Source organism: Polyodon spathula, chromosome 30 (genome assembly GCF_017654505.1).
Source record: "Polyodon spathula isolate WHYD16114869_AA chromosome 30, ASM1765450v1, whole genome shotgun sequence".
In the NCBI taxonomy this organism is placed as follows: Eukaryota; Metazoa; Chordata; class Actinopteri; order Acipenseriformes; family Polyodontidae; genus Polyodon; species Polyodon spathula.
In genome coordinates, this window is record NC_054563.1 from 4,026,305 (window position 1) to 4,165,138 (window position 138,834).

At 38.2% G+C, this 138,834-nt stretch overlaps 14 protein-coding genes and 4 non-coding genes across 20 annotated transcripts; 14 read left to right on the forward strand and 4 right to left on the reverse strand.

The window, feature by feature from the left end:
- Positions 1-6,272: 6,272 nt before the first annotated feature.
- On the reverse strand, positions 6,273-20,648 carry LOC121302889 (prolylcarboxypeptidase (angiotensinase C)). Of its 2 annotated transcripts, XM_041233193.1 has the most exons (9): positions 20,463-20,648; positions 15,644-15,784; positions 15,105-15,206; positions 14,149-14,330; positions 13,523-13,680; positions 13,127-13,299; positions 11,391-11,555; positions 10,960-11,147; positions 6,273-8,689 (listed from the first exon to the last, which is right to left on the reverse strand). In XM_041233193.1, the coding sequence occupies exons 1-9, from the start codon at positions 20,646-20,648 to the stop codon at positions 8,461-8,463; spliced, it is 1,524 nt and encodes a 507-aa protein (XP_041089127.1). In that variant the 3' UTR covers positions 6,273-8,460. The 2 variants fall into 2 exon arrangements, with proteins under 2 accessions (XP_041089127.1, XP_041089128.1); XM_041233194.1 differs by lacking the exon at positions 15,644-15,784.
- Positions 20,647-27,688, forward strand: ddias (DNA damage-induced apoptosis suppressor). Its single transcript, XM_041233191.1, has 5 exons — positions 20,647-20,809; positions 21,550-21,676; positions 21,910-22,071; positions 22,385-22,502; positions 23,023-27,688. Exons 1-5 carry the CDS (start codon positions 20,647-20,649, stop codon positions 25,411-25,413), a joined length of 2,961 nt encoding a protein of 986 aa, XP_041089125.1. The 3' UTR covers positions 25,414-27,688.
- A 94-nt stretch (positions 27,689-27,782) lies between these two features.
- rab30 (RAB30, member RAS oncogene family) lies at positions 27,783-39,623 on the reverse strand. Its single transcript, XM_041233195.1, has 5 exons — positions 39,473-39,623; positions 33,390-33,490; positions 31,545-31,628; positions 30,399-30,582; positions 27,783-29,514 (listed from the first exon to the last, which is right to left on the reverse strand). The coding sequence occupies exons 2-5, from the start codon at positions 33,480-33,482 to the stop codon at positions 29,264-29,266; spliced, it is 612 nt and encodes a 203-aa protein (XP_041089129.1). The 5' UTR covers positions 33,483-33,490; positions 39,473-39,623; the 3' UTR covers positions 27,783-29,263.
- A 1,474-nt stretch (positions 39,624-41,097) lies between these two features.
- pcf11 (PCF11 cleavage and polyadenylation factor subunit) lies at positions 41,098-57,009 on the forward strand. The gene is made up of 16 exons (XM_041233252.1): positions 41,098-41,471; positions 44,775-44,900; positions 46,038-46,226; positions 46,499-46,687; positions 47,192-48,180; positions 48,692-48,881; positions 49,365-50,025; positions 50,125-51,830; positions 52,328-52,394; positions 52,523-52,624; positions 53,330-53,444; positions 53,703-53,886; positions 54,134-54,289; positions 54,969-55,061; positions 56,185-56,220; positions 56,347-57,009. The coding sequence occupies exons 1-16, from the start codon at positions 41,304-41,306 to the stop codon at positions 56,560-56,562; spliced, it is 5,187 nt and encodes a 1,728-aa protein (XP_041089186.1). The 5' UTR covers positions 41,098-41,303; the 3' UTR covers positions 56,563-57,009.
- A 2,897-nt stretch (positions 57,010-59,906) lies between these two features.
- Positions 59,907-69,696, forward strand: LOC121302862 (ankyrin repeat domain-containing protein 42-like). Its single transcript, XM_041233152.1, has 12 exons — positions 59,907-60,038; positions 60,706-60,866; positions 61,031-61,138; positions 61,850-61,969; positions 62,218-62,353; positions 62,876-63,076; positions 63,412-63,537; positions 64,998-65,103; positions 65,789-65,961; positions 66,363-66,489; positions 68,470-68,602; positions 69,104-69,696. The coding sequence occupies exons 1-12, from the start codon at positions 60,011-60,013 to the stop codon at positions 69,203-69,205; spliced, it is 1,521 nt and encodes a 506-aa protein (XP_041089086.1). The 5' UTR covers positions 59,907-60,010; the 3' UTR covers positions 69,206-69,696.
- On the reverse strand, positions 69,571-75,743 carry ccdc90b (coiled-coil domain containing 90B). Its single transcript, XM_041233153.1, has 10 exons — positions 75,388-75,743; positions 75,117-75,257; positions 74,273-74,392; positions 73,109-73,212; positions 71,899-72,000; positions 71,619-71,660; positions 71,438-71,509; positions 71,264-71,317; positions 71,060-71,174; positions 69,571-70,917 (listed from the first exon to the last, which is right to left on the reverse strand). The coding sequence occupies exons 2-10, from the start codon at positions 75,226-75,228 to the stop codon at positions 70,862-70,864; spliced, it is 777 nt and encodes a 258-aa protein (XP_041089087.1). The 5' UTR covers positions 75,229-75,257; positions 75,388-75,743; the 3' UTR covers positions 69,571-70,861.
- Positions 75,744-75,846: 103 nt separating this feature from the next.
- LOC121302692 (BTB/POZ domain-containing protein KCTD21-like) lies at positions 75,847-78,836 on the forward strand. Its single transcript, XM_041232775.1, has 2 exons — positions 75,847-75,907; positions 76,523-78,836. The coding sequence occupies exon 2, from the start codon at positions 76,550-76,552 to the stop codon at positions 77,330-77,332; it is 783 nt and encodes a 260-aa protein (XP_041088709.1). The 5' UTR covers positions 75,847-75,907; positions 76,523-76,549; the 3' UTR covers positions 77,333-78,836.
- Positions 78,837-79,842: 1,006 nt separating this feature from the next.
- Positions 79,843-79,984, forward strand: LOC121302959. Its single transcript, XR_005947744.1, has one exon. It is a non-coding gene; the product is annotated as a U4 spliceosomal RNA (small nuclear RNA).
- A 976-nt stretch (positions 79,985-80,960) lies between these two features.
- LOC121302953 lies at positions 80,961-81,100 on the forward strand. Its single transcript, XR_005947738.1, has one exon. It is a non-coding gene; the product is annotated as a U4 spliceosomal RNA (small nuclear RNA).
- Positions 81,101-83,728: 2,628 nt separating this feature from the next.
- On the forward strand, positions 83,729-83,870 carry LOC121302960. The gene has a single exon (XR_005947745.1). It is a non-coding gene; the product is annotated as a U4 spliceosomal RNA (small nuclear RNA).
- Positions 83,871-85,674: 1,804 nt separating this feature from the next.
- LOC121302961 lies at positions 85,675-85,816 on the forward strand. Its single transcript, XR_005947746.1, has one exon. It is a non-coding gene; the product is annotated as a U4 spliceosomal RNA (small nuclear RNA).
- Positions 85,817-86,304: 488 nt separating this feature from the next.
- On the forward strand, positions 86,305-93,482 carry alg8 (ALG8 alpha-1,3-glucosyltransferase). Its single transcript, XM_041233088.1, has 13 exons — positions 86,305-86,413; positions 86,888-86,966; positions 87,157-87,350; positions 87,665-87,774; positions 88,283-88,350; positions 89,060-89,186; positions 89,414-89,517; positions 90,043-90,163; positions 90,609-90,748; positions 91,158-91,297; positions 91,573-91,670; positions 91,855-91,927; positions 92,230-93,482. Exons 1-13 carry the CDS (start codon positions 86,325-86,327, stop codon positions 92,462-92,464), a joined length of 1,578 nt encoding a protein of 525 aa, XP_041089022.1. The 5' UTR covers positions 86,305-86,324; the 3' UTR covers positions 92,465-93,482.
- Positions 93,483-93,612: 130 nt separating this feature from the next.
- ndufc2 (NADH:ubiquinone oxidoreductase subunit C2) lies at positions 93,613-95,798 on the forward strand. Its single transcript, XM_041233092.1, has 3 exons — positions 93,613-93,845; positions 94,273-94,416; positions 94,696-95,798. Exons 1-3 carry the CDS (start codon positions 93,707-93,709, stop codon positions 94,743-94,745), a joined length of 333 nt encoding a protein of 110 aa, XP_041089026.1. The 5' UTR covers positions 93,613-93,706; the 3' UTR covers positions 94,746-95,798.
- Positions 95,799-95,969: 171 nt separating this feature from the next.
- Positions 95,970-96,558, reverse strand: LOC121302829 (thyroid hormone responsive). The gene has a single exon (XM_041233091.1). It carries the CDS (start codon positions 96,475-96,477, stop codon positions 96,082-96,084), a length of 396 nt encoding a protein of 131 aa, XP_041089025.1. The 5' UTR covers positions 96,478-96,558; the 3' UTR covers positions 95,970-96,081.
- Positions 96,559-102,360: 5,802 nt separating this feature from the next.
- On the forward strand, positions 102,361-103,320 carry LOC121302590 (odorant receptor 131-2-like). Its single transcript, XM_041232592.1, has one exon. The coding sequence runs from the start codon at positions 102,361-102,363 to the stop codon at positions 103,318-103,320; it is 960 nt and encodes a 319-aa protein (XP_041088526.1).
- Positions 103,321-106,279: 2,959 nt separating this feature from the next.
- On the forward strand, positions 106,280-107,239 carry LOC121302591 (odorant receptor 131-2-like). The gene has a single exon (XM_041232593.1). It carries the CDS (start codon positions 106,280-106,282, stop codon positions 107,237-107,239), a length of 960 nt encoding a protein of 319 aa, XP_041088527.1.
- Positions 107,240-110,984: 3,745 nt separating this feature from the next.
- On the forward strand, positions 110,985-111,920 carry or95a1 (odorant receptor, family 95, subfamily A, member 1). The gene has a single exon (XM_041232594.1). The coding sequence runs from the start codon at positions 110,985-110,987 to the stop codon at positions 111,918-111,920; it is 936 nt and encodes a 311-aa protein (XP_041088528.1).
- Positions 111,921-116,581: 4,661 nt separating this feature from the next.
- On the forward strand, positions 116,582-133,327 carry p4ha3 (prolyl 4-hydroxylase, alpha polypeptide III). Of its 2 annotated transcripts, XM_041233063.1 has the most exons (13): positions 116,582-117,040; positions 119,099-119,253; positions 119,792-120,015; positions 121,163-121,312; positions 121,549-121,600; positions 121,847-122,004; positions 122,169-122,345; positions 126,095-126,159; positions 127,277-127,436; positions 128,097-128,159; positions 129,209-129,277; positions 130,935-131,031; positions 132,770-133,327. In XM_041233063.1, the coding sequence occupies exons 1-13, from the start codon at positions 116,808-116,810 to the stop codon at positions 132,838-132,840; spliced, it is 1,674 nt and encodes a 557-aa protein (XP_041088997.1). In that variant the 5' UTR covers positions 116,582-116,807; the 3' UTR covers positions 132,841-133,327. The 2 variants fall into 2 exon arrangements, with proteins under 2 accessions (XP_041088997.1, XP_041088998.1); XM_041233064.1 differs by lacking the exon at positions 121,163-121,312 and having other exon boundaries at positions 116,583-117,040.
- The last annotated feature ends 5,507 nt before the right edge of the window (positions 133,328-138,834 follow it).

The following is a 138,834-nucleotide window of genomic DNA, read 5'->3' on the forward strand; positions in this document are numbered from 1 at the left end:
GTGGTTAACATGTAGAAAACAGAAAGTACTGATTAGAGGAAACCTCAGAATGGAGTGTGGTAACCAGCAGTGTACCACAGGGATCAGTATTAGGTCCTCTGCTATTCCTAATCTACATTAATGATTTAGATTCTGGTATAGTAAGCAAACTTGTTAAATTTGCAGACGACACAAAAGTAGGAGTGGCAAACACTGTTGCAGCAGCAAAAGTCATTCAAAATGATCTAGACAAGATTCAGAAGCCAAAGCCAGCTAAGAGAAATGATTTCTGTTATAGTCACACCCTACATGTGACATATTAACTTAATGTAAATCACAAAAACAAAGATTAAACTTGGGAACTACTAGTAAACAAAAAGAGTGCTGTTGTCTTTCTTATGTTCTGTTCACAGGATGACATCTATTCACAAGATAAAAGGAACGGGAACTTTGACACATTATTGGTTATTTAGATGTTTCACAGGGAACAACTTAACAATGTATAACTGTTTTCTCCTGCCTAGCATGAAAGTCTTGTATACAGTTTTGCATTTTTTATAATTTTAATGCCGTGGTTTACCTTAAAGCAACATCTTTGTTTTAAACCCATAGGTGAATATGAGGGAACAGTTGTGCTAGTATTGTATAAAACAACAATAAAATAAAACCCTACCCTGATGAAAGCTAGGTTGCATTGTTATTTCATTGGTTTACTGTCATCAGATGGGAAAGTATTACAATGTATGTTGTGGTATTTATTGTGTGAGACTAAGGAAGCAAGAAACACAAACACGAATGTATGTTCCTTCTCTGGGCATTTTAATGAACGGGGCATTGGTGAAACCAATTTGTTTTTAGAATGAGTTTGCTTCATTCTTTTTTTAAACAGGGTCTGACTGTTTTCCCAAGGCTTTTTCTAACTCATTTCAAGGTAATGCCGTGAATCATTCAGTGTTGGAGGGGAAAATGGAGGCGTTTTAAAGAGAAAGAGTGAACAGCACAAACTGTTATTATCATGTAAATCCCCTGAGAGAATGGGCACAGTGAAACTGATAGCAGTGATCTAATTATCTGCAGCCCAATACAAGTCCAGGCACTGAATGAGACTCACAGAAAGGATGCCATCAGGACACAAAAAAAACAGCGACAAAACAAAACGAAACTTAGCAACAGTGTAAAAACAAGCTTTTCCCAGCCCACAAAGAACAGTTTTATGAGCATTTTTTTTTGTTGTTTTCAGTTTTTAAAAAAAAAAGGTTAAATGGACATAGAATTTAAGAGCCAGTGATTTGGTTTTCTTCTCTCTCTCTCTTTCCCTCTTCCTTAAGTTCAGTCTCTATTTAAAACCAAAACTACAACAACGACTGGACTTGGTAACAAAGAAAACAACTACTGTATTGGAGCTGAAAAAGAAACCACAAAATGAGACAAGTTGTGCAATGTGTATCGCTGTGAAACACTAGAACTGTATTATTACGTGTTTAATCCAGTTTTAGGAATGTGTATTTAAATTAAATCTTGTTTGATGTTTTTTTTAAAAAAAGCTTGAAGGTGTCTATTTCTCTGAATTGGTGGTAAATAAAAATTAAGCATTATTCTCCAATGTAGCGGTCATTACCTGTTAGATGAGCGGCAGAGGCGAAAGTTAATTGTTAGGTTAATTATCTACAGTATATGACCAATTTGGATGCTATTAATGCTATATTAAACTGAAAAAATTCAGTTTATGTTTTGGCCTGGATAGCTCAGGCTGTCTTGAAGTGTATGCGGCTGTTTAAACCAAGCTTCAGGTCTCCTTTTAGCTTAAGAGGGCATCTACAGTACCTAGGGATAATTAACACGCCACTTAGAACCTGATTGGCTGAGACAGTCCGTGAGGATTCATAATAGGAATTCATGGGGAGGTCAAGCCTTGTACACCCACTGTGTTTTAGGACTACGGCATTTTACATATCGCCCGATTCAAGCGGGCATTTACTGTAATAAATACATAAATAATCGGTAGTTCTTTTTATTTGCTTTTATTGTAATGATGAAGCATTCTTCCCTGACATCTCGTCAGCCCCCCCCACCCCCTGCTTTGCTGGGGAGTGTTTACCATGTACAACACATCTTTGCCTTGTCTGAAATAGTTTGCTGTTTTCCCATCCGTCCAGCCCTGCTGAAAAAAAATGACATCATCAGAGAAAAATGTGACATTTTCGCTATTCCTCATTCAGAGTCCTCTCACTATTGTGCTGCTGGGCCACTTGCATTAAAAGGCCTGGTGCCCAGATTCAGGAAACGGCTCTCTATAGCCACAGAAAATATTCCCAGGTTTCGGGGGAGCGGGCGGGGGCCAGGGGAATTTCCCAGCAAAATAAATGCAGTTAGTTACTTTATTCAGTAATCAGAAGAGGTGTTAAATTAAAACCAACTAAAGTGCAGTTCAAGCTCAGTGTGCCAGAAGAAATGTTCACCTTACGAAAGGGTATGACTGGTACAGCTCTGTAAACAACACTGCATTTCAAGAAGTTTACCTGCAAGCACAAACATTGCAAAGAAAAGAAACGCTGCTCTCATGGATGTGATGAGATAAAACTTTTATTTTCCTCTCTTAAGAAGAGAGACCTTTAAAATGTTACATTTCCATAACAATGTGTTATCTAACCTTAAATTCTGATGCACAGTATATATTGCTTTTTTTTACAATTTAAAGAGAGAACTGCTGAACAGAAAGCAAACCATAAAACAAAACTCTCGGGGTGCTCTGTTAGCTGAAGGGTAAACTTCGGTTACCCAGCACAAAAAGCAAGGCAGGGACTATTTAGGAAAGTTTTGATCTTTGTGTGTTAATTAATCTTACAAAGCGACCAATAACACCATAAAGCCTGTCCTAAAACAAGCATTTTCAAAGCTGAGTGTATTCAGTACCACCACATACAGCATTCTTATGATAGCATTCTAACAAGCTGCATGTCAGCGACCTGCACTAAATCAATCAGGACACGTTTCACTCGCACTCTGCTCCAGTTATTAAATCATATTTGAATTTTTTTTTTACTTTCCTGCGTGTGTTTTTGTGAACACTTTGAAGCAACTGCATTAAAGTGGAAAGAACATTCTGTTGTGTTGTATACATTAAGCATTCTACATATGGCTTTTTAAAGGTGGTAAAACTCTTGCTCAATGTCAGTGTGTGCCTGCTTTAACAGCGACTGTTTAATCTACTCAAAGGCATATTATCAGCAGTTTCCTGGGACAGATCAGCCCTCGAAAATCACTAGTTTTCTGCTGTTTTCCAACCCTCAACCAATACAAGCTGACACACTGTGGAGTAATCTTTTCCCTCCAGTGTGTGGTCTAGTCTCTAGTCTTTAACACTGACAGTACTGGGCGGCAAGGTCTCGAGGTCATCGGAATACTAATAAGAAATCTGATTGATGAAAGTGTCAGGAGAAAGAAAGGAGGACTAAATTAATGACTTCTACAAGTTCTGGTAAAGTTTGCTCAGTACCCTCCACCCACTTTTCTTAACGAATCTTCCCCCTGATCCTACATTTTTCAAAAAGCAAAGAAGAAATAGTCAAATATAGTTTTTTTTTTATTTGGGGTTGGTTCACTGGTTCATTGGTTTGTTTTCTTTTGTTGTTTGCAATACCCGCCAGGCTTGCTTACAAGGTTAAAGAATCAAATACATTTAAAAAGACACTTTGTTTAGCTCCAATCTGACTGAAGTATTTTGTTGTATGAAACAGAAAACAAATAAAATGACAGTGTAGCTATGTTAACAGTTAATACAGTACAATACGATATTCATTGTCTAGTTTGATATCCTTTTCTACAATTAGGAATACAATTTCAAGACAAAAGTTTCAGCTTTCTGCTGAACATGACACACTGAGGTAGGGTTATTTATTTGTGTATCCTGTATATCTGCATTGTATGACATGGTTTATTTCCAGAACATGCATGTATTTCTTGTATGTATCTTATTATCGTTCCAGTCAATTCCGGAGAATTCATTTCGTATACCTTGCAATAACTGGTTCTAATGGTTCGTTTCCCTGTGTCGTTATGCTCAGGGCTGGCCTACGTTGACCTTTGTTTTGCCTGTCTTTGTTTTGTTGCTGACAACATGAATGTATTGTTCTCGGAATTGTGTTGTTAGCGTAAAAGCATTTATTTTCCCTTTATTTCTTTCGGTTAATCTATTCTGACATTGGGTTTTAGTGCTGCTAAGCGCACAGAGCTGGAGATAAGCCTGGACGTGGTGATAATCACACTTTTTATCTGGTTTTGTTTTGAAACAGGTTGCAGTGTTTGTTACAGCTATGCATCGGGTGGCCCATATTGTTTTTTGGTTTGTTTCAAGCATAGCCACTGCAGCTTGTGACTGTTGTGCAATCATATAATGACAAGCTGAACCAGGGGTTCGTTTTCTCTTGTTTCAGAACAGGGGGTGCTTGTGTGCACCTCTATATTAACCTTCTATTATGGTACACCACAGACAATTTTGACTTTTTTGAAGTAGCCAGTCAAAGACTAGTAAATGACTTTATAGCATTAGCAGCTATCAAAATACTTGAAAGGTAGTTAGACCAACAGCAGCTAACTAACAAAATGAATAAAACTGCTTTGGAGGAAGAGATGCCAAAACAGAGGTTATAAAAAAAAAAAAAAACCCTCTTTCAGCTCCCTATCTGAGCACCCTCAACAATTGTAAAAATAAGCTAAAAAGGAACCTTCGAGCCACATTCCATACTGTAAAGTGTATTCTGGGTACTGGCTGCTGTACACCATTCCCCACTTCATCCTTATGAATGCCTGAGTTTTGTAGGTCCTATTCTTCTCTCTGCTCCCCCTGCTGTTTGTCTGTAGTATTAATAATGCTGTTAGCAGGGGGCTATAGACCACAGGGTCTCGTCTGCCTGGATAACTATTTTAATGACATCAAGTCGCCCCTGTAAATTACTTTGTGGGCATGGAATCCAGCAGGTTACCAACATGACTCAGAGTTTTACACTTTATTGCATTCCCCTCCTACCAGTCACTTTATTGTCTTTTTTTTAGCATATAAACAAAGTTTAAATAAATTATAATATAAACTTTATTATAAATAAAGTTTTGCTTAATATATTCTTACTTTTGTCTATTTTTCAGAACTGACTACAGTTGTGTGAATCAGACTTTAAATTAGTACTCAAGCAAATGTACTTTAAATGGTTTTATTTAACTGCTTTTGCTGTGAGACCACTAATAATTTGTGACAAATGAATGTTGTCTGGGCATTAAACACTTGCTATGTTAAGTCTGTGTGTTTTTTTTTTTCCTTCCTTCCTCTGTAAACCAACTCCTTCCCTTCAAAATCGGATACCCCACAGCCCTGCAAGACCCAGCCAAAAAACAGAGCGCTTTCCATTCTAAAAAACTGGTAGCTGTGAACAAGACACTGGAGAAGATAGCATGGAACCTGAAGGGCTACACAGTACAGTACTGAAGTCCCTGTCAAAGCTAGCATGCCCGTTACTGTACATTAACAAAGGAACAGGGCGAACAAGATGGGAATATTTCATAAATACTGTATGACGGCCAAACCTTTAATGGTCATTTTTCCTACTTTTGCATCCATTTGTTTTTATTTGAAAATAAAAATGTGACAACAGACAAGTTAATTTCTGCAAACATACCTTAGGGCAGTTACATTAAAGAGGAAACAATGTCAATAGAAACTTTTTTTTTTTGTTGTTGTTGTTTTATTTTATATTATATTCAGATATCAAGTAATTAATACAGAGGTAATTGTGTTTGCAGTTAAATCCATCTCCAAGGGATTAGTTTACCATTTTGTTAGTTTTAGTTAGACCATCCATTATGTACTGGACAATGGAAGGACAGACTGGTTAAAAGTTATTCCTATGAGAATTCAGATTCTTTGTTTGCTCTGCAATTGGCCACGCACATTCAGTATGATTAGCAGGACATTCTACCATTTGAATTCATCCTAATCTACTCATGTGGATGTGATGACCCAATTTCTTATTCAGTACTGTCGTCATAACAATTTCCATGGAAACCATTTCCAGCACAACTTCCTTCAGGGACTTGCATTCACTATAATTCCCAGGTTTGGCTTCCAGAGCAAGCTTAGCCAATTGCAGTACAGTGCAACTCTTTATGTTTGCTCTATAATTGGCACAATATATATATTAAGGGCAATGATTTAGTTGTAAAAAATTAAGTTGTTGATTAATTCAACAATTTTTGACAATTAAGAATACACTACACACACACACACACACACACTTCTTGTGTGAACATAATTTTTATTTTGAAAACATTCATTTTTAAAAAATCAATTTGTGAAATTCAATTGAGACACAGCAAAAGGATCCACGTCAGGATTAAAGACAGCCGAAACATGTACAGTTCAAATGTTTTACCAAAACACAGTCACGCCAACAAAACCTCTTGCAAACAATATTTGGAGCACTATCAACTCTGGTGGAAGGGGGGAGGGCAGTATCATTTAGAGGTTGGGGTAAAAAGAGTAGAGCTTGAAATAAGACACAGACTTACTACAGCGCAGGTGGCTCTCACAGAATTCAAAACAGGCAGGCAACTGAATTTACCTAAAAACAAGCAATAGTGAAGGGTGTTCACAGTTCAAGTGTTGCAGCAGGCAACTGTATTGGTATTGGTCTGTTTACTTGGTTTAATATCATAACTTTATGAAAAGTAATTATGGGTAATTTAACAGTATATAGAAGCCAGGGGAGCAGTAAACAGAGCTATGCTGGCCCAACAATCTTGGAACTTCTGAGGTGATAAATTGTGAGGCAAAAAGCACTGCATGTCTTCGCAAGCAGACCACCTCTGAAAAGGGGAAATTTCATTCTACTCAGGGTAATGTGTAGCTTCTTGTAAAAGCAGTGAATTACTCTCTTTTCATGGTCATGTGTAACTTAAGAGTGTATTTTAAAAGCCATTCCAAAATGCGGTTTTGCTTTCCAAGTCTTCTTTGCCAAATAAACGTCACAAGCTGTATTAAATCTTAATTGTTCAACATAGAAGACCTTTAGTCTAAATGGTTGAATAGTGTGCCACGTAAATAATCACCTACACTGAACCATCTTCAAATTCGTAGTGACAAGTTTTAGAGTCTTTTAGTTTTTTCAGTCCCAAATTATTTTTGTCAAGCATAAGAATGCAAAATTACATAATTCAAAACATTTTATATATACATTTTTAATTTTGTGCGTCCAATATTGTACCCCCTGATTTTCTCCCCAATTTAGAATGCCCAAGTATTTTACTGCAGCAATTCCCCACACAAGTCATGGAAACGGAAGGTTCAGGGGGCGTCCTCCGATCCCACGAGCCATCTGACGGCTGCAGTATACACTACCTCAGACTGGGAGCTAGGAGTCAGCATGTCTTAACATACAGCATTAAGATACGGTGGGACCTTGAGGTCCCGCCAGGACTGAAAAGGTTACAGCAGCTTTTTTCCCCTTTGGCAAAATGATGATAGTCTCATAAGAAGGAATGTAAAAGTTGTACATTTTCATTAAAAGCCAAGAAATAATCAATAATTAAATGGAGGGTCCAGCCCTGGTACAGTATGTTGAGAATTTAAAAAAAAAAAAAAAAGTCACACCTTTTCTTTTGTATGGCTTGCCATTATCCTAGTCACACTACCTATGTAACTCCAATTATCAGTGAATGGTAATCAGCTTTCAACATTTGTTGATCGTGCATAATTTAGGCAGTATGGACATTAATTTAGTCCATAGTAAAAACTTGAATGGTTCAGACTGCAAGGCAATGGGATTCTTACTTCCATTCTGTGGACTGGAGCAAAATCTTATAAAATCAAAGCCTTTGAAAATCAGTAACGTTATCAATGGCGTTCAGGTTAGAGTTTCCTATGGTTTAGTGGACACTTTTATAGGCATGCATTTGAAGGTTCTGAAACAGCAAGGGATGTGTGTAATACAACCACCCAACACTTATTCAACATCAGAAAAAGTGCTCATGTAACAGTGGTACTTTTCTTGTAATCGATTGTACTATAAAATACCAGAGAATGTTTGATCTACCCTTAAATAGAAACACCTCTGTTTAAAATAGTGCAATTATAAAATGCAGCTTCAGCAACAGCTTCAAGCGATTTTAAGCCACAATATTCAAAACATTCCCTGATCCATTTCTACCAATAAAAGCTTGTGCACCAGCATGTCAAAATCTTTTTAAACAGCACATATCAAAACAGTCATCTTAAAGACTTGCATTTTTGACATTCCTGTGTCAAAAAACAGAATTACATTACAGCATTGCCAAACATTTGGTGCGTTGACAGCATAAAACATGAAATTGTGGTCGCTTCATACTTAGTTTGAAGATTTCGTTTTTGAATTGATACTTTTTTTTTTTTTAATTTATCATAACTTTAAAAAAATTATAATTTCTCATAGCCATGACTTTGTTCTTAAAACAGGCCTACACAATTTTATTACTCTGGGATCCCGGGTTTAGAGTATCCTCTTTAATCCACTGCTTCATGTACTGCACTTCCAGGGCCCGGGCCTTCTGCACAGACTGCGGGTCATAAGGGTTGTTAAAGCGCAGATCCAAGTGGTGAGCTCCTTCTGGGATTACTATGGTAACCAGAGAATCTGAGATGTGTTCGTTGACTCCACCACCTGACCAGGGATCCAACCCTCCATTGCTGCAAAACAAAAACAACGTCAAGCCCTGGAAACATGAAAAGATACAGAGTCCCACCCAGCACATATGCCAACAGTCCCTATGTGGTCGGGACAGTCCCGACTTCCTAGCAAATGCCCCGCATCCCGACGCATAGGAAGTTCCAAAATTTCCCCATAGAAAAAAAAATAAAATAATTATTGTGCACAGTAGAGTTAGTGAAAACCGCATGCCGTGCTCTTCGTGTGGCTGACATCTGCTGATCACTAACCTATACAAAGGTAAGAACGCTTCATTATGTTTATTTTTACTGTCATGATGGTCGTGTCGTGTTGAGTTGGGGGGGGGGGGGGGGGGGATACGTCTATTATATGATAGAGAGCGTATGACCCCCTCCCCCCCTCCCTCCTGGAGATGAGCGTCCCACTGAACAGTTTCCAAATGTTAGCAAGTATGATACAGCAGTGATTCCCAAACAATTTCAGCTCTCAGGTACACATTTCAACCTGTATATTTATGGGACATTTTAATTGCCTTCTACTGTAAATAAAGAAACAAACAAACTGGCATTATGTGTACATCATGCTACTATATAATATACAGTATTTTTTATTTTTTTTAACTACATACCCTCATTCAGAGTACTTACTAATTATATTGGTATCACTAAATAGATAATCATCGCCTCTTTAAAAATATGCACAACATTTTAATGCGCACAAGTGCAGAAATGTGATCCTCTTATTATCGATGTGGAATGACTGGGTATGACATCTTCTCTTCACTTTACCTTCAAAGATAGGTTTCTAGCTAAGGACTGCCAAGGACAGGACTACATTGAATATTGTATCAATCCTGACAGTCACCACTCAGGAAAATCATCTTTTGGGGAAAATAGAGAACAAATTCTCCACCCGCTTGGATTACACTTAGGGCACCACTGAACTTGTGAGAGATTGCCCTTTAAAATCATTTCCATAATTTGTGTCAGTACCTTATGAAAATAAATCATGCCATAATCGTGCCTCCAATGTTCCGTTTAGCAGATTTTTTAGGTACCATTTAGATCCTCTTAATCCTGCAAATAGATGCAAGAATATGCTTATTTAGCGCATGGTGTGACAACTGAAGCTGAAAATGACTTTTGGAGAATGCACACCAACCAGAGGCCTGCTTTTCGTTGTAAACATACAACAAGTTCATTATAAAACTAGATCTACGATCATCAGTGGAAACATCAAAGTCCCTCTGCCATTTGAACTTGCTTTTCACGTTATATCCATTAAACTACAGCAGGAAGGTGCAGATTTGAGTCCACTACATTCTTTAAAAGCTTTTGACTTGAAGCCACCGCCCCGCTGGGTCGGAAAGAGCACAAGAACAAGCAGCCCCAAATGAATGCTTCAGGCTTTCAGCCAATCGAAGTAGTTTACCAGGCCAAAAAACTCCTGTTAAATCTTCCCAAATCAGAAAGGAAGCTTTCTCCTTAGAAGCTTTCATTGTGAAAAGAAAATGAAAAGTTTTTTCCCCCCCCCCCCAAATTCTGCAAACTGCTCTTGTCTCACTTCTAACACGCACAAAGAAGTTAAGGCTATGTATACAGCCAGATGCTTGTTAATGTATTTTGACTGCAGTAATAAGGACAGAAAAGCTTGCTGGAATATAGCTTGGGGGTACAAAACCCAGCTTAGTATTTAACTACAGCTATGTTTCCTCTGTCTAAATGAACTACAATGCCCTCAGTTCAATAGTAAAAGTCTTACAGCATAGCATAAGACTAAGATCTTGAGAATGTACAGTAAAGTCTGCACTTTACTGTACTTGGTTAAAGAATACAGTAGCTTATACAGAGTTTTTTTTTTATATATTTCATGATCGAGTGCTCCACAGTTATGGACAAAGTGTCAGACACTTCTGACAAGCCTGTTATGGCCACCCCAATGACGATATTGATCAATGTTACAACATAGTGGCAGACAAAAACGGATGCGTGTTGTCATTTTCAACCAGTGTTTAGACAGATTTAATGACACCTTTCTTATCATCACTTCGGACTTCAATTTAAACAGCTGATGACTGTTAGTACAGAAAGTCCAGAACTCCTATAATGGTATAAACGAAGTGTGTCTGTGAAAATGGACGTGCACTGTTTCCCCTCGGAATCAGCGAGGTCAACAGCAAAACCTGCAGCGTTCATTAGCAGTAGGGAAAGGAGCTGCTCAAACACAGCAGAAATGTTGCCGATCACTTAGGCCAGTGTCGAATGCAGACCCAGGGTTTGAACTGTCTCACCTGAAGATAATGTTGCTGTGAGAGCTGATATTCCTTCCTCCGTACGCAGTCGTGGCCCAGTCAGCCCGGGGTCTCACTCCAAACTGTTGTGCACAATCATCAGAGAAGGCTTTGAAGTCCCACTTCTGGGGCTCAAACATGTCACTGATGCCATTTGAACACATGGGCATCACCATCTCTGTACAGGCCTGCAGACAGACATCCAGATATCACTAGTGCTGCTTAGTGCTGAAAAAGCCTACCGGAAGATATAGTAGTAGTTGTACAGTGCTTCATGTTAGATTTCAGAATGTCAGATGATTCAATTCTTGTCAGTTTTTCGTTAAGGATACGGAAAACTACAAAAGCGGTATGTAATTCAATATGTTAACGTAACATTATTTCAGTACAGGCCAATTTGATTTGATGAAGCAAAATTAGTTTAGATTTACCTGATAGTACCAGCCTATGTAGCCCAGATTACCAGTGGCGGTCTGTGAAGTATTCAAACATTGTGTGTTCCCTGTGTGGTTGTAGTACACATTCACAGCCTGGAAAACGTTTTGTAGTAAATCTTTGTCCGGCAATGACGGTTCTCTTAGAAATTTACAAACAACCTATAGCAAAGAGAAAAAATTGTAATTGTAATATATATAAAACGTTTAACCAATTACAAAATCTAGAGCAATCTGCCCATTTAAAGATTTTGTGTAGACCCAAAACAAACCTTCCCTCTGTGTACACAACCATAACAGTAAAGGGTTAAATTAGAAAGTAATAGAAAGTAAAATAAGCAAAACACAGAAAAAAATAAACTCAATTTAACAGAAGTGAAAGCAGAAGCGACAGCTATTTATACTCTAGCTAAGTAGAGGATGTTCCAAATCACTGGTCTTGAAGGAATTAGCTATGAACTATACAAATTAGACAGGATTGAATGCACAGATGTGACATGGTGCAACTTTATCTCCAACCACATCTTCTTACAGAGCTTTGCGAGGTTCAAAACCTGCAGACTGAAATCATATTCGCCATACAACTGTGGGCTTACAACTGTGATAGTATTTTATTTTTTTTCTGTGTCAACTACTAAAATATAGTTCTACAGATGAGCAAAGTTACCTATCTGCAAGATTATACGGTACACAATCTTCTCGCTGCACCTACATTTAAACATTTCATGCAGTTTACTCAACAAGAAAGGGTGATGGTGTCTATTTGTGCCGTGTGATGGCGAGGGGATGCCTGATGCTGGCGAGGCATGGAGAGGCACTTTAACAGTAAAGGCTTTCTCTCCACGGCTTTTGTGAGGGTCTGAAGGAGGTCAGTGGGTGAGCAAAGCTGCGAACAGCCTCTTCCACTGGAGACCAGCAATTTACACCAGAAAAAAACAGCATTTGCTCTCCGAACCATCTTCCACCCACTTTTCAGAAGGGATTAAGCAGATACATTCAGCTCTGCCAACAGATTTCTTTCCCCTAAGCCCTCAATACCCCTCTCACAGTCACTAAGATAATCACATTAGCTTTGTCATTAAAAAGCTCCTCTTTACGGCTCCTGCCTAAACCGCTTAAACCACCCATAGGGGTCGCATACATTACCGCCACGGAGACAAACAGCTGAAGAATTAGCATTTTGTATCTCTCTGTGCTGAACCTATTTATTGTACTTTGAGGCCAGTGGGAAAGGGTGCAAGCAACAAGACTCCACAGATATTTCACAAAAAAAAGACACTGGATGATATTTTTTTTTTGTATTAGTGACAATTCATAACAATAAAGCAATACTGTTTATAATAATAATAATAATAATAATAATAATAATAATAATAATAATAATATTATTATTTTTACATAGCACCTTCCATAGTGGACCACCATCACAAAGCGCTTTACAGAGGTAGTAGACAGCTACAGTGTGGGAATCTTGGGATTTTCAGGGTTAATTGATAAATCATCCCACAAAAGCAAATCACATTTTTGCATATTATCATAGACAACATAAGTGAGCAAAACGAAATATTTGAAATTAAAGTTTAGAAAAAATAGACATTAGACAACACCACACACCCACCACACCATTTCAGAGAGAGAGAGAGAGAGAGAGAGAAGAAGCGATCATGGGGAACGCATGGCTGTAGCCAGTGCCACTCTTTTTAATATATATTTGTGGTTGGGATTTGGATGACCTGAATTGGCCAGGCTGGTAGAGGTTGTAGGAAGTTGGCCTCGTATGGGTAATCCACCATGGCCAGGTTCACCCAAGTCTCACTCAGCCAGGACTTGAAAGACACAGCATCCTCTTTGGACTTCAGTGGAGAGCAAAGGTGAAATGCTTCAGAGAGCCACTGCAGCCCGCTGTCTGCAACGAGCAAAGGAGCAACAACCATCACGTCAAGCTACATAACCCTTTACTAATCAACAAACGCTTGGGGGGTTGGCCTTTAATGTCAAAGACAAGGAACCTCAAACTGCCTGGCAGCGCATTACTAAATGTAATGTTGTAATGCACAGTAGAACCTGGTTTTGATGTGAAATGTATCCAGGCACTGGTTTCATCATGTTGGCACCAGCAGTCTCAGTACCTGTAGATGTGATATTGTCCACTGCCTTCCAGGAGCTCCTGATGCTTTCAGAACACCCCCTCCCAGACTCTGAGAAATCATCTGTCACAATCTTATAGAAAACATCACAGGGGACCAAATCTTTAAACTGCCATATCGGGGCAGATGAAGCCAAGGCACTGAAAGACAGAATATGAAATAGTCATTAGAGCAGCAAGGACATCCTACGTATGTATTTTAGGTGAAGTGCCTTCATCAGTGTAATTGTCTGTAGTATGTTGTGCTTTAAATATATGTATGTAATATCCGGAGTGCAATATTTACAAATGATGGTATAAGGCAGCACTTCTGGTTGGCAAGAAGACTGTGAAGCATCAAGTATGAACACAAAAATGCTCTTGTAAGACATCAAAGTATATATTAACTTCAAGTTATCTTTAGTTCAAAGAGCATGGCACACTGGACATGTGTTGTTAATGACTTCAGGGTTTTTAAAGCTGTAAACATGTTAAGCAGTCTCCCTTCCTGATGTGACATTGTGACCGTCCTGAAATCTGAGCTGTCTCAGAAGGACCAGTTGAGTTCAGCGGCATCCCTGAAGAGCAATACCTTCAGCACTGTGATAACAGAGCATTTGCAGAACTCACCCAACAACTGCGTGAGGATACTTCATTCTAAACCAAGCAGCCAACATTCCTCCATAAGATCCTCCAATAGCAATGACAGGGCTGTGTTTGGCCCCAGGCAAAGTTAGCTTCAGATGTTCTGTCAACACGGCAAAGTCAGCCAGAGCCTGCTCCGATGTCAAGTAGTTAAGGTGCTTCGCATCCTACCGGGAAGTGGGAGGGCACACGGGTAGAAAGTAATCACGCAAGCCAGAGATTCGGAGCATTCTTTCTAGCAGGCACAACACCAGCTACATGAAATGCTTTACGAACAAAAAGACAAAGTGGTCTATTCAATGAATCAATCTCAACAGTGACGGATCGCAATAGTACCACTCCAAACACCTTGCAGGTTATCATTTCTTTAATTAGTCAATTGGTTATATTCCTTTATTGTTACAAAGTGTTGAAAAGGTTAACACCGTGGCTAAAAGCTATGGAGTTTTCACCTCAAACTTGGTAGCACCACCTGGTGGCTAAATACTGTAATTACATTTAAAGTAATTGTAGCTAACAAAATAATGCCCCCTCTCACCAGATTTGAACTGCCATTAGCTAAATAGGTCTCAAATGAGGTCACCTTCCAGGTGAAGTGTAACACTAAGTGAAAGCAAGAGTTAATTAGTTTTTTTTTTTTTTTTTTTTTTTTTTGTAGGCTACAATCACTTTAATAAAGCATTGACAACTAGCGATTCAAATCCATAAAGGACTTCCCACAGTTGTGACAATACCCAAAGTCTTCCTTAACATTTGCCACTGTAGAGTCACAGTGGTTCTTCTGTATTCCACTTACAGTATGTACACGCAATAGCAGAAACGTAAATACATAAAATCCATGCATGCTAACTACCAAGACCCTAGACAAACAGGATCAATACAATGATGAGAATATTAGTATGGGCATCACAGGGCAGACACAGAGATCTGAATATACTCACTCTGTAGGACTGCTCTCCGAATGGCAGGGAATCCCCATAGTATCTGTGTTCAGCAAACACTAGCAACGCCCCCAGCTCCTCCGCCACATCCCACATGAAACCCTGCGGAGAACAAACTGTTCACCAGAAATAGGCGCTCTCTCGACAAGCAAAATTCCCTGAAACATGAAATTTGCTGATCTGACAAACGTATCGTTTTAGAAACTACAGCAACAGCACAACAATATTTCAGAAGAGAATGTCCATTTAGACATAACTAGTGTAACAGTATCTCTCTCATACTGCAGCTGACCGAGTCTCTCTGAACTTGGGAGACTGGTGTTTTCTCTACTATGTTAGAGATGGGGCTGTACAATTTAAACAATAAAGAATAGATAAGAATTAAGAGTTATGTGTTTTCTACATGTTTATTAGCTAAAGTAAAATAAGAAAAACAGTTTTCTTCAGCACCACACAGAACTTCACCTAAAGCTTACAAATAATGGACAGTACGGGCATGATCCACTTAAAAAGTCCAGCTCCTAAATAAAATCCATTACCGTGTTGTTACAGAACCACGCAATATCTCCTTCGTTGCCAGTGTAAAAAAGAATGGGACCCCCATCTTTACGCCAGTGTTGATCAGCTAATAGGTATCTTTGTTTGAAAGTCGAATCTTGAGCAAATCCAAAGTGATCAATCTGTAATAAATGAAAAGGTCAAATATTGTAACAATGTAAGTTACAAGTTGTTGACACGACTGTCACCTGGTGTAACTGATCCAGAATTCTATACTATTGTTTAGGCAGAATTATTGAATGCCAAAAAGGAATAAGAGACGTGATTAAATGCATTTTGCAGTTCTCACAAAAGTTGATTTTTATTTTATTTTTTATTTATTTATTTTTACTTTTAAGTTTGATCGAAGTGCTCTCCCCTTTCATAGCATGTAGGTAATAGGAACCCACGTGACTCATGTAAATTCACACGTGCCCCATGGAATACATGCAGTATTTAAGACTCGGTAGTGTCATAGTACCTTAACTTACAACATTGTGGCAGGAAAAATGGGCCATAATGACACATAATGTCCTTGAAAACTGGACTGCCAGTCCCCAAGGAAACAAGTGGCAACAAGACCAGGGGAACAGTCCAATGGATAGAAGGATGGGCACTTCCAAGAGACACTGTGTAAATCAGGGGCTTCTTCACACACAATCACACTGGCTGGCGCTGTGCCACCTCTGCTTCGGACAGACAGTCCTTTAGTTGTGTGGGGGATAATTAGACTCAATTTGTATTAAATCCAGAGCCAGTTTGAGGAATGCCAAATTAGTTCCAGCTCTGAGATTTCCATTCATTAAACTCATTGCAGTGCCCTTCCTATTTCTGTACTGTCCCCACTTGGATTTCAAAACAACAGAAAAGTTCAGAGGAAATTAGAGAAATGCCACCGCTGTGTGCATACAAAAGAGATGTTCCCTATTTCAAACAGACCCCGCAAACCTTCTGGAAAACTTCCCGTGCTCAAAGCATCTAGCTGCATTCCCAATTACATGAAACCTGTGAATTTTAACCTGCACAAAGAACAATCTTTCTACTCGGTTAGGGATGGACATAAGACTCCCACTGTATAGCTGTTTGATCTATTCTAGCTTTTTCTATAAGCTTAATAAGCCATAGCGTATAGGTAAAAAGCTCTTTGTAAAACTTAAAAAGGCTCAAATATCTTTTGCAACTCCATAGCAACAGCAGATAGCCAATTCAAGTACAACCGTAATTATGGTTAAAATCATGCAGGATATTTTATGAAACTAAACAGCTAATATTACATGTACTTTTTTTATGTAGTTACATACATTATCATTTATTTACCCTTCATTACTGCTGAAACTAAACAATTAAAAATAACATACTTGCATGCTTTGATTCACATAAATGTTATGAGAAAATAAAGACTGCAATAAAGAAAGTTCCTATTTGATTTTTTTTAAACATAACTCATGCTACATAAAGGAACTGATCTGCATGACTGTCATGCTGGGCTGCAGTCATGTGTTGCCCTCTTGTGGCAGAGCCAGGTAGTGCTGCTGTCGACCTATGCTGGCAAGACCCAGCAGACTGCTATAGACATGTTTAAGCCTACTCCCTTTGCTGAGAATCCAATTGATGTTTTTGTGTGGGTAGCTGAATGAAATGCAATTCCACCTAATGTACATTGCAAGATGATCCAGCAATCTATTAAAATATATTGCAAATCCCAATCCAGACTGCACTCTGGATGCTGGCACTGTAACTGAGGCCAGTTCTGAAGCAGTTCAAACAGCACCCTCTGTCTAAAAGAAATGTAAATGCTTGTCATACTATAAATTTATATTTGTGTCTCTATTATAACCCAGAGTTGTGCTGTAGTATACCATACTAAGTGATCTAATGTTTAAAATAGCACTTTGTACATTGGATAGCAAGAGAGATACGAAGTTGTCATAATCTAATTGTGTTATTATTTCTGCCAAACAGAGGACATTGACAAAACAAAACTGCCCATAGTTTCTGTAGCAATTCTAGTTGCATAATCCAACTCAATAAAAATGGAAATGTACCGAACAGCTATACCATAGGCATCTTATTAACACTACTCACAATCAACAGAACCCAATCCCAAAAGCATCTTTATACAGGGATTGGTTATTTACAATATACTTCATATTGAGCAAAGCGCTTTCAAATCTGGTCTGCTATGATCGCTTGCCCTCAATCTATAAAATCAAGCCAGTAAGGAGGACATACTGTACATGCGTTTGAAGACAGAGACACAAAAGGCTAAATTCCCCCAGGTGTATTTTACTTTACTCAAGGAAAGCACTTCGATTGTCTTCAGACTTTGGCTCTTCCTCTATAGCAGATAAAGCACAGGCAGGATTTCCTTCCAGCAGAACTGCTCCAACACTTGAAACATCTTGCACATTCATTGCCACTGGAACATAGCAGTACAATCAGACATAGAACGGGTTAGAGTAAAACTGCCATAGCACTGTTACTAAGGTGCACGGTCCTAGCTGTAGGGACCCAGAGGCTTGCAGATCATTCCTCACAGATTGCTGCCTCGACTTTTTCATTATTACTAGAGGCCCTTCTATCAATCCTGTTATTAATCAGATATGCTGTTTTGTCTATCGTGGCTTGTGAGGAACAGTCCACGTACACAAGTGCTACAAGTGTTATTTTGAATTGCCTACTGTATCTTTTGCTTATTGTGTTGACAGTACACACACTGTGCAAGCTATACATGTTCTGTATACTAATATGAATGAACTAAAATGAGAAAGGTCATAGTTCAGATTCCTTTCTCTTTAGCACAACCTCCAGTCCACCTCCTTGATATGGTTCCCTTGGTAACCAGAAGACAGGATGTCTGAGGGACAGGGGCAAGGACAGAATCACAAATTTGAATTCCTGTTTATTGAAATATGTTCCAGAATAACCATTTTATATTTTAGCACACTGCAGTGCAACACGCTGTATTTCATTTTAATTTGTTTTAGAATGACCACATTTTTAATTTCCACTCCAAACTCAAAAGTTGCCCTGCTGTGTATTTTTTTAAATGCATTGTTGTTAATGAGCTCAGCATGTACCGCCATCTGTTGAGCAACAGTAGAACTACATTACCATAGTACTTTAAATCACAGGGAACAAGAGACACGCTTTGAAGATGATTATCATTTTGTATTATTATTTATTTTTTTATTTGGCAGACCCCTTTATCCAAGCTACAGACTTCGAATGGAAAGATAAGCTTGGAATCCTGATTTGCTGTAAAGAAACACTGATAGGGAGAGGAGTCTTACGACTTTCAAATGCCAAAGTTCGGCTCCGGGGTTTATACATTAACACGTTTTGTATCTGAAAGGAAACAGAAGTAACAGTTCAGCAGTTTCACAGTTCAGTTATGCTGAACATAGTTGGACTTCCCCCTACACCAAACACAACACAATGTCAGGCTTCTACATCCACCATTTGGAATCAAACCACAGGTGACGTATCTACTTAACACTGACCTTTTACTGTAAAATCAAGTAAAAGCTACTCCTGTAGAAAATGTATTTGGAGTTTCAGAAGCTGTTCATTTCCTTTGTAGGCATTACACATTGTTTTGTTTTTTGCTTTAAAAAACACAGTGAGGTTCTTCAGTGCATGAAGGCCCATTAGAAACATATCCTACCATTGAACAGGAAACCTGCTAAGATTTAGAAGGAGCCTTTAACTGTTTTCTATATGGTGACTATGTATTTAAAAGTCAAAACTGAAATATTATCTACATACATACATACATACATATATATATATATATATATATATATATATATATATATATATATATATATATATATATATATATATAGATAGATAGATAGATAGATAGATAGATAGATAGATAGATAGATAGATAGACAGACAGACATACACACACAGTATATCCAGTATATGTACATATAAACAACTCACAGGACTTTATGGCATTTACACTTTTGTGAATTAAGCCCCGTTTCTACATTGTCTGCGCTGTTATTATTGTGTAAGCAGAAACGTAGCCAGGGGTTGTTTTATTTGCCACTGCGGAAACAGTAGTAAATGTAAGGAAATCCCTTTAAAATAAGCAATTGAACCGAGAGTCAAACCCAAAAATTAACAAAGCAGGATGTGGAACGCAGGCAGGGTCATGGCTTACAACAAAATGATTGCCACTACTAAGTTTGTCACCATGTGAAAGCGAAAGTTTGTTTGTTTACTGTAAGATAACCGTGAATGTTGCAAGCAAGTTATTTTGTGTGGTGTTGAACATGTTTATGTACTGTTGAAGCCTAGCCTATTGCACATTGAAACACTATTTGCAGGTAACTGTCTTCATTCAGTGAAGATTGAAGTCTTGCACGTAGCCTGGAGGATCTTCACAATATTTAAACTTAAGACAATTGTTTGGCATTAAAGACAGCAGTGCATTGCATTTTCTAATTGTTGTTTGTTACCAAATTGCACTGTATTAAAAAAAAAAACAACAGTTTGCATGCATGCATGCATATAAAGACCAGAATTTACAGTACAAACGTTTTTACCGAGCGGTTTCGACACCGGTGTCATTGGCGTTAAGAGCGACTAAAGCACCAATGTTTCATACACCCCCGGTTGTTTTTGCACGGAATTAAGTAACTCTAACTAGAAACAACACATTCCCCTATTACACTTTCAGACTCACAGTAGTAAGAACACATCTGATAATAGACCTAGCTTTGGCCACGCTAAGCGATAGTAAGTAAGCAAGCAAGCAAGCAAGCAAGTAACACCGGCAGATTATGTACTTGCATGTACATAACTTACCTTCTGATCAAAATAGTAGGTTTTGTAGTCAATAAGATTGCGTAGTATTTGGTATGATGAAACAACCCTTTGTCTGGGTAAATTCGGTGCATTAACAGCTGAAATCACCTGAAGACAACTCACTAAAGACGTTACAAACATAAAAACAGCTAGTCTTGTGACTGCGGTAAAAATACAGGATGCCATGGTTGACCACAGTAAGACAACCACTCGACAGCAGAATGAAGCTCACAGAAGACTTCCTGTTCTGTCATCATCGTGCAGGAAGAGCTGCTGTTTCGGAAAGAGGAAGGAACCGACACAAACACTCAGGCACTGGAATCGTTCTTTGGCACAACAGGAGTTAGGTAGGTTACAGTACAGGTAGACTGTTTCAAATTTGGCTAAACTAAAAAGTATTGATGATATGAATCGTCTAGACAACATGCGTCCTTACAACAAGTAAAGCGATGTAATTTCTCGTAAGGCTAAGGATTTCAAACACTTAAAAATAAGACTATTTTACAAGATTACATTTGCTCCTACAGACCCTAAATATGTAAATTGCAAACCTCGAAAAACCGTAGAAGGTATTTGCCATTTCAACAAGCTTTTTACACTTTTCCCGACCTGCCGTTGCTAAGCGAAATAGTTGGTCGTCAGGGATTTCTTTTTTTAATTTTTATTCCCAGCTCTAACCGTGATTGGATACCGCAGCTGCCGTACATTGGTTTGTCGCGAAGCTTGTATGAAATGATTGGTTTTCTCTGTTTCCGCGAAAAACAAAAAATAAATAATTTGACTCGTTTTTTTTTTTCACAGTTCTGGTATGTACAGTTTATACTTATAATGAATTGTGTAATATTTTTATCGTATTGTAAACTGGAGACCATAAAGCTAAATTTATGTGTTTTAGTAGTCGTACTAATAACGCTGATCTGCCAATTATTAACCTGGTTTGAAAACAATCGGAATACAGTTGGAAAAAGAATAATAAAATTAAAAAAATGAACGCACCTAGCTTAGATATTTCTATATTTCGCTCTGATTCGGTTATTCATGTTATGCTAAGCTTGGTAGATTGTTTTTGTTTTGTTTGTTTTTTTAGATTTGCCTGACTGTATGAATGGAAAGAGGATACCCCTTGATGGTTCTGTGCTGTCTGTCCAAGATTCATGTTTTTTCTATCCGTCATGTCAGAATTGCATGTCCAGGCTGACGATAAATCATAACAGGTGAGACCCAGATCATACTGCAAAATGATGTGCTGGATGTTTTTAGAATAATTAAAATATTTATTTTGATCGGTTTTGTTAGCACGAAGCGAGTGCCGTACACATTATCCTTTCCCACCATACACAGAGAAGGAGAATGTTTAAAACTTTCCTCATGCATAAGATCAGTAATACAGTATGTTACTTGTGCTGTGCAATGTGTTTATTCAAACAATATTATTCCTGTTTTGCAGATGCACTTGTATTAAGTGTGGGTACACCTGTGAAGCAGACAACGTTCATTACAGATACAGACTGTCCTTGCAAGCTGCACAGAAAAGGGACGTATTCAGTGTCACTGTTTTTGGTGGCTGTCTGGATCCTTTGTTTGGTGTAACAGCTGGTTTTCTGCAAAGGTAACGTTTTACACAGTATGTATTTCTGTTCTGTCATGGTGATAATAATACCATTGTGGCTTATTTTTCAGATCTAATGTGATCACTACTTTTTAACTATCCAAGGAGTGGTTGTGTTTATTTAACCCATTGCTGCATTTTAAAAATAACAAGGAATCAATAATAGGAACAGTACTTGATGTACAAATGGTATAATCTCATTTACACCACAGATGTTAACATTTATTAGTCCTGTAACGCTTTAGAAAATCGAAATGTTTTGAAAACCTATGTGAAAATGTACCGCTGTATTTCAAGGTGTTTCTGTATGTAGATATACTGAAGAGTTAAAAAAGGATGGAAGGGGTCCACAGAATGATAGAGTTCACAGACTGCTCACCCAGGCAGTGGAAGATTGCTTCATTGGAAGAAGCTTTATATTTGGTGTAAAGGTAACAATGCTTATATATATATATATATATATATATATATATATATATATATATATATATATATATATATATATATATATATATATATATGTATATATATATAATTCATTACTTACTGTTTTTCTGGTTTTCTTTTAATGAGACATTGCATAGAACTTCCACGTCTCCTTATCTGATTTGCTGTTACTGTTGGCTGGAATTAAAATAAGCTGCTCTCACTTTCAGAAACTGCCAGTGCTTTTCTGGCAGTTCTTCTTTTACTAGAAGCCAGAAAACCAAGGACTGCAGAAAGCACTGTTTTCATTTTAAATTTAAGATGGGCCACATAAGTGGAGTTTTGTATTACCTTTAACTAGAAAATTACAAACAAACAAAAAAAAAATCCAACTAGTGTCTCAATACTTGTTGGAGGGTTGTGGAAATGATGTTGCATATAAAAGCACTAATGGTAACTGCAATAGATTTGATTTGTGTCTTATTTCACACTTTGTTATATAAATTGTTGTATTTTCTGTTACAGTTTTCCAGAAAGAAAACCAGAATACACAACTCATATACTAAAAGTATGTTACAGACTTCTCTCAACACGTATGGATCCCCTAAGCAGCTTGTTGCCTGTCAGATCGCTGTGCCAAACAGGGCTGTCCTTGGCTGCACAGTGATCAGTTACTTTCAGGCGCTCCTGCAGCAAATTAATCTTGGGAATGTTCTCGGTGTTTCACAGCCACTTGGGAGCTCTCCAGCTGCAGTAGATATGCATAGCCCTGAAGTGTGTAGTTGCTTGGAAAGTTTACTGGCAGACAGTGGACATTCATTCACAGAGCCAAGTAAAGGAGATAGTTTCCAAGGGCCTTGGGAGCAGTCACTTGGACTAATCACCTCATCAGCTGAAGGATATTCAGGGGTAGAACTGAGCAGCAGTACAAAAAATATTTCAAAATGGGACAGCATATCTGGGTCTATAAAATCCCCCCAAAATCATTGCATCTCAGAATGTACCCATATGCAGTGCCTTACAGGTTCTGGTTATTCATTGGTGGGAATGAGAAAAAATCTAAATGACAAAAAAGCTTCTCATCTATATTCAGGCTGTTCTGCCCACTCAGGTGCAAGTAATGGCAACAGCAGACACACTAGAAATGAATTCTCATATAGCTCCTCCTCTATGACAGATCCACATCATCAAGCATTACCAGAGCAGTATTATAAGGAAAGCAGAGAAGGAATACAAAATGAACTTCCAGATGAAAGAGGCAGTGATAGTGCAGGTCACTGTTTGAAAGATACCTGGAGTTCTGTGTTTGCTGTAGAGGGTGCTTCTTGGGCCCAAGATGAGCAGTTTGCTGCTAAAAGGACAAGTGCAGCTTACAATTCTGTAGAATGGGAACACCTGCCATTCTCAGAAAGTTTGGATGAATTCATAAGCAAAGTGGAGAAAAATGGCCAAATACGCACTAATCAGTCAGACTCTTATTTAAATGAAGATATAAACCATGAGCTAACTACAGCTACAGACTCCCAACAAGAGAACGTGCACAGAAAAAGTATGTTAGTTCCATGTACAACGGAAGCAGGTTTGACAAATGTTCATAAGAGTTTTGCCTCAGATTCCTCCCTAAATCCCCTTGACAGCCTGCACGGTTGTTTAGTTGCCAATATCTATACAAAAGATAGGGGCGTGTTAAAAAGTAACTCTTTTGGAAATGTGGAGTCTTTTCAATTGAAAGAAGAACCAGCAGGTAATGTCAAGTTGCAAGTCTCCTCCTCTACTTCAGGAGACAAAGAGAATCACCCGACTGGTGTTCAGTTTTTCAGAACAGGCGCCAGAATGTTCAGCTCTTTCCTTGCACAGGAGTTTTCTGCAAAAGATGCCAATGCTGGAGGTTGTTTAAACTCTCATGATGGAAAAAAACTGTATTGCAGCAAAGATGTTATCACTAAACATCAGCATGATATATATGTCACTGGTGTCTGTAATCAGGACTTTGTAAAGAAAGAGCAGCCAATGCAAAACAATTATAGAAGCTTTCAAGACACATACAATGGTTCTGCTGATCTGTTTAATAGCAGCGACAACACAGAAGAACTGGTAAACAAGTCATCTATTGTCCTGCCGACACATTCATCTCCCTGTGGAGGAGAACCTGTTCAATCTGTAGAACACAGTACCCAGCAGCAACCTCGTTATTCTCTTCAAATTCTGAATGAAGTCCTTCAAAGTGGATACTGTGACTCTGAGAATGACTTTTTAGATACCTCAAACTTTGTGCCATGTTCACAGTCAACTCCTGTTTCAAAATGCCTGGCTACTCTGCAACCCTATCAAAGTAAAAGAAAAGTGTTCCCAAAGACAAAAGTATCACTTCAACGTAGTTGTAACAGGCGTACGAGTAAAAGAAACTTCTTCACCCAGCACCTCCTGAAGCAACAGCACAGCCGTCATCTTCAGAGTTCATTTAAAACGAAGTGTAAAAGCAGGAAAGACTCCTCTAATTCTGTTCACTTTACTCTAAGCCCAAGAACTGCTTTATCTGAAAGTGATTCTGAAGAGTGCATTCCCTCATCCGTTGAAAAAAGTGCACAGTCATCTGAAGCACAGGGATGCACGTCGAGTTTTATCGGTCGTAAAGTTGGGGAAAAGAGTCATTGCAAAATAATTTTACATGGCTTAGCAAATGTTGATGAAATTACTTTGAAGCCTAATAAAAATGTTCAAGGATCAAATCACAAAGGAAAATCTGAAATGTCAGTAACAGTTAGCAAATTTAAACAGACAAGTGTTGCATCAACTCCAATCAAAAATAGTGAAAATGAAGCATTCGGTGACTCCCAAGTTTTCAAGGAAACTAACAAAATGACTGGCTACTGGTCTGATGACCTCTTTGGCCAGAGTAACAGTTCTCTCCCTTGAATTTTCAGGGAAAGCGTACTATATTAAGAATTGGGTTTACTATACGTTTGAAGAAGTTTACTGCAAGTGGAATTGGATGACGCTAATGGTGCTTTCACAGTATTTTTCTTTGATCGAACTAATGAAATCATGGTCACCTCTGAGAATTGCATGTGAAACTATGCTGATCTCAAAGTTGCTGTATCTTGCAAACCGTAAAGGTATCTATGTCATACTTTTGTGTGGTTTATTTCTGTTTAATTCAGAAGTCAACGGTAGATAACAATTCAGCAGCACTGCAAAAGCAGACTCACAAACGCTGTCCACTGCAACTGTGTCACACGCAAAGATAAACAGAACCACAATCCTGGCACAGCCGTGTTGTGTTGCAGTTTGTGAGATAGGATCCTGTGTACTTAAGCAGCTTACAACATGTATGCCATACTCCTGTAATATGTCACATAATCAGTAATGAATTACCTCTAGACCTATGAGAAAAAAAAAAAAAAAAAAAAAAAAAAAAATGCAGCTCTGTTAAGGGACTGTAAATAATCTGTGTTGTTGCTGAATCTGTTAAATGTTACTGCAAAAAACAACATTATGACGACAACTACATTATGTTTAAACTACTGTACTTTAATATACTATAATAGGGCAGCAGTGGAGAGTAGTGGTTAGGGCTCTGGACCGGCTGTCCTGGGTTCAATCCCAGGTCGGGGACACTGCTGCTGTACCCTTGAGCAAGGTACTTTACTTAGATAGCTTCAGTAAAAACCTAGCTGTATAAATGGGTAATTGTGTGTTTATTTAAAAATAAATACGTTTTAAAAAAGTGATAATTATAATTTAAAATTAAGTGTAAAAGCAGGAAAGACTCCTCTAATTCTGTTCACTTTACTCTAAGCCCAAGAACTGCTTTGTAACTAATTGTAAGTCGCCCTGGATATGGGTGTCTGCTAAGAAAAAAATTATTATATGTACCAATGATACAGTTTTTCATTTTTCATAAAATACTGTTGCTAAAATGTGTTGATGTAATAAAAAAAAATCTACAATGTGTGAATTGAGAGGAATAGTGTTGCCTGTTACTAATGGGGTAATGTGTCATGTATTCATTTGATCCATTTGTTGATATGGTAACCATTTTAAATACTTTCACGCAGTGTTGTTTTCTGGCTCTCATGAAGGATCAGTTCTTAATGTAAACCTTTTTCTAAGGCATGAGGGCTCTTGCACACAGAATTATGGACTAATGAACAAAACCAAAAGAAAAATTGCATTTCACTGAAAACACAGCAAACCCCAGTTTAAACCTGTGCTTCTGTTTGTACGGTTATATTGTGCAAAATAAAACTGCAAAACAGATGCTTTGTAAAATACAACACATTCCCCCCCCCCATTTAAAACATGAATTTGAAATATTTAAAGTTACAATGTAATGTACACAGAGTCAAAGAGTAACTGTCAGTCCATGATTAGTTATCACATTTATTCATACACTAAACAATTTCCCATTTAGTAAACTTGTGAGCAAATACAAATAAAATATGGACATCAGAATATGAATATTTTACAATCAGTCTTTCTAACAAACAAAATACATTCTGGTCTCTTTCACTAATCTACCTTCACTTGCAGACTAGAAAGAAAAAGTGTTGCCCAACAATAATGTAATGAACATTTATTAAAATTAATACATTTAGTATTCACATTATTCCATTTTGGAAATTCATCGATAGTATATTGGACACTGTCCTTTCTGTTGAAAGGAAAGCAGTTAGATATTCGTTTTATAATTAAATGGCCTTCAGCAAAAATCAATGGCGATTGCACCATGGCACATGCAAAACAAAGCTACAGAGCAGCAATAGAAACCAATGAGGCATGCGTTTTTACTTGCTGAAAAAGAAGGAATGATCATTGAGATCACATTCAAATCACGACTTGAAAATGAAATGAATGAGGCACTCAATGTCTCAAGAGTGCAAGCTAAGCACTGAAGTGAAGCAGCTTACAAAATGCATAATACACACACCTAAATAATCTAACACAGTATGCATGTGACAGACGTTAGAATGATAGGTCTGTAAATCTGAGAATTACACCCCCAAAACAACACAGGTCAGCTATTTACTTGTGAAATCAGACATTAAACAACTCAATTACAAATGACACAGAATGCACTGCTTTTGTAAAATGAATAGAGAGCCAAGTGGAATGGTCTAGTTTTAGAACTGGCTTAGTTAGGTGAAGTTTGGAAACCTGGATTAGTTGGTCAGACACTTGTAAATATGCAAGAACATGCTTAAAATAAAACATTACAATATGTTTTGCAGAGCAACAAATTTGGCATGATGGGATCAAACAATATTGAAAACCACTCATATCAGTCTGTGCCAGTCTTTAATTAATCAAACAAACATACAGTATATCAACTAAAAATGATTCATACCCAAACATGTATCTAATACAATACAAACTGTGCATGTTGTGTCTGTAAATGTGTTAAATGAAGCATGTGTATCTCCAATTCTGAAAATACACACATGAAATATCCTGCTTTTAATTGAAATGAATTATAGTAATATTGAAACAGCTAGCCCACTAGTTAACATTTAAAATGAATACTGCAGTGGAATGCAATGCATCAAGAATGAAGCATGGATTTAAAATGGATACCGATAGCCTTCATTTAATGCGGCTGTATGAAGCAACTTATTTTGTCCTTCACATGTTTAAGCAGCACAGCTGCAGGCTTAGGGTTTGTTTAAAAACTACAGAATGCATGTTTTATAAAGCCAAGAAACAAAGAATATACTACAAATCCCTTCAAATCTCATACTGCATCTGATGAACGAGAATGACATTTTCTTCCAAACTATCTTAGTACTGTATTTAAAATACAGTATTGTTTTAAGTCATTTCTACAAGGAATTGGTTAATTGAACCATTTTATCAAAAGAAAAAAAAGCACATTAGTGAAGCTACATAATGCGTGACTTATTACACTGTTTGAAAGAGGATCAACACTGCAAAACAGAAAAGTCTGCTTTTTTTAAACCTTGTTCACAGCTTGCATAAAACAAACTTTCTTAGAGTACTCCACCTGGAAAATAATACTTGTGGTCCTAAGTTTAAATGCATAATCTTTTACACACACCACTCTCTTCTTGCTGAATGAAAACAACATTGCATGCCGGTCTTTACTGTATAATGTGTGTCTGTAGTACTTCACATGGAATACATAGTATCCCACAAGTCAAATGGCCCTCACTTCGAGGTGATTAAACAGATTTGACAGAACAGGAAAGTTTGCAGTTGTGTAACATATCAAGGTTCCCATGAGCAAAATTCAAAAAGTATATGGCATTGGTATAAAGTCTTCAAAAGCAGCATGAATTCAATGTTAGTTTTCCTTGACGAATGTTGGATTTTGTAATGAGTGTCTGGGAGAGCACACAGAAGTCACAGAATGCTTGTCTGCTTGCACACGAGTAGTAGTTGCATATATATCCTTATTAGTGCTCAGGACTTATTCGTCCACTGGATATATAGCCAAGCTGAACTGTAAAATATTAAAAATCACAGCAGGTTTTAGTGTGTTTTTTGTCCCAGTTTTTGAGAGCAAAGTCCTCGGTTACGTCTTGTATTGTTTAGTCTACCATTCTTCAGGAAAATAAAACAGATTCAGGTCAGTTCATTCCACATCTCCTTAGAACGGCAGTTATTCACTGGAGAGAAAAAACACGACTGGTCTGCCAGGCTGAAGCGTAAGAAATCACCTTTACGCCTCGAAGGGCGCGAACACCAAGAGCTGGCTTCCATCTGCACTTCCAAACAACGGGTTCTTTTGTTGGTGTCTGTGTTGGTTTTAATTGAAACTGCAGCAGTTCAAGTAGCTGATACTCTTGCCCTCCCCTGGCAAGGGGGATGCCACGTTGTTTTCCAGCGTGTTTTGTTTTGCCTCTCTGATCAGCTCACAGGCCAGGTCCAGGAAAAGTTTCTCGACATTGTCCGACTCTTTGGCAGAGGTCTCCAGGTAGTGCATATTCTGGGCTTCTGCGAAATCGTCTGCCTTTTGCCTGGGAACCTCTCTCTTCTCTGCCAGGTCAATCTTATTCCCTGTGTTAAAGGGGGGGGGGGGGGGGGGCATTTTAAGAGCATATCCTTAACCTACGATGGGTTACAACGGTTGAATATATATCGCATTCAATACTATTAACATCAAAATGTAGTTTAAAAGAACTAAATAAAAGAATATAGCATCCTTAAATTAAATGTGTTTCTCAGTAGTAACATTCTCAGTTTTATTTTACTTCCGTATGCCTTGAAAAACATGCAATGTCCCTGCACCCAGTCCTGTGTTTCAGATCTGCCTTCTATTAGTATTTAAATGACCAGAAGCCTGGAGTTTGATGCTAATATATTTTCAGTGCAATGTCCACGGTTTGCAATAAAGCAAATCAAACAATACTGGGCTGTGCTCAAAAGACAATAATCTCTAGCTTTCCTGGACATTGGTGAACTTACTCTATTGCTTTTGTTGGCCATAGGCTAACATATTGGAGAGATAAAATAGTTCTGTTTGTAATGTTCCCAGAACCTTGACAAGTTTGGGTAACTGTGTCATATTTGCTGTCCCTCTGTATTCTGAAGCAAGTGGAAATGCAAAGATATTTTAGTGTAAGGATTAAAACTAGCAAGAAAGAACCAATAGTATCTGTATTTATTAGCACATGCTACTGATTTGCAAATGGTATAGTTATACAGTACCAATTCATGACCTGATTCCTTTTAGAGGAGTTTCCAAGAGGAAGAGCTGCAACCTTCACTTTTCACATCTGTATATTATTTTTTTTTTATACCGCAGCCCATAAAGTTCAGCGCCACTGTTGAATAAGAAAGCGCTTCATGTGCCGCCAAAACATGTTCCATTAGACTGCCACTTGTATCTGTCCTGATAAATAAAGCTATAAAAAGGAAAAAATGAATAAAAATGGACCTACCAACTAAAATGGTCACAACCTTGTTGCCAGCATACTGCTCAATCTCCCGGAGCCACTCGGGAAGGCATCGGAAAGACTCCTCACACGTGATGTCGTAGGTCAGTATTAATGCATTCGCACTGCGGTAGTAGCTCTGGGTGATGGATCGGAACCTCTCCTGCCCAGCTGTGTCCCAGATCTGCAGCTGCGCGACATTGAGCACAGACTATTAGCCTTAGCTTTTTCTAGCCTGCTGGTCTAAGACAATATTAGGAAAAGATGTGTCCTGTCAGGGATCAGGATTATATTCAGCGTAGAAAACAAGCTGGCATTACAGCCCAGTCATGCATAAATGTAACACAACCCGAAGCGTGATACATGTTCATACATACAGGCACATATAGGGACAGATCAAGGCCTTAGGTTGGTAACTGTGGTGATCATGATTCTAATACTTTTAAACAACAAATTAATGCAGGTAGCAAGTTTAAATCACAACTGGTTGACTGACTGATGAAATCAAAAAAAAAAAAAAAAAAAAGTTCTATAGATACGTGTTGTGCTATTCGTACAGATAAGCCTTAGACAATTGACAAGGTCAACAATAGAATAAATGCTTTACAATCCAAGTCTAGTTCTCTTGTACTATTATCTTTTTTCAATGTTATCTTTTCCTCAATCTGTGCTGTAGTTACTGTAATATATCTGTTGGGCTTCCCAGCGGATGGCTCATGAGGTTCAAAAGACTACAAGGACAAATGGTTCTCTTTGGAGTAGGGTATGCAATAAAACAAAACAGTAGAGCACTTTTTAAATGTAACTAGCTCCTTAGATTTAGATTGTTTAAGCTCTATTTACAGTTGCAGTCCGAATGCAACGTATTTTATTCAGTGTGTGTTTCACACGTTTCTGCCCCTACCATGGCTCTTTTAGCCAAAAGGGTTGGGCAGCTGCTGTGGAACAAAAATGCCAGCGTAGTACCTTTTTTAAACAAAATTTGATGTTCAAATATACTGTAATTCCAATATTATTTTTCAAAAAGCTTTTTCTCCTATTTACAAACTTCCCTAAGGAAAAGCTTTATGAAATAATTTCTAAAATTACAGTTGGCATTTTTTTGCATTGCAGTCAGAGACGTTACATTTGCATATTTAAATATCTGGTTACCTTTACTTTTTCCCCCTTTATCTCGACTGTCTTTATCATGAAATCCACCCCAATAGTTGCTCCCTGTCCTGGTGGGAAAAGGCCCTGAAATAAAGAAACTCGCATTCAAAATGTGTTACAATGAAAATCCTGTTTATTGCATTAAAAACACACAACATTCGAAATGGTATACGAAGAGATACGAATTAAATGACTCCACAAGCTGCTGTAATAAAATACAATTGTTGTTCAAGCAGTTCTGTCAGTCATCTGTGTTTAAAACAAAAAGTATCTGGAATAGTTAACACCCCTTCAGTGATTATATATGGCATTATACCACAGTTCAAACTCCCTGGGGAGAGACTGTGGACAAGGCTCTTTCGATGCACAGAAGCCCAAATTGTGGATACAATCAGTAAACCGACACCAATAAATTACAACTGAAGTGTAAAATTGAACATGCTTGCGAGACACTGTGGTTTGAATCCAAACGCGAAGAAGGCAGTTTTGTCAGCAAAGCCTTGACCTTTACATGCATTGATAACCAAATGAAGCAATGCTAAACACATTTATTCCGCTTTGCTGTTTCTGGGATAAAAGGTCAGGAAGCAGCAATCGGTTATATAGCACAGCTTTAAAAGAAGAAAAAATATTCCCTGTGGAATGCTATGAAAGAAAAAGTGCCATCTGGCCTTAAACTCACACAAATTATTTTGGCAACAATCTTATTCCACATAATATGAATGTAGGAGACAGTGACTATCACTATACTAACAGCCCATTCATTTGATTACAGTTTGTTTCCTGCATTCCCTCATATGCACAAATATTACAATGCAATAAAAAAAAAAAATCCAAGTACAGCCAGATAGATCTCGTTACTTAGAAGATACATTTAGGTAAGTGATGTGCAAAATCAACTAAATGTTAACATTGCACTGCAAACTGTATTAATCGTTTTATTATGAACACAGTTTTCTTTTGTGGGGGTGGGGTCAGTGTAAATGTTACTTTGAAATATTCCCTTTGTAGTCACTGTGTGATGACATCCTTTGATATGTGGGAATGGCGTCACTGCAAAATGTACTGACGAACTAAAATACTCCCAGGCTACAAACATCTTGAGCAAACTGTGCATCAGAGTACTGAAAATATCGATCAGATGCAGGAATGGAAACAAGACTCCCGTTGCATAACAGTTTGATCCATTCCTGGTTTTATTAGCTTGTTACCTATACACTGTTGCTAATCAAGCTTGTATTAAAACCGGGAATGGGTGAAACTGCTATGCAACAGGAAGTCTTCTATCCGTCCCTGAGATGCACTGCTAAACACAGGACACTGCCCTCATTCTGTGGTGTAAATCTGTTTGTATGTTAGTGTACTACACTGTGCTATGGGACTGCTTTGCTTTAGTTCACATGAGCGCACACTGTTAGTTACTGAAAGGCAAAACTCCCAGATGTTTTTAAAACGCTGCTTGCCTTGCTGAGACAGAAAACCCTGTATCCAGGTTGTTTTTCAAAACAAGTTTAAGAAGTTTTAACCTGTTTAAGAGATTTTACCCCAATGGAGCAATTTCACTGCATGTTGCAGGCTGCACTGATTCACTTAAGCCTCCTCTTACTTTTGCTGCTCATTTTCAATTCCCAGTTACTGTGCGTGTGTCTCCCCTAGCTACAGTACTGCCTGGCAACTAACTCACCACTGCATTGCCTGGCCTCCAGCGAAATACTGTTTGTAGCAGTCTCTGTACATCTGAATAGGCAAAAAAAAAAACACACACACACACACACACACACACACACACACACACACACACACACACACACACACACAAACACAAACAAGAACAGAACAGCTTACCTGAGTAAACCGGCGAACTAAGCAGGTCTTTCCCACACCGGCGTTCCCAATCAAAACAATCTTGAACAGGTAGTCGTAATCTTCCATACTCATTTGTGCAGCTGCATACAGAAGAAAACAAATAAAGCTGATGGAATGCAGCCAGAACGGTTAGTCTTACCATATTGTGATTGCAATTAAAAAGACAGCGGTCAATGCAGTTTGCAAGATAAATGCAGGAAGTGTAAGGCATGATTGTGGTTTACTCATCAAAAGCAGCTCTAAAAAGGCGAGATTTAGAATAGCCTACAGATGCAGTTTGGCAAACCCTGTTCACAGGATAGAACCAGGGCCCCGCTGTTGTGTGATGAATGTGTAAAACAGGCAGAATACAGTAACCCTCACGAAACACAAACACGCAATACAAATAAACTGGCGGAACAGCTGAATGACACGAAACTGTGAGCCCGAAAGACTCAAACTAGTGCGTCACACTAAATAACATGTTTTCCCCAAGAACATTTCTCTTGTTCAGTCAGTGGTTGCTGGTTATTTGAAGACTTTTGCAGAAAATAAACCCCTCAACAATGATCTGTCTCTCTAAGACTGGGATAAGCAGCACCAGCAGTGCTTTACTGAGCGCCTCTAACCTCGTTTCCTCAAGCTTGTATGAACAGCTGTGACCCTTCAAGGCAAGGTCCCTTGGCTGCTTACAATTTTCAAGACTGCTTTAGTAGTCTGGGTAATAGTGCCCAAAAATCCCTAACCAAAACTCAGAGGGGAACCAATACAAATCAATCAGAGATCAAACCTACAGCTTTTCATTCAGTGTAAGCATCTCTCTTTCACTGTATTCATGCAGCATTCAACTGCACAGATGAATTACTCTGCTGGCCGTGCCCATAGCTACGGAACCGGGAAGCAAAAGGCTAGCATACGCTTCATGGAAAGCTGCCATTCTTGTTGATGACAAGCACTTTGTTGCAGAACAGAACAGAACAGAACAGATATATATATATATATATATATATATATATATATATATATATATATATATATATATATATATATATATATATATACACACACATATCACACACACACACACCTTAGCCAAACCTTTCAAATGAATATAACTTATGGAATCATTATAAAAATTCAATGCATTTCATTATTTTCCAATAGTTAGGCACAGTACACTATTGTAAAATGTTACACTACAGTAACTCAATGGCTTTCCTTAGCCTGGACTGCAGCTGTTACCCAATGTTTCCTAATCATAGCTTCTAACTTAATTGCATCAATAAGCAATAGGAAGATGAAAGCAACACATTTCCTGTGAAAATGTTCAACCAAGATGATGTTTTATTAGACAAAAGCCTTAATAGGAATGCTCATTACAAAAATTGTGCTACTACTTCAGCAGAGACTTTGAACCTAGAAAACTTTGGGATTAATTAACAAAGTTTCTGTTATCTTAAAGCAATAAGAACACAACAATTTGCACAGCCAATAAAGAGTTTCACATATAACCCAGAAAACAGTGTTAGAAGTTTGCCATACCCAATGAACAATCAAAAAATCACGCTAACCTGCAGTTGCTCTGTTATAGCTGATGCAAATGAGCGAGGCCATAGCTTCTTCAGATTGAAATACAGTATATCAAAATGGTACAATTCTGATGAATCAACTAACATGCATCATTATATCATCAGATATATATTATTATGCATCCTGAGCATAAACGATGACCTAAAATACTGCACATGTGGATGATGAGAAGTTCACGCTCTCACAGTTCTGTATGGTGATGAAAGACATTTTATTGCCAAACTTGCACTGGTTATAATGTATTAGACAGTAGCCTATATTTCCCCCATTTAGACCAATCGCAGCATATTGTCCCTTTCACAGTAAATGCATGACATGGGCAATTGGCCCACAGTTTAAACTCAGACCCTGTATAACCTTTAGTACATGACATGCAAAAAAGGATGACTTCAGAAAGTACTCTATGTAGGGGAGTACTGTGTACTCTCTGTGGCAATGACAACTTACGTGTGCATATGTCCCTTGTCTTATTATAGCAATACTTTCACAGTCCAACAATAAACCCAAGTTCAGGTTTGATCATGATATTAAGTTATGTATGCATGGTATTGTCACAGAAAAGTCACATGCATTCCCCAGCAGATGACCTAGGGCACAAATATCAAAAGAATCCTGATAGCGTTTACAAAGAAATACAAGACAATATGCACTACACAGGAGGCAGCAACAGTACTGTAATCAAGGACAGGTTAAAAAAAATGCTTGAAGTGTAGTTGTAAAATGAATGAATTATTGAACCTTTTATATAAGTCTTAGAAATAAAACATGTTATATATCTTGTTTGTAAATGCCTTCTTCCATTGATTTAAAACAAACTACAGCTATACAGAAAACAGCTAACTACACCATAGTAAATTCAACCAATTTATAACGACTGTCAGCTGTAACTGGAACCATGTGAAAAAGCAGGAGTGTTCGTTAACCACAAAAGAAAAAAACACTGCTCTAAGCAGATAATTGCCTCTATGAAATCCATTACTTTATTTATTAAAAATCTGTGCAGTGGGGTGACTCAGTTAAGCAGAGTCAGCCTGTTACAATGAGGCCCATTGCAAGTTCAGCAAGGGCATTTAATCTATAGGCTACAGTTGCCAAAACAAGGCAGACTCGCATGTACATTAAATGTGCGATCCCATGATCGCCAGCTAAGGGTTAAAAAGTTAAGATGCTGTTAGGAATATCAGCAAAGAGCCAAAAGACATTTTATTAGTTCGATCCCCAGCTAAGACAGTGGAGACATGCAGCAGTCATCACCACTATATTGGCCAGGGTGCACTGTGTGCTTGTAGGCTTAAATACTTTTCAAATCCAGTCCTACAGATTCATACTTCAAAATGCTGCTTCCTGGTTTTAAACCAATTCCTGTCACATAGTATGGAATCTGACCTACACACAGGAAGTGGTCAAGATCCAGAGAGCAACTGGAACTCATCTACGGAGAAGCTGGTGCATCCTCACGACGTTACTCATAAAACTGGGTCTGTATTCCAAAACGCTTTTCTTTTTTTTTTTGGCGGCAAACATTTCTACAAGGATAGGACGCAGGATACAACACAACTGCTGTGAACACATGCAAGCACTTCAGATTCAGATTGTCAGCAAGGAAATAACATCAAAGGCTAGAGTTTTAAAGCAGGGAAATGGACACTACAGTACAATGTCTATCTGAGGCAACCCCCAGTGGAATTAAAGGTAAATTCCTGCTAAAGAAAAAAAGTCTAAAACAAACATAAAAGCAAAAACACAGGATTAAAAAGTTAACCATCCCAGCTACTGTATCTCCTCTCTCTGTCTGACCATGCCCCGCATGAGTAATGAAGATCGCCTGGTTGGTATCAGCATGATTGAAGGCGGACTGTTGAAGCAGAACATCTCATTTCTCACAATCAGCAGACTAATCCAGAGAAGCCAGTTCTGTGAGGAACAGGCCACGGCACCAGCCCGGGACAGTCACATCCAACTGATCCATTTTCTTAATCGTTTTCAGACCTGCTGCGGCTACAACACGGGAAATTCCAGGAAGAAATAACCCGCGCATCAGCAGAATGACTGTAGCTCAGCGTCTGTATGAAAATGATTTGCATGCTCGGAGACGGTTCAGAGGCAACATGTTGACAGCTGAGAGAAATCGACGTCTGTGGGCACAGAGAACATCTGATGTGGCGCAGAGAGAGTGGTGGAGTGTTTTACTCACAGACGAATGCCGTTTTGCCCTTGACAGACCTGACAGAAGACAACGCGTGTGGAGAGGGTGTGGTGAGAGTTATGCTGACTCTTGCGTTGTTCAAGCCAACCGGTGGGGCGGTGGAAGTGTGATGACGTGGGGAGGAATCTCCTTTAACACAAGAACGCCTTTGGTGCAGATTGAGGGCAACATTACTGCTCAGCAATACACTGACGAAGTCCTTGAGGCAACAGTTTTTCCTTTCCTGCAAACCAATCCGGATTATCGATTGTGCAGCAAGACAATGCAAGACCACACAGCACTAGGATTACAATTGTACAACTTCAAGAAAACAATGTCGAGGTCTTGCCATGGCCAGCTTTTTCACCTGACTTTAGTTCAACAGACCATCTGTGGGCCCAAATCGCCAGTGTCATCCACAGGAGACAACCGCGACTAGCCAACCTTTGCCAGCTGGCTGCAGCTGCACAGGAAGAGTGACAGAACATCCCACACCAGTGTATCCAGAGACTGATCAGGTCTATACGTTAACGCTGCCAGGACTGTGTTAATGCTCAGGGAGGTCATACCCAATACTAACTTAGTAATGTTTTCATTTGGACAGTGTCACGTTTTAGATTGAATACTTATGAGTCTTTGATATGCATTGTTGTTCACATTTTCTGTGATTGTTTGATAATTATTAAAATATTAAACCCATTAGACACAAGCGTTGCATTTCTTTTGTGCATCAGTATAAAATGAGCACATGTTTTTATCTACTACATTTGAAAAGTCTTATAAACCCAATAGTTGATAAGGAAACAATATTTGAGGGGGTCAACAGGTAAATGATCCATACAGCGCAGGTTCACGTCCTGGCTGTGCAGTCACCAGTCTTCACTGGGGATTTCAAAGGCAAGCACATTGGCTCTGGCGCTCCCACGGATTGTTTCTACTCATTGCGCAACAGCAAAGTTTTAAGGCAGAGTCAATGTTTGGCTTGACTGCTTTCCAACAAATAAGACAAACTGACGTCTTCACAATTAAAACATGTGCGTAGCTCTGTCTCAGTAGGAATGAAACCTAATATGAAACATCTGTGTGAGCGTCCTGGTTATAATACTCAAAAACACATACAAAATACTCCACAAAAAAAGGGTTCTTTTCTTGCTGCTGGACATTTATAGGCAGCCAATATACAGATGTTTTATGAACATTACATGGGGGCCCATAAGCTTCACCCCCTTATGATATGATTGACACTTGTTACAGAATTCCATTTGTGCTAAATAAGTACTGTACAGTACTTAAACGGCACATGGATCAACGATTGTGTTATATTGGTAAGACTTTGCAAGAGACCGTATATACTCTAGCTCATTTTTATCTTGGCTAAAGAGGCAACAACATCCTTTATTTATTCAAGTAGGGGATATAACGCCACCCTTAACTGTGCAATTTCACACAATGATAGACATTCTGTAAATTTGTAATACGGAGTAGGATATTATGCCATCCTGTAGTAGTAAATCTGTGGTTCTTTGTTACTGAATTATTTGCTCTGAACTGTTTGTTTGTTACCATTCTACATACATGGGCTCCTGTTGTAATGCACGAGAAAAAATCCGACAGTCTTCTAAATACATGTTTAGTACATACTTAACGTGCTTTGTAACTGAAGGAACACAGCGACTACATTCCGTCAAACTTTAAGTAAATATGTTCCAATTAAAAAAAAAATAATATTACGGTTTCAAATAACAAAACGGGTGGCTCTTAAACAGTAAAATAAAATTTAACTTCATAAAATAAAGCAAGCCAATTAAATAACGAAAACAGGGAACCCCATTTTAAAATTGGCTATACAAATTGTACTACATTTACAATAAAACATTAAAAGGTGTAATATTATTCCCCAGTTGTTAATGTACAGCTAGCTAAAAACACAAGACATTAAACAAAACATGAATACCTACACGTGAATAGCGGTGTTACTTCGCTTAGTGCATTGCACTCGTGATGTGAAATGGGTTCTTTATCAAATTAGAATTTAATGCATGCACAAATTTCCAAAATGAATGCAAAATACCCGTGTAAAGAAAGCGTTAAATACGTATTTTATATACATTAAAATCACGTTATGGCATGTTTAACAGCTGGTAATCCACATAGATTGTGACACTTTATCGCAAATTATTATATATTGGTAACACCCTTCTTTTCACTTTTTCCCCAGCAAAAATAAATAAATAAATAAATAAATAAATAAAAATTATAACCTTAACAAAAATGCTTCGGTCACTTAAAAATAAATACTTGCACTTACCAGATTAGGGGGGTCCCCCAGACATTTACTATGTGTGATTCATTAAATGGTGAATTAACTTGTCTTTTCCTCTTGCAGCTTTATCTCAACTAGCGTTCTCAGGTTTATGCCAATGATCCACAATGATTGCAGACACTGGAGTTTCCTTTGCTTTTCTAACAATGACATCATTCCTTTTCAATAGGGGGCCAACTGCCATGCGCAGAAACTCGGACTGTGGTGTTCTGGGAATTGAAGTCCGCTTTGGGCGACATACACCTTAATTCGAAAGACACATTTCCGTATTTGCACTACATTTCCCGGGAGCACGTTTGAGGGAAAGGGATGTTCGGCTGTGACCAGTCGATTGATTTTGGAAGTAAACAAAACTGGCACGGTTTAATTTTTGGGGAAAAATAAAATGTCTTCTTGCCCGATTTAGAACACGTACAATGATTGAATCGAGAGGGCTGATGAGTTTTGTGTTGCATCTGTACAAGACTTATTATCTATGGTTTGAGTCTGACACATTGTATTCGATGTCAATAAATGTCATGAACGGGTGATACAATAATAAATATTTATTTTGCGTGTTATTTTATTCGCCACGCGGTAGCCCGGTTTCTTCACTAGTGCCCAGAGAATGCAACTATGGGTGTTGTGTTACACAGTAAAGTTTATAGATAAGGGAGGTTGGGAAACTTAGAACGCTTTATATATTTAATATTTCGCACTGGTCATCATGATAGGGCCAGACTTTTGAGGATGTGAGTAATGTTGTCATTGACAGCAGTCGACTGGAAGCTGACCTGACCACTGCGTTAGCTTGTGTTTGGGGGTTTCAGAAGCCCGTTGTCTGCTGCCACGTGGTTTTCACCGGCCTGGGGAGAAGTAAACAGAAGCTGTGGCCTGTGTTATGAATTATAATAGCAACAGTTAAAACAAGAGGTTCGATGTGTAACATTATTATTTCATACTATTTGTAAAGTTGTCACGTTTCCTATACAAAAATGATTAACAACTCCAAGCAAAGGGCACATTACACGTCATCAAGCCAGGGGGCCAAAGCTCACAGGATAACTATTTAAAAAAAATAATTTCAAATGGGAATTTACAATATAGACTGCGCTAGTGTTATTGTGGAAGCAGTTGAAGAACTGTTCGAAAATGCTAATATTTAAGACAAATGTGTTTTCAATGATAGTTTAATAATAATAATAATAATAATAATAATAATAATAATACCGATGAAGGTAAATGTGCTATCCATATTTAAAAATGTTTTATTTTTGCATAACATACAAACAACACAACTGTAGAAAGTCCCCTAGACATGATCTGTGAAAAACAAATTAAGAGAGAGGAAGGGAGGGGTAAACCGTGCGTATGTACGACGGCTCTGCTTAGCCGCTGCAAGGCAATGCATGTGCCGCAGATGTACGCAGGCGGCGCGTCTACAGAAAGAGATCCAGGACGCGCCCTCTGTTTAACAGGGTGGAGCTGACGAAGCAATCCGTGCATTGCAGCGCCAATTAAAATCAACTAGAACGCATTTGAACGATTATTTACGAAAAAAACCTGCGTCACAATGCTCACTGGCACAAACTGACCAACCGGAGGTCGCCTACGTCATTCTGAATATAAATACCTTTGTATGACGCAACGGTTGGCTGAATCCCGGCGGCCATTTTGTTGCAAAATTGGGAAGCTGTTAGAGGAAGAAGAGAAAGCAGGGCCTGCTAAGCCTGTGAGGTGGATGAAAAAAGCAAATAATGTTTAAACGGACTGATTTGTTGATTTAACAGCATTCTAAGTAAAAATTAAAAATTGTGGGAGCGAAATACTACGAAGGATGTCGGACGACGCGGCGAGGGAAGATGCGTGTCAAGAGTACCAATCGTCTCTGGAAGATTTGACTTTCAACAGCAAACCACACATCAATATGCTGACCATTCTGGCGGAGGAGAACCTGAATTTCGCCAAGGATATCGTCGCAATTATTGAAGCACAAATCGCCAAGGTTTTTATGAAAATAGAATTTTATTTTGATTTATTTTAGTTTCTGAGTTTTGCTAGGTTAAGGGTAGCCTCGCTAGTCAGAACATGGCGACCTCATTGTACCGTTCGCCCTTCCTAGTTGTAGCACGTTATGTTATTTTATTTGTTTCAGTAAATTTCGCTTGGCTTGTCGGAAGTAAACGCAGACGCATTTTGTTTTCATTTTTAATCTTGCTACGTATGTTGAAATTTAATCGAATATATCAAGAAATCTAGTGTAAGAATTACGAAAAGCTTAACTTGTGTCGCAGTTAGTGTTTTCGGGAATTCGTACTCCTGATCTGGGTGTGGTTTAATTTATTTTAATTGACGTAGGTATAGATTATAAGCAAGTTTATACCCGAAAACGCAAACATGGCGACCATAAGCCACTAGTTTTGGTCGGTCATTTTATAAATAAGCTGACATCATTCTTCTCAGCACGTGGTTCAGTTCAGTTAGGATCTAGTTCATATTTGGCGTCTTAGGTTTTGTTTTCTTAGTTAAATTTAAACTACCTGCATTTTCAACCAGTTTCCATTTTACTTTCTAGTTTAGTGCTACAGGCTAACCTGACTCGCAAGCCTATAGTCCTCAGTACAGTTGTTTTGAGGCGTAATAGGAAAGTAATGATTCATGTGTTGGAAGTATAACAAAAAAAATCGCACTTAGTTATAGCTATTTACTAGGTTTGACGAAGACCTGGTTGAAAATGTGTGGGGGGTTTTTGTCCCATTTTTCTATCATCCAGTATAATCCATACTACCTGAACTAGCAAATATTCAGTTTAGTTGAATGGGTATTGCATAAGTCAAAATAGTGTATTGTAGTGGGTGAGCAGCAAGGAATATTTAACGTGTTCAGTTTATTGTCGAGTGATGATTACTCGCTTAAAAAAAAATTGACATGTGAATGAATGGTATTCTGAATGTGCCAATAAAAAATATGAAATGTGGTTTTGTCTTTTTTTTTATTTCCCTGTGCAATTTAAAGGCAGAGAAACACAAATCACTTTGAGACGTGCTGTAATTGTTGTGTTGGAATAGTGTTTGTGTTTAAGGTGTAACCAAGCATTGGGAGACTCGACTCTTAATCTTTCATTTTAATTGCCGAGATGGCGCAAATCTGAGCACCTCCTGTTATGGTCCTTATTCCTCAACTGTCTTACTGTGTTTTACAGTTAGCCGGTTATATTTGTTGATTGTCCAGTGTGAGTGACACACAAGTCTGTTAAACCTGAAAAATAATTTGTGACGCAGACTGCCAGCTGACACTGCGTCTTTTGTAATTTCGTGGATAATATATTTTTATTTATTCAGTTTACAAATGTATGTTGGAAAGACGTGACCTACAAATGAAATAACTGGGAACTTTAACTTCAACACCATAACCCATTTCCAGCTGTTGGTCAAGCCTTGCCAGATGTGTTTAAAACGGTATTTGGTGAAGGCAATATTGGGATTTATTTGGAGGAATCCGTATACTTTTAAGCTTAAAATGTCTCATTTTCGTTCACAAACAAAGTTGACTCTTGTAGAATATGGGAAAATGTTTATTTGCACAGGTAACTTCCCATACTTGACATTGTTGTGCAAAGAATATTTTCTTGTCCGTCAGGAATAGCATTGTGGAAAGGCCTTTTTTGATGTTTACTTAAAATCACTGTTATGTAAATTGTTATCCAGTTTCTGTTTTTTGGAGTACAACTTTTTATTACTTCTGAAACACACAGATGAAAGTACACATACCTAAAATGTATAGGAAATACATTTTAAACACCTTTTTATCCTGGCATTTCAGTCTTCTTAATTTGTATAGTACTTAATAGGCAGGTGTAGTCTGCATGACACAATCACAACTTTCAATATAGAGTACTGTGGGATTTCTTTTTTTTTGTGCTACATACTAAATTCACTAAAGACTGATTGTGGGCTCATACTTTTTTTAATATCTATTATATTTCAGTTGTAATACAACCATGTTCTCTTCCCACAGTATTTCCTACCATGCATATTCTCCAAGACAGAGTTCTTGTAACTTTTTTTTTTTTTTTTTTGCAAGGTGGGGAGGACTAGTCCACTTTAATATATATTAAAGCCATCTGGGTTTTTTTTTATGTGTAAACCCAATGCCAGTTTAACCTAAAGTTAGTTGTACATATGGTTTTAATACTACCCCACCTTTTTACATCAAACAGTATATTTGAACGTTATTTAAAAATATTTTGCTGGGTATCTTGCTTTCTAATCTCAAAATCCTAACCACCTAACACATCTAATATGTTGATAGCACCGATATATTTCTTCATGGTGTCTGTATATGAATTATAATTGTTTTTTACCATCATCTTGTTTGCATATTAGGGAATTTGTCTGAGGAGTGTGTTTTAACAAGTTTATACTTTTAGAATGTTACTTATTTAAAAAACAAAACAAACAAAAAAACAACTTAACAGCACAGCTTTACAAATCATACCAAAAATCAGCTTGGTATCACTTGTCTCAAACTTTTAAAATGTCTACGTGTGTTCAAACTGAAGAAAAGAAAAAAAAAAAATCCAGAATGGGCTCTTGTGAAGTTTTTAAACTCTTCAGAAAGTTGCAAAACCTATTCTCATCTGGCCCAGAATGGCTGGCTGTTCAAGACACCAAGATTAAGGAAAATAAGTTCCTTGCCAATGCCACTGGATTTTGATGCCAGTTGTGGAGTGACATCACAGGACAATGGAGAAGGGGGAGCCCCCCTTTTTTTTTTTTTTTTAAACTTCCTGTCCCATAACTGGTGACTTTTTTTTTTTTTAAATGTAGCAGCTTACAAAGTGTAAGCATAATTGATGGGTTGTATACAGAAATAGTGTCTTGCAGAGCAAAAACATGTGGTCTATAATCAAATGGAAATACTAAGAACACCACTGATTAATTTCTATAAAGGTAATGTGCTCAATATTTAGCACCTTTTAACACTTTTGCCATAGGTGCAATTTTGCAAAGATAATTGCTGTAGATTAGGTGACCAAGGTAAAAATGACTAATCTCAGTTTGGTTTTCCTGTGTGGGTTCATGCCAGGGTTGGTATTCTTGTCCTGCCACAGTATGTATAAAAACAATAGCATTTTAGCATTTAGTTTAGCTTCCTACACTGAAACAGAATTGTGTGTTACCTGTGTGCTGTTTCTTTCAGCATCTACAGGTTGAAATTGGATTTAAAAAGTGAGGTCTTCTCAGAGTGTTCATTATAAATGTTGTTTCCATGCTTTACTAAACCTTTGAGTTTTCTATTGCTTTAGGCACCTGCCACAGAGAAGCTTCCAGTTTTATACTTAGTGGACTCCATTGTGAAGAATGTTGGGAGAGACTATCTTGCAGCGTTCACAAAAAACCTAGTTACTACGTTTATATGCGTTTTTGAGAAGGTATATGCATTTTAAGACTAATGTGACTTGAAATGTTTGATGTTGGTGCTTTTGTTGTTCAAAGTAGATACAAGTATTATGAAACAAAACACCTGTTGCCAAATTCCATACAATCCCATGTTAAAATGTTTATATTGCTAATGTGCCCTTTTTACTACAGAAAGACTTGCTGCATTTAATGTGCATGTAAATATTTACATTTTGAAGAATGTTACACCGTTCTGGTTAAATATTTAGTAATGTGTGCACCCTCTAATTCTAGTAAAATATAAGACTTGTAAATTATTTTAGTTTTTTACTTTCTGTATTGGATTCATGATTTGTCATCTTTAATTTACAAATGTTGCTTTGTCTTTGTGGTAATAAAGATGTTTTAAGTTCAATATAAACATTTGTACATTGGCATTAGATTTGTTTTATTCAGAATCTTTCTAGAATGTTTCTTTTTTTGATTCCTAGAAAATGATCATGTCTATCATTGAATGTTTGTATTAAAGAAGTCTTGAGCGTTTGAGACAATTATTTAAACTCCTTGAATGTTTTTGCTGTTTTTCAAGCTTCTAACAGATCTGCTTTTTTTCTTGGTCCGTGATGTTATGATGGATTTTATTTCAATACATTAAATTTCCTGCAGTATTATACGCTCATAAGTTACATCTTATATTTAATGCCTACATCAACTAATTTTACTTGTCAAGAATAGCTTTGAGTTGTATCTCGCAGTAAATACGATTTACAAACACGTTCCCTTGAAGTGTATGTTAACTATACCAAAACATGATAAAGCTGGTATAGTGCTTGGATCACATCTCAAGATTTTTTTTATTTTATGGTATGTATTTGCATAACTAAAAAAAAATGGAAAGCTGTGGGCTCTTTATTTATTTGCCATTGCAGGCTATAATTACTGTGGATATTATACTGGGGTTAAATGCATTTTTGTATGGTTTTAAAGACTGATTAGCCAATTCAAGGACTACCTAAAGTAGCCTATGAAACAAGAAGTTAATGTTGTTGTAGTATTAAATAAACTTTGCTTTTTGTGTAACACTTTGTTTTTATATAAAGTGTAAATGTTTGCCACAAATTCTTTGCTGAAAAACTGCACACCAAGATGTAGTATTTTTTTCATTGTAGGTGGAGGAGAACACTAGAAAAAGTTTATTCAAATTGCGCTCCACTTGGGATGATATTTTCTCTTTGAAGAAACTTTATGCATTAGATGTCAGAGTGAACACCATAGATCCTGCTTGGCCCATCAAACCTTTACCCCCTAATGTGAATACGTCAAGTATTCATGTGAATCCAAAATTTTTAAACAAACCGGTAAGTAAAGAAATGCTAGTTTATATATGCAGTAACTACATACTTGTAAAATATTCATATTGAGTAATTGATTAATTTTACTACTGTTTTAAGTGTGACTTGCTAGCTGTGAAGTATTCTCGAAGTATCATCATTAAAAACAAATGGAAATACTAAACATTTTATGAACTCTTCGGCTGTGCAGATAATCTACTTGAAAAAAATGATGTGTTTGCGACACTGCAAAATATTGCTCGGTTTTACATAGGTATCACTTTTTTTTTCTTACGTAGACTGAGGAAATAGCCACCCCAAGAACAAGTGCACCACAAATTCCAGCAACAACAGTTGCATCTGAATCTCCAAAGGATGTGTCTCAGGAGCAGATAATAAGGCAACAGCTGCTAGCAAAGCAAAAACAGTTGATTGAGCTTCAACAGAAGAAATTAGAACTAGAGCTTGAACAAACTAAGGCTCAACTGGTGAGTGAAAATATTGTGAACTGTCCATCTAAATTCCCAGCTGTATAACTATTTTCATTTCATCTCTAAAGAAATACTCCCGGTAACAAAATACTAGTAATTCCACAACCAAAAGAGTGAACCTAAATTAAAATCTATTAAAACTGGTATTTTTCTTCAATTCTTATGACACATGGCTTGTAAATTCTTTACCTAGTTGCTGAGAGAAATGTGAACATATTTATTCATGGCATTTTTTTTTTTTTATTAACACATTTGGTGCTAGACGTTAAATATCTTCACTGCAGATTCCAGATCAATTTGCTGTCCACACAGTTTAACAGCTCTTAAAAGAAACATTAAGAATTCCGGGCTTGTGCTGCAACTAGTTGGGTTTGGGTCTCCGGGTTTAGGATTAATTGGACAATTGAAAAAAAGTATTTTGATAGGTATTGATCGTTTTGCTTGTTTGTGAAATATGAATCGCACTTCTGTTGAACTCAATTTGTTTCCTGTAATTTTAAGGCTGCTACTCAGTATGGATCTACCACCAAGTCCCACGTTATTGCTACAAGCCCAGCTATAACTGTAAGCAAATCAACACCACAGGCAACAGTGCAACCTGAAAATACATGGCCTGTTCGACAGCACCAAGATGCAAAAACATATACAAGAGATCCTCGGCTAAATAGATCAGGTCAGCAGCTGGGACAGGTGAAGGATTCGGTGGTGAAACGGGAAGGTCACAGTCAGGGGACTACATCGCATCAGCCTGACAAGGCGGCAAATGTGATGACTGAAAAAACAAGCAAACAGGAAAAATCTAAGTCAATAAAAAAAGACACTGCTGTTTCAGAAGAAAAGTCTAAGTCACCATCCCCATTGATGAAAGCTTTTCAAAGCAAGGGTAAAACGGTTGACTTGGAAAATGAGAAGTTACCGGAAATAAATAAGAGAGACCCAAGATTAAGGAAACATCTTCACGAAAAGGCTACTGATAAAGAAGAGGAAGTTAAAGAGAAGAAAAGGTGTTTAGACAAAGAGAGAGACGATCCTAAAAGCTCTGAACACAGATCTGCAAACACTCGAAATAAACTTAACGGGATGGCAACAAAACATGAAAGGAATGAAAATGCAGAAAAACAAGATTTAAAATCAAGTAGATCTAATGTAAAGAAAAGGTCCCGATCACCACCAGTATTGCATTCCCCAAAGAGAAAAGAAAGGCGTTCACCCAAAAGAAGAAGCAGCATTTCATCCTCTCCTCCCCCTAAAATTGGAAAAGCCAGACAAACTGGGGTTAAACATCCTCATGTGGAGGATTTTGGGCAGCATACAAATGTCAGGGAAGAAAGGAATCCTGTTAAAAAGAATAGTGTACAAGATCCCAGAAGACCAAAAAGAGCACAAGAGGAAAGGGCTCTAGAATCCAGGGATCTGCATCCTGCAAAGTTGCATCCTGAGCCAAAAGGGAATACAAAGCGATGGAAGAGTGGATGGGTGGAAAATAAAAAGTAAGAATGATTTGTTATACTGTCAGTATGAGAAGAGATATGTATGTATACATGTTTGTGTATGCATGAGAGTGAGAAATAAGTCATTTTCTACTTAACTCTCTTTTTAAAATACACTTAATTTAGAGGGCATTGATGGAGCGCTTTCATTTTTTATTTTATTTATTTATTTTAAAAATGTAATGTGGTCGCCTACTGTGGTAGTGCCCTGGAACGAAGTTTCCTGGTTGGTGATTTCTAATTTGTATTGTATTCGGTGCTCAAAACGATATCTTTATAATGCATAAAGGTCTTATTTTGCCATTCGTTCACTTAGTCAAATTCAAAAATTGAATTGTCAACTGTGTCATTTTGTGGCTATAATACTTGTAGGTTATTTTAAGAATATTAATGACTGGTCTCATAGACCCCACTTACTAATCGTGTACTATCTTAGTTGCGGTGTTCCAGAATTCGTGCAAATTTAGGTCAGGGAAACTAGCAGTAAGAATAAACTTTATTTTTTTATCAGTTCGAAACAGACAGATGATCATTTGGCACATGGAAAACCAGGTCCTCTGAGAAATAGAGGAAGCTCGTGGCCTAATAACCAAAGGATTCCTGCCCTTCATATGCCAAAGCAGCACCGGTTAAGTGTAGATGCCAATCTGCAAATTCCGGAAGAACTGAACTCTGCTAACAAAAGAGACCTTCTCAAAAAGGTATTGCTACTGCTTTTTGAACATCTTCTGGTGCATAATAGAAGTAATTCATATGTGGCAAATTGTAGATTGTGCAGTATTTAATCTGTCACTTCAACAGAATATATGTGAAATGGCTAGAATATTATAAATACAAAATTATCAAATGCTATTCTAATCCAGTAAACATCTAAACATAGACGTTTACATTTGCGTAACAGCAAATACATTTCTTGTTTGATTTCTGGCGGCTTTGGTTGATGACAGTTGCTTTACTGTGACCAGATAAGTAGCTTTTCTCATTTTAAAAATCCTATTTAAATTCTCATGCAGTAATTTAGAACCATGGCATTTGTTGTTAGTATTGCTAAAGAGTTAATATTTCATTCCCATACAAAACAGATGTTGGATTCTTACCAACTAGTGGAAACATTTAGGAATTGCCTGGTGAATGAGCTGGAAATTGTTATTAATTTATTTATAATGAACATAATTTCTCTTAAGGCCAACAAAAGACTTTCTGATGGAGAAATTAGCCAGGAGGAGTTTCTTGTCGTTGCTCACCAGATCAAACAACTGTTTCAATATCAAGAGGAAAAACAGAGATCAATATCTTGGGACAACACAACGGAAGAGACGCATTTTGCAACAAAAAAGAAGCCACTGTTGTCTACACCTCCTTTGCAACAGGGGGATATGTCAGATGCTGAAATATCTTATTTTGAGCATAAAGCAAAGTTGAGGAGAACACAGGTCCAGCATCTTCAGGATAGTGAATTAATGGATGTAACAGAGAGTCAGGATGACAATTACTCTAGTGATGACTTGCATTATGTAAAAGAAGGTGAACCAGGCAAAGGAACATTTGGAGCAAGGACTGGTGATCAGTTTAACAAAAGGGAACTGTTAAATGAAGGACCAAGACGACGTTCTCCTGTAATGGCCAGTAGACCTCCAGTAGATAGCAAAACTTTGTCACAAGACAATAAAAAGCTTGACAAGCATCCTCATTTAGTAGCAAAGAATTCTGAAGGCTTTATTAAAGGGGCATCTAGTAAACGGGGAGAAGTTCACAGGCAAAAAGGAAGACCTGTGTATGAATTCAAGAAGAGAGATAGTGATCCTCGGGGTAGTTCTGCTGAAAGGCAAAAGTTCAAAACCGAAGGCAAGTATTTTATTTAATTATTTTTAATTTCAGTATTGAGTATTAAGATTAATCTGTATCCTGTTAACTTTGTTTTACTGAATCTTAATTGTTTTATAGGTGGCAGACAAGAACATACTTTACCGTATAATGAAAGATTTCCCCATAAGAGGTCCGCCCATGAACCTCGTGAAAAATCTAAATATGCAGAAGCCCCTGGATCAAGAGTGGGAGGCACTGTGGGAAATAGGAGATTTGGGGGATCTGGTGAAGGATCAAAGTATGATGGGCCTGCAAGACAGTCCAATTCAAGGACTGATGAACCAAACACAAAACATGAAGGCTCTTCTAGCCAGCCTTGTCTACCCTTTGATGGATCAACAGATCATCCTGAAGGACCTGGGCAGTCATCTGTTTCAGTGTTTGATGCACCACCTAGTCCAAAAATTGAATGTCTTCAAACCAGCCAAAGATTTGATGGCACTACCAATTTTGATCATTCTCTTCCAATGTCTGAGGGTGATGGTCCTAGAAGCCAGCACGTTTCTTCCAGGCTTGATGCCACTGCTCCAAGTCAAGGCAGAATTGGCACACAGGGTCCACTAAGATGTGATCCCATAGGACAGACACCCCCACCAATGGCAGAAGTGCTCCCAGGACAGCAGGCTCCACCAAGATATGATGGACAGCCAGCTCCACAGAGATACGATGGACAACAAGTTCAACAACCATTGCTCAGATTTGATGAAGCACCAAGCCAGCGTGGTCAGCCGAGATTTGATGGGCCACATAGACGCCAAGGACAAGATAGATTTGATGGTTCGCCTGGGCCTGTAGTTCATCCAGGATTTAGTGGACCACTACAGGGGCAATCTGGTCCAGGCAGATTTGATGGGCCTACGGTACAACAAACTCAAATGAGATTTGATGGGCCACCAGGGCAGCAAGGTCCAGGGAGATTTGATCCACAGGGTAGGCAGGGTCCAGGGAGATTTGAGGGGCCCCCAGGACAGCAGGGTCCTGGTAGATTCGATGGTTCGTTAGGGCAGCAGGGTCCTGTAAGATTTGATGGGCCAACAGTGCAGCAAGGTTCTGGAAGATTTAATGGGCCAATGGGCCCTCAAGGACCAGTGAGATTTGATGGCCCACCAGGTCAGCAAGGTCCTGGAAGATTTGACGGACCAGTGGGTCAGCAAGGTTCGGGGAGGTTTGATGGGCCGATGGGTTCGCAAGGTCCAAGGAGATTTGATGGACCCCCAGGACAAGGTCCAATGAGGTTTGATGGGCCAGTTGGTCAGCAAGGTTCAGTGAGATTTGATGGGCCTTCAGGGCAGCTAGGTCCAGTGAGGTTTGATGGTTCTCCCATGCAGCAGGGAATGTCAAGATTTGAATGTCCAACTAGCCAACCAGGTCCTATAAGGTTCTGTGGGCCTCCTGGCCATCAAGGTCCACTAAGACCACCAGGCCCACAAGGTCTTCAAAGATTCGATGGACCCCAGGGACAAGGTCCACCAAGGGTTGATGAACATTCAACGCTCTGTTTTGATAATCAACAGCCACCTTCAAGTTTCAACATGCCTAATCTGAGATTCAGTGAACCTTCTCATGCATACAGTGGAGCACCTCAACCATTTCAAGGGCAACAAAACATGTCTCAGGTGTCCAATTTTAATGGGCCACCAGGGACTGGAGGATCAAATTTTTCTAATCCTTTTTGCAGACCAGTTGCTCCATTCTTTAATCCAGGTCCTCCCGTGCCCTCAATCGGAAACATGAATACAGTTACAACTTCTGTGCCAGTGGGGAATATTATACCACAGCAGCCTGTAAGTATTTGCTTTGCATGGTGTTAATTCTAATGCTTTAACAGCCCTGATGCTCCTCTTAAGAGGGGGGAAAAATGCATGTCGCTTTTGGGTCCTGTTAAACTCAAGTTCTGCTGGGTGCTAGGTAAAGGTAACGAGACACTACAGAATTAACAGAAGAGGTTGTTATTGTGATGTGAACAAAGTAGTGCACTGATGAGAGGTGTACATATTTCTATACAACGAGTCCATACACAAACAAGCATGTGTGTGGTCTGGCACCAGCAAGCTTGTAAAAAAACTGGCAGTGTGAAGAACTGTACAATTTTTAAAGAATGACTTTACCAGTTTGTTAATTTATTTATTTGTGTATTTATTTCCCTCAGGTTAGACAGCCTGTATGAGTAGTAGATATACCTGTCATTTTGATTTGCCTAAATTATAATCAAATGTACTTTGTCTGTAAACTATTTAAATACAGTTATATGCCAAATAATGAAACAACTTTTGTTTTCTAGCATGCTCCATTTAGCCAAGGACAGCCATTTATGGCATCTCAGAACCCTGTGCCTTTCGGTCAACCAGGTGTGTAAATGTATTTGATGCTTTCTCTCAAGTCCTGTCAAATTGTACCTTAAAATAGGTGCATCAAATTTACAAATTGGTCATTGCATTTTAAATATTTTAATATTTGTCTGGCCCTTTGTTAACAGCTCCTGAGAGTCATTTTGGACAAGTGGATGTCAATGACCTGTTATCAAAACTGCTTTCTACCGGAATAATAAAACCCACACAGACTGAAACGCCCCCAAATGGTAAGGTCACTTCTATATTTAAACATTTAAGAAAGGTTGTATGCTTGAGTCATTCCATGTCAAATCAGCCCAATTTGACCACCTCGGATTTACCCAAAGCTTTCCCAAAATGTTGAACTTCCATAATCGCAAAACAGTTTGACTTCACTTCAATTTATGGATTTGCAAACTTAGTGGTTGTTTCCCCCCAAGTTACTGCAATTTTGGTTAGTTTTTAGAGCTGGTTTTGAAAAGAACACAAGAAAATTCCACTCAGTACTTTCATTGGTTTACCACTGTGATATGATGTGACCTGGAATGCACTTTCAGCACTTCGAATCTCAAATTTATTTTTAGAAACAAACTTCGTTAGCAACAATGAGACTCTTTGACAATAGACAATCGAAAATGCAGCAACCCACTCACTTGGTGCAGGAAGCTTCCTCCCCACGGATAATTACATATTCTGCGCGTTTTGAAACGTGGCTAAAACTGACATGAATGATCAAAACATTTTACATTGATAAAGGTGAGTCATGAAAACATAGGCCTACAAGTGAAAAAAATATAGTGCTGTATATGAAATGGTCACGTTTATAAAGTAACGTGCTATCCACAGCTTAATGGGAGTTAACAATTGATGAAAATGAAGTCAGTATTTACTGCTTATTACCAAAGTTGATACATAAATCTTGACAACTCTTTTTTTTTTTCTTTTTTTTTTAGAGACTAATGTACCTTCTCAGACGCAGTCTGTGGCTGAGGAAGAGGATGATGAGGAACAAGACGAAGATCAGAATATCCCAGACCTCACCGGCTTTGTAATTGAAGACATGAAACAGTATGCACTAATAGTCTTCTATTCAAAAATTCACTACAATATATACAAATGTCGTATTAAGTGTTTTGTTTGACATTCAGGCTAAAGTTTACTTTAAATCGTCCTACTGTGGAGGGTGATGGGTTTTGGCTTGATATGGGCTATGGGAAGCTCTCAAGTCAAGCAAATCCAGCACTGTAGAGACGTGTACTTGTGTTTATGCAGTATTGTATACTGTAGGTAACTTCTAAAATAGTGTTTTTTCTATTTATTAAACAGGCGATATGACAGTGTTATCAATAAACTGTACACTGGAATTCAGTGTTATTCGTGTGGGGTGCGGTTCACAACTTCACAAACCGACATATATGCAGACCACTTGGACTGGCATTATCGGCAGAACCGATCAGAAAAAGATATTAGCAAGAAAGTTACACACAGAAGATGGTACTACAGCTTGACAGTAAGTATGAAATTGACATACAGGGATAAGTAATTTAAGAGTTCATGTTGGACCGCTTTAGTCGTTCGGCCATCAGTCACTTGTGCATTAGCCACTAGTGAAGTTGCACGTGTTTCTGAGATTTTTTTTTTTTTTTTAGTAAATATTACAAAACATGTATTTAAATTCAGTATAAATGATAAAATAATGTGTTTAGTCTGTGACGTTTAACATGACAACTAAAAATATATATACATTTGATCTACAGGACTGGATAGAATTTGAGGAAATAGCTGAGTTGGAAGAGCGTGCAAAGAGTCAGTTCTTTGAGAAAGTTCACGAGGAAGTGGTACAGAAAACCCAGGAAGCTGCTAAAGAAAAGGAATTCCAGAGTGTAACGGCAGCAGCAGATGTTGTCGATGAGGTAGGTTCAAAGGAACAGCTTCAACATTTACAACTGCATTCTGTGATTCTCTTGGTCAAATTCGATTCTTTACAAAGGTACCTGCAGCATCACGGACAGAAATATTGCTGGTTACGATCACTCTGTCCCGTACAAAAGGGGACGTTTTATGAGGTGTGTTTTTTGTTTTCTTGTATTTTGATAATTCACTGATGATGAAAATAGAATGTCTTTAAAATACAAAGACAAAAACAGAAATGTTGTGCAGGTAAGTGTATTTAAATCTTTTGGAACATTTGTTGTATAATAACTGTGCCATTAAATTAGCCATCATTTATCATGAAAAAAATGCAGCTCAGACCATTCCCTGTAAATTATGCCCCTGGGGATGCTTCGTTCATATACTCCCATTACTACCAGCTTTTATGTATTTGCACTTCAGTTGTATGTATTGTGCTAGTACATCAATGCCACAAACTATGTTTAAACTTTAAAAATGCTGTTTGTTAAAATCTGTATTTACAGACATTTGAACTAAACAATCACTTGCTTTGACAAGCCAGTAAACCCAAGGGCAGACTGTCTGTCTTTCCAACATGTGAATGAGAGGCAGGTTGAATAATTTTAATGCTCAGTTGCTTTGGTGTCCTGTTTGTTTTAATTTTTTTCACAATGTATGTTTTTATTTTATACTTTTCAGTCTTGTGAAATTTGCCAGGAACAGTTTGAGATGTACTGGGAAGAAGATGAGGAAGAATGGCACCTTAAAGATGCCATTCGTGTGGATGAAAAAGTATGTATAGTTCTGATAAAATACTCGTTAACTGTTTTTAGGACCAAGCATTTTTCAGTTTTTTGGCTGTAGTTGACACTCTCCCTAAAAATTCACTAGTCTTTTTTTACAGTAGCATTTTGGAAATGGTGTTTCTTTTCAGAACATAATTGTTTTTTTGTTTTGTTTTTTAAAGTATTTTTTATTATGCATTCTGCTTAGAGATACATGTATAAAAATGTGTTATTCTATGACCCGAGGGACCTTGCAATACTCCCTGAGTTTTCTGTTGAAAAATGACAGTGACAATACAAATTTATTCTCCAGGTCTTTAAAAGCAATAATGGGCACTACTTTCTTTTTTTTTTTCTCTCAAATACTTATTCGTTCCATTACCAGTAATAAAAAAGTTTGATACATTTAGTTCATGAAATAGCATCTGCTTATATCCCCTTGTTTCTTGATATTTATAATTGTTGTAAAAACATATAGTAAAACGCATGAGACAGAATAAATGTTCTAATATAATAACTCAAATACATCAGATTTACAGAATTCCCCTTGTTTTATTAGCTCTAAACTAGTTCCTGTGATGTTTTGTTTCTGCTTTTGTCTCTGCCGGGCTGCTGGAAACTGTTTCCACCCTATAGACACTAAATGCCCCTCTCAGTGACCACTTCAGTATGATCGTGTTAACACAATCCCAGTCCTTAAAGGCTTAAACTGCATAGAGAGTAACTGATCAGTATTTTTGTTTGTTGGTTTCTACCAGCAATCTACAGTATTTATTTGTGCAACAGTCATGTTATGGAAGAATTAAATCTTTCTGGGTTTCAGCGTGGTTTGTAAGTATGTTGTTTAACGTGCATTGCCTGTTAAGTTTGTAAATGCAGAGTTAAACCCATCAGTATCATGAAAAGGTTGATCCCCTTGACTTGCATCCAGTGTATGTGTGATTAAAAATGTATCTCACTAACATGCAGATTCCTCAATAAATCCACAGATTGTGAATATACATTCAAAATATTGTTTTTTGTAACTGGGCATAAACTTGAAGTTCTTAAGGGTGTTGTAATTGACAATATACAAAATGACATGAACTAAAAGTGTAAACTGACATTTCATGTATTTCTTTAATTTACAGACATATCACCCCTCCTGCTACGAAGATTACAAAAATGTAAGTGTCTGTTTCAGTTGTGTAGAATTTATTTGGTACGGCCTCAAACATATGCTGCTTTTGTGGAGTTTTGCTTTCTTTAAAGTTTAAAACTTGTGTGTGTAATTTTATTTAATTATTTTATAGACATCTTCATTTGTGGACTGCACTCCATCACCTAGTACAGCTCCGCTGGAAAATCCTTTAAATATCTCAGTCAAGCAAGAACAAGAACAGTCCCCGTGTTCCAGTGTTAAACAAGAAACAAGCGATGCCTCCAGCAGCTGCAAAGAAGAAACCGTTTCAGAGGAAACTAAAGTAAAAGTGGAGGCGGAAACACAAGAAGCCAGTGAAAATACTTAAAGAATGCTGCTATTTCCATTTTATGATCTGCTACAAGCAAGGATGCATATTACTGTATTTTCATTATGTAAAATAATATTTTTATATAAAGTCCTGAGGCAGGGTCCTCAGCTATACATATGTTAAATACATTTTTGTATTTTGAATTTTGAACTGCCTGCACAATTCAGGTGTCTTTGCTATGTGAAACGCTCTGAAAATGTACATTGAAGAAAAAAAAACTGTATGTATGAAATTTAATTTATAAATAAAGCTATTTTTGCTATACCTTATGTGTAATGGTGGTACACAAAATATACTACTAACTTGTGGAACTTTTGGATCTTTTTTTTTGTTTTGTTTTTATGTTCCTATAAGAAATGTAAGTTCTCTAAAATGAGTACATTTTTATATTGATTGGTTTATTTAGGTAAAGTAACATACTTGTGCAGGAAAGTAGGAACACAATTATTTCGGCGTACTGAAAAGGGTGGGCTCCCAATACACATTTTAAAATTTCTAATCATTTAATAGGTGCATTAGGGACTATCATTTACATATTTATTTGTAGTTGGGTTTGTAAAGGTAAGGTGGCATCCTAAACAGCAGTCTGTTTATTTCCTTTGTAGTGTACATAGTCATTTACCTTATGTAGAGACTGATTTGAGTAGAACAAAATGTCTTGAGTATTTGTGGTCATTTTTACATAATTCTAAATTAGTCATTGGTTTTTCAAGTCTTGTTTTGCTGAGATTTGATTTAAATATATATATATATACACCACTCATTTTGACATGGATGAATTTTCAATAAAACTAATATTAAAATGTTTTGTGTTTTGTGGTGTTTTAAACTAAGATGAGGTAATAAAAAAAATTAAAAAAAGTTAAAAAAAATAATCCTTTTGAAATCTTTACGTTTTAACAGTTTAACGTGCTGTCAATGTTGCAATTAGAACACAATAAAATCATTTATTGAACTGTCTGTCTGAGTCTCATTATTCATCTTTTACCGAAGTAGAGGTTATTAAAAATAACTGTTGAAGGTTCAAACAAATGAGGGATATGCATAGTTGTGTTCTTTTTAAATGCTGTATTGATGTGTAAACTCTTCAAAATCAGAACGGGTGTCAAACAAGGTGTTTGGTAATGGTAATACTCGGATATCTGATATTAGACTGCTGGGAAATGGGGTCCCGTTCTATATACGCCATCCATGAATGTTGAGACATTAATTGTATTGAGTGCTATATAATACAGCATAAATCTCTGAATGTCCCTTCGTTGTTTGGAACAGTGTGAAAACAGATGCTATATGTTTCAGTATATGGTAACTTTGGATAACCTATTGGTCCTTTTACTGCCTACGGTATCTTCCCATTCTGAACTAGGCAGCAAAAGGTTGGATGTACTGTATATCGGGCCATTCCTGTGGTAAATTATCCTTGAATCCTAAACCAGTTCATACAGTATACCAGTATTAAACTAAGAGGATCACGTTGAAATTGAGAGAAAAGTATGAAAGACTAAAACATTTCAAATTTTTACAGTCAAAAATTTATTAAAACAACTTTAGAGTAACAGAATTGAATGGTCAAAAATATTAAATGATTTTGTAAATGAAACAGTTGTATATGTTAACGAACTAAAAACAACAATTTAGTTGAAACATTTGATGTTTATTTCTGGTATCTTCTCTACATAAAGACATGGTCGCAGCACCTCTATGAAGAGACAATTGCAGGCTATGTTCTTAAAGAGCCAGTATCACATCCACAAAGGTTTTAACAATACCTGTAAAACATGTTGGACTTTGCTGATCTGCTTGCTATGTTCCCAGATAACTTGCAATAACTTTTAGTACATTGTGGCATTATAAACAACTTCTGTCTCAAAGCTTGTTGGTAATTTATACACATTTAGCTGCAGTCTCCCATTTAGGGGTAGGAGTAGATTCACCTCCAGAAAAATCTGTAGAAGCACATATTATTCTTACTCGAGAGTTACCACAGAGCTGACAGTAGATTCTCGGGTTGCTAGGATACGGTTTGCCTGGTATAAAATAATTACCACAGGCACTGAAGTGAAATGTAGTGGAAACTGACACTGAATTATTAGGGACCAGTTGAAATAAAAATATATGGACTGAAATAGGATCTTTGTGCCATATTTGACCTTAACTGTAGCTTTATTTAATGTGAATACAGGCCTCTCAGTCTTCAGCTCTGGATCTGCCTCAATTTGACCTGACAACATTGATGCACGGCCTACAGACAGCATGTCCCGTATCGTAAATGATTGTGTATCACAAGTGAGATTGCAAAAACTGCTGTTTTCATTAACTGCTACCCTAATAAATGCTCTGGGTTCTTGCAGAACAAGGTCATGATTTACAAAACTGGGATGAGATTGAGTTTAAACTACACTTTAACCAAGCTGACACATTTTCAGTAGTGGTGGTCTATTGCTGCAGTATACACAAAGCTGTACAAGCACAGGATGGTTACACTACATTATAGAATGTATTCCAAAGTTTAAAAGTGGTGTGGCCACTGACAGAAATATAAACTGGCCTGTATAGTTTTATCAGAGATATTCTCTTACTACTAGCAGTAATACCTTTGAATATCTTTGGTTTTGTTTACAAGAAAAATACACATTCACTCTGCATTAATGCTCAAGCCTCAACCCCACTAACAAGTTGAACAAGTATGTGATATTAAACAGTGATATTAGTGTGTCAGGCTCATCTGCTGTGTCTGTGGCCCAGTAACAGGTTGCTATAGCTATTGGTGCCCCCTCTTGTCTCCCCAGAAAGACCTGCAGTCTCTCCTCTTGGCTCTGGAGCAGGAAGCCCTCTGTTCTGTCTGCCAGTCCGAAGCAGTATCTCTCTCCGCTGTGTTCTGGATCACTCACAGTGGAGGATGAAGTGGGGCTCAGTCTGAAGCTCTCCACTGTGTGGCACTGGGTACACAGTCGATCCTCTCTGGGTATGCACTGTGCTCTGTGCCTGCCCATATCGATAGTCAGTTTGTGGTCGCTGACACTGAATAATGAAGTACTCGGACAGGGTGTATTCTCTCTTGAGAGAACTGTAGAGTTTGTTTTGATATTTAATATGTACCCTCCAGCTGAGGGTGTAGTTTTCTATCAGGGCAGTGCCTAGTGTTTTTTTCAGTGCCTCCTGGATATTAATGCCAGTTTTGGAGCAGAGGGGTGGCTCCAGCGCTTGATAGTGGGGGGAGTTTGTGCTGTTTTAGCTAAGGTGAATGCGGAACGCAATGGAACTATTCTTTTCTGTATGGGAATTAGCAGCGCGACTCTCTCAAGAAGGAAGTATAGTCCAGGACTACAGGAAGTTGATCCAGTAACCACAAACAACAGTTCCTTAGCAACAAAGAGATACTTTGGCAAACGCCCATTTTGAAAGTCGTGCGTACTGAACTGCTGTTGTTAATTCAGATTTGAAAATGCCCACAGTCTCGGTGTCATCTGCAGGTAAAGTCCACAACATTTTTATTTTATATTTATAATAATACAGCGAAGGTGTTTATTTAAAGAATTAGATGACAGTCAAATCACATATTTGCAACTGCGTGTCATAAACATGATAATTTTATCATGGTATCGTACTTGCCAGCTGACAACATTTGGAAACTATTTCAGTTGGACGCTCGTCTCCTTGGGAGCGGGGTAGTGGGGTAGGGGTAGCGGGGCGGGGGGTTCATACGCAAAAAACACTCATTATCATATAATAGACCCCCCCCCCCCCCCCCCCCCCCCCCCCCCCCCAAACTCAACCCGACACGACCATCGTAAAAGTAATAGTAGACATAATGAAACGTTCTTACCTTCGTATAAATTATGCCGGGCTAACTCAACTGTGCAGAATAAATTATATATATTTTTTTTTCTATGGGGAAATATCGGGACTTTCTTCCTATGCATCGGGACGCGGGACATTTGCTAGGAAACCGGGACTGTCCCGACCATATAGGGACTGTTGGCATTTATGTAGTAAATTTAAAAAAAAAAGCCATTTGATTACATAGTTATAATCTGACACATGCTGTAGGGCTATGCCTTTGTGTCACGTGTGGTGTATAATATAATGATGCATATAATACTCAGAAGTTTGCTCTTCATGACTTACTTGATTTTACAGTAAGAAAGAAAAAATGTTTTGCCACTATCCATGAAGCTGTGAAATCAGGAGATGTGGAAGAGCTGGCACATATGGTGAAAAATGGAGCCAGTATCAACGAAGTGGACCGAGAGCACAAATTCACCCCTTTACAATGGGCAGCACACACAGGGAGCCTGGAGGTGGGGCACCCTTTTTGTTTTCTAGTCAGATCCTACCATGATAGGAAGAGTAACAGTAAGGCTCTGTATACAATACAGGGTACAAACTACTTAGTCTGTGACCCCCCACTTCACCTATATCTCCTGCATATAATGATACATCTGCCTGTTGTGCCTCTATTCAGTGTCTGCACTGGCTGCTATGGCATGGCGCTGATATGAGTGGTGCGACTCCCAGAGGATGGACAGCAGCTCATTTAGCTGCAATCAGAGGGCAGGATGCTTGTATGCAGGTGAGGGACTTCTTGTGCACATTTTTATTAATACAGTATGTTGCTGATACAGGTTATAGATTTTTTGTCTAATGTCAAGTGTTTTTTTTTTTTTTTTTTTTTTGCGCAGTTTACACTACAACCTTGAACCTTTGTTGTAGTACTTTTTTTATAGGACCATTTTTTTTCCCTTCAAAGTTTGAACTGGCACTTAAGGAGGCAGTGTGGTCCAGCGGTTAAAGTCCAGGGCTTGTTATGAGAAGGTCACTGGTTCAAATCCCACTTCTGCCACTGACTGATTCACTGTGTGACCCTGAGCAAGTCACTTGACCTCCTTGTGCTCCATCCTGCACATGAGATGTTAAATCAATGTCCTATTGTAAGTGACAGTTCACAGCCTACCTCTGTAAAGTGCTTTGTGATGGTGGTCCACTATGAAAGGTACTCATGTATATATGAAGCATAGTAATTGCCATACAGCAATATTTTGTAATCTAAAATCATATATTTGTAATCTAAAATCAATATAAAGGAAACTGCTGAGATAGATATAGATATATATATATATATATATATATATATATATATAGATATATATATATACATTAGCAGCAGTTTTCTTTATATGCTCTGAATTTCATGCTAAACCCTTTAAAACATGAATGCCTAAACTTTATCATATTATTATCATATTGACTGAAAAAAGATTGCATGTTTCATTATTTTCTCCAGGCTTTGGTTGTAAATGGTGCCAACCTAACTGCTAAAGATGACCGAGGCTGCACCCCTGCACACCTTGCTTCAGCCCACGGCCACTCTTATACACTACAGACAGTCCTGCGCAGTGGAGTGGTAAGAGACTGCATGACATTTTAGTCAATTGACTGTGGTCTGCCATAGTAAAAGCATACTAAAGCATAATCAAATCACAATGAAAGAATGCTAATACACAGGCAAGCAATCTAAACCACAGAAGAGTATGGGCCGGCATTGTTAACTATGCTTAGCATGAGAAGAGCGCTGTAAACTTCAGTCATCTTTTAAAAGAGACTTTCCTTATATATTCGGTTCTGGTATTTTAATATGTGTTCTTTCTGTAGGATTCCAATGCTCCTGATAAGAATAATTGGAGACCAGTGCACTATGCATCTTTCCATGGCAGATTGGGCTGTTTACAGTTTCTTCTGAAGTGGGGAGCCAGTGTGGATGATGTTGATAACAATGGCAACACACCAGGTAAATGCACACTGGGGTCGAACCCTTGCATTGAAATCAGATGTTGTTGATCCCAAAACTGACATCGGGTCTCTAGAGCACTTTGTTATGATTTAGCCCAATATGTATCACATATAACAAATTTGAAAGGATTTGGCTCTCTTTGCATCAGCTCAGATGATCACCAGTTAAAGTACAAAGCTGTTCCGAAAATGGAAATACACTGTTTAGAGGGTGTAGGGCCACCATCTGTACTTCAGAATGCTCTGACTATGTGCCAATCAAGCACCTATTATCAGTTCTCTATGAGTATTTGCATCTGTCTTTCCCATCTTACAGTAACTTAAACTGACTTACGAAAAGGAGACTTTTTAAATCACAGAATAGATGTCAGGGTGCCATGTGCATCAAAATGTTTTAAATAACAGTGTGAGGAAAGCCATAGAGTAAACTAAATTTAACTGGCGCTTACATATTGTACAGCTTTGCAACGTATCTTTATTTACTTATGTATTATTACAGCTCTATTTTTTTTTATTGAAGCTCACTTAGCAGCAAATGAAGGACACCTGCACTGTTTTAAATTCCTGGTGTCTCAAGGGTTAAGTGTAACCCATATGCTGGGAGCCAGGAACGATCAAGGAGAAACGCCCAAAGACCTGGCACAGAGATTCTACAAGGAGTCAGTTGTCCAGTACATAGAAGCTGTGGAATATGAGAGGGACCACCCCCAGGAACAAGAAAGTATGTCTAATATTGTCAAGCATGCTGCTGTTCATTTATTTATGGGTAAATGTTAAATGCCTAGAACCCTAGACACGTTTCACAAGAATATGAAGAAAATGTATAAGCAGCTTTAACACAAAGTTTTGTGTAATTTCAGAAGGTTCTAAAATTCTTGCCATTACACAAGCTTGCATAAAACCCTATTTTAAACTCTACATACAAGTGTGCTAACTGTCCTACAGATCAACTTTGCAATTCGTTTTAAACAGGCATGCAGTACACCATATATAAAATGCGAGTCATCTATCGAAATGCAGATAATAGTGCTCCCAATGTCTGGGGCTTTCTTTTAGATTTGGCATTCCCAGCCCATGTAGCTGCTTTCAGAGGGGATCTGGATACCCTGAGGAAGCTGGTGGAGTGTGGAGTAATCAACATGAATGAGCGGGACGACAAGGGCTCTACTCCGATGCATAAAGGTCTCAGGTTATGTTGTGCACACAGACTCTTGAAGTTATCCCCAATGGGGAATGCTTAACCTCCCTCACACAGATATTGTGGAGGAGATTATATCTAGAGAACTGGTTATTCAGCCGTGATGAAACTTGCTATGGACATCTGGAAACATCCATAAGCACACGTTCTAAGGGGCTGATGTAAGGATACGTGCAAAGTGATTTCCGGCTGCAAAACACCCATATTGCTGCCGAAAACCATGTTTAGTTGGTGTAAAATGGGACTTTAGTGGTCACTAAAAATGCCGCTTATGTAAAGAATGGTTTTCACCTGGAGTTCTGCCCCCGCTATGAAATTAGCACTTTGCCATTATTAATCAATTTAAATGATATTGAAATGTATTTAAAAGAAGAGCATGGAATTGGGTGGGGATCTGGACTACTAAGCAGGCACAAATATTATAATGAGATGTAAGGATTTTGCCTTGCACTTGGACACCTCCTCTGACAAGGTGCAAATCATTGTAGAAGCGAGTAATTAAGAGCTGTATAAAACCACACACCTTCAGAGACCTGTCATTGGCTTAGAATGGCTGCTGTGGTAAACTTCCTGATGCGGTGACACTTGGCTCTTGTTGAGGACAGGCACGAAAACCTTAGTAGGAGAAGGGCAAGACAGAGAAGGCCCACATATTCAAACCCAAAGTCACTTAGGGATGCTGGAGGATCGGTGGTCAGGCGTTATTGTCTCACTCTGCAGGTCATCCTAGACCTAATAGCTGATCACCTTTTCATCACCTGGCTGACTATCCTGGTTACACCAAAAGCATTGACTTTCTCCACAATAGAGGACCATATGGCCTATTTGGCAGCATAACTGATGTTGGCTGAGGCTTTTCCGTAAAGACTCTCAGCTCCTCCTCAGAAAACTGTTCTTTTCATTCTCCCGTGTGTCAAGAGGACTTTTCTGCATTTCCTCTGACATATTTTTTTGTCTGGTTTGATTTTCGTGTTCCACAAATCTCATACAGCGCCTGCTGCCCTCTGTACTCCTGACTCCCCTCACCTCTGGGGTGTAAGTGCAGCCACTAAATAACCCGCTGCACAGGCGGTGCTCATTGCGACCCTCGTGATCATGATTGCAGCTCATTATTTGTGTGTGCTGAGTAATGTGCATTGCTCTTAAGCTTATATAGGCCGCAGTGCTGGATAATTGCCTGGCCGTTAGGCAACTTGGATTTTGCAGCCACAATTGTTTGCACCAAGCCTATCCTTACATCAGCCCCTAAGAGTAGTAAGAATCTAGACAATGTTGACCTAGTTATTCTGGCTAAATAAATAATGTTAGGACGTTTTATGCAATGGAATAGCCAATACAATGGAATAGCCAATACCCACCTAAATACAATTAATGTACAAATTATTACATGTTGGGTTTTCTTCAGGATTTGAGATAAGATCCTATTTTTCGTTGTGATTAACAGCTGCTGGACAGGGTCATCTAAACTGCTTGCAGTGGCTTATTGAGATGGGTGCTGATTATAATATCACAAATGATGCTGGAGAGACTCCAAAGGATATTGCAAAGAGGTAAAGGCTTGATATTACTGTTGGTACTATATTCTATTTTGAGACTCCACTAAATCCAGGCACGTTCACAGTGCTCAGTAACGTGAATATAGACATATACACAATTAGAAACACCTGTGATACATGTTTTTTTAAAAAGATTTTTTAAAATGAAAAACAAAAAAACAAATAAAATCAGATTGTTTTGCCATACAGGTTACCAGAATATTATGTTTGAATTACTTCCTTGATATATAATAGCTACGCAGCATTACTGAAAAGGTAAAAGCCTGCTTTGTGTGTTAAATGAAAATGTTTATACATGACTACGTCTTCTGCTGTAATTACAGTACATATGGGGGTAAAATTGCTTATTTGGTGTTTTTCAGTAGTTTTACAGTCAATGCCTATTTGGGTTAGTATGATGAGTTTTTTTATAATTTACTTTTACATTTAACAGGGATTTTCACATAGCACAGTATATTACCATTTTAGAAATTGTGTAAATAAAGTTTATTATTTTATTGTGGTTTTAACTTAGAACACAAAACAATCAGGTGGCCAAATTGTGTAAGGGCAGTTTCCTTTGATTGGGTTGTAACTTGACACATAGCCCCACCAGGTGGATGAATCTTGTAAATGCAGCAAGAATCTTGCAAGGCAGTCCCATCCCATTCTAATCTTGACCTAACGTGTGGTGCTGCAGGTTTGCTCAGCTGGCAGCGGTGAAGCTGCTGGGTGGAGGGGGTCAGGATGAAGACTCCGATGAGGAACTTGACAAGGATGATCCAGCCTATTTCTACAGGCATGGTGTGGAAGGAAGCACAGACAGCCAGGACAGCTTGAACCTGAGCGCAGCTCACAGAAAGGAAGGAAGAAGTAAGTCTGCTTTATATTGAAGTTCTCGGTAAAAAGCCATATTTATTCATACAGCAAATGTCATTTGCGAGTTCTCGGTTTCTGTAACGTAACAATCCTTTTAAATGGATTAAATTGAAACTGAAAATGCTGTTTGTTGCAATTTCACCTTTGAGAAGCTTGATCCTGTTTTAAGCCAGACTGTAATCTTATCATGTATGCGTAAACTGCACAGGCAGTAGAATTTCCATGTGCACATTTTAAACAGTCTTATTTTGAAATACTTTTGTTGATTTGTAGACTGTTGTTAAAGTAACATTGGACTTACAGTGCTTAATCGTTGTCAAAAATATATGTAATAATAGTTATAATTTTTCTGCTATCATAGTGTGCAACTTTGTTCCTCTCGTTTTTATGTTAAGTGAGGGCGTACAAAAAAATTGAAGAACTTGAACAGATGGTAGAGATAGCAAAAAGTAACTACAGGCAACTGGGAGGAATACTTGAAGAAGACAGAAGGAAGCTAAAAGAAGTCAAAGAAGCAGAGAGGTAATGCACACGGCAGATCGGAGTTACATCACCTGGACCCGAGTCTTCAATTAAACTCCAGGTCTTAAAAATGAGGACTCAGTCTTAAGAAAATCATACAATTCCTTTTAAACAAATATTTTTGTACTGGAAGTTAAGGTGTTCAAGGATCTCAGTCTATCAAAATTATAAAATGTACGAACCAAAACGTCCACACGTGCTGCTACAACTGTTTAGGTAACGTACCTGTAATTTTTATTTTTATTGTTACATCCTGAAAACTTTTTACACTTATAACTTAAAAGTCTGTGTGATGAGTCAAAGGGATTTCGGTCTGTGATTCAGCCTCCCGACAGTAGATGGCATCAAACCAACTCGGGACTTCCCTTACCAAGATCTCGTGACCATGGCAAAAGTCATCTTTTGAGGGGCGGCACCTTGGTGAGGGGCGGAAGTACGAGTATGTAAATTCCAGCCACTGGAGTCAAGTGAAGGATAAGGACACTTGTCAGTTGGGGATTGGTGTTCCACTGACTACAGAGGCGGGACATTACATACTAAAGGGTACGTACTACTGTGTTCGGGGTTGGTCCGAAAGTAAAATAGGAGGAGTAACGGGTGGAGGGAGAGACTGGTTTGGTGCAGCGGGATTTTTAAAACAAAAAACACTAACATTTCTTTTGTCTTTTTTGTTTTAAAAATCCCGCTGCACCAAACCAGTCTCTCCCTCCACCCGTTACTCCTCCTATTTTACTTTCGGACCAACCCCGAACACAGTAGTACGTTCCCTTTAGTATGTAATGTCCCGCCTCTGTAGTCAGTGGAACACCAATCCCCAACTGACAAGTGTCCTTATCCTTCACTTGACTCCAGTGGCTGGAATTTACATACTCGTACTTCCGCCCCTCACCAAGGTGCCGCCCCTCAAAAGATGACTTTTGCCATGGTCACGAGATCTTGGTAAGGGAAGTCCCGAGTTGGTTTGATGCCATCTACTGTCGGGAGGCTGAATCACAGACCGAAATCCCTTTGACTCATCACAGTCTGTTTCAAAGCTCTTTTCAAAATGTCTACTCTAGTGCAATGGGGTTTGAGATCTGTTCTCTAAATCACTGCAGGAAGAGCGATTCAAAAAAAAAAAAAAAAACCTAACAAGTGCTCTGGCATTTCTGTTCCATATCACATTATAGATCGTTATTGCTGTTACCTGCACTACAATGTGGACAATAATCCTTACACTATCAGTGCACTAGAGCAGACATTTTGAAAGAGCTTTGAAACAGACTTTAAAGTTATGTGTAAACTGTTGTCAGGATGTAACAATGAAAAGAAAAATTACAGGTACGTTACTTAAACAGTTATAGCAACCCCTGGAGACGTGTAATACTATTTTTTTCATTACCCTGCTCTTTAAGGTTCTACAGTAGCCTGTGGATAACCCTGAAGTCACTCAGCTCAGAATTGTTCTTGTATTTGTTTTTTTTATTCAGTTTTCTGTACTTTACTGTTTTTGGCAAAGCAACACAAATTCCCCATCCTGTTTTCTTTCCCTGGGATCCCACTGTTTGTGAGCTTGCTTCTTAATATGCTGGGCACGGCTGAATAAATGCTTGCACTGTTTCTTTTCGTCTCTTTGTACACACTGTACATTTATTGCATTTCAACACTGACTGTGTCCCTCTATTCAGTAGAACTTCAGTTCAGTTTCCCCTGACCAAAGCCAGAAAAGGAGCCTGCTATAGTTTGCAAGTGTTGAAATGTATATATTTTGTTCTCGATCTGCTGTCACATCGTTACAGGTGTGTACCCTTTGTGGATGTACTGGCTTCTGCAACATTTTTCTACTCTCTTCCAGTAAATTATTGAATTTTCTTTTAAAAGTTAGCACACAAGTTTTCAACTCTGCATAATAGACCCCTTCCTAAATCTGCTTTTAGGCCTTTATTTATTTATTTTACCCCCAGTGCATTATTAATGACTATGTGGCCCCTGTATTTGTAGAAAAGTTCAGGAAATGCAGGCTCAGCTGGAATACGAGAGATTACGCAGAGAGAAGCTGGAATGTCAGCTGGATGACTACCGAGCAGAGATCGGGCATCTCAACAGGTGTCTGCAAAAACTGCAGGTGGCAGAGGTGAGCTTTCACTGTGTTAAAAAGGATGAACTGATCTTGAAAGGTGCCTATGAAATCAACAGTAACAAAAAGCAGAGTTTGTAAAAAATCCAGATCAAAACGAGAATTAGCAATGACAGTATTTTGCCATCAGGTGGCATTGTTCTATGCAAAGGGAAACACAGGACAGGATACATCACTACTTTCTAAACAGACATCTGGAGGTCGAGGACTGAATTGCAGGCGATCTCAGTTTATGTAAAATCTACCATGTGTCTACCATGACCCTATGTATACGCAGCAAAAAAAATCTGCCTGTGGACCAGAGAAAAAGTTTAACACAGTGCTTACAAGTTGTCTTTATTGTAATTTCTCATACCAACATTGAAAGTTAATAGAGAATTTTCACATTATTATTTTTTATTTATTTTTTATTTACTTACTTATTAGCAGATACTCTTATCCAGGGCGACTTGCAGTTGTTACAAAATCATTTCTGTCTTCTCACCCCCCACCCCACAGGAAGAAAACAAGCAGGAATCAACCTCACCTAAAAAAACAGTTAAACACAAGAAGCCCAGGCCTGCAGGAGGAGTGTTTGTGCGAAGAATTCCAGAAAAGTAGAAGACAGTACGGTGGCTCATTGAGGACATCACAATGTGTTATGTCTAGATCTTAAAATTTATTTTGTAACACATTTACATTTTTTCCCCACTGTCAATAATGAGGCACCTTATTACAGAGACATATTAAATATGGATTTTTAAAAGGTATATTTTGTAATAAAAAGAATAAGGCCATTAAATCTAGATATAGTTCAAAGATCAATGGCTAACTAAGAAAAAAAAAAGCTTTTTTTATATATATTTGAACAACACTGATAAGGGTGAGGTTTACAGATGTATTGCGGTTTAATTTGTGTTGTGTAGGATTGTGTCGATCACAGAAGCTGCACTGGAAGTAGCTGTAGTGTGACTTCATAAAAATGAATGAAGATATTTTCACATTACTTAATACTGTACACATTTCTAATGTTTCAGTGTAACATCTTCTGAAAGCGTCATAATGGATTAAACTTCTGAATCTGCTAAATAAACAAATAATGTTATCTGGTACCTTGTCTATTGTTTTTCTATTGCTTGTCTGCATTACATGTCTTTTCACAGCAAATTAATGATATCCGGCCAGGAGCAGGGGACAGTGGGAAACAAGAAGAACATACCACTACAGCTGGAGATACAGGAGCACATTTAAGCTATTTCTTCTTGATAAGTCACATTGACTATAAAATTAACCATGTAGCACTAACTGACAACTCGACTTTTCGATTGGTAATCGAATTGCTGGACTAGACCGCTGCTCTATTTGCAGCAATTCAGTTGACAATTGTTCTACATGCCTGTGTGTGTTCAGCCAATGATATTACCTTTTCTAATCACCTGATTTCATTTTCAGTTTTGACAAATAGGAAGTATGGCTCCAGACAAGTGGAGGCATGAGGGAACTGTAAGATTTAAAGTTTCATATAAAAACTTCACTGTTAAATGCTCTCTCCGAGTAGCTTGCAGATAGGGATGGGGAAAGCCGGACAAGATCTGGTCCCTCAGTTCAAAGGACCCTTTTGTTTTGCAAATGTTGTTAACATAGGGTTTATCACACCCAACGAAAGACTAGTTCTCCACAGACAACTGGGGCTGGTGCCTGCTTGTATCACATAGACAAGATAACAAACCGGTTTATTTGATGGCATAGAGAGAAGTTGCTGATGACCCTTAATTATGTATGAATTGCTTTGCTAATTAAAATACTAATTACAATCACAGGTACAAGTCTCAAGCCTGGGCTGGCTTGATCATCTAAGATTTTGGCTGAGCGACTCCAAGGGAGGCTGGTTTTGCCTTGAGTATTTCTGTACTCTTGACCCTCTTTCATCAAGCTCATCTGACGGCACTGAAGGGTCATGTAGGGTTAAACCTACAGTATTGTTTTGCTTGAAGATTTGTCTGTGCAGTTCGTATGGGGTTACGTTCTCTACTGTGTATCATTGTTTTTTCCTCTGTTCCGGAATTAAACTGTTGTTATTGAAATATCACATCAAAAGGACTGGAATTATTATTTTTGAGAATAATCTTACAAAACAGGCACCATCATAAACTTGCTTAAAACAATTTAGCAACAGCAATTTGTCAATTTTTTGCTCTCCACGAGAACTGACTTCTCCGGCCTTGGAATACTGGAACACAATGTAGAGCAATCTTTTTCAAATGCTTCTTTGTTTTCTTACTTCCACAAACGGTAAAAGCCCAAGGCCATTGCAAGGCAGACGAAGACAAAGGCTGTGAAAGATTTATGAAAAGTCATCAGTACAACTTGAATTACTATTGTTGTTTAAACACATTTCGATAATGGCGTTAAAAAGATGTGTAACATGATGCTCACATAAAAAAATAAGCATTTAAAAATGTCTCAACTTTTTACCTGCAAGGTAGCGGATTGTGTCAAGTTTGAGAGATTCCAGGAGAGTTTTCAGTGAGGCCACTTCTATGTCGATTTTTTTAGTAGCTTCTGTTGTGCTCCGATCTACATCTGCGTTCTGAAATAATAACAGAACTGAAATCCATTGGTAACTCTAAGAACGACAGCTAAGTATTTTCACCTGAACGGCAGGAAGTAAAGTCACACCTTTTTATTGAATTCTGTGCCAACTTCCATAAGCTTCTTCTCCTGCTCTGTAAACTGAAGAGATTAAAGGCATGAAAAACATTCAAATTGCAATCGTACAGGACAATGAGAAGTACATATACACATGCGATACCATGTCAGTTACAATGAGAAGTACATATACACACACGATACCATGTCAGTTACTCGGCTTCTCTCCAAATTGATATCCAGTTTAGCATCTGCACGGATTTTCATGCTTTCCTCCTTTAAAAGATAACAACAAGCACAACAAGGAAGATCTGAGAAACGTGTCATTGCAAGGGCTAAAACATGTAACTGATACAAAACATCGTCAGCTGCTGACATCACTCACCATCAGCAGATGTTTAAACTGCTCTAGCTCACTTCTGATTTTCTGGAAAACAAGATTTTTTTTACATTGATGTCAACGGAGATGAATGTGCATTCTTGCAATCACCTATACAACAACATGATTTTTTTTTTTTTTTGCAACATCTCAATTGCTCCGACACATGACTGGTCATACTCTGCAGATCAGAAATATTTGGAAGAATCCCATTGGCTGTATCTGTGTCTGGAAGCTCAGCTTGAACCAACATAACCACAAAGCAGTTCCTTTCCTTCAGTGTTACCTCATTCTCAGCCCTCAGGTTTGCAAATTCACTTTTCTCCAGAATCACCATGTCCTTCCGGATTGCATCCAGGTGTGCCATGATCTGCTGCAGGGCAATTTCCTAAAAGAAAAAAAAACAATGTCTATTAATAAAAGACACCAGCTATAGTGTATCTAGTTGTGTTTAATTCACTAACAGGCTTAACAAGACCATCTCAAATTATCGTCGTCTCCTAATATAGCCTGCAGGATCTAATTAGAATAGACCAGTGTTATTAATGTCATTGTATGACAGGGGTGTTTAAAACAGGACCGGAGCCCCCTCATCAGGACCCCAGGGAAGTTTAATCTGCCCCCTGCAAAGGTTGCAACTTCCACTTGGGCTGATGGGTTTTCAAAAAATGGTATTAGAATTTGAATGATACAGTAGAACCTGCGCTATCTGATCCTGTAAGATACGATACCCTTGATTAACCAATGCATCTCTGGCATGTTTCATTTACACATGCTGCCACCAATGGAACAGTACTGATGGAAACTGATAAATGCGCATTTTATTATGGGTCTAAAAGAGTTAATTCATCTCTTAGCAGGACAGACTGGATTCAATTGCAGATTTTTTAAAAAATTCATTTTCACTTTTTACATGCTGTCACTTCACATAACTGACAATGTTAACAAAAAAAAAAAAGAATGAATGTGATTACTGCATCACTAAAACAGAAACAAGATTTTTCACCGCCCTCCACAGCCAGTTTGTGTTTGAGTGTGTTAACATGCGCAGTGCAAAAACAGCTGAAAACTGCTGAATTACTTGGCAGACTAAGCATGGCAATAACAGTTTTTATAATCCTGTTTTATGTTCATTGCCAGAAACAGCATTAAAGTGCTTTGCAGTAATTTTCTGATATTTTCTTTATGCAATATATGTGCAGTTCCACACTTTGGTGTTTCAGACACACTGATAGCTGACATTAATAAAGTAACTGCAATGTAGTATAATGATATCCAATGGACCCCTGTACCAACCCAATCGGATCTGACAGGTTGTATTGCACTGGCTTTCTTTCAGTTGCATGTCACTTTAATATAGTACTGAAACCCACGTTTTACAACTATGGCAAAAGTCCCACCCTTCTTTTTTAATGTGTAGCCAGCTTCAGTAAATGTGGCTACACGCTAACACACTTTGCTTTAGAACTGGAATTCTGTATGTAATTCATACACACCTGATGCGAGGTCGTCACCATATCTCTGTAGACTGTGTCCATATTTCCAGTCGTCAGTGTTACCAGTGCCGTAACAATAATCTCAGCTTGTTGTTTTTCGAACCCTTGTGTAAAATAATGTCAAAATGATAAGCCCTTTGATTTATGACAATTACAGACACCCAATTTGTTACATTCATTCTCCTAACAAAACACTGGAGACAGTTCTGTTGTGATCCCTTCTATGTAAATCACAGCTATAAACCTTAGTGCATACAGAACATCACTACAGCAGCAATACATGTGCAAACCTTGCGATTCAGGGAACGTTACATTGCATTGAAGTAGAAGTGTGCAACCCGCTGCTAGATTCTCTATATGTTCTTACTAAGGACTGGCCATATAATCACTGGTCACCCCTTTCCTTATGTTGAAAATATTTTGATTGACTAAGAATCGCCAAGCTGAACCTAGCCAAGTTTTAGCTTTTCAGAAAGGTAAGAGGAGAACATCAAATATCCAATACCAATATTCTGTTAAACCAGTAAACTGAAGACAAGATCAGGGATTGGGTCAATTGCAATTTCATTTCTAATTCCTTTTTTAAACCAATTCCCAATTCTTTTGAAGGGGTTGGAATTGATATTTTAGAGTCACTAATAATTGTTGTGATTGTTCAGCTGCTTTCATTTGAAGCCTGCTTTCAATTGTCTAACCATGACTTCAATGTACCTGTAAGTAATGTGTTGCCGCAGTGCAAAGCTCACTTTAACAGAACACTGCCGAGTGCAATTTCTATCAGTGATGTGTGGGAACTGGAAAGTGAACTGAAAAACAGGAAATGACCCTAACCCTGGACAAGATGGAGGATGGAGTAACGATCTGATTCAAGCATTCAAAATTCTAAAAGGTATTGACAATGTCGACTCAAGGGACTTTTTCAACCTGAAAAAAAGAAACAAGGACCAGCGGTCACAAATGGAGATTAGATAAAGGGGCATTCAGAACAGAAAATAGGAGGCCAACTCCCCAGTAATGTTGTTGAAGCCTACACCCTGGGATCCTTCAAGAAGCTGCTTAATGAGATTCTGGGATCAAAATACTACTAACAACCGAACAAGCAAGATGGGCCGAATGGCATCTTCTCGTTTGTAAACTTTCTTACGTTCTTAAGTAAAAACTTACCACTTGCTTGGAGGTCCTTTACCAAGGCATGCGTATCAAATGTTAATTTTCTTTGTTCCAGTGGTGTAAAATCGACTCTTCTCATATCATAAGTTCTGAGAACAGCTGCAGTATGAAAATCTAAGGCAAAAACACAACTTGAAAATTATAGTAAAAGCAAGTTAATTACCTTCAGTACACTTGCATTTTCGTTAGTTTTTCTTCGCTACATCCCCGAAGATACAACACATTCTGCATGCCTCACCTGCTAGATTACCTCATATCATCTTTCTCGTACAAGATTTGAGGTTTCCAGTTCACTGCACCAGCTGTGCCACCTTTATTGAAACGTGTTCAATATTTCCTGTGAAAGCCTGCATTGGTGCTCTGTAATATCTCAAACATGGGGGTGACGGCTGCAGCAACATGTTGACCACCTGACATTTTTCAAAGTTAACTTACTAGGTAAGACTAAAACTGTACTGGAGTTACAATTCAAGGTTGAAAAGTGGATTTTAAATCCTTTTAAAATCTAAGGGGTGCACTCGAAAAGATGATTCAAATGATTTGGGAATGAGTCAACTAAAAAATCAGAGAATGTAAAAACCAAAAAATTACCTAACACAAAATATAACAATTGCAGCATATGCATTTCTAAACTCGTCACTAAACAACTGGTCGTGCCTTGTAGACTAAACTGAAACTGACAGAAATTAAAAGTTCAACAATGTATTGTACCGCTTTGTATTGATTTAAAAAGTGAACGCGTTTCACGGGCTCAAGGAAAACGTCTGCCAGCGCGTGCACCCTGAGAAAAAACAACATTTTATTGACAAGTAACACTTAATTCTGATAAAGAACCTACCTTTATTAATCATAGACCACGGTCTTAAAACTTGATTTGGAAGAAGTGTATGGCATGATCTGCTGTTTCTAAACCACACGTTTAGTAAACGTGTGCAGTGTTTATAAAGCATGTTATCTTCTTGTCGTTTACTGCCAATGCCTGGGGGAATTAAAAACGTGCATTAAATGTAATGTTATTATATAGAGCTGTACACCTTTCTATGTTCAAGCACATTTTACAAGCTACATGCTACTTCTTTGCTATAATAATATCTAACTGCAGATCTTACCAAGCACGCTACGTTTCTCAAGTCCGGGAACTTCAAAGCGACTTTAGCTTAGTGGTCTGTTGTTTTTGTCAGAGAAAGTGACGCCCATAAACATTATTATTATTATTATTATTATTATTATTATTATTATTATTATTATCTTAATGTACCAGATCGGTTACATTCACTGCATATCATTAGAAATATGCTATCCTGCTACGTCCCCTGGTTTTCATGCATCAGTATCGGTTGTAACCGCGTTTTCCTATACACGAGATGCGATTTTGCAAGCAGTAGTTCTGTAATAAATTCCCGTTTCTGAAAGACGAAAACCTTAGTGAATCAATAACAGTCAGACGCCCGGTAGTGGAAAAGGACCCTTCACAGCGTGGTCCTGGGATTTGTAGTCTTATAAACCGAAAACACCTTTTCAAATGAAGGCCATCGGTTACTGTTAGAACTGCAAATCCCTGCTGACACCGCGTCCTTAGCGGCGTTCACGTGAGTTTTCTTTTGACTGCAACAAACTGGAAAATCAAAGGTTTCTGTTTATTTTCATTTAATAATTTAGCGTTTGTGCATATTTGTGCATCTTTAATATTTTTGGTCTGCTATCGTCATATTATTAATGTACTGTGTGTTGTTAATATTATTATTTTTTTTTTTTCCTGATGATGGCAAAGTTTACAGTTGGAATGCAAAATGTGTGTGTGTGTGTGTGTGTGTGTCTATATATAGATAGTCAGATGTAGTGTGTGTGTATATTGTGTGTTTTTTGTGCAACGCAAAGCAGTTTTGATCTGTGTTAGAAAATTCTGTACACATCATGACTGGCAAAACAAACCACCGTTCTAGGATACCAAGACAGTGATAAACTGGACTTTAGTTTTACATATACAATAACTGCAGAACCACTAATCACATTGTGATGACATTTGGTTAGGGCATTCTTAAGCAAAAGTTAATGTGAGTGTCAGAATCTGGGGTAGAAACTGCCTCACGTCTGGCTGTCTGGTTGGCTGGCTTGTGGACTATTATACACTTTCCAATTGAACTACACCCAGCTCTTTATAAGCTTTGACATTCTTGAAATATCCTATTGTTGCATACAGTGTGCTGAGGAGGTGCAGTCTCTGATGTATTTCCTCTGTTCCAGTTTCCTAAGATTCAGCGCTACCTGACAATGTCAGAGATAGTGACCCTCAACGTGGGAGGAAAACTATATACCACGTCTCTGGCAACGTTGACCCGTTATCCAGACTCCATGCTGGGTGCTATGTTCAGCAGTACCATGCCCACCAAAAAGGACAGCCATGGGAACTGGTTCATTGACCGGGATGGTAAGGTCTTTAGGTATGTTCTAAATTTCCTGAGAACTTCAAACCTGGACCTTCCTGATAACTACAAAGAAATGAAGCTTCTGAAAAGGGAGGCCGATTTTTACCAGGTCCAGCCTTTGCTAGAGGCACTAAACGAGCAAGAAGCAGAGATGTCGACGTCCGAGAAGAACGCAATGCTGAACATAACCCTGGATCAGAAAATGCAGACGGTGCATTTCACGGTAAGGGAGGCACCCCAGATCTACAGCCTGTCTTCCTCTAAAGTGGACGTGTTTACTGCCAACATATTCTGCACTTCTGGCTTGTTCTTGAACAAACTAGGTACTAAACTCTGTTACTTTTTCAATGGCAACCTCTCTACAGTATGCAGTGAGCAGGAAGACCAGAATCACGTGGTGCTACAGTGGGTGGCTACAGTGGATGGTCTCCCAGAGGAAGAGTACACCAGACAGACCCTGAAAAGGCTTTGGGTTTTGCCAGCAAATAAGCAGATCGACAGTTTCCGTGTGTTTGTGGAAGAGATTCTTAAAATAGCCATGAGCGACGGCTTTTGCGTGGACTCCACTCACCCAGACTCTTCTGATTTCATGAACAACAAGATTATTCGGTTGACTCGGTATAGGTAGACGCTACAGTGCTAAACTGATGAAATCACTGATACACTAAACAGTTTAAACATTTTTGGGTAATATGAAGCAAGTGAAGTAAGCAAATCCATTATCCAAAAGAAGTGCAATTAGGTCTTAACCACTGTACCAAAACTGATATAGTAGTTTCTAGTGTCTGGTAAATTTGCTTGATGCTGTTTTGTTGTTTTTGCAACAGTATTTGTTTCATAGAATGTGTTATGGAGGGATTTGAGTGAGTGCTTTAGCAGATATGAGGTACTAGCTATCTCATTTGTTTTTTGGAAAATCGTCTATGTTTTCAACTGTTTACTATATTTATATAGAGTAATAGAACACTGTTTAGGTATTAATACTGATACTGTCTCTAGGTCGGGTCTAAACATCAAAACTGGCATTCAGACCCTGTACCTATTCCGTAGTATTTGCATCACTGAAATACTGCTGCTAAATTGCATACGTGTTGCTAGGAGCTTAGCTTTCATTAAACAGCATTGCTTTGTTAGTTCCCAATCCCACAATGCCGCAGTGGACCTTTCCTTAATGATCACTGTCCAGGATGTACAGATATACAGGCGCTCTGCCTTGTCAGGGATATTCATCCCCTCTTATGAGGAGAAAAATGAAATGGCCCAAACAGGCACAGGAGAAGCTTTTGTTCAGTGTAAGAAACACAAACCACAAAAACATATGATTGTTCTTTAACCACTATGGGGAATTAAAAAAAAAAAAAAAAAAAAAAAAAAAAACAGTACATCCTACCCTTTGAACATAATGTCATGCTAGTGCTGTTTTCTCAGGTTTGCTTGGAAGATCACCTAAGGAGTGCCTTGTGTTCATAATAACTGACACACAGGGAGCTTTGAGTTTGAGTACATCTTGCAAATAAAAGAATGTGACTACATAATGAATGCATGACTGCCTTTGTGGATTCCTACAAAGAGTATGCAGAAGCTGATAGAAATGTTAGATTTTAAATTAAGGGCTTATTGAATACCCTGCATGTATTATATTAATGTTTTTGTTTAAAATATTGTTGTTGTATAACCCTTTTTTTTTTAAATGATATTTAATTAACTGCATTTCTTTATCATTTTAAAACACACAAATAAGCTTGTTTAGTTAAGTTAAATCAAGCATGGTTGTGCTGCAATGGTTTTAATTTCAATCATGTTTAAAGGACAGTTATGTTAAATGTACTTGGCACTGCTGAGCTCTCACTTGGGGCAGGGTTTCTAGCACATTGCTAATTGGATTTCCACATTTGATCTGAATTCTATTGTGAAATTGGGTTTTTCAAAATGTAAAAAGGAGATCCCAGATTATTTTTATCCAAAATATCAGGATCATTTTTATCCAGCTGCAAAGGTGGATTTCACTTTTAAATAATCATAGAACATAGATATCTTGTTTAAATGTCCATAGAAAACACACACTATATGTCTAAATAGAGTATTCTAATACATGTTTCACATACTGTATTTATTAAAGTTTTGTAAATTAACAGTGTGTGTCTCATTCAGGTGAAAACGTATTTAGTGGTATAGCGTTTATCAAGAATAACAGCTTTGTTTCCCATTTATATACATCCTGTCGACACGTGTTTTTGGGGGGCAGGGAGTGAAACGTGTCTGTGTGCTGTATAGAGCTATGTGAGAGAAAATCCATATCTTCAATTTGAAACGTCAGTGCAGGATCCGTTATTTAAAATGATAAATAATAAATACAAAGATAGTAATATTTTCGGCAGACCTTTATAGTTTGTTTTTTCCCTCTGGATTTGACTTGTGTTTAAACAATGTTCGGTTCAGTACACTCAGAGCACATTGCATTTGTAACATGCTATTATTTTTCAGTATAACTTAAACAAATAAACAATGAAAATAAACAGCTTTGTTAATCCCATCCAGGACATGCATGGGCAATGGGTGAAGAGTCGAGAAAAACGGCATGTAGGACATTTATTAACTAGCTGAAAATAAACAAACAAACAAACAAAAATACTGCTCGGAGTTATCGTTATGATCTTACTGTAGCCGCATACTTTAAATAGTTATATTGACGCATTTTAATATCAATATCTCCAGCCATACAAGACTCGGGTTAAGAGTACGTTGATTTGGAAGTGTTACAATTGACAACTATTACAACTGTTGACAACCCAATTCGTTATGACATTGGAAAGAACTTCAGGACCAAACGCATTATATTGTATTTCGTTCAGATGGGCGTTTCCTTGTTTTCTGAGCTAAAATCATTTGCGCATGCCCGGGCATGTCATTTGCATATCCGAATCCTTTCATACATTTCTGTACATTTTAAACAGTTAAACTAAGTTATATCGTTTATATCTTGTGAACGCCTTAATTAACATTGCATTGCAGACGGATGTGTTTTCTACACACATGTAACTTCATCTAACTCTAGTTTTATCTAAACACGTGTTCCGCTACCACAGCTGCAGAGCGGAGGGGTTTCAGTGTGGTGTCTCCGGGGCGCGGATGGCAGTCAGCTTTGCGCAGTGGCAGTATCGTAGCCTATGAGGTAAATCCGAGGCGCGATTATTGCTGGTTGAAAACTTGACCCAATACCCCGCTTGTAACGACTTGAAATATAGTCGGAACTTGCAATTTTTGACAGGCTCTGAGGAGACTGGATATACTGGTTACAAAATAGATAAAGCAGCATGAGCAAAGTAATTTATAAGTGCAGCATTTTCTGAGGTCTGTGGGAAGTAAAACGGTTATAGCAAACATCAGGTAAAAAGCAAATACAATACTCATGCTGCATAATTCTATATGTATATATATATATATATATATATATATATATATATATATATATATATAAATATATATGTATGGTGTCCTTGTGTGTGTCTGTATGAAGTGGCAAAATTATGCTGTAAGCAACTAGCAAATTAATTAAAACCGGGATAGCTTGAAAGAAACTGCAATTTAACAGTAAAATGTAATAGAAACTGCTCTGGTATAGAACATTATACAGTAGAAGGTATATCAGCTAGAACGGGGGTCTGGGAGGTAGGAAATCATTCTTTAACCATAAAAATGTCACGGTGCCGTCAATACAGGGTGGATTGAATGTGCTGCATGGATTATATGAATGTGTTTTCATTTAAAATATTGTTAAGTTGTATAACCTGAGACCCTTTTTTATTAGATTTACTTGAAGTTCCTGCATTTCTTTATAATTTGAATGCTACAATAATTTCAATAAACTATATATATATTGGTCAAAGCATATCAGTAGTTATATAAGACCTAAGACAGAAGCATAGGCTTCGCAGAAAAACGTTAGTATATTTTTTACAGTGAGCAATGTAATTGGCACTGCTAGTTCTTACCCATGCTGTGTGTTTGCATGTGTGAAGTTTGTAGTTCCAGCTTTTACACTCAATTCCAATCACACCATACATTTCTGTAGATTTTGAAATAGTTATAGTTTGTATCTTGTGAAGGCCTGGCTCAACGTTGCATTGCAGACGGGTGTGTTTTCTACACAGACATAACTTAATCTAACTCTAGTTTTATCTAAACATGTGTTCCGTTACCATAGCTGCAGAGCGGAGGGGTTTCAGTGTGGTGTCTCACGTGGGGGGGAGGTAGTCAGCTTTGCAGAGTGGCAGTATCATAGCCCATGAGGTAAATCCGAGGTGCGATTATTGCTGGTTGAAAACTTGACCCAATACGCGGCTTGTAACAACTTGCAATATAGTTGGAAATTGTAATTTTTGACAGTCTTTCGAGACTGAACTTGCCGTTTTAAATTAGATTACCAACTATTAGGGCTGTGTTCGAATGTTCGTTCGTTAGCCAGGGATTGTTTTAAACCTTCGAAGGTTCGACAGAGGGGTTCTTGCATTCGCTGTATGGTTGTATTGTTTTTGCTATTAACAGAAACTGTTTGGCAATGTGCGCATACTATAAACCACACATTAAATGTCACTGTCATGCAAAAATTCGGTCTTTTGATTTGTATAATACATATTACATAAACAAAAGTTGTTAGTAAAATCCGCTACCAAATCGTTATATATTAGGTACACCTCTGGCGCCGCTGCCGTGTGTGGAGCAGGGTGTAGTATCCAGAGCACTGGACTCGTACCTCTAGTGGCTGTATTGCTTCAGTACAATATGTACTGAATACCTCGTGTACAAGACAGTGTAAGAGAAGTGCTATGGTACAATATGTTTGAAACATACAAAACATACGCTAACACTAATCATTTTAATTTTGAAAAACTGAGCCCCGTCCGCCCCTCCCCGCTCCAGCTCGTGTTATCCAGAGGCAAACCTTTAATTGCTTCATTCACCATCTCGACAGCAAAGCGTTGTATAGCGTAAGCTGTAGTGAAAAGAAATGTCTTGAAACCCTTCTGCTGTTTGGGAATTTTTTTTTTTTTAAATGCCCAGACAACCAAAAAAATAAAGTTGAATGCAAACTGTGCAAGCGACTCGTATCATGGAGGCACAACCAATCTCCGGGGTCACTTGACAAGCGGAAGTTCATATTATTAGTAGCAGTATTGATATTTTTAGTAGTAGTAAAATGTGACTGATAAGCTGCTTGGAACGGTCACTGTTAAGTAAAGCTTTTGTCCGCTGCAGTTGGTGCTGGTGCAATGCAAGCTTACTGTATATATTGCAAGCAGGCTCAGTTACGTGTACATAAACAACGTGTATTTTTATTTAAATTCTAAAAACATGATAACTGTTCTATATAATGTAATTTTAAACTACATGTGAATGTTTTATTCCATTTATATGGCTTACCTGTCAAATAATAGGATTTTCAATCAAATATAAACAATTAGCTATGGTGACGTCACCGATAAATTATATAAATGAGTACCATCGAAGGTTCGAATCTTCCTTCGGTAATGTGTTCCGAACATTTGGAGGTCAAAATGTACGCTTTGTTGCAACACTACTCAGTAAAATACGATTATATCACGATTTCCCCAGAATCACAGTGTATTTTAACATTTGTTTCAGTCTGAGAACAGAAAGTGAGCCGTGCAAAAGTTTAAATGGTTAGCAAACGTCAAATAAAAAACAATAGTTAAACACAACTTCAAAAAAGTGGCTAGCAGAGGAACATCCCAACCAGATTTACAATGGAAACTTTAAAATTAACCAATGCCTTTTGTGCAGGCAACATACCTTTGCATACCGGCTTGGTTATTTTTATCGTGCATGTTTTTTTTTTTCCTTGTAATCCTTTTCGAGTATGAGATCATCACCAGCGCAGAGCTTCAATTGCCACAGTGACCTATATACCCCCGTCTTTCTTTCTGGCTCTCAGAATCGAATAAAATGACTGTTACAAGCGATCACGCTTACATTCACCATATCCGGCTCAAGAAAATTGTGAAATATATATGTCTGTGTGTGTGTCTTAAATGTAAGTGCTGGTTGTGGCTGGTTTAAAAAACACAATTTAGCAAATGTATGGCATGGTTACGTCCGTTGCAAAAAATAAATCTGGCAGCGTCAGCGGTGTAGCAGGAGGATCCTGCTGTGCTCGGCATGGATGATAGACGTCGAATCAAAGTGAACTTTTCATGTACATCTAGCAATACCAAAACCACAGCTGCGTTTATTAAATAGACTTTAACGAAAAACATATATTATTAGAAAAGTATCAATTTACATATCAGTGTTCAGATTATTATTATTATTTTTTAAATTGGACAAGGAATGCATGTTACAAATAAGAGACAACCTGTAACGGCTGTTTGAAACGGCTGTTCATTTAGCACAAATATTAAACTATTGTTATTTTTTTATTGATACATATCGTTTCCCGTCAAATTGTCTATTTTTAGCCGTGACGTGTTTTTTTTTTACACATTTTAACCGTGACAAATGGTATCCTTAATTTTAATTAAAACGCGATGTGTTTGTGCATACACTCTTTCTCAGACATTGATCAAGTTCACGCATATGAAGGGTTTCATTCCTCTCTTCTATACCCCCTTGGTGATGGTCTGTGTAGAGATTTTGTGTTTGTGACCTTGTGTTTAAAAACTGTTCGGTTTCATTAGAAAGAACTTCAGGACCAAACGCATTATATTGTATTTCGTTCAGATGGGCGTTTCCTTGTTTTCTGAGCTAAAATCATTTGCGCATGCCCGGGCATGTCATTTGCATATCCGAATCCTTTCATACATTTCTGTACATTTTAAACAGTTAAACTAAGTTATATCGTTTTTATATCTTGTGAACGCCTTAATTAACATTGCATTGCAGACGGATGTGTTTTCTACACACGTAACTTCATCTAACTCTAGTTTTATCTAAACACGTGTTCCGCTACCACAGCTGCAGAGCGGAGGGGTTTCAGTGTGGTGTCTCCGGGGCTCGGATGGCAGTCAGCTTTGCGCAGTGGCAGTATCGTAGCCTATGAGGTAAATCCGAGGCGCGATTATTGCTGGTTGAAAACTTGACCCAATACCCCGCTTGTAACGACTTGAAATATAGTCGGAACTTGCAATTTTTGACAGGCTCTGAGGAGACTGGATATACTGGTTACAAAATAAGTAAATGCAATAGTCATTCTGTAATATATATATATATATATATATATATATATATATGTACTTAAGAGTGTGATGGTGAAATTACGCTGTAAGAAGCTAGCAAATTAATTAAAACCGGGATAGCTTGAAAGAAGCTGCAATTTAACAATGAGATGCAATAGAAACTGCTCTGGTATGCAATATTATACAATAGACGGTATCTCAGCTAGCACTGGGGTCTGGCAGGTAGGAAATCATTCTCTAATCATAGCAATGTCAGGGTGCCGCCAATGCAGGGCGTATTGAATGCGCTGCATGGATTATATGAATGTGTTTTCGTTTAAAACATTGTTAAATTGTATAACCTGAGACCCTTTTTTAATTAGATTTACTTGAAGTTACTGCATTTCTTTATAATTTGAATGCTACAGTAATTTCAATAAACTATATATATTGGTCAAAGCATATCAGTAGTTATATAAGACCTAAGACAGAAGCATAGGCTTCGCAGAAAAACGTTAGTATATTTTTTACAGTGGGCAATGTAAATGACACTTCTAGTTCTTACCCATGCTGTGTATTTGCATGTGTGAAGTTTGTAGTCCAAATCCCACCATGCATTTCTGTAGATTTTGATTGCACTTGCAATTTTTGACAGGCTCTGAGGGGGCTGATTTTGTTGGTTAAAGTAAATTGTTATCGGTGGAAGTTTGCCTTGTTAGGTTTGTGTAGTGCATTGGTTCCCAATTACAGAATATATTTTGACGTTAAAGTTTGTTTTTTAATTTAAACGTCTTACTAAGAAAAAAAGTTTATTTGCAGGTTATGTTACAGAATTAGAAGAGTCATCTGAAAAATAGAACTGGTTGACTTTTATCAATATTTTCAACAAACCCGTCCAACAAAAATACCCATTTCATGTGTAATAAATTGTAATCGTGTTGCTTTATCGACATTATCCCTATTGGTAAATGAGGTAGCTTGATTAGAGAGATCTCTGTCAGAAAGCAATGTGTTGTGCAACACTGTCTCGGCTCGGAGTGCTGTTCTTCCATTAGTCAATAAAGTTTTTCGAAAAGTCTAATGAACTCGCTATTAGAATACAAAAAATATATAAAATAAAACTGGACCACTTTATATTTTTATATTGTATTGATGTTTGGTTTTCTTCAGTCAAAGTAATTGCAGAATTTGTCGTAATGTTTCATTGTCGAGACAGGGAACCAGCTCAGGATTACCAGATTTAAAAATGTTACATTGGATTCACCAAGAGTGGGATGAGATTATTTTATGTTTCCACTTGCATCAAAAACCTCCAAATAGCTTGCCGTAAAATATTCAACCAGCCCATATATTCGCATTGTTTTTCCTTTCATGCTATTTCAGGACGGACATTAGAGGGCACTCCATTGTTTGCGTGCTTTGAATATGGCCTGTCCCACATTGCTAAGTATTTTGTTAAAAATAAATGCTGATTATTTAGCACTTAATCACGCAGGTGCTGCAACATCCTGATACCAGGAGTCAGAACCTTAAAGCTGACACGCAAGCGAACATTGGACGGGGCGATATTAGCATATTGCAATCCCAGCATGCCTTTATGTAAGCGACAGTGCATTTCAAAGTCATTGCTCTCTGTTATGTGTTGTTTATTTTGTGTTTTTGGGCTAGCATAAGCAATATTTTATATCAATGCATATTTATTTTGAAATGCAGTGTGTTTGCCTGCTGTAATAAATGACACCATAGCAGGGACTCTAGTGTCACTCAGAGGGGAAGCCCGGTTTTCCTCCTGCATGTCAGCTTTGCGCAGTGGCAGTATCGTAGCCTATGAGGTAAATCCGAGGCGCGATTATTGCTGGTTGAAAACTTGACCCAATACCCCGCTTGTAACGACTTGAAATATAGTCGGAACTTGCAATTTTTGACAGGCTCTGAGGAGACTGGATATACTGGTTGGAATAAGAGATTAATGTTTTTAAGTGAGTTGTATTTAATGTAACCTATTACGTGTGTTGTCACAGTTCCGCACAATCCCGTGTAGCGCCACTGCTGGTCATACCAGTGTTTCGAATAGCAGTATACCATTTATATTTTAAAATCACAGTTTATTTTGGCATAATGTATATATGCATGCTCTGCACTTGCAGGCTGTTACACAACTAGTACAGTAAGCAGAAAAATAGAATTGGGTGACCTTCAGCAACATGCGGTTTCAATAAACCCGACAAAAAAATACCTTTTTAATATGTGCTGCCTCCTAATCGCGCAGCCTATGTTGCTTTGTCGTTTATCGATCTCACACCTTTTTAAATTTAGCAGATTGATGACGGGAATCGCTATCGGTACGCGAAGCAGGAGAGCAGTGTGCTGAGTGTGCAGAGAATACTGTCTCGCCGCGGTGCGTTGTTACCTACGGTTAGTTGTCAATAAAGTTTTTTGAACACTGTAATGGCGGCGCTCAGGTCTGTGAAGTGGAGTTGGTTCCTGTCTTTAGCAATCGGAGTGTCTCTGTTAAAATGCCTGCTTATAACCACATAGTAAGGAAGCTAAACAGTTTACTCTTGGACAAGCACTTAACCGCGGCTATACAGTTTTATTTTGACGTTTGATTAATGTAAACGTTATAGTGCTGTACGTTAGGTTGGTGTTCGGACAGCTCATCACACTAATCTGTTATATGACTCGTATTTTATTAAACGTTGCGGTAATAATCCTGTCCAATGTAAAGAGAATAAACTCCACAATGAAGTAGGGTTTTTATGTTACATACTTCAATAGCATGGCTTATTATTACATTATTTTAACTGCTTCAAAGTTGCTACAGCTTCGATGAATTGAAGGGAAATCTTCTGATTTTTGACTCTGGTACTACTAATATGGTCACTATGCACCTGTAGCCTGTTTTGTTTAATCAAACCTTGCCTGTATAGTCACTGTCATTATTATACGTAGGCTACACTTGCACGTGATTTCTTTAAGAACTTTTTTTTTTTAATTCAATTTTTATGTAGCCATTCGACAGATTTCGAGGTCCACAGGAACTGGCTAGCAATCACACACAGCTTGCCTGTCTCTCAGTGGTACTATGAGGTAAGTAGTCTGTCATGAAAAAACAGGAGTTACTCGCTATTACAATACAAACAAACTGGACCCTTCTTATACTGTATTGATGTATAGTTTTCTTCAGTCAAAGTAATTGCAGAATATGTCGTAATGTTTCAATGTCGAGACGGAATAAAATATTAAACAAGACTTTATATATTCTCGTTTTTTCTTGTAGGCTACTTCAGAATGGACACTGGATTATCCTCCGTTGTTTGCGTGGTTTGAATATGGCCTGTCCCACATTGCTAAGTATTTTGATAAAGAAATGCTGGTTATTCAGCACTTAAATCATGCCAGTGCTGCAACAGTACTCTTCCAAAGGCTGTCCGTCATCTTCACTGATATTGTCTTCATTTACGCAGTGAGAGAGTAAGTGTTTGTGCCGCTGTTTCAGCACGCCATTTAATAATACGACTCTGTGTACAGTAGGACAGTTCAGTCTTTTCAACTCGCATCACAATGCAATGGTACGCTATGTCTGTCTCGGGTACCTTTCACAGCTGGACTACACTTACCAGGATGCATTGGATGTGTCCCAAACTGTCCTCGTGTACATGGAGTCATACGATAACCCTAAATAATGCAAAGTGGTTCATTTTAGTTGTAACAGTAGGATCGATTTGAAACATGTGCAATGCATGTAAAATAAACAAGCGTACTTACCTTGCTTTATGTTGGCGCAGGTGTTGTAGGTGTGTTAATGGGAGGAAAGAATCGAAGGAACTTCTAGAGGAACCAGCATTTATTCTTGCAGTGCTGCTGTTATGGAACTTCGGGCTCCTGATCATTGATCGTATCCTTCGATTCAGCTGGCAGAACCGATTTTAACGTTTTTTGTTTCAATGTGTAGCGTAAGCGTCTTGCCTGTGATAAAGGGGCAGTAAAACAGATACAGTACGTAATTACACCAGTAACTGGGAAATGGTATACAATGTAGACACTGGAAAACCAGATGTACCCGTAATAGGGCGGAGGCTGGGCACAAACTGGCGACCCTGCGCACAGCAAGAGAGAGTTTTAACCACAATCCAAAAGAGCCAGGCTCGTCTGCATTCGTGGCTTTAGAGCTTTTAATCTCATCTCACCGACAGCAGACAGAGAATCTATAACAGCAGTGTATCACACAACACTGCCTGTTACAACTATATTTGGTGGCAAATTCAGTATCTATTTACAGCTATCATGTTGAAACTCTGAAAAGCGGCAGTTTTTATTACAGGGTTTAGCACCAACCTGTGTAAATAGTGATACAGTATTTGGATTAAGATCACCTACATTATTTATTCTTAACTCATGTCCAGATATTCATTTTCAGTACAACGGCTTCTTGTTTGGCTTTTTGCTTCTTTCAGTTGCGAGACTCTTTCAGGTGAACCAACAATAAAAATGGTCTTACTGTATTCAGTGTTAACATTCTCAGACAGACAGCTCATCATGACTTGAAGTGATTGAAGAAGATCTGATGCAGGGCTTCTGTGCCTCTCACAAGTATACACAACAAGGAAGGCAGAGAGAGAGAGAGAGAGAGAGAGCTTTTAGCCACAATCCTCCGAGATTGTGGAACGCATTGCCACCTCGTATGAGACGTGCGACAGTACACCAGTTCATGTTTTCTTTGGTCAAACATACTTTTGTAGTTTAGCTTTTTAATATCAATATTTAAAATGTGTACCCGTCTTTCTTTTTTACTTTTGACATTTCTTTTTAACATTATATTATACCGCACTGCTTTTATATTTGATCTTGCTTTTTCACTCTATTTAAAAAAAAAAAATATCTGTTTTAGTTTGGCTGTCTTTTTGCTTTGAGGAACTCTCTGTATGAAATGCGCTATATACATACATTTGATTTGGTGTTTCCCAAGAAAAATGTCACCTGTCTGTTTGAATGATGTGGTGTGTGTTACAAGGTACACAGAATAAAGTCCAAACTACTGTGGATCCACTGAAGCAACCCAGTCAAATAGGCTAACAATAACCTGCATAGAAATGCTACTGTCATATATAGCATTACCTGGTATACAAACTTTCAGATGTGACTGAGCTCTTTCAGCCTTGAAAATGATTCTTGTTTTCCAGAACAGACATCTGGAGGGGGCTCTGGTGTTTGCTGTCTTGTTAAACCTGAAACACATCTACCTGTATGTTGCACCAGCGTATGGCATCTACCTCCTTCGCTCATACTGCTTCACGAAGAGCCTGCCAGGTACAGCGTTCTTTCAAAACCTGCTCACCTGGATGTTTTCAGTTTTGCACTTTATTTATTGTTTCGGAAATGTGATTTAAAACTCATTTGCATTGCATAATGAGGTTCAGAGCAAAGCATTTAACTGCAGCCAGTTCACTACTTGTTAGTCCAGTTTAGAATAGCCCCTGGGTTGCGTATCTGTAGCTGTTCAGAGGTGTTGTGTTCTAATGTCGTTCTATTTTCAGATGGATCAGTTAAGTGGAGTAGTTTCAGCTTCACTCGTCTTATTGCTTTGGGCACAATCGTCTGTTCTGTGTTTGCAGCTTCATTTGGGCCTTTCATAGCCATGGTAAAACTGTGTTTTGTTTTTTTATACCATAATAAATGATGCATTTTCATGCCAAGGTTGGCTTCTTAAACACCAATTCAACAGTCTTACAGAAATGTTCAGATCACTTGTTTACATTTTTTTTTATAAGCAAAGACTTTTGAAATTTAAACCTTTAAACTTTTAAACCTTTTCCCAAATGCCATAGATACGCTTAGAATACCCAGTTTATTTTCTGTTAATCATATGAGCTTTTTAAATGAATTACAGATTTACGATGTTAATTATGCACTGCAAGTTATACTTCAGTTGCTAGCATCAATTGAAAAAAAGTTTTCTATCTGTATTAGCGAGACAGTATATCAGCTGCAACAGGCTTTTTCAGCCACTAGGGGGAGACTGTTACACACGTAATGTTCTATATCTGTGAAATAGTAAAAGACACATTCAGTCCCAAGGCATACTCTTTTCTAGCTGATAGTCTGTTATGACTGTTATATGTAAAAGGGATTGTATTTCTTCACAGTGAGTGTTTCTCTTTTTTAGGGTCAGTTACCTCAGGTGCTATCCCGGCTCTTTCCCTTCAAGAGAGGTCTGTGTCATGCCTATTGGGCTCCTAACTTCTGGGCTTTGTACAATGTGGTGGACAAAGCTCTCTCCATCCTGGGTACTGCACTGTTCTCATTGATAACTTTTTCAAAGTGTAATTTCTTGCATTAGTAGTAGGCATATCCTTAATCCTAAATAAATCCTAAACTTAAAACTCACACTATGTTAAGTCACCTCTGTGCCATTTTGCTAAGTTGATTGATCTCAGTTTTACAAAATATGAAACACAGCTTTCTTATTGAAGCGTGAATGTGCACAGATGTCAAAGAGCCATGATAACACCTTTATTCACTGTAGCTAAATATGTGGTTTCAGCAGATGTGGACTTAAAGGCTGCCTTTTTAAATGGAAGAAATTCTAATTGAATTTCATCTTTTAATGATTGCTTTTATCAGTAAAGTAACAGGTACAAGAATGCGTTCAGAGAAAAAAAAACGAGTCAGAGAATGTAAAATATGAGGGATCTGTTGTTCAAATATTAACCATTGAGCCCTATTTTGTAGGTTTGAAATTGAAACTCCTTGATGCTGATGGGGTTGCTAAGGCTTCCATGACTGGAGGTTTGGTGCAAGAATTCCAGCACACTGTCCTGCCTTCTGTGTCGCCCTTAACAACGTTCATTTGCACCCTTGTTTCAATCACAGTGAGTACCTGCACCTGCTGTGAGCATACCTAGAACCTCATGTCTTGCGATTATTCAGTTTATGTGATAAGGATTGCCTTACATCAACCGGTTGTTTTAAATATACCAAAATTCAGCATGTCACCTAAATGCACCAACTTCAAACAGTGTTTGTTTGGCTTCACAGCCATAGCTGATTGGATGTTGTTATAAAATCAAATTAGAGCAATTAGATTTATTTTGCAAGTGTATTTTAATTGCCTAGCCATGTTTGTAAATATATATTTTGTCAAGGAGTTTGCCAAATACAGCTTAGTGATATAGTCACTTGTACAAATCAACAAACCCCTGCTGATAAATCCTAACCTACCTACTGAATCACTTGCACGTGTCCTGTGGATTCAGACCCTGTAAACCCTCTTTCCCCCAGCCTGCAGTCCTCTGCCTATGGCACAAACCTCAAGGACCCAGAGGCTTCCTGCGGTGCCTGATCATTTGTGCTTTGGGATCTTTCATGTTTGGCTGGCACGTGCATGAAAAGGCTATTCTTATTGCCATTCTTCCCTTGAGGTAAATGACTCACTTTCAAATGCTGTGGTTTTGTTTTATTTAGTGCCGTTCTAATCATGTTTCGACGTGATATATGACCCTAACAGATAGACACTTTTTGAGTCTCTTTGCATGGATGCTGTATATTTAGTTTGAAACCTGCAGCTTCTTGATTTTTTTCCCAGTCTGTTACTGGTTGCCCCACCTTGTTAAACCAGGGTTCAATAAGGGTACATATTTTAAGATACAGAAGCACTGTATAAAAGTACAGTGAAATCCTCTGTGTTTTATTTCAGTTTAATGGCTGTGGACAATCGGAGAGATGCTGGAATATTTATAATATTGACCACCACTGGCCACCTCTCTCTCTTCCCTCTTATCTTTACTGCACCAGGTAACACAGGGGGAGGTTTGAATGCATTTCAAATATGTTTTATTTATTTATTTGCTACAAAACTTATGAAGGGTTAAACATGCAGGTCATAGTAATTCTAATAATATAGGTCTTTATGAACTGTTGGAAAATGTATAGTTGTTGCTTTATATAAATTCATCCTTTTTTGTGCATTGTTTTCCAGAGTTGCCCATCAAGATCTTATTAATGCTCATGTTTACAGTGTACAGTTTGGCTTCACTACAGAGGTTGTTTAGGTAAGAGAATAAAAGTGTTGTTCCTCAGTAAGATTTGTCATTTCAGTTTATTGCCTGGGATATAGTGAAAGAGCCAGTACTTGCGTGTACCATTCTTTAAAGTCATGTAGCGTCATTGTGAAGTCACTCGATCCACAGATACAGCTGAGACTTGTCCACATACAACAAACATGTCTGTTCTACTCTGTCAGCACTTTCAGGGTAAACCGTGACACTTCAAAAGTTGCAACACTTACATTCGTAATTCTTCTAGTGCGTATCATGATTTGAGTTAAATAATGCTTGTCTTTTTATTCCTGCAGAAAAGAAGGCAGTTTACTCAGCTGGCAGGAAGCCGTCTATCTTACAGGGCTGGTTCCCTTGGAAGTTTTCTGTGAAGTGGTGTATCCGCTGACAAGCTGGCAGCAAACCTTACCATTCCTCCCTCTGCTGCTTACCTCAGTTTACTGTGCACTAGGAGTAACATACTCGTTCTTTAAACTTTACCTGGCAATGCTAACTGAGCCAGAGGGGATACAGAAGAGAAAGGACCAGTAGTGTGGTGTTGCTGTACCAATGTTGTAATAATGGACTGTAGAAAGATTACTGTGTATGAGGACCAGTATATGAGGATCATGGACATCTGCTATCAACAACATGACTGAAATGTCTCTATAAGAAACATTTACAGTGTATAATCAGAATGGACCAAATATTATATATTTTTTGTTTTGGCATAAAAGTCAGATAAATAAGGATACATATTGTATTTTCATATATGTCAAAAACAAAATGACGAAAACTGCTGTCAAAATGTGTTTTTTTTTTTTTCTGTGTTAAACATCTGGCTATTTTCTATACAACAAAGCCAGCTATGTCTTAAACCAATACAAAGGGTTAAAAAGTGATGGAAACCAAAAACTAACTGGCACCAACAAGTTTTATTTATAATAGTAAAACTTAAGATATGTAATTTGTTTTGAGTTTACTGTCACCATGTCACACATTTGAATCAATGCTAAACAGATGAGGTTTGTTTTCTTTGTGAAGTATATTTATGAATTAGCAGTACGCAAGTCATTAAGATTTTGTAATATGGCCAAATAAAACAATATACAACCGACACCAGTTCCTTTAGCACCTGACTAAATATGTGACCCTAATACTCTAAATCCCAACTCTTTTTAAGCTACCAATGCAATGCCTGCACTGTATTTCTGTCTTCCTCAAATAATCCTGCCAGTTGCCTGTAAACCCTAAACAGACTTTCAAGTATCTCTTTTTGTACACTTGCATTTGAAAGCTGGACACTTCTTGAGAAACAGAAAACTGCTCGTTCCATTCTTTGGTCGCATGCATTTAAAGAAACAGAAAGAGTATAAATTGTTTTCAATTAAAACCGCCTTGCACCACCACGTGTGGAGAAAGTTAGAGTTGAGGAAGCATCAGCAGCACACTGTAGATTTATATAATTACGTTTATTAAATACAGTTTGTACTAGACCTGCTTGTTTTTGTGGGTGGAGAGCAAATACAACATTTAAAACTTTAAAATGTATCTTGAAACGTGTCAACGTTATAAGTGTTTAACCTCAATAAACACAGTAGGCATTGCTTTGCTGTGCTATACTGTAGCGGAACCTTTGTGTTTGCAGTCAAAGTTTCTTCGACGGAAGTAGTATACATTTCCGTCCGTCTAGTTGTCCTTGGTTTCCTCTCGGTTGAGGTGACAGTAGTTGTTAATTTGATTTTTTTGTCCGCAGTTCGTTGGGAAGGGGATTCTTTTTCTCAGGTAGCGACCATGGTGCTGCTACCGGACGAAGCCAAGGGTCTCCCTCCCCCGGGCATCCTGAACCGAAACTCTGCGTGGTTCGGACTGGTCGGCTGGTTCTCTGCAATGCTGCACAACGGACTGAACCGCAGACCAGCACTCAGATCCGGTGAGCATGTCATTAAACACGGGCATTTTACAAAAAATAAAAACAAGAGTCAGGTCTGTTATTGATTAAAAACATGAAATGTGATTTCAGTGAAACTGGCCTACCGAGTATAATTCTACCACAGGTGTGTTATAACTGCGAGACTGTCCACCCGGCATTTTGTTCAGCTGTTTGTTTTGCTAATTTGTTGTAAATGTTCTACACACAGACAGGTCAGACAGTATAGCAGATTTGTGTACGTGGGTTTTTTTTTTCAATCACACTTTCTAAGATACTAGTATTAAGAAACTAGATCGAGAAAACAAACGTATCGACAAAGCCACTATAGAAACGTTCGTTTACTTCACTTCGTTTCTTAAACGTTTCCCCTGGCATCGTCTTGGTTCTGTCTCAACATCTACGGTTCCGTTTGTCTTCGTTTCTTCAGGTGTGCATCGCCAACTGCTGTTGGCAAGCATTGGCTGGTTTGTAGGGTATCACCTTACCAAGTATGAGAATTATACATACGCCAGACTAGACCGAGATATGAGGGAATACATCCGACTGCATCCAGACGAGTTTCAGCACAAAGGTAACCATTCTTCTTTCATTTCATTTTTTTTTATTTTATTATTATTTGTTATGACAAAATATTGTTTCCGTTAAAAAAAAAAAAAGCCCTTTATTAAATGCGATAAATCTTATTTTTATAAGAGACTACTTAGTTAAAGACTGAAAGAGTTAATTATTTGTCAAGCAGGAGAATGCGCAATGTAATTTTAAAAAATGAGATTCTTTATTGAGTGTACATGTGAACCACCTTTATACATTGCCCGAGTAACCAGATCCTGACGTGTACTTTCTTTTGTAGATAAAAGGACCTACGCAGAAGTTTTGGAGAATTTCACTCCCATTCGCTGATTCAGCGTTGTTGACCTCAATTGGGTGAAATTGTATTTGAAGCTTGGGAGGGAGATGTTTTCTGCTGTAAAGGGTAATTTGTGAGCAATGCTTGGAGCGATATGTACAAAACATTAAACACTTGTATATGATAAATTAAACTCTTTTTTTTTTTCTCAGTGTAGTGTTTTTTGTTTGGATCATTACTTTGTGCTGGATGTAAAGAATATGCCTTTGCAAACAAGCAGAATTAGCATTTTTAATTTGTGAGAGGTGATACCTTGATTTTTTTTTTTTTTTTTATTCTAGGCGTGCTTATTAGTATTATGCCTTTTAATAGATATATTCAAATATATTAAATTATTTCTATTTAAAATGATTAAGTCAAGTCTCATTTTACCCATATTTTTAAACCAAGCATGTACTTCCTTCACATGCAGTTCCACTATTACCCAACAGATGGCAATGCACTTGGAACATATTAGGAATAATGCATTTTTTAAATAAACAGTATTGTCGGAGTTCGGGTTTTTTACTTTTCAGTTTGCTACAACTTTGATAATCTATCAGTTGGTCAGGTATTACTATATGAGTTTATTGTTTTTAATAACTCAAGAAATCTGTGTGTAAAGTTTAATACGTCTTTGAAAACGAGATAATGGGGTGCGTAAACAAGCGAATATACGTGTTGTGTTTCTATACTGTTGTGGTCAGAAGTAACATACATTGTCACAGTAATACCTGGTCGTGCAGAAATATATTTCACCATAGCTGCAAAAAATAAACAATTAAGGGAGAAGTTCCCGTTAGAAACCCCAGTGTGTTTAGTATACCAGAGAACAGAGAATTCAAATGGATGTGTTTCCTGTTTAATACAAATAGTCTGTAAAGGGTTTTATATATGTGTTTTTATATTTGTGTTTACTGATAGTCAAACAATCTCTTAAAAGCATTTAATAGCATGTCAAACACCTTTACACTTGAGAAATCCCCCCTTTTCTCTTTGGTAGCCCCGTGTGCAATTATGTGCTGTTGTGTTTGTAATTGTATTTGTTTCCAATATTAACAGCAAAATATCAGATTATCTAATAACCGTGCTGCGTTTGAAAAAAAATGTTGTTCATTTAAAAAGCCTCGTCAATCTGGTATTACGCACGTACCTACTGGAAATACATTGCAACAAGATACTCCGCAAAGAATATGAGTACTGTCTGAAAACAAAACACTACTAACAGGACCAGGCAATCAGATCAAACCATTTTATTATTAATGTTTACATTGTCTGTAGAATAACTTTGTTTCTTGAAAACAGCAATTGTTCGAATGTTATTTTTGTGCGGTTTTGCATGCTTTGGCTCTAGTTGGACAGGCCGATGACTTCGTTGTATAGTCTGGTGAGCATGTGGGACGACGTGGTGAGGTTGTTGAGCACAGAGAAGAGCCCCGTCAGGTGGAAATGGAAGAGGGTCTCTGGGTCCAAGTCCTCCAGGGTCTCCAGTGGGACGCTGAGGGCTTTCCGCTCATCGGGGGGCATCAGCCCGCTCTCCACAACGTTCCTCACAGACTTCAGCATCAGGTAGTACTCGTATAGGTCTTTATTGTCGCCATCTGCTGCAAAGGTGTCCTCGGGGCGCACATCACGGAGAAGACTGGGCAGCATGATGGTGTGCTCCATGTTGCTCACAGCAGAAGTGTACCGGCTCAGGGTAGCAACCAGGCAGCTCTTCTGGTTCTTCAGCTCGGCAGACTGCATGGCTTCTTCCTGGTGTTCTTGTGTTGCTGCGGCGATCTTGTTGCTGGTGAGGAAGTCTCAGTACAGTGCGAATTCAAAGGCAGAATGCTTGAGGTTTTATAGGATTGATTGCTCTGCCCTGGGTGTAACCATGAAGCAAGGTCAAGCATGGTGTTTGAATTGCAATCACTTTGGCAGCACAGGCAGTGTCTGTTGCCATAGAAACGGGACACCCGCCAAATCTGAGGTCATTGACTTCGTATCAGGAGATCGGATGATGAAAGCTGCATGCTTTTATCGGTTTCTTCACACATTCAGCAAGTTAGCGACTGCAGCACCTTGTCTAACATACAAATAGAGACTTGAGACTCAAACATTGCATTAACCAGACAATATTAATAATTTCCAAAGTACTGTATGTATCAGAAGATGGGGAACTCGCAGCAACTTACAGGGCAAGCCATGTGAGTGTGACTCGGTCACTTGCCCAACAGGGAGCTCATGATTGACCCATCTGCTCTCACAGGGTTACAGCAACATTGAGGCAATATTCTACTTGTGCATTTCAAATCAGGCTTAGATTGATTACAACAACAAAACATATTTATTTTGTTGTAGAGGGCCTTAAGTTTGCTTTATGTGTTGTTTTGAAAAACAATAAACTGAGTTCAAAAGAAAAACAGTTTATGAAAGATGGTGAAAAGCTTCCAGCGTCTGCTGCAATTATTTTAAATATGATCAGGCTGTGAACTCAGCTGCAGCCTATAACCATATACATCCCTGTAGTTTTTAATATGCACTATGGCTCTCAATAAACAGCAGCCCTGCTGCATTTCATTGTCGCAGGTAGTATTGTATATTCAAAGTTTGCTGTTTCTTTTCTGTGTAAGAGAGCTTTTTAAAAAAGTGGGAGTGGTATATGGGAGTTTGTATTTGAAATGGAATGTGTATTGAAATCCCACTATCCCTTCAATTAAACAGATTTGCTGAACAGTTCTCTGGAATTAGGACAATTATTTGTTTACATGGTGGAATTTAATGCTGTAACTGATTAAAATGCCAACAATGTTTGAGAATTTATTATTTTCTCTTTAGCGTTTGCACCAAAGTGAATTTGAAATGCCCAGTAACTATTTTTATCAGATCATGTTTTCTTTAAAGTTGCTCTTGTGATGGAAGTCAAAATTCTGTTTGTTCAACTTTAGCAGAACAGTTTTTAGATGCTAGCACAGTTATCAGACCACTTGAGGCTACCTGTGTTCATGAAACTGTAAAGTCAATAAAAGAAGTTAGCACTCCCCATCGGGCGATTGTATTGTATAATCTGTGATAGCTGACCTCAGTACACATTAAAAGTAAAACTTCACTGGTCTAGGTCATCTTTAAATCATCAGCGGCTAGAGACCTGGAAAAAATCTTAGTGTTGATCAATTAAAAAAATAATTAGTTCAATTAAGCAATTGAGAAATGAGGTGGAACGGAAACCACGTGGTATAATGAAAACACAACAGTACAGAATAAGGCTGCAATTCTGTGAAGGGTTTCTGGTGACATAAATCACGAGAGTCCTATGAGAGTACAGTTTTGGGGTGTATTATGTGTTTTAACACATGACGATGTAAGAGACAGAAATTGTAGAACTAGCAGTGTTTAATTTTAACAATTGAAGAAGTGCTGAAGACTATGTGTATCGTTACTGTTGGTATTGATGTTGGTATCATCATCCTTCTATACACGGACCTCACACCACCACCATGCATAAGACTGTGAAACACCCACGTTTATAGAAAAAGTATCGGTCTCCATCTTATATAAAAAAGTGATGTTCTACATGTAAAATGTATATATACTTTCAACAGTGTTACTTCAATATGAAACAATAATGACACTTTCCAGAAGCAATCTGTCCCACGTGTGCAGTGGTAAACCAAATGCAAAGTTAAATTTAACCCATCAATTTCAATGACAGCCAAGTCAGATACCATTGTGTTCATGCAATATAATATATATATATATATATATATATTGCCTGAACCCAATATTATTTTTTCCTGATTTAAACATGGCTTATTAGAAAAAATGTAACCTCAGCAGTTGCATTGAGCTGGAGAACATCGAGGCATTAATATCCACATTAAAAACTAGACTGCTGGCAGGGGAGAGCTGTCTGGGTAGAGTTCAGCCAAATGATGACACCACAAGATAATATTGTGTAATTACAAAGTTTGTTCATTTCAAAATATGTATACACACTCATATTCTCCTACAGTCGCTGGCGCATAACTGACATTGACAAATCCGATTTCTAAAAAAATATAATCTTAAATGGTCTTGTAAATAAACACTTTATGCAGTTTATCCTTTTAATTTTACATTTATGCTTATGCTATTATATAATGCAGAAGCATGGGGAAAAAAGTGGTAACCTGTTAAATTATCCTTCAAAGGAAACCATTTAGAAATGTAGTTATGAAATAATATGAATTATGCTACATACATTGTCACACATAACTGTGAAACTGTTTATCCAAAATAAGATTGGACTCATACAAAAACTACAATATGGGACTATGCGTTCTTGTAGGTTTGGAGTGTTCAGAGTTATCATTGTGTAATGCATGCATGTTGTTTGCATTGCTATTGATGGGCAAAAAACAACCCTGAATAACGGGAACCCTTTGACACGGCAAACCTTACAGAAGTTAAAATCAGAATAAAGGAATTAAATAAACGCTGGACCACTACTATATTTACATTCAAATGTTTCTCAGTAATTTATCTTTTTCATAAAAAAAAAATAGTCAGCCGCAGTGCTACTAAAGTCCAGCAGATGGAACTAGTGAACTCCTCACACTGCTGGGCATTTTAAAGTACTGTATTTACAGTATAATCGTAAATCTCGAAAAACTAATCACTTCTAAATCTTTTGTAGTCATTTTTGTATTACTTTAGTATAAATACATGTTAATTTGGATTCATATGTTGTTTTTTCTGACTTTATGTGAACGAAAAGATACACATTTGCCCGTTTTCCCATTGGAAATAGTGATATTTTGAAATATCACTGTCCTGGTCACAAAAGCAAAGTTTGTGGGGAATAATAACCATTTTCTATACTTTTGAGGCATAAGCAATTAGGAAATAACACTTACTACTCAGGAACAAAAATTGTGTTACATAGTGTAGTTAGACAGTGCAAAAGAAGCTAGAAAGATTAACGAAAATACTAACTAATGTGTCTGCACCCTAAATGATAACCCTAATTTGTGAATTTCCACTGGCACAGAAACTGGGTGATCCACTCTCCAATGTCGTGCCTCAGGTGGATCAGACCGGAATAGTCCAGGTTTATTGTTAGGTCAGCTAGCCAGCAAGCAGTCTGGTAGAGAAGCAGCACAGCTGCACAGAGGTGACATCATCGCCCACACAGAGGAGCCCCAGGTGGGGCAGTGTTGAGCGAAGTTGATTTTCAGTTAAGATAGGAAAACTCACTTGTCTCCGCAGGTGCATTTGAAGCTCACAAAGGATTACGTTTATGTTGTGTGAATACTTTGCTAAATGAACAAGGGCCTTGCAATGTATCCAACCAAGACCTTGTTATAGAACTTTATTGTTTTTAATGTCCTGCTAAAGATCTGTCTCAAAATGAAAACACTGCAGTGTCATTGTTCTCTCTTGCTTTCCATGCTCTTTAAGCCTGATCTCTGTTATTAGCTGTAGTGTCTTTGCTCCTTCTAACTTTTTTTAACTGTATCTTATACTCATGATTCTATACGACATATGCATCAACAATGTTCTAGAATTTTCACATCCTAGCCTTGTATTTAATGTATTATGCATTATTTTTTACTGTATCTTGTAAAGCACTTTGTGATGGTGGTCCACTATGAAAGGTGTTATATAAAATAAAGATTGATTGATTGGTTATTATTATTATTATTATTATTATTATTATTATTATTATTATTATTATTTATTATTATTATTATTATTAGTTAATAAAATCATTTATTATACAAGTAACTATGCAATTACTTTACTTTCTACTTTTGCAATCAAAAATAAGAAAGAATTGATATCTCTGACTGTGTTTAAAAAAAACTGCATCCCCATTAAAAAAATGATATGAAAATGAATATCCAGCTGTCAGAGACAAGGGCAGTATCATGTTTGAACTTCCAACGTCTCACCATAGAGGAGGAAACCTGCCTGTCCAATCAATCAACGATAGTTATCTGAATTTGTTCTTCTGTTTGCAGTCTCCTCTGGGTGTGGGTGTTTTAATACTTATTACTGGTAAATGATTTTGTTGGATGTGGTGTGCTGATTCTGTGGAGACAATTCTACTTACAAACAGTTGCGGCTTTGTACACCTGTATCATATTCCCAGGGACTACAGCAATCATACAAATGTTCATATCCTCAGAGATTTCATGTTTTCATTCATCTCAATCTCTTTTTTTAAATTATTGGGGCACTTCTTTTAGACTAGGGGGAGGGGAATCGTATACTCTAGGCTCCTGCTGTGGAAAAAAATAGTAATAAAATGTGGGCAGATGACAGCAATGTGACACAATGTTACTTTTGAAATATTAGTATTAGGACAGAAGCCCTACTCAAAATAAGCACTGGCCATTTGAAGCAGGTGACGCCTGTGTGCCATGGTGATAACCCTGCAGCCATGTTCTAAGCCAGTGTTAGCCTCATCGTATATAGCCAAGACTGGGTCTTGCACTCCCAGTGCTAACCAAACAGACGCTGCTCTAAACCCTACACCAGGTCTACTGGGACACCGAAGTTGTGTGCTGGTTCCAGTAACCTGGACACCCAGAAGACCAGGAGAGTCCAGTCACGGTGACGCCACAAGGAAGTTATAGAGCCTCCTGTAGGCACTTGCAATGCCTTATTTTGTTTGCTTATAAGCGCACTTGCGAGTCACCTCAAAGATCTCAATACAGCCTCTTCTACAGAAATGATGGGTGGAAGTGAATATCTCAGGTAAGTGCTGTATTCCCACTCTATTCAAGCTGTCATTTAAACAGGCTCACTCTCTTCCCCATGACCGTGGGGGACCGGACCCACAGGGCTTGTTAAAGCAGCTTGTCACCAGTTTGATGAATCTCTTCACCTTGGTTTTGTTTGTGACTCTATTGGTCTTTAATCATTAATAACCGTCACCTGTCACATTACTGTCAAGGTACTGTTTTGATTCCTAATTAACGATATAGATGCTAGTTTGCAGAGTAATAAGACACAGCTTCCCAGTGCATATATATTCCGAGCCATTGACTACAGGTGTCTTGTTTGATCCTGGGAAAGCAACTGAAGAACCTAAAAGGTACTTTCTTTATTACTGCTGAAGCACATTGTTGAGCAGTTCTAGAGGTTTGTGTTGTACCTTTCTGCCATGCGTTGTGCCATTATGTAAATGTACTAAATGTAAAAGGTGGTTTTGGTGGTTTTTTTAATTTTATTTCTTGTACTTAAATATTGAGCTGCACATGCTTATCATGGAAGGACACAATCTATTGTGTGTTTTGGCACGGTTTATAAAAACTCTCATTATATGATATTAGAATTTCATAATTACATATGTTTATGGGTAGCAGCTAACCTAAGGTCTATTTGAACCCATATGAAAATCAGCAGCTGCTAAAATCCTTTTAATTTGTGCAATTTTCATGACAGTTAAACAGCTGTTTACATTTGTTATAATAAGGTTTTAAAATTAATTTTCACTGTTATTAACGTTAGTGCAATTTCCACTTTATAAATGACCATCTGTATTTTTATTTAACCTTTTAAATATAACAATATGAATTTCAAAACAGTTCTTTATTTTATAGCATTGCCGAACCATTTTTTTAAACGTGTTCTTCTATTTTATTTTAAGCAAGAAAGAATATGGTGAATGTTTCTGGACAGGGTCTGGACAGTCTGATACACCAACAGGAATTCGTGGTGGAGAAGGACTGGGTGTTCGTGCTAAAGGCAGCATTTGCAGTGGCAACCCCCGTTTTCTTTATCTATGTGAACTGCATCATGCTATTTACCCTGTACAGCAAAGCCAGCTTCCGAGAGACCTCCCGCTACATTCTCTTTGCCCACATGCTGTTCAACGATTCCATTCTTCTGATGTCCAGCGTGATTCACTATATTCTCGCTACAGCATTTCAGCATATAATGAGGGCAGCGTGTATTTTCCTTGTTATAATAACAGGTACCACCTTCATAAACTCCCCTCTGAATCTTGCAGTGATGGCGCTTGAGCGCTATATAGCCATTTGCCTCCCTTTGAGACACGCTGAAATAACTACTCCTAAAAGAACTGGAGTGGTCATCGGAGTCATCTGGGTTTTGTCTTCACTAGAATATATGAGTGACCTCTTGGCCGTGTTCAGCACACAACCCTCCAGTTTTTTTTTGTTGCCTGTGTATTGCACACGTGAGAAGCTGTTCGGCCTGAAATGGCAGCCAGTTATGAGACAAGTATTTGATTGTTTATTTTTTCTGTTTGTGTCTTGCATTATAACATACACATACGTTGCAATAATGGTGCAAGCCAGGTCTGCCAGCTCAGATAAAGCGTCAGCGTCGAAGGCGCGCAACACTGTGCTGCTGCACGGCGTTCAACTGTTGCTGTGTCTCTCTTCTTTTCTGTACGGTGTTATCGAAGTCCTGCTGGCGCGACTGGATGGGTCTTCCTTCATCTGCCTGCGATATATTAGCTTTGTGGTGCTGATCCTTTTTCCAAGGTGTTTGAGTCCTCTGATATACGGTCTAAGAGATGAGAAGTTCAGGAAGCTTTTTAAATATTATTTTACTTTTGCCTCAAGCAAAATTAAACCCATTGGAGACAACTAAATGAAAGGTTTAGAGGCAAGAAATGAGTCCCACTGTTAAGTAAAACTGGTCCACGACTTCAAAAACACCTTACAGGGTAAAAATGATCAGCTAGTCAAGTAGACAAAAACTTTGGATTGTACTTTATCAGCGTGAAGCCAACATATTGGTCAACTTTCCTTAAAATTGAAATTTGGCCCAACGATCTGTTCTATATGATTAATGTTGCATAGGATGCAAATTAGCTGTGCAGAAATGATGGCTGAAGTTGTACCTTTCTATTGCTGATTCTTGTAATAATATTCAGTATGTTGCCATTCTAACAAAAAAAGCAATCAATAAAGTGAACTCTTCATTTAAAATGAACTCTGTTTCCTATTGAGGCTGAAGCGAGTTGCGTCTGCAAGTCACGTTGAAGCAGTTCTGTCCTGGCTGTGAGTTAAACAAATATTACTCAGCACGACACATGGGGTGTAAAGTCTTTCAGTATCATGGGGAGACTACAAGTGGAGCCTCGTCCGGATATCAGGCTTGTACTTACAGGCAATGCTAAACAAGCCCAAATGTGCTATTCAAATCCTTGGCTGGGTTTACATTCTTCCTGATGTATCGTGTTCTTAAAACTGGACAGCCCAATACATTCACTTTTATTTTCATGTTCACTGAATTTTATTTATTTTTGGTCTGTAATTATTATTTTTTTATATCAGAAATAAAAAAAAAACCCTCAATAAAATAAAAAAATAGCAGCCTGTCAAAGAAAAATACACATATCCCCCTGAATATACAGAGTGTGTGTAATGAAAACATTCTGATCTACAGCAGCAAGTGGTAATCTCTTAAACCGTGCATAAGCATATTAGGCCACCTAATTCATATCAAATTACCTGAATATGAGTGAAATCATAAGGTCGTTGATCACTATCCTCCATATAGAAGCAGATGAATACATTCAAAGGGTTTATCTTGTCTTGTTATATTATGTTATAATGCCGTCTTATACATTGCATAGTTTTTAAATACAGCATAGTATGTAAAAGTTTTTTTTTGTTTGTTTTGTTTTTTGTACAGTAATACATGCCTTGACCTGAAAAACTCATTTAAACCCCTTAAGGTACACAATGAATTGAGCGCTTGTTGTTCAAACGGTTTCTTCTTCAAACACATTTGCGAGTGACTCAGTTATCACGAGGAGGAAACCGGAGTAAACAGAAAGCTGGCATGATTGTATTTGTGGGACACATATGTCCCTTGTACCTTAAATGGTTCAGTGTAACACTGAAGAATCCAGCCAGCTTTGGAAGCAAGTCTACAATGGAAATGTAACTTTCCTCAATAACTCTGTAAGAACATCCACAGCTGACTGTTGTCTTGCAGTACAAAAATCAACTTGAGAACGACTTGACAGCTTTTATTATGGGAATCTGCCCAGAGCCCATTCCTTCCTTTCAGTAAATGCTTGTGATAAGTCACCAGGCGCTTTGAGATGCTCGCATTTACAAACAGACCCGTGGATTAAAAGGAATGGACGGCCAGTTAAGTACTCAGTAGATTGCTACAGCTATGAAATCCTAACCACACACGGGCTATGCAACGTTGGGACCTAAATAATTAGAGAATCAATTATTTATAGTCAATAAATTTTGTTCGTTATAAAATTATCTTCACAGGTGTCGGAGTCTCTTGCACGTATTATGTAATGTATAAATTATGCATCTCCTTGTTACAACTTTCAGTCACGATTGAAAAGACAGCAGACCTAACAGACTTTAATAGACAGCAGCTAAGTGGTGCTCTGTTGGCTGGTTGTCAAGTACACCAGGCAAGTTCTGTTTTGTTTAACTTATCGATGTTGACATTGCAAGTGGTTTCCAATTCACACACTTAGAGACTTCAAATATATTGAAAACATGAACACACGTACAGTATAATGATGGTTAGTTAACAGTTCTAAGACAATCTGATTGTATCTCATCTCAGTTTAATATGTACCAGTATTGTCCAATTAGTGTTGTAGTTTAATCACCTGGAAAGGGTCGGTTTTGTCAACAGTTCTTAAATATTTAACGCATTATTCTCTGGAGAAACTGTCCTGGCAAATTAGTTCTATATAAATGCTTTGTTTGCATCCACAGTGTTTTCAAATGGTTCAGTCTGAGGATATCTAAAGATGCATTAAAGGTAATTAGTTACCAACTCTTAATTGTATCTTGCAATAAATTACATGAAAAATAGAAACAAAGTCGCCAGAATCTAAGCATATGAAAGAACATATGTAACCATGTTGTTAGAATATAACAATGAAGAGTACAGATTTTTTTAAACCAGCAGCAAAGTTGTTCTGTAACCTGGAAGAATTTATCGCAATGAATATTCAAAGGTTATATCATTTATGTTAATATTTAATCATAATAATCGTTATGTATGTATTCTTTGTTTTATGCAAAAGCATTTTGATGTTAATTTATTTTAATGCTTTAACCAAATCAATATTAACAATTACTACAATGAAAACAAAATTACAGGTAATTTATTTGTTATTTATTGCACTATAATTCATGTTACTTAGTATCTGGTTCACAGAAAGTATGCCCTTATTATTTTGCAAAGATAAGCTTTTAAATTAAAAAAGAACAGAATCTTTCCAATATATAAGTAATGATATATATATATATATATATATATATATATATATATATATATATATATATATATATATATATATATATATATATTTTTTTTTTTTTTTATTTTTTTTTTTTTTTTTTAAATTGCACTGCAAAGATTGGTTCAACGTTCAATGTGACACTTTTGCAGAAATCGGTTTTGTAGGTATATGAAGTGAAAATAACCCACAACATTCTTATTTTGGACGTATTTATTGATATATAATATTTATGGTATTACATTGACTGAAGATTTGACTTTGTTTTTCTTGGATCCTAATCGCATTTCTTTACACAAATCTAGGGTATACAGCATGGCCCTTAACACTACCAAAAGTAACGTCAGTACCACTGCAGAAGCACTACAGGGAACCATCGCGATTGCTACTTTTCAGACTGCGTTTTCACAGACAGTGGTCTGCGTCTTGCTATATGTGAACTGTGCCATGATCTTCACATTCTTCAAAAAGGAGGCCTTTCGAGAGAACGCACGCTACATGCTGTTTGCTCACATGCTGCTCGTCGATACGATGCAGCTGGCGTTGGTTGATTTGTCTGTCCTGCTAGTCTGTTGCCGCATCTTCCCACCTGACGGAGTGCGCATCCTTCTGAGTATGTTAATGTTCGCTTTATCCTATCACACACCTCTGACTCTAACTGCAATGTGTTTGGAACGCTATGTGGCTATTTGTATGCCACTAAGGCATGCCGATATCTCTACGGTCAAAGCTGCCTGGGTTAGTATTGGGGTTGTTTGGGTTATTGGCTGGGTCCCCCCCTACATTGATCTTTTTATTGTCATAGCAACAGAGCGACCACCTATTTACACAGAAGGCGCATATGTATTTTACGAAATTATGTTGCGGTACCCGTGGCAATACATCCTGAGGTCAAGCATTTGTCTGTTCTATTTTGGAGTAATAGCCGGAATTGTGGCATTCACCTATATTCAGATAATACGGGTAGCTAGATCTGCTTCAGCAGATAAGAACTCCACATCCAAAGCTGCCAACACGATAATCATGCATGCTATTCAGTTAGTGTTTTCTATACTCGTATTTATTTGCCCTCTTATAGAAGCGGAGGTAAAGAAAATAGACACGCAAAGCCTATTAAGGTTGCGGTATTTTCACTTCATTGTGTTTACTTTGTTCCCGCGCTGTTTAAGTCCACTTATCTACGGTCTGAGGGATGAAAAATTCAGTAGGGTGCTTAAATATTATATTATTTGTGGATTGACAAAAACAGTGGTCCCAGTTGCAGTAGACATGTAGGCGTTGACATTGTTAACTGTTTATTAATTATCTTGTAATAAAATATAAACACTGTATCCCAACTACTAGGTCTGCTCTTCTCGTAGCCCCGTGAACTATGAACTAACTGCAGGTAAATTAGTCTAATATTGTATTTGTAAGTAACTCTCATTATAGTTCTAACCTGCTGCCCCTCTAATTGATTGCTCAGGTGACACAGACAATAGCAGATCCAATAACCCGAAAGAATATAGAACATCATTTTCATTGTGGCCCTATACAATTAGTTTCTTGTTGAACGTGTTTCAGTAAACCTTTACATTAGTAACGAGAACAAAATAAATGACAGGACATGTTGAGCCCTTAGATTGCAGAAGTGTGTGATTTTTTTTCTCTCTTTAAATTAGTATGTAACCTTTTTTTTTTTTTTTTTTTTTTGTCAGGCTTTAAACAAAACGCAGGTAGCCGGTTTTACAAGTCAGCAATAGAAATATTTCTTGGTTTGATTTTTGCATCACTAAATTACTCTGATGAGGACATTTCTAAAGAACATTTTAGAGGGATTTTGAATCTTTTTACATTCAAACTAGTTAATTGCATATTTCATCAGAGAGTGAAAACGTCATGTTCTTAATAATCTTCAGACCCACTGCTTCTCAGAAAAGTAGGCCTGCAATATAATGCTGTATACTTTTGATGGATATTTACCCTAAAGTCAAGTTATGTCAGTCAGTCCTCAAAAGGGTTGAGTTTTCTCTCTGCAAAGGGCTAAACAATTTAAAATCCTGTGATATGTATTTCATGTACTTTACTTTAACTCCCTTTTACAGTACATCTTTAGAAAAGGGTATAGATTTTAATACACAAAGAATATTACATGTACATGTGCCTTTGTTTTCAGTAACGCCTATTGAAAGTCTAATTAGCTTCTATGTAGAGAAAACACACTTTAATGTTATTAAAATAAAAAAATGCTTATGTTTTGTTGTTGTTTTCTTCTTTAAATGTATCATGTAGGAAAACATGCTCAGTGGAACAAAACGCTTTGAAAAACCAGAAGCACCTGTGTTCTCTGGTTGTGTCTTACTTGTAAAACTAGTTGAGTTGTTAATTAGTTCCTCTGCTTGTGTGTTGAATGTTTACACAAGAGATACCTGCATCCTGAGAACACTACAGAAGCACAGAAACTCTAATGAGGCAATTAAAACAATGCCAGCCGTGCTGTGATTTATGACAATATCGAAAACATCTTCTGTGCAGTAAATCCAGGGTTCAAAAAGAGTTTTATCTGAGGCCCTGCCGTTCAGTTGCATTAGTCACTGTAGCCCACTATAGCACTTATTAAGAAAAATTACACATTCAAAACATTTTTAAGCCTGTAACACTGTAAATAAATTTTACTGTTGCTTTGTGTTTTTATATATATATATATATATATATATGTGTGTGTGTGTGTGTGTGTGTGTGTGTGTGTGTGTGTGTGTGTGTTGTTGCTCACGCAGTTTGGGAACCTCTGTAGTACATTACAGTAAAAATAAAAAGAAGTATATGACTTTTGATACATGACTATTGAGCTTGAAAGCAGTCAGAGGTGAAGACGGGAGAGGCAAGTCACCATGCAGCAGTAAAGCGCATTGTGTCCATGTTTAAACATGTACAATAAGCACAGCAGCACTGACTTACAGTCGCGTGTAGTCTGGGTAAAAAAATTCTAAGAACTCCCAGGTCATCTAATGGCTGTTTTACCAAACTGGACAGACAGCTCTGTTTTAAACTGACACACAGCAAGCAGTGTTATTTTTGTGTCGACTTCAATTCCTAAAAGGAGAGCCCTTGATATGCATAAACAGGAATTATTTACTAATTTCTTGATAAAGCTGAGGAAACTGAAAGTCACTTTGTTGCTTGGAACTTGGTTTCAGGAGACTAGTTTTCAGGCCACTGCATGACACACCTGGGGAGACCTGAGGGGTTTGATACAGCAAAATTATATCTTAAACTAGGTCTCCTGGAACCAGATTTCAAGCCCCTGTAAAAAACACACACACACACACACACACACACACACACACACACACACACACACACACACACAAATAAACAGCTCAGATATTTATTTAGGGGTTGAAGAGTCGTCTAAAGTTGGTTATTTTACTTATTTTAGAATTAAATTTGGTGTTTTTACTTTCAGACAACAATGACAATTTGGAGCTTTAAGAATCTAGTCCTAAATGTCTTTTTTAGAATTAAAACCCTTCTTGAATCTGATACATGTCCCATAGAGTTCACCGGTTTTATTCTAGACTGGAAATAACTAACTGCTGTTAAAGGAATACTATTTCTTTCTTTACCTGTTTAATTTGATGCTGCGTGTGTTCTCTATAATTCTCTTATGATGTTTCTGCTGAGATCACAACATTAAATAAAATCAACGTCGGAAAATACTTGTTGATGTTGAATTGCTTTATATATATATATAAATATATAAATAAATATATAAATATGTGCCACAGATGTCAGAAGCAATGCAGCCAATCCAAAAAATGAATTCTTACTTAGATGCCTGGATTGGCCAATAAAAACAAAGTACTTATTGAGGTACCAAGTCAGTTCTGACTCAGCTCAGGTGAGTGAGAATGATGGTAATTATATATGTAATCTGTCTAATGTGCTTTTATATAACACATGCTCTGAAACATATTTTTTAAACAAGCTGTAGTTTATGTTTAGATTATATTGGTGAAAAAAAATGTGTTATTAATAAACACAGCTATGGCCAAAAGTTTAGCATCACCCTATAGAATAAATAAACTGTGCTTCATAAACTCAAATGAAACTGGCTGAATAATGTTACGGTAACATATTGAATTGCATACCACTTTGTAGTTTTCCATAAAACTGACAAAAATTGAAAAATGTGACATTTCGAAATCTAACGTGAAATACTGTACTATGAGTATGGCTTCCGGAAAACTTTTGAGATGTAAGTTTGTAGTTTCTTTGATTACATGATGTTGAATAATCAAAATTACGTTCATGTTGTTTTTTTTTTGTTTTAGTTTTATTTAAATTATGTCCTAAAATTCTAGGTGATGCAAAACTTTTGGCCATAGCTGTATACTATCTGCAGAAGACTGTAACCACACTAGACTTTCTATTATCATTCATTATAAAAATTATGCATGTAGCGTAAAACTATTTATCCCCTGAGAAAAATGAGCTGACAAAATAATGAAAAGACACCTCCTAGAACAGTGACATGTCCTTGTCCCCCAAGGACACCAGCATATAAAACATGAGCCTTTAGGTCCCTGTATCCCAACATGCTTCAGTGTGCTCATGGTGGTAAGTTTTATTATCACAATTCACATAAACTGTGCCGGTAACTAGCTCTGCTAAAGCTTGGTTAGACTCTTCAGGACGCGGACTGACTTTTAGCTGAATCATTTCTCACTCAGTATATTTGGTTCTTAAGGTATTTCTGCACACTTAAATGAAGAAAACCAAAGCAAAATCAATGCTGAGACAAAATCCCTTTACCCATTTGATGTGGTTAATGATTTTTGTTTTATTGGTGGACTTTAAACGTATCCTCTGGGCTGTTTCTCGTTGTATAACAGTTTTTTAAAGATGAGATTCAGCAAAAGTAAAAACAAAATAGCGATCTATTATTTTATGCATGCTTTTCTTTTTTTTTTTAAAGGCAAGTAACTGCTGTTCCATTTTCTTCTTTTGGCAGGTGGTGTTTATTTAATAATAATAACCCATGGAGAACTTGACTGTGCTCCATGCAAATGTTACCCAGTCAACCTTCACTTTGACTGCAGTCACTGTATTTAAGATGTGTGTGGTCATCCCCTTCTTCTGTGTCTTCATGTATTGCATTATTCTGATGCTCTACACTTTTTACTCACAAAGGCAGTTCTGGCAGAGTGGCCGCTACGTATTGTTTGCCCACATGCTAGTGAACGATACCATCCACCTCTTTTTCGGTATAGTGTTATTCCTTTTGTTCAAGGCCGAAGTCCAAATCCCTTTTGTGTACTGCCAACTCCTAATATTCATATCTAGTGTATCTTACATGGTCACCCCCATCAATTTGGCGACCATGTCTCTGGAGCGCTACATCGCTATCTGCAACCCACTGCGGCATGCTGAAATATGCAGGGTGGAGAGAAGCTGGATTGTGATATCAGTGTTTTGGATCATTAGTTGTGTCCCTTCCATTGCGCACTTTTCTTTGGAAGGACCGTTGGCTGATAAAGATATTTATCCTGGAACACTCTGCAGAAAGCAGAATGCTAATTCATCACCTAGTCAAAAACTTGCAAATGTCATCACTAGCGGACTGTGTTTTGCTGTGGTTGTCATCATTGTTCTCTACACTTATGTCAGAATCTTGCTAGAGACTAGGAAAGTCAGGGCAGATAAAGTTTCTGCTATGAAAGCTCTCAAAACGGTACTATTGCATGGGATTCAGCTGGGTTTATGCATGCTATCATTCACCTACCCTGTCACTGAAGATATCATTCAACGTCAGGACATTTGGTTTAAGGACCATATCGGCTTTTTAAATTACTTTTCTTTCATGTTGATGCCGAGGTTTCTCAGCCCCTTAATATATGGGGTGCGGGATGAGGCTTTCAAAAAACAAATGAAACAAAACTTGCCTTGCTATTCCTCAAAAATGACACCTGAGTAAGGCAGAGTGGAATATTGAGTTCTGCTATATGTCTTTTAGTCAAAGGATTCAGATTTATTTGCTGCCTTATTTAAAAGGCTCTTTCATTGACAAAGCTATTTTGCTTCCACGCTGGGTACTGAATGACACCATGCAAAGCTAAATGAAAAAAAAAGACCTGTATTAAACCTCACGTGAGTAAGAGCCTGGCAGCTCATCATTGTAGCAGCACATTTCAAAAGGTTGTTCTAACTGCTAGACTGGATGCATGGCAAGACAATTCCTGCCCCCCAAGTTTGACTGTTTTTTCTCAGAACAGATCAGATACTGTATGGTACAATGAAGGCAATGCTATCCACAAAATAAACAGTTGGTACCATTTTTAAAAAATATATTATTATTTATTGGGTAACAGGAATTGCAAGTAGAGTATAAGGCTTACTTAGTTAATCAAGTAATATGCAGTAACATACTGAGAGTAATAATTCAATCAGGCACTGACAATGGATAGCAATGTCCCAGGTCTTCCACCATGGCCCATACACTGATGGAAAAAAGATTAATAGTGATTGCTCGGACAGGGTGAGTCAGATGTAGTACAATCCAATGACAAGCGTTTTGCGAAAAACTTTCAACATATTCAATGTGTTCATCTTTATTTATTTATATTTAAATATATTTATGAAAAGCATAAATTTCTTAATAACTTCTGAATAGTGACAATTGTGTCTTTCTTAGTGAAAACAATTTCAATAGATGACTACAGTTTATAGAAAATATATATATACTTTTTTATGTACAAAAAAGGTTTAAATGATTAAAAATGTAATGTAATATAATGACTGGGGGCCACATAGAAATAAAATGTCTTATTTTTACTTTGTAAATAAATGAATAAACTGAAACTTGATAGCTCACCTCCAGCGCGACACATTTTTGCAACAGACTCAGTTAATAAATGTACTAAAAGGTACTGTACCCCAATGAGCTGTACACCTCTCTGTAAATCATTGTAAACTGTTGTATGCATTATCCTATCCTATGTGTACTGATGAATAAAGACATGTTTTATCATAAAAGTCTGCTTTAACTTGAACACTTCAACTGTTCTGCTTAGATTTATGATCGGGGGGTTAATAAAGACTAGTTGTTTTCCCAAGCCCTGGTCTTTCCTTTAAAAGAGAGCCCCACAGCGGTAAGCAGACCTTGCTGTTCGGAAATTCAAATGTTATTTTATGGGCCTTGACATGAACCTCAAGTTGTCTTGCTGTAATTTCAATAACATACAAATAATAAATAAATAATGATTTGATGAAACAAATCAATTGGTGTCCATGAAAGTTGAGGGACTAGTAGCACAATGCAAGGGGGGGCCACAGGATGCAGACCATTATATAAGCGGAGACCATTCAGAGGGATCATAAATGACCATGAATGTTCCCGCGCTCGCCTTTTGATTGTCCTTGAATGCAGCTTGAGTGAAATGGGTTTGGTGGAAAGGGTTTCAAATCACAGCTGTAAGCTAGAGGTGGCTGAACTACCCTGCAGGCAGAAGTGTCCAAAACATTTGGCTTTTATTTGGATTTGACCTTATAGATACAGGGTGAACATATCTCAGCTCTTTAGTGTGTTTCAGGTATAAAAAGCACAATGATATAAACACCATGTGGGGGTATAAGAGCTACAGCCAGGTTTGAAAATAACATTAATAACGTCCTAACTGCCCTGTGTAATGACAAATGATCAATTAGACGTGGAGTTGTGGGATACGCTCTATAAAATGCATCTGTAGCCACCGGAGGTTATATATAAAAAAAAAAAAACCCTTCATATTGAGGAGTTCTCAAATCCAAAACTATACAAACACTCACTGATAGAATAGGGAAACAGGGCTGGACAAAGCAGGCCCTTTGACTCCTGGGCTTTAACCTACAGAAAACACCGAATGAAGCTCACAAGACGAAAGCTGGAGGAAACTTTATTTCTTTTTCTCTTCTTTGACGCTGTTTGTTGCTTACAAGAATCAAAACTCGTTTGAAGTTCTCGAAGCAGTGTCGCCCCCTAGGGGTAGCTGTGTCCCATACCTCTAATGAAGCACGCACTGCAGTGTATTCTGATGTCTAATCACCAAAGAGACAGCCTGCACAACAACTAAACACTTTAGTTAAGGCTTCGATTCATAATTGTGTTGTTGTTAATAATTAATGAAGATTTTAATGACGTCCCATTGGAACAGAGAAAGCTAAACTTCCAATTATACACCCGAGTATTTCACAAATGAGTCCCGCCTTATAGCAGATATCAGGCAACGTGTATTAAAGACGGAACATTTTTCAAGGTCTGTATTCCAAAAGACATTTTGCTAAATGTTTTAATGAGGTGTCCAATAATTCAGTTTTACACCAATATAGATCTGATTGTTGATTGTTAATACATTGTCTGATTGTAAGGCAATATGTTTTAGATCATTATTATTACAATACTAATATATGAATGATCGCAATACAAAACTAAACTACATTAGTGAGCATTAGTGAGTTGGTTAGCAGGTAACGCTCATTTAAAAAGGGAAATAGCTGGTATTTATGTTAACTGTAAACATTAAACAGACAATTAACTTTATAAACTAAGCAATGCATTATCATATCGGTATAATACACCTACATATAAAAAAAACATATTAGACTGGGTCGAGTCTTCAGCTTTTCAGTTAGTTTAAAGAAATGATGAAGTCTGTTATATTAATAATATACACTACGCTATCCTCCAGCAATTTGGACGGTGGTGTAATCTTTGTATATCGTACTAATTGAAGATATATTCCAACTCCCTTAGCTTTCAAAAGGCCCTGATGATAATTCACTGCCAAATGACTAAGAAGCAGTTTCCAGTTGCGCATTTCGTGACTCAGACGGGGAGAAATGGGACTACAGATGAATTATATATGAAGATTACATGTCTGGACACGACAGCAATTAGTGTAGACAGTGTGTGAAAACAATGTCGTAATTAATCCCCTGCACGATGCTAGGCAAACGAGTGTCCTTTTAAAGCCAAGCGCCTCTCATTCAGACCAGGCGTTCTTTCAGTGTCTGGAATATTATTATCCTGCTAGATGATTTGTGTGAGTGTGTGAGTTCTACTATAGAGTAGTTGGTGATTATTATCCATTAGAAAAATCGCAATTTATTTGTTTCACCACCAGAGGGAAACACACTTCTTTTTTATTGATTATATTATTTTTGCATTACAATTTCGACCACACTGAAATAATTGTAGACAGAAAGAGATCCTTCATTATATCACATTTGACTCTATATATAGAAGAAAAGTTTTTTTTTAAATGTACACAAAAAGTTTTTAATCTTTTTAAATACATTTAACTGTGGCATGAACGAAAATAGGACCGTGATAATGGAAACGAGTTTTTTTTTTTTTTTTTTTTTTTTTTTTTTTTATAAGCACCTTTCCCAGCCATGACCTCAACAGACAGATATAAACACAGACTCTCAGTTGCCTCAGAAATCTTCTATCAGTCAACAGCGGGTGGGAAATACCTGGGGTTAATTTGATATAATTTGGTAAAATACTTGGTATAATTTAGCTTACCTGTTTTAGTCAAAGACCTGAATTGCAATAACAATAAAGCACATGCAGATCAGTGAGAAATTTTAAAGCTGTTTAACTCTTCACGCAAAGGGTGAGGGTGAAGTTCAGATTATTGACAACACAATGGAGATTTTATGGAAACATACCAAGAGAAAAATCAAACTTTCCACAGGGCATGTTTTACAGTTTTTTTTTGTTCCCAAAATTGTGAAAGATTTTTGCCCGGTCTTGCATATTTAATCAATGCTGTAATGCAATATGTTATCAGTTAGGAATGTGGACGTTGGCTACTTTTCCCTATTGTTTTTAGTTGTGCCTATCCAACTAACTCTAACTTGTCCCTTCTTTTTTCTTTGAATTCCCCTCCATGTCTAAACCCTAGCATGTACTCCATCTCCACACTAGTGCTATAGTCAATAGGAAGCGATAACTACAGGGCCCAGCTGACCAAACTAACGACACTGTATGCTAGCTTGAGGTTAAAACACCCGATCCAATAAATTGCAGTTACATCATTTGGCCACCCAGTGCCGCTGTATGTTATGCAACAACCCACTCTTTTTAACCTTTTTAAAATATGACAGCATAGGAAATTAAACGCTCTGTAAATATATATTTAAAAGTATGTACGAACGAGCGATAAACTGAAATTAGGGAGACATTATATATTGGACATTATATATTGAGATCCTTTTTATTCTCCAGTTCGGCCAAAACAGTATTTATTTTGTAAGACTGGACTGCTTTATGACCCTCACGATCACATTACAACTGTACCTGTGACACTCAATCACGTTTCAGCCATCCTTCAACAGCTGATTGACAAACATTTTAAACCCTCAAAAACACTATATATATATATATATATATATACAAAAGGAACCATTTTAATTAACAGTATTTACAAAAGGAACCATTTTAATTAACATTGTAAAAAAAAAAAAAAAAAAAAAAAAAAAAAAACAACAACAACGTAATTTTAACCGCTGGTCATTCATGTGGTCTTCTTTACGTCTTCGCGTTGTTAATGAAATCTCCCCTCCCATCGCAAAACATTTCCGAGTTCTGTGTCAAGCGAGTCGCTCTCGCAGTATACCAAGGAGAGAAACAGCTCACGCAGTGTCTGCAGCTGTGATTTTAATCTCTGAAGTTACCACATGGAATAGAAATGGTATTAAACTTCTTGCTGAAATGTTAATCTGACGGAAGATGCGGTGAAGATGTTAGTCAGTGAAGGATTGTTAGTTTGTCAAGGATTCTGTAACGGAATGTCCTGATCTTGGTTGGGTTGGGTCAGTCATGCAGGACAGGACGCACAGACTCACCAGCACACGCTGGAGGGTCTGCATTCTTTCTTTCAGAATGCTTCTGGTCCTGGGTTTTATAAACCTAATTCTGGCGCAGCAAACGCTATGTGAAATGTACACTTCCGTGGTCAACGTGCAGCAAGCTATAGCTGTCGAAAAAGAACTTTTGAAATATTTAAAGAGTTACATTGAAGACGAAACCCTCAGGCTGAACGACTTGAAAAGGTAAGCAACCATCTCTAACTATAGCATACGGGCGCGTTGATTTGGAATGAATGTAATGTAATAATCCTCAAAAGCGTGTGTGGTACATTTGCATGTAAATAGCAAAGTCATTCTTTTTTTTTTAAAGATGAAGGTCCTTATTATTTACTTTTTATTTGTTTTTGTATTATTATATAAGGTGTTAATGGGATTATATTATAATGTTCTGTTTCAGATTTATAAAATGAGCGTCACTCCCAAAATGTGACTGCTGTTGAGATTCCAGTTAACTACTGAAGACGCGCACTGCTACTCCGCTCAGTGATTCAGTTGTTTGAGTTTTATTTTATTTTTTTAAATAACGTCGAGGCTCATTCTAACATATAAATGAACTGCAGGTGAAACCATTCTTGTCAGTGACCGTAACGGAACAGCTGTCACATGTTCCTAACCCTTCCCTGCTCTACCTCACACTCCCCAGCTGGTTTACATGTTTCTCACAGATTGCAGCTGAAAAGTTTGATTGCATTCGTGACGATATGCTCTGCGTTGCTTGTCATCAGTAGAATACGTATAAATGCACGTTAAACAGCTTAGTATAACAGTGTTCAATAATTGAAAGCAACCACTGTGGAAGATGAGTGAGCACATCATCATGTAGCAACTGTACCTCCAAATCTCAGTGCTCTGTGACTGTAAATGTGGAATGACGCATCATGTGACCATGACACGAATACATATGGAAGTCACAAGTAACCTGAATACACATACAAGAGGAAGAATGGGTACAAGTTCACAGTACTAGAGATTGCTCTTAAAAACAGAGGTGCCATGCAGCGAATTGCTCTTGCAAAGCAAAGAGGTGCCATGCAGCGAATTGCTCTTATTGTTGATTCCCTGATGTATACATTGACCAGACATCTGGGACTGGTTAGTAACTGTGGTTCTCATGGATATCTGAGTATCATGCTGTGGAACTCTTCAAACTGACTTAGTAAAGCAGCTTTAACTGGATCCAGACATGTTCCTGACTGACTCTACACTTCAATAGAAAGACCCTGTTTACCCAGAGTGCTCTGGGAATAGCATTCATTTGTTCATTGTGTTGTACAAACATCATTAGCGCAACACATTTACATTGTGTATTTGAGTCTCTATAACATAGCTGCCTTCTTACAGTAGTGTAAAGTCAGATCTCATTGATTCAGTCCTTTGGCCGTTGCAAAAGGGTTAGATTTGTCACTGCTGCCATATCTTATTGCTTCTGTTTGTAGCACTTCAATCAGACAATACCCCCGCTCTGCAACAGAGGCAGGTTTTCATTCTTTCCTGTGACTCACAGTTATTTTCTTGGTCAATATGCTTGCTGAAAGTATTGCCCTTCCTCTGCATTTAGGGAAGTCCAGGTTAGTCCAATATTAATAGAGCTTGTCCTTCTGGAATCTTCTATTCTAATAATCCTGTATCTCCTGAAGCAGTGTTTCTGAAGCTCAAACATGCGGAGAGACGGAGCAGACTGTGTTCCCAGAGATGCGCAGTGAAGAAACGGCTGTCATGCCATTAAACCAGTTGCCAGAGTTTTTCAAGGAAGTGCTTTTTTTTACCTGCCGAGCACACTGCCAAGAACTAAGGAGACAACCACTCCACCCCTGGGCACTCAATAGACTGATGAAAACATTCCAATGAAGTTCTCATGCTATGAACCCCTGTAACTCAGGAGTGTATAGGTCAGTCCTCATAGGCAATATTGTATATTACAATTATGCCTATAGTGCCTAATTTATTAGACACCCATTATATTATTTTACAAGAGAGAAGATTCTGATGGAGTACTTTATTTTCTATTAGCACCAGCACACAGCAGTTGTAAAATCATTAAAGGCTAAGTAAAATAACTACATGTTATAGTTAGATTGGGACAATAGTTAAAATATTCATTTACTTTACTGCTGCAGAAAATAGGTGGCACATGAACAGTGTAAAACATGGCGTTTCCCTGGCCAGCCTTGTGTGGTGTATACTGTACTGGGTCCATCGAGAGCTCTAATTGAGCAGCACTGCTCCACTTGTGTCTTTCAGATTCTATGGAAAGGTGTCGAATCTGCACACTAATGTTTTTCAGGGCGCAGGGACGGCAATGGCAAACCCTCTGTTTGCTTACACGTTGATTAAGAGGTTGCAGTCAGAGTGGCTCAATGTGGTCTACAGTAATGAAGCAAACGAGAACACCCAAGGTAACAATACACTTTCAATTCCAGCCTGGGACAGGGGCACTGGCTACAGTCAGGCCTGTGCTGGTAAGCACTAAGACAGCCTGCTCTTCCAGCTGCATCTCAGTCCTGACCTGCCCCCACTGGGTCCGGATCTGACCAGAGATCTCCAAAGATGAAGGAAGTGCCATTTGGCACATGTTCTCATTCTTTCCTGTTAAAGTGAGATCTTAAGGTTACATGAGTGGTAAAGACCACATACAAATGTGTATATGTTAGCGTTTAGAGTTTCTTAGCTTCCAGCTTTTTTTGGGGGTGGGGGAGTGGGGTTTCACTGGACTTTTATGGTTAAATCTGACACTAGAAATGAGATGTTGCTCCCAGTGATTCCCTTCAGCAACAAAACCTTACATACAGCACCACCATTTGGCCACATGTTGTAATAGCAGTTTTTTAAAATGTGTCACTGTCTTTTGATTATTTCATCTATTAATCACATAATTTTAAAAAGTGATTTAAGGTTTTTATTGAAAGTGCCGAAAAAAAGCCACCTTTCTTCCAGCCTTCAAGAGCGGCTATGAGAAAGAGGAGAGCCGCCTGCCAAAGTTCGAGGACCTGCAGGGGGCAGCAAAGGGGCTGATGAGGCTGCAGGATGTGTACGCCCTGAGTGTGAAGGGACTGGTCAATGGACTCTTCCAGAGAGACACTACAGGGGGCGCTGTGGACATCTACCGAGCAGAGAATTCCATCACCCTGTCGGCAGACGACTGCTTCCTCATCGGGAAGGTATCCCGCAGATAGTTTGCAAAAGAGCCGTTTGAATCTTTTCCAGAATTTTATGAAATGGATGGAATTTCTGAGCAGTGTTTATAAAATTACAGTTCTTAACCGTGCTTTTAACCTGCCAGTGTTAAAATCTGTTTGTACTTAATATTTCATATATAATTGAATCATTTTGTATTTCTTTGGAGTTCTGCTGAAGGGAGAACAGTCAATAGAAGTTATTTTGTACAATCTTTGCTTCCTGTATTATTCAATATGAAAACTCTTTGGCTGCCTGAAGGCTTGGTGATTTCACAACTGAAAAATGCAGACTAAGACATCTGAATGACAGTATTGTGCAGTGCACTGAACAGACTGAAGTGTTAAGAATCCTATGGATTGAAGAGGCAGAAACTGGCATATCCTCAGAGGACAGAGGCAACTGGCTGCAATGAATGCACGTCAGCTGTTTTTGTTTTATTTTATCTATAGCAAAGTGAATTGGAAGCTTCAGAGAACATTTTAGTTTTAGTTTTGGTTCAAATAAAGCAGATCAAAGCTTATTTCTTTGTGTCACACCTTTCATGAGCATTGCATTTATATTTATACAAAAATATATAGTACTCGACATTAGCACCTTCAAGCTCACTATTTATTCCTACAATTCAATGCCACTTCATTACATTAAACCAATAAAGAAAAATGAAGCTAGGACTTGGGGTAACAGATTAGACAACCATTGCATTGCAACTGTCAGAACTGTGATCTAAACTAGTCACACCTGAAATGAAGCTGGGGCCCTTTCTGGTTTTGCTGTTATTAATTAGCCACAGCTTATTCTACGGCATCTAGGATGCCTCTAGTGCAGCTAAATCACTAGTTAAGACTGTAGTTGCAGTGCAGTGTTGTCTTAACCTTAGTAATAAACCTATAGCTTAATAAACTTGTTTCATCAGTTATCTAAACTCAGTCAAAACGGACGTAACTGCAGGACTGCATGAAAAGCCAGGCAGGGTCAAATGTGGATCACTGAAAATCATTCAAGACTTGACTTGCTGTGATTCACCGTTGTGCAGTTACTCACGCTGTGGTTCAGGAGGAGTAGAAGACATCTCTTCCGTAGTATGCTAATGATGATGATCCAAAATGTCTCCTGCTTCATGGCGTTCAGGTTGCCTATGAGATGGAGGACTATTACCACTCAGTCCTGTGGCTGGAGCCGGCGGCCTCTCTCTTCCGCCAGGCCTACAGGACCTGGAACACCGAGGATGAGGGCAGTCTGGAGGATGTGCTGGATCACCTGGCCTTCTCGCACTTCAAGGCAACTGCGTTTTCCATTCCCTACAGAAAACATACAGAACAGAACCTCTTCATGGTCACGCTTAATTAGAATGTTATTATAGTTGCATGCGATCTGTAATTCGTAGATGAATCCGTTATTTGCGTGCTGTGATGATTCATCAGTTTAAAATAATAGCTGCAGTAAAGCCCCCTCACACTGGCTTCCACAGGGCCTTCTGCTGCTGCAGTTTTCAACTCCTCTCTCTTGTGTTTCAGACAGGAAACGTCTCCTATGCCCTCAGTCTCTCCAGAGAGATCCTGCACTTGGGTGAGTTATAATTCACCGCTCCTAGCTGGGCTGGTTATACATTTTCTATGAGAAAATCCTTGCACACAACATGACTGCTTACCAGGGGCTCACTTGGATAACAGGTGTTTTTTCTTTCTTTTTTTTTTTTAAATCGAACATTTTACTGCATATTAATTTAATGGATACCATAATCTATAAAGTGCAAAAACTACACTTTTTAAAAGGTCACTTTAATGTATTTTTGTTTGTTTGTTTGTTTTACAGATCCATCTAACAAAAGAGTGACCAGGAACATTGAAAAATATGAAAAGATCCTGGCTGCATCACCAGCTAGCAGTGACGTTTTAATACAAAGACCAAATACAACATACCTGGAGACAAGGAATACATATGAGTGGCTCTGTCAGACACTGGGATCCCAGGTAACGCAGATACCTCTCAATAAGAAGGGGGCATTGGTGTCTATTCTGTGAAGCAGCACTCCAAAAGAGTGTAGTGGAACTGCCATGGAACAGATTCAAATAGGCAGGAGGCTTTTCCAGTCAGCTCTGCGATAGCGAACCTCACATGTTGGTTCTCGTTTCAGCCAAGGCATTATGAAAATCCCAGACTGCACTGCGATTTCCACACCAACGGCAACCCAGCTCTGGTTCTCAAGCCCATGAGAAGAGAGATTGTGAGCCTGCAGCCTTATGTGGTTCTGTACCACAGCTTCATCAGCGACCACGAAGCCAGGACCATAAAGGAATTTTCAGCCCCCGGAGTAAGGTTATATATCATTCACCACTGTAGATTGAATTTCGTCACATATCCATTGGGAATGTGTATTACCATGATCAACATGGAAGAATGCTCCAGATTATGGGCTGTGTTTATGGCTGATTATACATCCCATAATCACACAGTAGCGCAGACTTACAAGTTTTAGTGCAGCAGTATTATGACTCAGCACTGTGAGTTAATAGAAACTTCTCCTATCATTGTATCATAATGGAACATTTACTGTATTTACAGTATACATCAAGGATGGTGATGCACTGGTTATATGAAATGATATCACAAAAAAGGCACTTAACATAGAAATACAAATATAGTGACGCTCCGGATCGATGGTCCGGATATCTGGGGTTTCGTTCAGGGTTTCATTCCTCAGAGTTGTTGTCATTCCCTTGTTGTCTAGCTATATTTAGAAGGCTTTCGCACCACAGAGCTCAGCTGCCTAGCTAAGTGACGGACAGCGAGCCAGTGACAATGTGAAAGCATTATGTCATAGAATTGTTTAATGCTGGAAAGGGTACAGGGATTGGATCATGGAAAGAAGAAAGTTTCGGAAAATAAGCGTGTCGCTTTGAGCTTCAGGCGTCCATAAATGTTTTATTTCTGCGAGCTGCTCATTAAAATAAGAAAAGAAATCAGAAAGTGGGTCATTACGGTATTTTTTTTTTTTTTCAGCTTAGTGTTTGAACATTCAGGCTGTAAGGTATGTGTGATTCTGAATATCACAAGCTCGATTTGATTCTTGCCCCTTTGAATATAGCGGTAGACCCATATGAAAAAACCTAAACATATTATACTGCAGTTCTGCCAAAGAGGATATAGTGTTGCTTTGTAAATAACATTTGAGCGCTGATGATCTTGGCATGGGAAGCTGCACAGTAATTAGTCTTATAGGGGAGAGGTGCTGGTGAATATTGATTTCTATCTAGGCCACATACAAATGTGACTGACTTTTTTTATTTTGGAGCACCCAGAGCTTATTTGACTTGGCCGTGTTCTTCACCTTCTGTTTATTTTAGGAACTGTCCAATTTTAAAAGGTTTGAATCTCGTTCATTTAGTGTAGCCTTTTAGCCTGCAGGTCGGGTGCTAGTTTCTTACTGGGTTATCAAACAGGGATCTCTGTGTCTGAGAGGCACCCAGAGTTACAAACCAGGGAAAGACTAGTTTCAGAATGTGATATTGACTCTTTTTAGCTGTTGCTCTCCTCTTTAAAATCGCAAATGAGTAGAATTATATATTAATATCGTCATCTTATTATGTTGTTTGTTTCTTAGTATTTGTGCATAGATTATGATTCAGTGTTTTATAGTTTTGGATAGAAAAATAATTGAAACTCAACCTAGCTATAAAGAATATAAGATAATCATGCAGTGGTTACTTGGTGACTAATGGAATCATACAAATCTCATTTTGGGAATCTAATTTAAACAGAACTTCACCCAAACGAAGATTTGACAAGTGTACAAAAGGGCAGGTCTGCACTAACAAAAGGTAGAACCTTTGTTCTCCCTCGTGTCTCGCAGTGCCGTAGAGCAGTGCTGTCGCGGGACGGGGAGCTGGCTCTCTGGGTTACCTCAGCGAGGGGGAATGGGGTTCTTTGTTTGTTCATGTTACTCTTGCTACTTGACTCCGCTCTCTTAACCGATGTGCATATTTGGCAATAAAGATGAAGAATGGAAAGCTATTTCAGCTGATATCGGATCTTTGTCCGGACACATTTCAACCAGTCAGTATGTGGGGGAGCCATGGAGGGACTTGTCACAAACCAGAAAAGGAGAAACTTCATTTGCCTCAGAGAGTCTTGAGATTAAAGGCGCTTTACTTTTGGTTCCAGATTCCCAGAGTGTAGCAAATCCACCAGCGTGCGTGAGGTTCCAGGTGCTGTACGATGCCCACTGCTCTCGTTTTGTGGTTTCTGTTTCAGCCAGTGCGGGTGTCTGTGCTGCGGCTGGCTGTCAGTTTGCCTTTCACAAGGGTAGCAGTCACACCACGCCACCTTGCCAGGCTGGCAATAACATGAAATAATATGTGTCTACACGAAAAAGGCCTCGTTTGTCTTTGGCTCTATAGCACTGCAGCTGCAACACTGGCTTATTTTTTTTTCACTGCTTTATTATATAAAGGGCTGCGTTTTTATGAGATTCTCTGGCTACGTCTAATTAAGAGCACACCCTCCCTAGATGTCAGTTGCATCTGCTGTAAATCCTGAGGTCTTATCATTTCTTCCATTAGTTCTTGGCTCGGAGAGACCGGTATTAACTGTCTCGACATTTGGAGCCTGTCAGACAGCTCAGATACTTGTTTCTGTTTCTTATAAAACAAAATGATTCCCCGCCCCCCCCCCGCTTTATTAGCTTCAGTGCAGTAGCAGACCACGGCACTCATTCAAATGGGTATATATAATATATTCTCCTATTCCTTTTATATAATTGATTAGCTGCAGTGAATCCTTTTCTTGTACTTTGGCACTAGTTTGTTATTGTACACTATATAAAGTAGCGTTGCAAGGGTTGCATGTAATGTTGTGGCCTAAACTGAGAAAGAACAGAAATATGTCAAGCAGAATTTTAAAATGAGCTCCACGTCGTTAACTAATCCTATCTTAATCACATGAATTTCATAATTACATCCCATTTATTCAGTACAGCCACTGCCTGAGGGGGCTGGTGAGATAGTGGCCGCTGCTGGGTAAAACATAGTTTGGAGACGCTTGGTTGCAAGATAAATACACACAGCTGAAGGAGTCGAGGTCTTTGACATGTTTTACGTTCAGGTCATAACCTCTCACCCCTCACCCTGTCACTCTTTCCTGCCACTGGTGCCATGGTTACTAACAGTCTCTAGCCTGTGACATCAGCACCTTAATCATATCTGAGTCATATCGGTTTAATTTTTAAATGAAACCCTGCAGTTTAGATCTGTACCTTTATGAGCCATTGAATGAAGCATGTGGGCTGCATTTGCTCATTATTTTTGCTCCAGCGCAAAATCTGATTCACTTTTTGGCATGGAATAAAAAATGTGAATGTTTCTGACTCTACTACAAAAAAAACAAAAAAACAAAACCCTCTTTAGTTCACGCAGAATCAATTTTCCTCAAAAGAATCACAATTATTTTTACAGTATAAAACAAGACACCACTCAGGACAGTACCTTCACTGCCAATACCCACAACAAACTTGTGTGTCGCTAGTGGTATACCATTAAAATGTGCTAAATGTGGTCCATAATGTTATCTATCCATCTTTGTTGTTTTAAACCGTGAAGGTTTTCTTTTAGAAAAGCACTTCATTCGAGCACGAGATTAATATCACTTGCTGGGTAGTTCTGACAGCTTGATTTGTCATCTCATAAAATCCCATTTAAGAAAATTTCTGGTCAGCTAACTAGAAATTATCATTCATGTTTCAGTTTTATAAAATACATTTAATTTTAATGGCCAATTTTATTTGTTTCCGTGGTCAATTTACCAGTATTGTATTAAATATCGGCAAAAATGAATTGCTATGTTTTATCAAAATTTAAAATAAATAAATGAAAATACTCCTTAGGGGTTGCTACAAAAAATGTGACGTTATCATCTAACTTTGATGCTGTATAAGCTGGACTGCAGGGTCCTGCACCCTACACCTCTTTATTTGGTAATGCACATACATCCTTCTCTGTTAGACCACCATGCTACAGGATAGGAGTGGAGCCTTGTGTCATTGTTTCTGTTCTTTGCTGTCGTCAGTTGCAGAGATCAGTGGTGGCCTCTGGTGTGAAGCAGTCCACCGCAGAGTACCGGATCAGTAAAAGGTAATTAAGAATCCAGAACCAGGGCTGCTCCGGCTGTCCTAACACCGGGCAGTACCAGAAAACTCCGTCTGGGAATAAATGATGAAACCATTGACCCGAGAGCCATATTTAATACACCATTCACATTAATAAAAATGTGTTGAATACAAAACTGTGGAACCATGGTAGCCTTGGCACATCTGAACAAAACAAAATGTGATCACAAATACCTGAGGTTAGATATTGCGTTTGTGTGCATGTGGGTATGTTTGCGGGTTTGCATGGGTAGCAACGTTCCGTCAGTCTTTTATGCAGATATTTTAAATCCACTGAATAAAACTACTGCTGCACGATCACATTCTGTAAAGCAAGTGAACCGATGCTAGAAAAGTACAACAGCCATAAAAGTCAAATTGACTCCTTAACTGTGGCGTGTTCGGAGAGTAAATGACTTCTAGCTGTTTTGGAATTTGCCTTCCTTAAGTGCGCTATAAATCATGACTGTTTGAAAGCATATATAAACTTTGTTTCCGTGCCAGATTAAGAAAAGCAATGAAAGTACTGTAGTGACTGGCAACTGAAGGGCTTGGCATGCCTACTGATATTTTTCCACAGCGCAGAGGATAGAGCCTGCCAATGCTATTGTTATATCTGCAAGTAAAGTTCCTTCATTGTTTTATGTGATGTAACATATATATTGTGGCACCAACACCTTTCATATAAAGTTATGTATATTACAGACTTGGTGTGTGACACAATAGCCCTGCCAGTCTGCCGCAGACAAGATGGGCTTTAAAAATATCAAACAAACACATGAAAGCTGTGATGCCTCCTGCTGCTTTTGCAATATTATACAAAACAGATTCAAATATGATGCACTTTCTGTTATTGAGGAAAGGAATTCATTGTTTTATTAAAGACTGTGTGTGTGTATGTGTGTGTGTGTGTGTGTGTGTGTGTGTGTGTGTGTGTGTGTGTGTGTGTGTGTGTAAAAACTTCCAATTGTACAGAAGCCTTCAGATGTAAATACAGTGTTGTATACTGTGATTAACATCATTTAATTGCACTTAACTGTACATTTTGTCCAAACCCAAAGTAAAAGTAGGACTTGTAAAGTCCTGTACTTGTGTCGTTTCAGTGCCTGGCTTAAGGACACAGCTCACCCAGTGGTGCAAAAACTGGACCAGCGCATTGCAGCATTGACAGGGTTGAATGTGCACCCCCCGTACGCTGAGTACCTCCAGGTGGTAAATTATGGGATTGGAGGACACTATGAACCTCATTTCGACCACGCCACTGTAAGTACTGCCAGAAGCCTGGATATTCTGAACACTGAAGCGCTTTTAATAGAATTGGTCTTTGCCAGGAGCTATATTTCTAATGTACGTGTTGAATAGCCGCCTGGTGGACAAAAGGTGTAACTGTAGTTTAGTTTTAATACACTTTTGTAAACCTAAACGCTTTTAACTACTGATTTTTTTATTTTTTTATTTTTATGAATGGTGCCTGGTGATTAGTGCCCTTTCTACACAGCAGGCTATCCTGAACCTCTGTGAAAAGGAAAGTGTGCTGAGTCATGAAGTCAGAGCTACAGTGACTCCCAGGTCAAATGGAGTATTGATTGATAATACTGAATACCTTCTCCTGAGAAAACACGGATATGGAAATATATAGAAGTATCAGATCCCTTAGAAAAGTTTACCACAATAAGTTTGCATTTTTACCATGCTTGTGATTATACTAAGCATTTATCCAGTATTCATATGCTTCACTGTACTTCGCTGGTCTTTATAATGCTTACCTAGGCTGTGCAATGCTTTCGCTATGATTTATTACACTCTGCTATGCTTTTACTGTGGGATATATAACAGTCATCCTGTGCACATCATGTCAGAATAGTTGTAATTGCAAATACTTCAATTATAAACATTTGTGTGTGTTTCTTTCTGTATTCTAAGTCTGAGTCAAGTCCCCTGTACAAACTGAATACAGGAAATCGAGTGGCAACATTCATGGTTTACGTAAGTATGAGCCTTTAGTCCCTATAGAAAAGCTGTTTGAGTGCCATTATGGAATATTAAATGTGGTTAAACTCATTGCTGATTATAACTATTTTGTTAATGCAAGCCTCATAACCCCATTCTCCTAAATCATTCCTCGCTGAAGAGGTTTGAGACCATCCAGCACACCATTCATTTCAAGAAATGATTGTGACATTTAATAAGCAGAGGTAAAACTATTCCAAACTAAGCAGACAAGCATTTCAGCCACTGATGAAGGCATTAGCTGGTACTGATAGTCTACTTGGCTTCAAGTTTCGGATTAATATATAATGCAATATTTCAGCTTATTTGGGTACAAGTTGGCGATGCTTTTGAATTTTAACATCGGATCTTTCATTACAGGGGTGTGTACAGAGACACTCTGAACCAAAACATAAAGCACATCAAATTGCCAAGGGTACAATTGAGGCCTGTTGTTAAGGAGATATGTGCCATGTAACCCCAAACACTGATGCAGCCCTCTAGTTAAGAGGCTGAATTACTGTAGTTAAAATGAAGTTCCGCTCGTTAAGACCAATCAGCAAAGCAGGAGATTATAGAGTCAGCTTTTCATATGCAAATGAAAACACTTTATAAGTTAATTGGTCTGCAAACAGCATGTTGGCAGACTGAAGTTGAAAACAGTACAGGATAAGATTCACTATAATGAAGCTGTTTCTACCCTCTCCACATCAGCACTTATGAAACCTCTAGTACATATTGTTTTGCATGACGCGTGTTTAAAAAGTATGTTTCATAACCAAGCTGTATTGAACGTGACAATAAAGACACAAATATCAACAGCAAAACAGGCACTTGGGAGAATTCTTGAGTGGTTGGCGTCCGTTTTTAAAACCCTACCATCTTTAAAATCAAATTCAGTTAGGCAATGTCTCTGAAATGTGACTTGGCTACTTTTTTTATTTTTATAAGGAAATCGCTGATAAATGATTATTGTACAAATGAATATCAATATGTTAACCTTTTCATTTTCCATACAGGAAAACCTAATGTGTTTTTGTTTTCAGCTCAACTCTGTGGAAGCGGGTGGATCAACAGCTTTTATTTCTGCAAACTTCAGTGTACCTGTAGTGAAGGTAAACTCACATTGCAAAATATCTAACTCCCAAGTGTACAAGAAAAACAGTTTTCGTTAATATAACAAAAATAAAAAACAAACCTCTTCATAGATTTTTTTTTAGACAAATGTAAATACATTGTTTATCATGGTGACTGTTTTTTAAATCTATGAATGCTAAACTACTGCTTGTTTCCTGCAGAATGTTGTAACTACCAGTTGTTTGCAACTGCGGTATACAGATGGTACAGTCCTGTAAAGTTACATATTTTGTGAATGAGTTATTTGTGGTTGGTGTGTAGTAAGACATTGTGGCAGTAGAATCATGTCTAAGAATGTTTGTGAATTGAGTGTGTTGATTGGCTGAGTGGGTCTCACAGTGATTTATCATGTTCCTGATTTAAATTCCAACTCCCGCAGCTCATAGAATATCCAGAGTTATTTTCTTTTGTGAAAAAGAGGAGAACAAGTACAGGAAAAGGGTCTTTAATGTGTGAAAGCAAACAGTCCTCCTGAGCACTCTGTCAGTCCAGTTTTATTGCAGCTGCCACCTCCTGTGCCCTGCCCCCATTTCCCTCAAGCAAGGTAGCAAAACCCCAGACTTTATGAACTGCGGCCTTTTAATATGGACTCCCAACAGGGAAAGCTTTACTATTACAGAGACTTTGCAAGGCTGCAAGGTTCATGAAGGAGACCAGGCCTTTTCACAATAGTTTAAGAAGGCAACCCAAAATAAACATGCATTTAGCATGTGCAAACTGGAGCTTGGAGATCATTGTTTGGAGTACAGCCATTTGTCAATATGTTGTAATGTGGCTAGGAGGCAAAAGGTGTTCGCACTAAAAATCTTACGACAAACATCAACACCATTATATAGTGAGACAGGCAATAAAAAATGTCAATGAAACAAAATCATATTAAGACAGACGGATAAAAAGCTAATTAAAAACAAAACTCAAGTGTGTTTTTTACTGACGATATTGAGAGTTTATTAGTAATATAAAACATAAAAGAAATGGGTTCTAAAATTTATGTTATCAGGGGATGATTAATAATTCTAGCACTTACACCTTTGTTTAACGTTGCTGTATTGAAGAGGCTGCTGTAAATGAAGCTGCGCCACACTTGCCATGGTGTAAAGGGGGTGTGTAGAGACGATATCAAGAGGAGCTCCGGGTGACTTCTTTCTTGTGCTCTGGTCGTCTCTGCCCAGCTGCTGACCCTCGGGCCGTGTGTGTGCATATTTACTTCAGAAAATAAACTCCCTTAATAATAGAGAGCTTACCCTGACTGACCACTCACTGCCCACACAGCACAATGTACAGGGACTAAAGCTGGGCAGTTTGAGCTGAGTAAAAGGAACAATACTTGACTGTTTCTTTGTGTGTGTGTGTCTGGTCTTTCTTGATTTAGTTTTCTCCACAACAGAACATGTGTTTTATATAAATATAGTGCTGACTTGGTGGTTTTCCACCCCCTTCCTGCCCCCATAAGATGAAAGCAGACCCTTTGAATAATAGATATATTACATTTTAATTTTAATATTTTGCTTCTCTGACATGCATTTTGAATGTTAGAAGAATGATTTTGGCCTCAATTGTGAACCCCCTTTGAATATAATCATTTCTAGTAATGTGAATGAGTCCCATTGTTTTTATCTGTTTCATTTCTTCCAGAATGCAGCCTTGTTCTGGTGGAACCTGCTCAGAAATGGGAAAGGCAATGGGGACACTCTCCATGCTGGCTGTCCAGTACTTGTTGGAGATAAATGGGGTAAAGACTGCATAGTAAATACTGTAGAACTGGAAGGCATTGTTTTTTCCTCAAGTATTCATGTCAATGAGGTTTCTGTACTGCATTCTGCTTTATCAATCTGCAGCTCATCTTTGCTGAAACTTAACGATTGGCAATGCTTTTTTAAATTTTAATCCGTACCAAGATAACTTTAGTTTTGTTCACTTTTTCGGAACTATAATTCAAAACAAATGAATGGATGTGAACTAGTGCTACTAGGGTTGAATGTTACAAAGCGTTCCCCTCCCCCAGCCCATTCCAGATGGGGGCCATGCTGAAGTGCCAGGGAGGCTGCACTTTGGTTGATCCCTGCAGCCAGCCTAGCCACCACTGTGTGTGCTGATGGGCCCAGGAAGCTGCAAATAGGCTGGTCGCTGGAGCCATCAGCACCGGGTCGATAGGAAATCCCCATTACCTGCTGGAGGAAGAGTGCTGAAGGCTTGTATGTTATAGCAAAGCTACGTCTAGGCTGCTGCCCTCAACTACTAGCTCCTTTTACCTTGGCGAAGCTGAGTCCAACATTAGCTTGAAGTAAATAACAGCTACTCTCATGTAATAAAAATGACCATCCTTTACACTTGGTTTGCCTCTTGAAATAACCCTATTGTGGCGGGGTCTGACGTCACCACTACAGCCTTCTTTGTGACACCTACACATTGACAGTACAAACTGCAATGCAATAGGTCTTTGTTCCAAAGCAGCCAGTTTGGTGCGTTTTTCACATTCCTATGAAATCCCTCAGAAATGTTGCTCATGAATTCTCCACGGCGGGTTGTCTCTCTCACTGTATTCAGATACCCGACGATCTCCCCAAAACGGCAGCCCGTCACAGTGGTTGTCACTATGGAAACATTTACAGTTTATACAAACATCTGGAGGCTATTAACACCAGAGAGGAGCTGTGAGAAGAAGTTTCTTTTCTCTTTATTGATATCTCTTCTCATTCCAGGGGGGTTAATGTAGTTTGTCAGTCACAGAACTACCCTGAATTGGGCCTAGTCTTCTGGCTTTGCTAATTCCACAGAGGGAAGGTGTCGGGGTTACAATTCTGTTACAAGCATAAGATCACAGCAGGCATTACCTGTAAGGAAAAGGTCAATTATCAACCAGTTAATGCTTGCTGTGTTTACGAAACTGAATTCTGTTTACTGGCCATCTGGTAATTTTTATATGCGTTTGTAATTTGTATTTTATCCTCGATCACATGACACTTGGCTGCTGGAAACTAAGCAACGGTTACAATATAATGACTTGCAAGAGCTTTAATTATCTTAATACTTTTTTTTTTTTCTGTGGTAAAAGTTCTGGAAGAACACGGACAGCTATGTTTTCCGGCAGCACTCTTATGGAAAAAGATACTACAGTATATCCTAAAGAATGTTCCTGTTAGTCGTTGGCAAAACACTGCACCACTCATCAAATCCACCGCATGTTTTCTAGGGTAAAAAGATGAGCCTGATGCCATGTATTGCATTACTAGCACCTAGATGACCACTGATTTTCAGTTTGAAAGCTATAAAAGCTACACTATTTAATGTTGCTGTTTAAAAAAAAAAAATCTGTTTGCTGTCTATCATCTAGTTTATCATTGAACTTATGAAGCTTTCATATGTAAAATATACCTTTTTTTTAAAATGCTCATTTTAAGTAAAAGATGTTGGTGTCTCTCGTTTCATAACAATAGTGTGTGAGTAATTCACTCATCCTATCATTTCAGTGGCTAACAAGTGGGTGCATGAGTATGGGCAGGAGTTCCAGCGACGCTGCAGTCCCAACCCTGATGACTGACGAGGAAGCAGGATGGGGGACCGCTTGGAGTACAAGAGTCATCCAGAGAGCTGGAGCGAGGAGGGGGTGGGGAGGGGAGAGGCAGCCTAGGACCACCTTGGAGCTCTGATTGGAAGAGCCTGTGGGAGGACTGTCTATGCTGACTGGACAGGACTGGAGTGGAATCTGGCCTGCTGCCAGGAAGGCATGCCTCGACATTCATTGACTCGCTTCCACACTCAGCCAAGGAGCAAGGCAGTGGAATATCTGCCATAGAATTTCAGCTGGCATGCGGGGACAACTCTACTGTCAGTCTTAGTTGGTTTCCTTTAGTTCTGCATGCTGGCTTTTTGACAGCATGCAAAAAGCTGACAGCTTTACCCCTTCCCCTCCCAAAAAATATTAAAAAAAAAAAAAGTTATGATGTTTGCAACCCTCAAATACTTCCCGGCATTAACACATTCTTAAAACATGGAAATAGTTGCAATAAAAAGGACACTGTGGTAAACTGTGTTGCAAAGCAAATAAAAAATATGGGCAAGGGTGGGGGAGAAAAAGGAAAGTATAGTAAATACAAATACACTGAACAAAAATATAAACGCAACATGCAACAATTTCAAAGACTTTACTGAGTTACAGTTCATATAAGGAAATCAGTCAATTGAAATAAATTTATTAGGCCCTTATCTATGGATTTCACATGACTGGGAATACAGATATGCATCTGTTGGTCACAGATACCTTAAAAAAAAGGGAGGGGCGTGGATCAGAAAACCAATCAGTATCTGGTGTGACCACCATTTGCCTCATGCAGCACGACACATCTCCTTCGCATAGAGTTGATCAGGCTGTTGATTGTGGCCTGTGGAATGTTGTTCCACTCCTCTTCAATGGCTGTGTGAAGTTGCTGGATATTGGCGGGAACTGGAAAACGCTGTCGTACACTTCGATCCAGAGCATCCCAAACATGCTCAATGGGTGACATGTCTGAGTATGCAGACCATGGAAGAACTGGGACATTTTCAGCTTCCAGGAATTGTGTACAGATCCTTGCGACATGGGGCCGTGCATTATCATGCTGAAACATGAGGTGATGGCAGTGGATGAATAGCAAGACAATGGACCTCAGGATCTCGTCACGGTATCTCTGTGCATTCAAATTGCCTCGATAAAATGCAAAAAGTTCTATTCCCAGCCAAAACAGTACTTTATAGACCCATTACAGTCACAGCCTTACAGTAGTACCAGTTGGGTCAGTTTTACCTACATTTACCTTACTATACTTTAGGTCCGTTATTTACCAAAACCAGCCTGTAATTCCTGGTGTAATCCCTTATTAAGACTTGCTGTTTATATAGCCTACAGCTTTCCCAGGCTCTCCTAGCTGTTCAGGGAATGACTTGTGTTACTGGCATGGGCAGATACTCTTTAAAGCTCTCTAGTAACAGCCAGAACAGGCCACTCTTCATTGTTAGCACAGTTGTTGTTATTCTGTGATGTGGGCTCAAGCAACTGGTAAAAGTTTTCAACATTTTCCCATGACTTACTGTTAAAGCACAACGCGCAGACTGAAACCTGTATAATTATGTAATTACATTAGAAAAATAATAATTGTAATTTATTACCCATCTTTTGGAAGCACTGCAATAGAAATATAATTCAAGTTTAGTACTGGGATATGGGACAAACACACGCTTCTGGGGTCAGTTATGTTGAAAGGGCAAGGCATGAGGTTACGCCTTTATGATTTCCAGACAGAGGATCCAGCATTAAATCACTCTATAAAATCACCTTATAGTTACGTTTAATTCAAATTTGTTTTTTTTAATTGCAATTGACATTTGTAATTTCTTCAAATTGATATATTTAGTTCCGTTCATGTTCCTCTTTAAAGGAAGTGTCTAGAAATGCTACACATTCACAAAGAACATGTAAAGAACGTGTATGCTGCTAGTCTGTAAAAACCCATTCAAGGTTAAAAAGAACCCAGATAAACTTGTAAAATGTTAGTTCCCTCTCAAAAAGGTTAGCGTGCATGTTTAATAGGAGTGGAGAGTCATACCCTCTGGGGAAGACAGCTGCAGCAGTGGCAGATTTTCATTTCCTGCGTGTCATTTTGTCTTCTTTTCAAAAGCTGGCCTCTTTCATTAGCCAGCAATACATTTTCAAGAGGTAACAAAAGAGGCTCATAATGACATACCTCTCGGGGGCAACCATTCACTTAGGAGAGCACAAACCCCAGCCTGCCAGCCTCCTGGGGCTGTGACTGATGATCATTACTCAGCACTGCTTCAGTGACTTTCAGATCCTTTCACAGGATAACCAGCACTATAAAGACCATTGAGTGTCGTGAGGGGATTATTTCCAGCTGGTGGAAAATTGGTTTATGAGCTGTTCTTTATAAGAACAGGCTGCCAGCCACTCCTTGGACTTGACAGTATATAACTTCAAACCTGTATATAAGTCAAGGAAAAATAACTACATTAAAAACCACAGACTACTCTTACCAGAAAGATAAATAAATCCACTCAAAACAGCAGACCAATAAACTAATGTGGTAATATTAATATACCTCAATTTGATTTCACTATAAGATGCTGAAGCTACCTAAGAGTAATGCTAAGGTAGTCTTTCTATAAAGTTACTTAGTGTTGAAAGAATTGAAATAAACTGTGTTTGTTGAATATAATGTCATGTTTCTGTAGCAAGGGCCAGAGCCTCAGCTGTGAGTGCCCAGCACAAGTTTTCTTACACTTGTGAGGTTATTGTCCAGGTTCTAGTGCCCAAATTACTAAACTACCTCTATTAAAGATCTCCAAATCACTCTAGCGATATTACCAACAAAGACTGCATGAAAAAAATACCTGGGTTCGTAAGGAAAGATTTGTTTGACCACATTGTTAAAATACATTCCCTAACTGGAAATTCCATTTAGCCTCTGCAGTCACAGTGCAAATGCAATGGTCTCTCTGCTGCAGGCTCTCACATTCCCTGTGCTCAGTTCTCTTATACTGCTGAGCATGCAACTTCTGCATGTGCTGATTGCATTGCCAGCCACCATTTCAACTGCTTGTATAACACCTGCATGCTGACCAAAGGCCCTGGGTCGCCAGTACTCTCTCACTAAAACAAATGGATTATTTCGGCCAATATTGGGTTATTATGTTTAAAGTGCTCCCCCGAAATGCGCAGAAAACGTCACATACTGTGAGAAAAGGGGACCCTGCAAATGGGGGTTGCTAAAGGGGGGGGGGTGTTACTAATTTGTAAAAATATACAACCTTGGAAATTTTCCAAAAATAACATATACTGAAGTTTCATTTATGCTTTTAACTTTATTTTTATTAATGATGTGTCATAGATTTTGATCTTAATTTGGATCTAAACTGTGTGTGTGTGTGGGGGGGTGGTATGGCCCCCTAAAGCCCCGTGGCACTGGCCCTGGGCAGATGGAAACAGGGCATTAGCCCGTATTAATTCTTACAGGACTGTCAGTGCACTGGCTTCCACATACTTTTCCAGGGGGCTCCGACAGCTACTGGAAAAAGGGGTCTGAGCTAGTCTGGGTTAAACCAGATGAGCAGATCTCAATGGCAGTGTAGTCTGGTGGTTAAAGGAAAGGGCTTGTAACCAGAAGGTCACGGGTTCAAATCCCAGCTCACTCACTGAGTGACCTTAAGCAAGTCACTTAACCTCCTTGTGCTCTGTCTACTGGGTGAGATGTTGTTGAAAAAGACTGCAGCTGATGTAAGTTGCCTTGGATAAAGGCATCTATTAAATAAACAAATAATAATAATAAAAACCAGTGACAAATCAAGAAGAACCATGCCCTGCCTCCAGCATGTGGTTTGGTTTCATTTCCTGATAAACTCTTGGAACACAGCACCAACAGAAAAATCAAATCAATAGTCAGGGTTGACCTGAATGTCCCAGTTTTTCCAAACTGGGAAATATATTCTTGCGTCACTTAATAACATCATCGACTAAAATTGAAAGCGTTAACCCCACAGAAATGGATATGTCGCTAGAAATACTCTTCTAAAACGAAGGGCTTGAACACTCAGGCTATATCAATGAAAATGACCATGAAATAAATCGGATGATAAAAAGCTGTTTGGAACTCACATCATCGTCATAGTGACCAGCTGTAAACAACACAATTCCAGGTTCTCTGTTGAACAGAGCTCCTCTGGGCTTTCCACGGAGTGGTTTTCCAACAGCACGTGGGCCTGGGCCAGCTCTTTAATCCTAAAGGAGCCCCGAAGGCATGCTTAATTGGCCATTTGATGGATATAACGTGCCTTGAATGATTTCATCTTTATATGAGCTCTGAGGCACACAGGATGAAACACTGAGTAGCACTGGTCTGGTCTTGGACAACTATACCTCAATGAAGAGATGCTTTACATCATCCACGCTTTCATAATATTTCATTTCTTACCAGTTTAATATAATAGTATGTTGAGCTCTGTATGATATTCTGCTGCTGTTTCAGTTTAGTTCACGATTCACTGTGTTTACAATTTCAATAAATGGGGAGTAGGGAAGTGGGGAACTATATCACTGCGGCACAGACCTCACTGTACAATGCCTTTCCTACAGGGTTCAGTGCACAGTGCAATGTCAACATGCTTCCCTGCCTCACTCCTTCACAATCAGTCTTCAAGAGTTTTTTCAGAAGCATATTTAGTTTGAACAGTTAAGAAAGGGTGTCAATAATGATCCAATCAGAAACAACAACAGGTGATCATACAGAACCTGGATAATTGGATATTAAACTTAAGATATGAAATATCAGGAAAATGTAAATGAAATGAAGTACCCCTTTAACATTACATAGCCCAAGATCAGTGGAAACGGGTTTTTAGAAACTTAACTCAAATGCCACTGATTATTAGACATTATTAATTATGTATAATTCATCCTTACATAATTCCCATTAACATTGCTTTTATTACATTTTCTTTTTTAGTACAAGTTGTGCATTATATATACTATGGACATTTTGTCTTGCACACAGTGCCACCTGGTGGCAAAATAAAATTGCAGCAAGGCCCTTAAATCTGAATGGCCTGTTGACAACACATTGAAATAGATGCATGATCAAACAAGCTCTCTCAGCTCCCAGCTCCCAGCACTGCCAGGGTTCAAATGTCAAGGCTCTGAAAGACTTTCTTTCATGGTTTAATTTATGTCAAGCCCCAGTGCTGCCCATCCATTCAGCAGCGAAACTTCCACATAAAAGGAAGCCTAAATGTGTCTGCAGATTTGGGCCTCCAAGCAAAACAGTGGGATTTATGCTATGGGAATCCTGCATCTGGGTTCATGATGGCTATAGCACCTGTGGAGCGGCTGCAAATCCTTCTCATCATTTCAATCTCCGTGAGACACCACCAACAGCACTCAATGGTGACAACGTTCCTATATATTACAGAAGAGTGACAACAACCAAGGGATAGATACTGGGCTCTACTGTATCCTGTGACAACCCTACAGGCAATACAGCAACATAGATGCTATTCTACAATACCGCAAATGGTGCAAGATGTTTATATAGAATAGATCCACTGATGAACCATATGTTGAGCTGTTCAAATGCAGCCACTGGGAATCTAATATATTAACCATACAGGAAGCTGGCACATCTGCGCAAGTAGGAAAGATCGAGGTCATGTCTACTCCAGGTAGTCTGTAGTTTGACAGTTCATTGACTAATGAATGCAATATAGTGCATCTGGATTAATACTATCACACAGCTTTCTGTTGTGAACACTACGTTGAGACTCGTTTACCTTAACGGACACAGAAATGGCTTTTTTTCATACTTCCTCAACTTGCTGTGCTATTCTTTCACTGCAATAGGTTCATTTACATTGGACACCTGTACTAAAATTGCACTTGGTATGGAACCACTGGTATTAATGGGTTTCAACGAAATCCATGGTTTAATCCATCTGTGTCAATTTCCTTTTCTATCACAGGATTTTCACCATAGCTTGAAAGCTATGCACTGTG

What these genes read in the sequence shown, in the direction of transcription:
- alg8 (XM_041233088.1), top strand. Translation starts at nt 86,325, where the DNA reads ATGGCGGCGCTCAGGTCTGTGAAGTGGAGTTGGTTCCTGTCTTTAGCA. An exon ending in CTTCACGAAGAGCCTGCCAG is followed by an intron (nt 89,187 to 89,413) that starts GTACAGCGTTCT and finishes TTCTATTTTCAG; the next exon opens with ATGGATCAGTTAAGTGGAGT. An exon ending in TTGGGCCTTTCATAGCCATG is followed by an intron (nt 89,518 to 90,042) that starts GTAAAACTGTGT and finishes TCTCTTTTTTAG; the next exon opens with GGTCAGTTACCTCAGGTGCT.
- LOC121302591 (XM_041232593.1), top strand. Translation starts at nt 106,280, where the DNA reads ATGGCCCTTAACACTACCAAAAGTAACGTCAGTACCACTGCAGAAGCA.
- rab30 (XM_041233195.1), bottom strand. Translation starts at nt 33,482, where the DNA reads ATGAGTATGGAAGATTACGACTACCTGTTCAAGATTGTTTTGATTGGG. An exon ending in TAGTTCGCCGGTTTACTCAG is followed by an intron (nt 31,629 to 33,389) that starts GTAAGCTGTTCT and finishes TCTTTATTTCAG; the next exon opens with GGCCTTTTCCCACCAGGACA. An exon ending in TAAAGGGGGAAAAAGTAAAG is followed by an intron (nt 30,583 to 31,544) that starts GTAACCAGATAT and finishes AATGTCGCGCAG; the next exon opens with CTGCAGATCTGGGACACAGC.
- ddias (XM_041233191.1), top strand. Translation starts at nt 20,647, where the DNA reads ATGGTTGACCACAGTAAGACAACCACTCGACAGCAGAATGAAGCTCAC. An exon ending in ACAGCTGGTTTTCTGCAAAG is followed by an intron (nt 22,072 to 22,384) that starts GTAACGTTTTAC and finishes TTCTGTATGTAG; the next exon opens with ATATACTGAAGAGTTAAAAA. An exon ending in GCTTTATATTTGGTGTAAAG is followed by an intron (nt 22,503 to 23,022) that starts GTAACAATGCTT and finishes TTTCTGTTACAG; the next exon opens with TTTTCCAGAAAGAAAACCAG.
- p4ha3 (XM_041233063.1), top strand. Translation starts at nt 116,808, where the DNA reads ATGCAGGACAGGACGCACAGACTCACCAGCACACGCTGGAGGGTCTGC. An exon ending in TGGCAACATTCATGGTTTAC is followed by an intron (nt 128,160 to 129,208) that starts GTAAGTATGAGC and finishes TTTTGTTTTCAG; the next exon opens with CTCAACTCTGTGGAAGCGGG. An exon ending in TCAGTGTACCTGTAGTGAAG is followed by an intron (nt 129,278 to 130,934) that starts GTAAACTCACAT and finishes CATTTCTTCCAG; the next exon opens with AATGCAGCCTTGTTCTGGTG.
- ccdc90b (XM_041233153.1), bottom strand. Translation starts at nt 75,228, where the DNA reads ATGCTTTATAAACACTGCACACGTTTACTAAACGTGTGGTTTAGAAAC. An exon ending in GTGGTCTATGATTAATAAAG is followed by an intron (nt 74,393 to 75,116) that starts GTAGGTTCTTTA and finishes TTTTTGCCTTAG; the next exon opens with ATTTTCATACTGCAGCTGTT. An exon ending in ACCTGAGGGCTGAGAATGAG is followed by an intron (nt 71,661 to 71,898) that starts GTAACACTGAAG and finishes CTTGTTTTCCAG; the next exon opens with AAAATCAGAAGTGAGCTAGA.
- or95a1 (XM_041232594.1), top strand. Translation starts at nt 110,985, where the DNA reads ATGGAGAACTTGACTGTGCTCCATGCAAATGTTACCCAGTCAACCTTC.
- ndufc2 (XM_041233092.1), top strand. Translation starts at nt 93,707, where the DNA reads ATGGTGCTGCTACCGGACGAAGCCAAGGGTCTCCCTCCCCCGGGCATC. An exon ending in CAGACCAGCACTCAGATCCG is followed by an intron (nt 93,846 to 94,272) that starts GTGAGCATGTCA and finishes TCGTTTCTTCAG; the next exon opens with GTGTGCATCGCCAACTGCTG. An exon ending in AGACGAGTTTCAGCACAAAG is followed by an intron (nt 94,417 to 94,695) that starts GTAACCATTCTT and finishes TTTCTTTTGTAG; the next exon opens with ATAAAAGGACCTACGCAGAA.
- LOC121302889 (XM_041233193.1), bottom strand. Translation starts at nt 20,648, where the DNA reads ATGGCATCCTGTATTTTTACCGCAGTCACAAGACTAGCTGTTTTTATG. An exon ending in GGACAATATCACATCTACAG is followed by an intron (nt 13,300 to 13,522) that starts GTACTGAGACTG and finishes TGCTCGTTGCAG; the next exon opens with ACAGCGGGCTGCAGTGGCTC. An exon ending in ACATAGGCTGGTACTATCAG is followed by an intron (nt 11,148 to 11,390) that starts GTAAATCTAAAC and finishes GTCTGTCTGCAG; the next exon opens with GCCTGTACAGAGATGGTGAT.
- LOC121302862 (XM_041233152.1), top strand. Translation starts at nt 60,011, where the DNA reads ATGCCCACAGTCTCGGTGTCATCTGCAG. An exon ending in CACACACAGGGAGCCTGGAG is followed by an intron (nt 60,867 to 61,030) that starts GTGGGGCACCCT and finishes GCCTCTATTCAG; the next exon opens with TGTCTGCACTGGCTGCTATG. An exon ending in GAAGTCAAAGAAGCAGAGAG is followed by an intron (nt 66,490 to 68,469) that starts GTAATGCACACG and finishes CTGTATTTGTAG; the next exon opens with AAAAGTTCAGGAAATGCAGG.
- LOC121302590 (XM_041232592.1), top strand. Translation starts at nt 102,361, where the DNA reads ATGGTGAATGTTTCTGGACAGGGTCTGGACAGTCTGATACACCAACAG.
- LOC121302692 (XM_041232775.1), top strand. Translation starts at nt 76,550, where the DNA reads ATGTCAGAGATAGTGACCCTCAACGTGGGAGGAAAACTATATACCACG.
- pcf11 (XM_041233252.1), top strand. Translation starts at nt 41,304, where the DNA reads ATGTCGGACGACGCGGCGAGGGAAGATGCGTGTCAAGAGTACCAATCG. An exon ending in GGATGGGTGGAAAATAAAAA is followed by an intron (nt 48,181 to 48,691) that starts GTAAGAATGATT and finishes TTTTTTTATCAG; the next exon opens with TTCGAAACAGACAGATGATC. An exon ending in CAGCAGATGTTGTCGATGAG is followed by an intron (nt 54,290 to 54,968) that starts GTAGGTTCAAAG and finishes TATACTTTTCAG; the next exon opens with TCTTGTGAAATTTGCCAGGA.
- LOC121302829 (XM_041233091.1), bottom strand. Translation starts at nt 96,477, where the DNA reads ATGCAGTCTGCCGAGCTGAAGAACCAGAAGAGCTGCCTGGTTGCTACC.